At 34.1% G+C, this 144,179-nt stretch overlaps 1 protein-coding gene across 1 annotated transcript; it reads right to left on the bottom strand.

Moving 5' to 3' along the window:
- Positions 1-25,144: 25,144 nt before the first annotated feature.
- GABRG1 (gamma-aminobutyric acid type A receptor subunit gamma1) lies at positions 25,145-96,630 on the bottom strand. Its single transcript, XM_058546381.1, has 9 exons — positions 96,505-96,630; positions 80,732-80,880; positions 63,653-63,720; positions 45,321-45,541; positions 44,202-44,284; positions 40,774-40,911; positions 40,492-40,644; positions 35,237-35,448; positions 25,145-25,610 (listed from the first exon to the last, which is right to left on the bottom strand). The coding sequence occupies exons 1-9, from the start codon at positions 96,606-96,608 to the stop codon at positions 25,341-25,343; spliced, it is 1,398 nt and encodes a 465-aa protein (XP_058402364.1). The 5' UTR covers positions 96,609-96,630; the 3' UTR covers positions 25,145-25,340.
- Between the last annotated feature and the right edge of the window lie 47,549 nt (positions 96,631-144,179).

Raw genomic sequence — 144,179 nt, forward strand, 5'->3', positions numbered from 1 at the left:
AATTTAGCCTTGGATGTCTCCTTTTTCACGGCAGCAAAGAATCCTTGTGTACAGTTTGCACATGTGAAAATAATATGTTCCCTCTAGCTTTGCCCCTTCTGCTTAAGGGCCACACTGACAAACTTGAGAACATATTTCTGTAGAAGTAATCTAGAAGGACATTTCTTAAAACATATTCTGTGTAATACCAGTTTGATTCGATTTCCCTTTTTCAAAAGGGGAAAAGGATTCTGTGATCAAATAGTTTCGGGAAACTGGTTGGACAGGACCCTTTATTGTCGGACTTCTTAGGAGCTTCTATTTCCCGAAAGGAGAGAGAGAACACGGTATTTTCCAAACTTAATGATTGCAAAATCTGTATTCAACCCTAAAGCATCTTGTGGGAATAGTGTTCTGTTAAATACACTTGCAAAAATCTCATTCATGTCAACAGGAATGGAAGTGAAAAAAACAACATTCTATTAATTGAGAAAACTGAGACGAGTTCAAAGGTGAAAGGTTTCTTTAGAGAAAATAGTAAATTAATATGACAAAAATTTATATTTTATACTGATTTATCTAATGCCAACTAAATGCAACCAGATTTTTCCTTTCCCCATTCTGTATTTATTTGTCTTTTCTCCTATAGTAAGAACCCTGGCTCCCAACAATATCACTATGTTTGCTCATTTGCTCTGTCCTACAATACCCATGACATAATTCCTGTTTCCATGCTCTAAAAAGATATAGAAACAGTGGAGCTACAGTCACAGTGTGCACACCTAACAACTGTATCTTATTTTCTAAATACTGTTCCCCATTAAAAGTAAAAAGGAGTACTTTGAGAAATGGCTGATTCCCAGGAAAGTAAGAGATGATTCTAGAATATCTCATTGTGCCAGAAAGTATGCAACCACTCAAAAATGAAGGGTCATGTACAAATGACACAAGAACCAGTTTCACAAATTTCCCACTGACTAAACCTGGGAAAGTAAACGTGCAAAATAAATCAGGTTAGTTATGGATTAAAACCTAATGAGTATTTTTAAAAAGATATTACAGGGAGCAGACATGTGCAGCAGGAGAAGATTATTTATCTATTCATCTATCTATCGTCTATCTAGATAGATGTTCTTATACTATCGAGTTAACACAAGGAATATTTTCTTGTTAAATTAAAAATGATTGGGAAGAATTATATTTGTTGAGTTATACACAGTATGCTGACTATTTTAAGAAAGTAAGTGGCGCACTCCATTATAGTTTTCTAAATGATTATTTTGCTACTACCCAAGGATGCTGTGAAAATAAATGAGAAGAGATCTGGTCAATGAAAAAAAAACACAACAAGCATAAAAGAATTCATGAATCACATATCAACACTAAAAACCAAGCAAACAAATAAACTCAGGGAGGCGGAAAGCTCTTCCTTATGGTAGAATGCCAACTAATAATTGTCAAAATGATAGAGTTAGAAAAATCACCATTCTGCAACAAACATAGTAAGAATACATTCAGGAAAGAATAGTCTTCTGTAGAGTGTTTTTTCTACATTACCTGTGGCTTAATTCTTTGTAAGTGAAACTAGAAGCAATAATTGTAATGTGTAGCCCACACAAATATAAAAGAATAAGGTTTTACAGAAAAATTCTATTAAAAGTCTGGGTGCAAAGATGGTTTTATTTTTTTCCCAAAACTATTCTGAATTGAATGGTGTGACAGAATTCTTAGCAACATTTTGACGGATTATCTAAACTGGGTAGCTTATTCTCCACTTCTAGCTCTAATCTTAAGTCATTAACTCTTTTCTTGAATTCTTATGCACCATATGTTCTTTTCCAATTTTCTTTTTTGTATCATTTCAACAAACTGCAGTTAACATCAAAGTATAAAATTGACTATTTTACTTACATACTTTGTGTTTTTTATGTCTCTTCTATAATTGTTTTGTTGAGATGTTTTAATGCTAACCACCTGATGTACAACTTTACATCTACATTAATTTTTTAAAAAGTTAATTTTTGATAAGTTGGTGAAAATTAAGAAAACAATGAGGAAACCTATAAGAAACACTAGTAATCTTATAAGAAAAATTTTTAGCAGCTTTCTGAATTTATCCATTACTTTTCTCAAATTTAACATATTTTTATAATACTGACTAAAAGGATCATACAATTTTCACATTCTAATGTAATTAATGATATTTTTGCTGACATTGTCATAATAAATAACAAGATTGCAAGTTTCTACAATTAAGGGGCCTTGTTTCATTCTTTTTTGTATCTCTTGTTTCCTTCTTAGTTTCTGGGAAGATATCAGTATGCATTATGAGCCTAGGAAATAATTTTGACTTGAGATTAAAAACTAAAAGTTAGTTATAGAAATAGAAAGTCATTTGGCAATTTTTGGGAGGGGGAGATATATATATATATGTCCATATTGATGTGATTCAAACCTTAGTGTAGTCAGGTATCCTGTCATAATGAACATCTGTTTCATCACTGCTTGAAAATCTAATTTGAGATATCTTTTGATGCTGCAGACACAAGCTGACAAGTTAAAACAAAATAAAGTGAACAATTTATTTCAGTATGGATGGTTTATTAATATTGTGAAATCATTCTTTGATTTATCAAATTCCCTTGTCTTCTCTGAAACCAGGCAAACAGACAGGGAAATCAGACATCAAGGCATTTGAAAATAGGTTCTCTATAACTAGAACATGTGTTATTAAAAACATCTAATTTACCTAAAGAAACTCCAGTTCTTGTAGATCATAATAACTAATATCATGTGATATAGATGTTAGCACTTATCACTGATTTAAAGAAATCTTCTATAGAGGGAGAATGGAAAATCTGATTAGTGAAGAAAATGCAAACATTTTCCATTAGCCTGTACATACGCAAAGTCAACTGGATAGGAATTTAGTCCTCCTTGAAAAAAATAGTCAAGTTGTTCTGTTCTTCATGAGTTAATAATTACAGCAAATATTGTGTAAATCTATGTTCTTGAAATATGAACATATTCATCTTTCAAAACATATAGGTAGAAGAAAATTATGTGAGTTAGCTTGGTAAGATATTGCAAGAACAAATTAGCCTTCTTCTAAATGGCCCCCCATTTAGAAGTTTCTTGCAAGGGAGAAATATAAATGATAATATACAAACTTCACTGATGTGGAATTGGGAAATGCTATCTGAATTGCCAAAAAATCAGAATTATTGGAAAATCATTTAAAGACAATCAGCTTCCACAAAAATATAAAATATGATGTCATTTAAATTGTGCTGCCACATAAGGATAGCTTCTCTGGGCCTGCTCTATTGATTAGATCACAATTATGATTAGATTAGACATATCAAGTTCTGGAAAAGGTAAGGGCAGGGGCTATGCTTTATTTATCTTTGCATATAGGACGGCTAACCTAGAGCCAATAGATAAAAGGAACGTAAGGAAAGTTTTCTGTGCATATAAATGGTTGAATTAATGAGAACATTTGAAGAGTTTGTTTCAATTGAACAAAATATCTCACGTTAGTTTTTTCCCCTATAATAATTCTTTTTTACGTAAAGTTAAACTTTAACCCCATATATTGACTTGCTAAGAAAATTAGAAAGGGCTTCATGTTAGTTAAAATGATTATTGGAAGAACAATATTCAAAAGGATTTGTTGAACGCTGGTTCTGGTTTTAAACACAATAATTTTATCCGTCAAAAATCCTATACAAAAAAACACTTAACTGTAGCAACACTTCAATAAAAAATTTAGAAAAACAATCTGCGATTAATCATTTGATTCATTTAAAGTTGTCACCAAGAACCATGGAGAAAAATCAAGTAGAGTAAGGGGCTTTCAACTGCAGCGGAGAAGCAGAAAAGAGGTTGCGATTTTATGTAGGTTAGGGAAGCTCTCTTTGATAAGGATATTTGAACAGAGACCTAAAGAAAGTGAGGAGACTAATCAGGAAGACATCAGAAGGAGGTCTTTTCGGGCAGAAGAAACAGCAAGCACCAAGTGTGGCCTGGAGTGTGCATGTTGTACTTGAGCAAATTACAAGGAAACTAGTGCCGCTGAGGTGGGAAGAAGGAGGAAGGAAGGGAAGTAGATAAAGTCTGGAGTGAAGTACCAGGTCAGTTCATGTAACTTTGTAAGTCATTTTAGGGATTTTGGATTTTTACTTGAAAGAGGTGGGAAGCCATTAAAATGTTTCAGGCAGAGGACTGGAATCGTCTGATTTCCACACATTTCAAGAGGATCACTGACTGTGGTATTAAGAATAGAGGAGGCAAATGAAGAGTCTATTCAATCCAGGCAAGATGTGAGGGTGACTTGTTACCATGGAGAGAGCTTCGGAAGTGCTAAGAAGTAGCCAACAACCTGATAAATTTTTAGGAAGGGTCAACAAGATTTGTGCTTGAATTAAATGCTTTCTCAGGGACAAATGCAAGACGTTTAGCCTGAGGGACTAACCTGAAGGACGAAGTTATCTTTTATTATGATGGAGAAGACTAAAGGAGGAGCATATTTGAGGAGATGGAAATTAAAGGCTTGGGGCAGGTTTATGATGTCCATTGGAGAACCCAGTAAAGATGTTCAGTTGGCAGCTGGGTGTATCGTTCATGAAGAGAGATGAATTTGGGAGTCACTCGCATTTAGATAGTGTTTACTAGATGAAATCACCTAGGAAGTGAGAACATTAGTAAGGAAAATAATCTAAAGACTAAGATCAAATTCCAAATTTCTATCCTCTAAAAATGTAATACAAGATTTAAGTTCCTTCATCAGACCTTTCAAGTCTCATGCTTGCAATTGTTGAGAATAGAGACGTGTCTTGAAAGTAAAGGAACAGTTGGTTGCTTACATTCATTATGAATTGTCATTGATTTTATTTTTTAGAATTACAAAGAAATGGAACAGGTTTTGTCTCCACAGAGAGAAAATAATATGTATGAAGATCCTGGCTTCTGTTTGCAAATCTAAGTGTGATTTTTCAGGCCCAACCCCAGGCAATTACAAAGGCTTTATCTGACAGGCCTCACCAGGAAAGCTGCCCTCCCCACACCAGACTTGGGGCACAGCCACCGCACTGCAGTCTCTGAGGGGAGTTGCAGTTCAGGGCCCCCTGGCTGGTCACACTCTTCTCGTATTTGCATTCCTAGCCCTAGCACCTTCTTCCCTAGGCCTTTACTGAGGCCTTGGGCACAGACCTTTTTCAGGTGTCTCTGTCAAGGTCTTCTTATAAAAGAGGGGGGAAGAAAACTTGAAGCCATCTTTACTAAGTCTGACTCAGTCCTTTTCCACTCCTAGCGCTTCCCCTTTGCCGTCCTCTCAACCCCAAGGTCCATAAAACGGCCGGTGCCTTTGTTCAGGGGCTTCTTCAACACTGAGCAGACTCCCATGTCTGTGCTAAGCCACCTGACACCTGACTGTGCACCTTTCTGGCGGGAAAATGGAGCAGGGGGAGTCAGCACTTTTCCCACTTCAGACTCTTGCTTATATCATAGCATTAAGTAATTAAAGGCTTAAGTCTTTAATTTTTGGTTTATTGCTTTAATTGGCTACTCTGACACATGATGGCTCAATTCTCTCTCTCAGCTCAGCTAAGCTCCTGACAATGCAAATTACCCTTTTATATATTTTATCAGAACGAATTATATATATGTATATATTTATAATATTTTATATATATAAATTTAAGGTACTTGATGGTAAAAAAATATATATGTGTGTATATATATATATATATATACACACACACACACACACACCAACATCATGTAGCTTAAATTTATATTGAGGTATTAATCCTGCCTTTGACATGTATTATGATTTTCTTAACATTTCTTGATGTCCAGGCAGTTATTCCAAAAATCCTATAAGCACTTTTTTTCTAGACAAATACTGCTCTGGACTTTTGTTAATGCTTTCATGTTCCCACTAACGCCTTAGCAAAAAAATAAAATAAACAAATGGTATTTTAGTCACTAGGCTCTTTCTCTTAGTAATTCTTCTATCAACATTGTTAAATAATTGTAACCCAATTAATTAGTGGTAAGTCACAAACTTAGTGTTGTAACTTCAAATTACTTGAATATAACTATAATTAACCAATTTTTCCGAACTTCTTTTTGCTCCTTTTTCAGTACTAAAATTGATAAAGCTTAATCTAAATTAAAATCTGTCATTATTTAATATATAACATGTTCTAAGCTTTTTTGGAAAGGTAAAATGCTAAAATTCAAAGACAATTCCATTTTGAATCTGGATATATAGAAAAAAGTTACTTATGCATCATCATGAAAAGTGAAATGTATCTATTAAAGAGATTACTTAGCTTTTACCCAGTACCTTAAGAATTTTGATGTTATTCAAATATTATTCTTAATTATATTTTTAATGTTGTCATCAGGAATCAAAGGACTAAAATGTCTTAAACACAACAAGTACAGTTCGCTGAGATTTATCAAGAGGAAATTAAATGGAAACAGGTGTTAAAAGCTGGTTCTGTTTTCAACTCTGGAACTTACTAGCTAACGACTTCTATCAAAGTCGCTACACCTCTCTTAATCCCAATTTCTTCATCTGTAAAATTAATTCAGTCAAAACATTGTTACAGGAGTCAAATTAGTTGGTATACTTAAAAAGGACATATATTGTGCTATACTACTCAATCGTAGTATTTTTATTACAATATTAAATTTGTGAAATTTCTTGGTGAAATGTATTGGATCTTCCATGTAGCGACAGGTAGACCACGTGTAGGGAAGTTTGTAGCCTTCTGTTTCCGCCTCTCAATATCTTCAGCTCTTTGCCTCTTTGCTTCCTTACTGCCCACCAGGCCTAATGAACTCAGGTATTCATTTATACAAAGGACATTTATTCTTGTGGGCCCAGTCCCTTCTCTCAGCAAGAACCCTCTCTCCTTCCTCACATCTCGCAGGCCTAGATTATCTGGGCTGGCCAAAGAGAAAGGTCACTAATAAGAAAGGAATGGCATTGTGACAGGAAGAGATCTGGAATTTGCCCTGAAAGGGTTCAAATCTTTGGCCTTAATTAACTACTGCTCTAACTTTCAGGAAATAACTAGCTCTTGCTTTCTTAACCGAGCAATGGAGCCAGTGATACTCTTTAGCTACCTCTTAATGTTGTGAAGAGCAAATGAAATAAGGTCCCCTAAAGTGCCTTGTAAACAGTAAAACATATACAAGCAAGTGGATATTATATTTTGGATAAACTTATCCACGCTAGCTGAAGGAAGGTAGTGAAGACTCCCTGGAAACCTCTCGTGATTATGAAAAGGTGTTTAAATATTTAACAGAGGCCTTCCAGAGACAAGATCTCTCCTCTGTTGCTGAATGGAAAGGAATGGCATTGAAGACAAGTTGAGGAAGTAGATGCATTTAGTCGAGGAGATGCTATAGGTACCATTTATTGAAAAACTGATAATCTAGGTGTAGAAATATACCATTTAACTACATTATCTCCAGTTCTTACTTTTAAAAACTCATGCAAGGTAGAGATGGTAAAGGCAATTCCTCTGGCATTACCCCCAATAAATCTCTTGTACATCTAATCCCCTCTTGGCTTTCTCCTTCTTGGAGAACTCAACTATCCCACCATACATTTACATGTGCTGCCCCCCTCCCCCACCGCCGCCACAGCACATGCACCAAGGCAGGAATTCCTTTAGAGGATAAGCTCTAGTAATTACTTCAAAAACGTTACATTAAAAGAATGGATAAAATATTCCTATAGTTTAGAACCCAGTAATAGAAATGAAAAATATTGGCTCTCTGGTGAGACGGAGTCTTCTTGTTACTCTTAATAACATCAACTGTATTTGAAATTGCTTGATGTTTCTTAATTTTGAAAGTGAGTTTTTATGACTCCAATGTGTTTCTACACTAATCCTTAAGACTAATAGATATCGTGCTGTGTCTGGAAGAAGTTCCTGAAGCAAAAATGAGTAACAGATGGTTTTTCACTTATTGGAAGGACTCTTGATTCAGATATTCAAGATGAGATTCAAAATACTTGGACTGTATCCAATTGTTCTGGAACTGCTAAATGGAAAACTCTAGTGGTTTATTTAATGTGATTGGATATAGTAGATGGATAGTGGTCTGTTTGACTCTAAAGAACATTTTTTCCTGGTTTCTACGAAAAGACTAGGTGTAATATATGTCAAATGATTACCATTAGTAGAAGTATAGTCAGAGTTTCACAAAACAAACAAACAGAAAACATTTTAAAACTTGAAAGTTGTTAATATACTCTTGGGTAAAAATTTCTATTGAAATTCAGTGTTGAGCATTTAGTGAAGATGTTTTTATATTTAGAAGAATTGAACATTAGAAGTAATCAGTGGAAAAGTTGATGGAGGCAAAAAGAGAAAATCTGCAATCAAGGTTTTTGTTTGTTTATTTTGAGTGGCTAGTGACCACTAAAAGCTGTTGTCAAAGAAATCATATTTAGCTTACAATCAATTTGAATAGGAATTAAAACAATAGCAAGACTCCTCAAGCACTTTGTGATTATCATAAACAGGCTGATTATTTCCATTTTTCACAATTTACTAGAAAATTTTGTTTGTTGTTATTTGTTATTTTTGTGACTTCTAAAAGTCTTACATCATTAATAGCTGCTTTCATTAATCCTTAGGGCAATTTGGCTTCACTTTGTAATTTTGTTAATGTACTTTAGAAATGAAAGTAAGTTTATGTTTGTGGCATTTCAGCAATTTGGAAATAAAATGTTCTGAAACAATATCATTTGGAAAATAATCCATGATGTTTGTAATAATATTTCACATTGAGAGTCATCATTCCTAATGTTTCTGTGATTTGATTGTTAATTTATTTTGCTTTTTATAGAGGCAACCACGTTCCTTTTATCCTTTGCCGTATCAAACCGTGAAAGAAGGAAACACACACACACATACACACATACAAACGCGCTGTATTTAGCCAGGCTGATCTAAGTTCAAGTCTTACTCTGACATTTACCAACAACATGACCTTAATAGATAACTCTAGTATCAAACCTTCAGTACCTCATTTTAAAAGTAACTACCTCTTGGGGATACTGCAGGAATTAAATGAAATAATGTATCAAGCATTGCCACTATTTAAGCACATGTTGACAATGAATTTACTTCCCTTACCGTCACCTCCTCTCTAGCCAGGAATTTTTTAAATAGAATTAAAGCATCTATAGAATCATTTAATATGCTTTCCAAGTTGAATGTGAATAAAATGGACTCCATGAAATTTTGTCGTGGCAGAGAAAATTAAAAAGGAAGATTGTATAAATTGAGAATATTTAGCTTGGATTAATGTTTATAAGTTGCAAAAATACTATTTTTGAAAATCCCTTAGTACATGTTTCTTCATTACCTTACTTGGCTTGAAATTTCTTTAATAGTGGTGAAATTTCCTGAAAGAAATAATTTATAAATCCTCTTTTCTACCTATTATATTCCTTGAAATATTAAAAGTATATTTACTTATAAGCACATTTATTGCTATAAGTTCTTGAGTAACAATATTGTTTTAAATTGTCATATGTATGAGATATCATTCCAAATACTCAGCTTGTGGAAATGGAAATCTAGCTTTAGGAAAACCCGCTGTGAATCTACACCTTTGTGATCTCTGTGAGGTATTGCTGATCACAACCCTATTGGATTATCATTTCAGAAGATCTTGGCAATATGTAGCCAGTAATTTTCTGTCAGCCATGGAACAATGATTGCTGGATTTTATTTGCTAGAATTTTATATAAAATGTATTACCTATACATATTAAAATGTATTACCTATACCTATGCAACAGGTCTATAGTTTTCTTAGTTCTGCTTTTTTTCTTTTTTTTAGATTTTAAAATAAACTTTCTGGAAAAGTCAAAATTAGAAGTTTAAAAAACTTTTTTCTAGTTGATTCCTTGACATGTAAAATAATTCACTGATAAATTTCTCTGGCTCCAGTGCCTTTTCCCCCGATTCACATTGTTGTTGTTGTAATAGTTAATACTTTCATGGCAATCTTGGATATTGCCCATTGCCTGTTACCACTGTGTAATTGTACAAAGCATTCTAGATGTCTCAAGTCTTTCTCTATGGGATGTTTTATGTTTCTTACAGTTCCAACTTTGGTTACATAAGTTGTCTTTTTTATTCTCATTTGTTTTACCAGCGATTTTTCTCTTTTACTTTTTAATTGCTTTCCTGTGTTTATCTATTCAATTTATGTCATGTTTATCAATTTATAATTTTGTCTTTATTATTTTTCTCTTTTCTGAATCTTCTTGCATTTGTTGTGTTGTTTGATTGAATTTTTATGTAATCCATTCTCTTTTCTTCTAGTTGGTAATGATAGCATTAAATACCCTCCATTTGCCTGATTAAATACATGTTACATTGCACTTGTTTTTAAAAGAAATTTTTCGTACGTTCATTGTAATATAATCAGCATATAATTATGACTTTTTTCCCCTTTTGAACCATTATTTCAATGATTCTTTCAAGTAATAGTTATTAATTTCTTCTTATGTGGTAGCTATTTTGGCCTCTGACATTCTGAAGTTTATAAGACAGTCAATTAATCAATGAATCAATATGTGCATATACATTTATAAAGGTTACTGCTTATAATAAGTGCTAGAAAGTAAATAAATGGGGCTCAGATCAGTGAGATATAGAGAACAAAGAATAACTGTGGGGGTCCCACATTTATAGAGTAGTCAGAGGATGCCTCCTTTTGATTACAGTTAAGCTTAGATCTAAAATATAAGCAAGGACCAAAAAGCAAATTGTAAGGGAAAGAATAGTCTAAGCAGAAATAATGGATTATGCCAAGGTTCTTAGTTATGAACACCACGGGGTCTTTGAAATGTCACTGGACAAACTTGTAGATGTTGCCAAGGCCAGATATCGCAAGACTTTCTAGGAAATAAGTAACTGAATTAATTTATATTAAAACAAACAAACAAACTTCCACTGCTGCGTGAAGAACAGATTGCAGTGAACAACAGTGGAAGTGGAAAAAACAGAATATTGAGTCAATTTAGGAGTTCAGGAGAAGTAATGAAGATGGTGTTCACTAGCTTAGAGTAGAGCTAGATAGAAATAAATCGTGAAGGTAGAAACAGTAGGTATGTTGTATGTATGTGTTTTCCAGAGTATTGAAACAAATGTTAATTTAAACTCCTTGCTTAGGATATATACTTTTCAGTTTGCTACCCTAGCTACCAGTCCACCAGTCTTGGGTAGGCTGCTTCAGAAATTGTACGTTTAGAGCTGCCCTGGTGGTCTAGTGGTTAAGATTCGGCATTCTCACCACTGTTGCATTACTGTTCGTTTGTTTCTGGGTTGTGGAACCACACCACCTGTCTGTCAGTTGTCGTACTGTGGTGGCGGTTCACACAGAGAACTAAAAAAACTAACAACTAGGATACACAACCATGTACTGAAGCTTTAAAAACAAAAAGAAACGAAACACAAAAGAAATTGTTTATTTAGATAACACACTCCCTAGAAGGCATTTAAATTAAGGGATAAATATATATCCCTGCATTCATGAAGCTCACGTTTATTCAGAATAATTGGAGGGATGGATACAGTATAAATATATAGGTTAATGCTTTACTATCATTGAATAATCCTGGGTTTCACAGCTCCTTAACTTCTACAGAAGAAAAGTTGCAGTAGTTAAAGTACCCCAAAACTTACTGCATGAAGCAATCATGTTAATATGCTCAGAGTTTTTGTAGATTAAGAATTGAAACATGGCACAATAGCGATGGTTTGTCCTGATTCTACCATGTCTGGGGCCTCAGCAGGGAGATTAGAAGGCTACAGCTGATTCAGTGCCTGGGGACAGGAATTATCTGGGGTCACCTTCACTCACATGTTGAGTAGTTCGATACCAGTTGTCAGCTGGGACCTTAACTGGCCTTACGGCTAGAACACCTGCATGTTATCGCCTCACGTGATTTCTCTGTGCAGGCTATTTTGGGCTTTCTCATAGCATGCTGGCTAGGTTGCAGGACCAAGTGCCCCAAGAGAACCAGAAAAACATTGTGATACTTTTTATGATCTAACATTGGAATGCTCATAAAGTTACTTCCACTAGAGTCACAAGCCTTCCCAGATTATAAAAAAATGAACTAAGTCCTACCTCTAAACTGGAGGAAGGTGAAAATCAAATTGTGAAAAGAACATGAGCATTGGGAAATGTTGCAATCATTTCTGGAAAACACAATCTACCATGCAACTGGTTCGGTAAATAATGGGACTCTGGAAGTACGATTTGCTTCATATACTTTCAAAGTCATATCTTTACTTCATTGAATGTATCATTTAGTTTAAATGTTATTTTAATTTTCATCTTGATAGTTTAAGGAAAGCAAGTCACGGTTGAACACTACACCATTTAAAGACCATTAGGAAACATACATTTTCCAGAATAGTAGCAAAAGTATTTCAACTTATTAGCTTTTCCTATGATGAATCACAAAATGAATCAGCTTTACACTAGGAAGTCAGCATGGCTCAATAAACTAATCAATGAACTAAGGCTTGAGCATATGGTATACACACTCTACTCCCCTCAAGATATTTTAAGCTCCTCAAAATAGTCCAAACCAGATGCACATCCAATTTTTTTAATGCAACAGTGAAATTCATATCAGAAATGATTTTTTGCAAATCCTTTGGAAGTTCTTACAATATAGTCACAGGCATTCTTGAATATCTGCTTTCCTTTCAACTAATCAATCTGAATATGTTGAACAATAGCTCTGTAAAAAATGAGGAAACCTGTAATACAATTGGTTCTTCATAATTATGTATTTATTGGAAAAGCTTAAGAAAATAATAAAAATATCAAATTATGACATATATAGATTGATACCAATGCATTCTTCTTCTAGCATATGCTCAGCATCATAGAATATGAAATAGAAGTGTTATGAGATGCACATTCCACTAGGCATACATGTCTGTCGATAATAATTTGCTGCAGGCAAGTCACTGTGCTAAGTGCTTTCCTCCGTTTGCTTCCTTTAGTGCTTGCAAAAAGCCTGTGCAGTGTCTTAAAGAATGAAGGTTTTTTTCTTTTTTTTTTAATCCATAGGCAAGAAATCCTGGGATAAGCAGTCTAAGGCTTATACGATAACTCATCAGGGGTGTAATGCTCCCTATTCTTTCTATACATCAACTTTTGCACCTCCATCTCTTGTGTCTGAATTCCAGAGAGGAAGAAGAGGAAGGCCAAAAGCTGGCAGGTCTAAGGATTGATTGTACACACTAGCCTGGTATATTTCTTAAGAAGAAAAAGAAAAGCTTGCTAGAAAGAACACCCAAGCACTTGCTTACTTCCAATTAATAAGAATTGGATCACATGGTCGCCCTTAAATTATAGGTGTTCTTTCTAGCAAGCTAGAAAACAAATATTTATTTTCCTTTTTTTGCCTCTATAGTAGAGAAAGGCAAGGAGGAAGAAAGGGTTGTGAATATGTTTTTTCAACACTCCCTTCACAGTGCCTGCTGCATATCCTATAGAGTCAGGGCATTTACTGTCATCCATGTTTTACAGTTGAGATGAGTGTGGTGTGGAGGGGTTAAATAGTTTTCTGGGTGCCATATTGTCAGTAAATAATGGAGCTGGGCTACAAACTGGGCATCTGAATTCAGAGTCACATTTTCAACTGCTATACAATGCTGCTTCCTATTATAGTCCTGGATCAAAAAGTCGTTATTTCAAAAAATCTCCCTTTCATAAGCTTTTCTCCTCACATAAACATCAGGAGCAGATATTAACAATTTTGGATCTGGCAAGGTGCCAAATGTTTCCATAAAAGTTATCTTTATTAAACCCTTTACAGCCTATGTTAGCCCAAATTTTTAGATTAAAAAGAACCACCAAGGCTTATAAATTTAAGTGACTTGTCCATGGCTACACAAAAATAAGGGAAGGCTAGGATTTGATTCCAATTCTGCATAATTTCAAAGCTGGTTTTTTATTTGCTACGCAATGAGGCTTATAATTTTCCTAAATATAATGACTATTCCTGATGCTACACATCTATATCCAGTCTGCAAAGAAGATTGTTGAAGTAATTTATTTATATATCTTTATATCTGTCATCTATCTATCTATCCATCTATCTACCTACCTACCTACAGACAGATAGATATTTAACTGTGGTTAAAAAAACACATAACATAAAATTTATCATTTTAACTATTTTTAAGTGTACAGCTCAGTTGTGTTAACTATATTTACATTATTGTACAACAGATCTCTAGAACTTTATCATCTTGCAAAATTGAAACTGTATACCCATTGAAGAGCTTGCCATTTCCCCCTTCCCCCAGCGCTTGGCAGCTACCATTCTACTTTCTGTTTCTATGAATTTGAGTACTTTAGATACCTCATGTAAGTGAAATCTACAGTATTTATCTTTTTATGACTGGCTCATTTCGCATAGCATATTGTCCTCAAGTTTCACCTATGTTGTAGCACGTGACAGAATTTTCTTCTTTGTTAAAGCTGAATAATATTCCATTGTATGGATGTACTACATTTTCTTTTTTTTTGATATTATTTTATTGAGGTCACATTGGTTTATAGCATTGTATAAATTTCGGGTGTCAATTGTCTTATTTCAGCTTCTATGTAAACTGCATTGTGTTCACCACCAAAAGTCTAGTTTCCATCCATCACCATATGTATGTGTCCCTTTACCCCTTTCACCCTCCCCCCACCCCCTTCCCCTCTGGTAACCAACAATCTGTTCTCCTTATCTATGTGTTTGTTTATCTTTCACATATAAGTGAAATCATACAATATTTGTCTTTCTCTGACTTATTTCACTTAGCATAATACCCTCAAGGTCCATCCATGTTGTCACGAATGGCACTGTTTTATCTTTTTTATGGCTGAGTGGTATTCCATTGTATATGTGTGTATATATGAAGCACATCATCTTTATCCATTCATCTGTTGATGGCCATTGGGTTGCTTCATCCTTTTGGCTATTGTAAAAATGCTGCAGTGCACATGAGTGTGCAAATATCCCTTCGAGATCCTGCTCTCAATTCTTTTGGATATATGTAGGATTGTTGACTCTTTGTAGAAGTAATTTTAATTAATAAAAGAATTTAAAACATTAAATCTGTAGATTCCATTTGTAGATTGCCCTTTTTTTTCTTCCCCCTTCATCTCTGCAGTTTTATGCTCGGACAGTTAACCTGTGGTCTTTGACTTTCCAGTTATATAGATTAATATAAATAATTTTGTTTCTCCAATTTGTCAGACCCTTAATGAAATCTTCTGTTTTTAATCCCATTCTGGACATGCATGTTCTGCTGACTCTATTCTTCAATGTCTGTGGCTACAAAAAACACATGATCATAGTAATACTTTAGGGCTTAGGCTGGTATGTGGAGCCTGGACACACAGAGAGGTAGTTTTATAGAGTGATGTGGAGAACAGGCTCTCAGGCTGCACACCTGGTTTTAATCCCAGTTGTACCATTCACTTTCTCTGTGTCCTCGAGCAAGCATCTCAACCACTCTGTGCCTCAGCTTCTATTTCTATAAATTGGGGATAATAATAGCAGCTACTTCTTAGGCATTTGTAAGGATTAGGTAATTAATATGAATAAAGCTCTTAAGACAATGCCAAGTATGTATTACATACTGGCTATAATTACTTTTTAATTGTCATATTGTTTTTTATTGCCCACTCATTTTTTATTCTCAGAAGCCATCCCCTCTCACAAATCCTCATAGGAACATATGGCCCTTTTCCCACTATAGTTAGTTCAATGTGTCACCTGCAATTTCCTGTATTACAGTCATTTGTCAAAGGTGGTTAAATTAGCATTGAACTACGGTGTTCTCATGTTGTATCACAAATGTTCACTTGCCATTCAATGCTATCAATACATTTTGAAGTTTCACCCTCATGCTCGATTGAATTTGTGTAAATAATGCTGGGCACATAGTAAAAGCTCAGTAAGTACTATTTTACTCTAGTTTATAACAATTGTCAAAGTCAGAAACTATGTCATATTCATTGTTGTAATCCTAGCAAGAAAGGAAGACCTAGGAAGATCCAGATCTTGTATTTTTTGGTCCAGCCTCCCTTCCTCCATTCAAACCTTCAAGGAAAAGAAGTGTACAATGGAGAAAAAGAAAAACACCTATATTAACTGGAAGTTTGTCAACAAACGTCAATTAAAAAAAAATCTAGTAAATTAGATCTTGGCTCTTAGAACAAACATATACCTAGAAATGTACTGTACCCTGTGCCAAAAATTTTACCTGCCTGTATCAGAGAAAGTGGAGCTGGAGACACAGTTTCTTTGATGCATAAATCAAGCTTGCCAAGGTGTCCTGGCCCAGCCATGGCTATTGATCCTGCAGTGAGAGACACAGGGTTCAGAGTCACCAGGTAGAGAGAAAGTAAATATGCGACCATAAAGTACATGAGCTGTGATAATTTTTGAATTTTCCAGTAGTGTCCTCAAGCATTCTTCTGGATATTTTCCATTTTCTACCTCCAAATCTCTCCAGCTTTCTGCCCTCTGCCTGTGTCTCAGAGAACTGATCTATATGGATTAGATGGAAGTCCCCCTTGCCTTCTGGCTTTCAGTTAGGGTTTGCCAATGAGGAGCACTAGCAGATCAGAGGGAAGAAGAGAAGCGATCTCAATAGGGTGTTTATTCCACAGTTCCCTGCGGCAGGGTTGCCACAAGCTGCTCGTGTCCTTCAGCTGAAGGTCACGGAGCCTGTCAAATGCCCTTTTGCCCACAGCTGTTTCTTTTGAGCTTCCTGCAACTACTCTCTCCTCCTTGGTCCTTTGGCACCAGCTCCTCCTCCTGGAATTAGTGTCAGGATTCTGGAAGATGCTTGGGAGCTTTCTTAATTGTTTCCCATTCTTTTGTAAAGTATCATTTTATTAAATGCTCCTCAGATTACACAATTTAAATATCCTATCATTCTTCTTCTGGGACTGTGACTGAAAAACACATCAAAAACACTGAGGCAAGAATATATTTTCTTACATTCCTAACTCATCCTTGAGGAGACAAAGTCAGAGAAGACGGGCGGGATTACGCACACAGTACAAACGATTCAAATTCTTGTATCATATGACTTAAAACCCGGAGGTTGCCTTGTAAACACAGAATTTATAAGCAAAAGTCTTGAACTTGATATGTGTGATATTGTCTGGGTCTCCCCAGCTCTCTGGATCTTTGTTTTCTTGTTTGTCAAATGGAGAACTTACTATTGGTCCCTTATATGCTGTAGGCTTTGCTAATGGTCAGCTGAGATCATTAATATAAAAATGCTTGTATAGCAAAACAATACGCTAATATTAATGCAAAGGGAGATTTCAAAGTTTCAAAATTTTTACTATGAGTAATTTTTTAAAAAGACAAGCCAAATGAAGAATTGAAATTTTAGCCAATAATTTGAAGGTAAGAAGCTAAAAAAAATTTAAAAAAAAATCTGAATCTCAATATGAATGCAAGAAATTTTTAGTATTGTACTTGAATCAATATTCAGAGATTTGATTTATGGTAAATGTAGAGCATATCATTACTAAAGTTACTTATTGTATAGTATTATCTTTTTCTGTTGTTGTTGTTGTGAGGAAGATCAGCCCTGAGCTAACATCCATGCCAATCTTCCTCTTTTTGCTGAGGAAGACTTGCCCTGGGCTAACATGTGTGCCCAACTGCCTCCACTTTATATGGGACGCCACCACAGCATAGCCTGACAAGTGGTGCATCTGTGCACGCCCGGGATCTGAACCTGGGCTGCCAGCAGCGGAGCGTGCACACTTAACAGCTATGCCACGGGGCCTGCCCCTGTAGAGTATTATCTTAAAGAAGCTTTCGTATTTTATTCAGAGTGTACAATTTTTAACAAACTAATTTTTGTGGCTATTTGAAATGTAAATTTTAATAATTGAAGTGCATGTCTTGAAATGCAGAGGGAAAGCACATGAGCAATGTGCAAGGTGAATTAAATATTTATTCCAATGAAATTATTCAGAAAAGGCTGCTTGGATTATAGTACTGTGAAAAATGTTAAAAGCGAGACTTTACATTGACACAAACAATTTTAATGAGGAAACAGACTTCATGTTGTCTCAAAGGGGGAAATATTAAAATTACTTTAATATTTGCATGTATCACTTTTCTTTTACTTAAAGCATCTTGTGTCAATTTTAGTGGTAGCAGCAATCTTTTCTCTAGATTAATCTACTTTGTCTGCTGCAAATAACATTGAAATAATTATGAAGAAGCGTGTATTTTCATTAATAAAACAGATTTATAATTTTTTCTTACAGATTCTAAGAAAGAGAACATAGCTTTGATTAATGTCTCTGAGAGGAATTGAGACTACGAAGTACAGTGGAGAGCAATCAATTGCATTATTTCACACAAAACTCTTTAACCAAGATCTTTTTCTTTAAAAGTTAAAATAAAAAAAAGAACTAAGAAAACGCATTTTTAAAAATGTGGAGCCTTTTCAAATGGCACAGTAAACTTATTCCAAAACAGGAGTTGGCAAACTTTTCCTGTAAAGAGCCAGAGAGTAAATATGTAGGCTTATGGGCCTGGACCACTTGATTTATGTTGCGCCTACTCAACTCTGACTTGATAGTGCAAAAGCAGCCGTAGACAACTCAGATCTGAATGGGGTTGGCTGTGTACCAATAACCACGGCTGTGGACATCATTGCTATCCCCTTTTCTAAAAAGTCAATAGTCTGCACTATATTTGATTGGATAGCAGGAATAATTTTTCAAAGACACTTTTAGTACATGTTAAAAATGTGGCAGGTGAAATGAAGTCCACATCAGAAATAACAAGCAAGGAGATAGCAAAGATTATGCTCTTACTGAATAGTAGTGTTTCTGTGTTTGAAACAGAATTGAGTAGGTTGTTTTTTATATCTAAACTTCTCTTTTGTGAAAAAACTTGTTCTAGTGTTGGAATATGAGTAATCACTTTGTCAATGGGTAGCTCCATGTAATTGACAAATAAGGGTCTCTGCAGCTAGATGAACCTAAATTTAATTTCAGGTTACAGGTACAGGAGCTGGGAGAATGTATCTAATATACTCAGCCTCAGTTTTCCCACTTGTTAAATAGAGCTCTTTGCTTTGAAGACTAAATCATTAATACACAATGCATTTAAAATTTCAGACGTGTGGCGGGTGCTCAATAAATATTATATTCTCCCCCTTCTTCAGCTTTTTCTGAAAGTTGCCTATCTGTTGATCTTGAAGGAAGAATCACAAACTTTATTTTTAAAATACTGTACTGTAGTGGTAAGGAAGGGAGAACTGGGAGGGTGAGGTAGAAGACATCTTCTTTCCTGATTTTCTGGCTTTTAATTTTCCTTCACTAACTGCCTCCTTAAATGAAATAAGACTTTTTCATACCACAGGGTATTTGGAATTGTTCAGGTATTAATCTTAACTAATATATATTGCTCTCATTGACTCCCCTGGGGAAGAATATCTGGCAGCTCAGATTAGGATGAAATTACAGGTATTAGAATAATCCAGAAATTCATAGTCTTTGCAGTGAAAATCATGCACAAACATTGACTATCTTTACCTAACCTTTTATAGTTCAATTCACTTTCAGAACTCTCTATCAAGAAGAAACTCTTATATTTATTTTCTTAATTGGAAAGTGTGAAATAAAATTGATGAGAAATTAACTTCCATGCTAAAGTGATGGTTACATAGTCTAAAACAACAGAGAGACATATCTGAATGAAAACTATCAAAAAAGACACATTTTAAGAGAATGTAACCCTTTATTTCATAACAAGCAACTGAATTCTTTTTGACTTAGGATCATGCAAGTACAAAATACTTTGGAAAATTGAGATGCCTTTGCCACATGCTCACAAAATCCTCCCCAAAATGACAAGGCAGAAGCAGACAACAGAAGCCATTACAATCACAAGCCATAAAACTTTATTATACGAAGTGTCAACATACACATAAGGGATGAAAATAACTGTTATCACAGTGACTTATCAAAATCCAAACTATTTCCATTTAGGTCAAACATGTCTTAAAAGTCCATTAATTAGCCCTTTCTGCTTATCTGCATTCCAGTTATCACAGGCTCATCTTTCCTATTCACAGACTCAATGGGCCCAGGTACGTTTCATTGTCCAACCATAACAATTTATTTATTTTCAGAAATTGTTTGAGAATGAGAAATCAACTTCTTGGGTTTGTCTGGTCCCACAGCAGCCTATTTCTATTCACAGTTCCTCTCTCTGTCCTAATACTTGATGTTTTTTCTCAGTTAGAAAGAAGAGAAAGCTATTTGAAGAGAATACCCTTTTAATGAGAACAGATTTTTAAAGAAATAATAAGAATCTGGACAGATTTGCCTTATGATTTGTACTTCAGGAGATTATTTTTTTTCTTTATCCTGAGTGTGGGAAAAACATAGATCAATAGGAAAAATAAGCATTTGATTAAAATATTCAAGGTAATGGCAAAAAGGTTGTAATACATCCAGAATTTCCCTGTGGTGTTTTAGTGTCTATTTACATGCAAACAGGTACTAGTCAATACAGAACCCCCTCTCCCCTCACACACCCCATGTCGCTCAGTTAATGTTACTTGTTAATCACAGCTTCACGACTGCCACTTGTTTTTATTATTCAGGGGCTTTCTCTCATCTCCTTTGAACTTCTGTCTTCAGAGAATTAACCTTCATCTTCTCTCACTTCATGTATTATAGTAGCCTCCTAACTGGCTTTTCTTACTTCAAACATGCATTAAGATGCAATTTCTGCAGTATTAATAATGGCTGTTTTGTGCTCAAGTATCTTTGTGAACTCTTCATGAATTTATCTCCCCCAGCCTCCTGAAGTTCATATTCTTGCCTCTTTACCATAAAGCTTGACTTGTCTTTCTAGCCTCAGCTTTGTCTCTATATGAATCTCAACCTTCAATTAAAATGGAATTCTTTTGTGTGTCTATGCTTCTGTTTCTTTATTCAAGCTGTTTACTCAACTGGAAAGTGTGATCTCTGTTAAACTCACCTATTGATATACTGAATCCTCAAGCTCCCATCTCTAAACACATCTCCCAACAAAGCTTCCCAGAGTATCCTCCCTCCCTTAAATTCTGTAACTAATCCTCTTGCTCTCTGACTATATTATATGCTTCTTGAGAGTTCATCTTTATAGTCGCTATTGTATCCAGAACAGTACATTACACACAGCAAGTGCTACATAAAAATTTGAATTTAGATTACATCGCTTCCAAAACGCAAACACAAAAAAGGCTGAACTGATCTTACACTTAATGGAGGAATGTGGTCAATAGTGTTTGGAAACTCCATTTGGAATGTCTCTGATAGAGACTTGCTAATGGTTTCTGTGACTTTACAGTGGCCTGTTAGGGCTCCCCAGCAGTGAAAAACAAGGATGACCAGCAGAGACATAATACCAAGTATGTCTAGTCTTCATATGGTATGGCATCGAGGGGTTAAATTTGATGATGTAGAGAAAAATAGCTTGATCAGAAATTATTTTCAAAATGTTTATGGTGGGACAAATGCTAAATCATTAAATGTCTACTGGGTCACTTCAACTCCAGTGCTAAGATCAATGAAACAATTGTGAACGTGGTATCTTGCTACGGGAAATTTTGCAAGAGTGAAAATAGGCATGGGTATACAACTTTGATAATTTTATATATGAATTTATTCATTAATTGTTTATTCAATTATTGGTTATTAATTTCAATTTTATTCAAACAAATCATTCCTTTTTAAATCTCCTGATTATATATAATCAAAGTACAAGATGCATTTAGTCACTACATATTGACTTGGAATACAATTTCACATTTTCAATTATGGGCCTCTTGATGTGACAGTACTAGTAATCAGTCTTTTTGTTTGTTTGTTTTTGTGAGGAAGATCAGCCCTGAGCTAACATCTGTGCCCATCTTCCTCTACTTTATATGGGATGCCACCACAGTATGGCTTGACAAGCTGTATGTCAGTGCACGACCGGGATCCGAACCTGCCAACCCGGGGCCACCGCAGCGGAGTGTGTGCACTTAACAGCTACGCCACAGGGCTGGCCCCTAGCAATCATCCTTTTTGATGCTGAATCAATGGCAAGAATGCAGCCCTCAACTTTGGCCCTGTTCTTAAGCTAAAATAATAGTAAATTTTATGATTATATATTGATGTCACAAGGTGGGAACACACTAAAGGAAAGAAAAAACCCTGGTGATTGTCTCCATATTTACGAACATTTATTGTGCTTTAATCTAAATTTAATGTTTTAAAAAATCCTTAACGAAATCTGTATCTTTATCTTAAAATGTATGAAATGAACTGTCTAATTTCTACTTACATTTTGTATTTAGTTTATATTTAAATTTATATTTAGTTAGATTTAGTGAAGAATTTTGTCCTTTCTCTACTGAATGCTCAAGTAATTGAAGCTCTCTCTACCTTTTCCAGAAACTACTTGGTATTTTAGAAATTAATTTCAAGCAGCCTAAGTTTATCTATGCAATTCAAGAATAAATGAGATATTATCATGTCACTGTAAATCCAATGGAATAAAATGGTGCCAGTCACAGTTTCCCCTCTCAGAACTTCTACATCCTGGTCACATAGTTAGAGGATGAGTCTATATGAATTTACAGTTTTCCAAGTAATTCTAAATCCTTCTGCTCCAATTATCCTTCCCATCCTCTATATCCACCTTGTTGGTCTATGTTAGTGTTAAAAATGTTCAAAGCAGCCAGGAAACACAAGTTCCAGTGAATCCAATAAACTAAGACATAACTTATCTAGAAAAATGGATTTTTTAAAAAATTATTCCTTAAGATGGCAAAACTTAATACTTGAAAGAAGAGAGGAATAGGAGTTAGACTGCATTCCCTTTGAAAATATGCTTTACTTGATTTCCTGTAAAAAGTCTATTGCATTTTCATCTTTTCATTCTCATTTTTAGAAATAATAAGATTTGTACACCTCTCTTTCTGATCTACATTTTAAATAAAACTGCTCAAAATACCACTGGCTTTGAAAATAAGTGCTTGTTTTGATGGTATATACAATGATCTATATAGAAAGACAGCTTTCATATTTTTATCAATTCTATTTCCACTTGTAAATATTGCCTACATTTAAATCCAAGTTAATGGAACACCAATGAGAACATCAAAGCTATTTATATAAAGCTTTTTTAAGTATTTTAAAATATAGTCATGCTCAGATAGACTTGTAGGATCCCAAAATTAAAATTGCCCCATGATAATGAACAGGCTATAGCTTAAAATATGGAAATAGTCATAATACATTTTAGTGAAGTATTTTATTCTTCATGGGTACTTCATTTTTCATTTGTCCCTAAATGAATGTTCATCTTAGGAATATCCATCAATACTCGATGTTATAAAAATGAACACATGAATAATTTGTAAGTGAATATATACACGGCCAAAGTTTAATTTGGCTCTCCATTCAAAAAAAGCAGTGTCGGTGGATATTTGGGCATTATCGTTCAATTCATGCTTACTTTTTTCAGAGGTTTATAAACAAAGTGAAAACATTCAGATTTAGCTGGGGAACACACAATGAAATATATTTAGATTAAAAAAAAACATATATTTTAAAAACATGAGTATAATGATGCCAGAGCCTCACTCACGTATTTGCTAATGTGAGGGGGAATTATTGCATTAAAAACTCAAGTATCAAATGCACAGGTGACAGCTTCCTCCACACACCATAAGAAAGGCCTGATCATAAAACGCTTCATCCTGATAGTTGCACTCGGCAATGGAAAGGTTTTGAAATGTTATCTCCAAGATCACTCTGGTGATTTTCCAGAAAATTAGGTGATGGTGAATGAGTATGGCATTCTTATAAACAATTGATGTGCCAAACTAGTTACAGAAATATAATAATTAGAGCCTAAATTCAACTCTCCTTTTAACAAAAGAGACGTTTTGAAAACTGTTAACTGACAGGCTTTAAACTATAGTGAGACTTTCTCTGCTCCTGTCTCTAAGAATTAGGAGAGCTCCTACACTCATGTTCATTAGAGTGGCTCTCTAACAAAACTCCACCTTTAACACAATTTTTGAGCCTGCTCCCATTTTTTGGAAAGAGAATATCATAACAATTTATAACGAAGTTGTAAAACTGACCAGGTCCAAACTTAAGAGCTGGGAAAGGCAATATACAACACAGGCCTAAAACTATGTTTCCAGAATATTTCTGATCTGAAAAATGTTAACAGTACATATTTAAGACCATAGCATCAATATAAACTTCAACTCAATTTGCTGGATGATAATTCTTTAACTACAATGAGTAAATACAAGCACTATTCCTCAATGTTTTTGTTCACTTAGCATACGTAACATTTTTGTAGAGCATCAAGGAAAAATCAGTTCTCTCTGAGTTTCATTTCGGTGTTGGTAGAGCTAAACATTTCAGTGTTAACCTCTTCATTCTTCGTAAATGCTATGAGACAGAGAATAAAATGGTTAAGTGTAACATGCTTCCTTTTTTTTGTTCCAGCTTGTATTTAATAGAAATGACTTTTGGTGGTTTCCATCCTAGTTTATAAATGACTAAAAGTAAATGTAACTGGATTCTATTTAATATTGAGTCAGGAAATGAACTGGATTAAAATGGAGGTAAAAATTGGCTTTTTCATAAGGTAAAAATTGGTCTTTTCCTCTTTCATTAATAAAGAATTTAAAAATAATTTCTTCTTGGGAGTAAAATATCTTAGAAATAAATCCAAGGAAATCATGGCTTTATGTTTTCAACTAGCTCTATTCTAAACAAAGCATATAAATAAAAAGCAAAAAAAATCAAATTAACCATACTTTCTAGGCAAAATGTTTCTACATAAATATTAGGCATTAGATTAGGCTCCCATTGAAAATAATGATAGATTATATTTAAATAAAATATGTATTAAAATTATTCCATCTTTTAAATATGAATTACAGAACTTATAAATTCAAAATCTTAATAGGATATAAGTAAAATGAAGAAAATTAAATTAAAAATATATAATACCATTTTATATACTGAAATTTGCAACTAATCTGTTTTACACAAATTTAAGTAAGTTAATCTGAAAGCTGCTACTTTTTTTACCTATGAAAGCCTTAAAATAGTTACAATACTATTCACATTTTAAACATTGGTTTCTCTGCGTTTTAAATGTGAACTTCATGTAATTGAAGTCCAGTAGATGATAATTGGATTCTGTCAGACTGCTTTTGATTTTTGTCTGGTAAGTAGAATTTATAAGTAAAGATAGCCAACCCAATAAACCAGATTGAACAGGGCAAAAGCTGTTGGAAAAAATATTCTAGAATAGGAATCAATTTTGGCAATGCGTATGTGTATCCTTCCTTCCCTCCAGGATCCTGTTCTGCAGTCTTCAAAGCAACAGAAGAAGCTGGCACAATCTTTGCCCTCCAAACACTGATATCCATAATCATCTTCTCCTTGTGGCAGAGAAATGCTATTCATTGGAATCAGAGTGGATCCAGGATGGAGTCCAGTGGACATCTGAGGAAAAGGATAAATGAGTTTTGAGGAAAAGACAAGCATAAAGAAAAATCAATTCGTTCCCTCAAGGCAAACTCTAATAGATTGATATGCAATAAAAATACTCTTATTTTCCAAAAATCAAACAAGTATTCAATCCTAACATGTTTTAAGATCATAATTTATTTTATAACACATAATATTATTTTACATTCCAAAGATTATGCAGAAAAAGAAACACTTTCAAAATGAAATGTATTTTATACCTTTAGAAAGTTGATCTACTAAAACATTGTTAGCCATGAATCCAATTCTAAAATGAGAATAAACTGTATATTTCTATGATATTTACAGTAAAATATTGACAATGCTACAAATATCTGTTTATTTGCTATGGTAATATTATGTACTTTATTTTAGTAATAATGAGAACAAACAGCAAAGATGACATTTTGATAAAGCAGAAAACTTTGAGAAACTGTGAATGAATAAGAAAGATATTGGGTTTGTAGTAGTGGATAAGTGCAAGGCATCATATTTGGGAGAGAGAATGTACAGGAGTTAAAATGTCAGGTTTGGGAACAACCGGTGTTCAAAATTCTGTTCATTCTACCAATGTAGCCCTCTTCAGAGCTGGAATTACATTGGCATCTAGTTTTTGTGATGGCTGTGAGGAGTAAATTTCATAACTTATGCAAAATGACCAGTGTCCCAACTTGCCCAGTAATAACAGCTACTATTATTATCAGGATTATTTGGGGCACATATCAAATTAACGTTTTATGATTCTAGGTTCTGAATAATACTTAAATAATAAACAGAATTTTTGAAAACATAAAAAAATCAAGCAAGGCCAGGAGACTATGGACTATTAACACAATCACTTTGGAGTCAGACAGGCTTGGGCTGAAATTCTAGCTCTGCCCGGTAGAGTTGTATAACTTTGAACAGGCAATGTCACTGCCCTTTTGCCTCTGTGTCTTCTGCTGTACAAAAATTACAATAACAACACGTAGATCTGTTTGACGATTAAATGAGATGATGCACATAGAGCACCAGGTAAAATATTTGAAACATAGCAAGTATTCAGCTGCAAATAGGTAATACTTATTGATGTTATTGTCATTGCTACCATTGATTCTTGAAGAGGATATATCACCATTGGCTATAAAATATGTGCTAAAACGAGCAACAATAACAACAACAACAATCTGGACCTCATCAAAAATGTTACTGGAAAAAAACTCATTAGTGGACACAAATAAAATAGCAAGTAAAATATGAATAAAGATGGCAGTTTTAATAACTTCATCCTTCAGAACGTCTGCGTATTTCAGGGGTTATCTTAAGATGTGAATCTCACAATTTATTATAATCAGTGGTTTTATTATCTAAACATTAAATACAATGCTGAGATTATAAAAATTGTTTTAACTTGATCTTAAATTCTTTCAAATGAAAACGTTTATCAATTTTTTCATCCTAAATTTCGAAATAAATCTCAATGCCATGCAAACTAAATACTGCATGGAAAAAATTTAAAAAATTAAACATAAAAAGTGAGAATTTCTTAAAATTTGGACCTATATTCAAACCCATTTTATTTCTAAAAAGAAACATAGAATCAAAACCACTAAATATTAAACATTCGGTAGACACAAAAAGAAGAAAATAATCACATTTAGTGATATTTTAAAAAGATAAATGCATCATACAAGTCATAATATCCATATTACAAACAAAATGTGCAGCCTGAAGATAAGGAGCAATGCCCTAAACACAAATAAATTCATGACTCACTTACCTAGATGTACCAAAAAAAGCAGAGGCAGTCTATTATTAAATGTTAATGACAGATCTTTTGAGGTTGACATTTGAGAATACTTGACTAAACTCCTAAATTTTAGTGGAGCACTAAAATTATGTACAAAAATGAGACAAATTGCTATTCATTTCCTTGTCACTTAATACTTAAATAGCATATGTTCAAATGCTAGTCAGAGAGAAAAGTGATTAAAATACAAGTTTGTTAGTTGGTAATTTCAAGGTTATATGGCATAAAACACATTCCATAGATCACTCAGCACTGCCATGAATGGAAAGATGATGTGTTTGTTGGAGATATCAATTGTGCATGAAAGGGGTGATTAAACATTAAAGTGCACACAAGTGGAGAGAAACTGCAAGTGGTTCATTTACAAAATGGACTAATCTCTGGTGCAAAATCATGGAGAGCTTTTTGCAGTGACACTTTAGACCGACAAATTTCTAGTTTCCTGCTGTCCCCGCACAACACCACAAGTTCATAAACTGAAAGAAACTACAGTTCAATGAATGATGAATGTGAATAGAAATAGACTTTATATGTGCAGAGAAAAATATCCAAGGAGCTGACACAGTGTCAATAAAACAAAATATTTTTGACACACAGGTTTGTGACCTGGAAACCACTGAAAGATTAATTGGAAGAATATACACATTCCAAACCTTATTTATCTGAAGAGCAACTATACTACCCATCTTATAACTTCTCAAGTAAAGATCTACTGCCTCTCAAAGTGCAAGCATTGAAAAAATAAAAATAAATCAGTGTAACTGTGGTAAAAAGAAGCCACATAATTGAATACGATTTTCTTTTACTTCAAATGACATAGCTTTGAGAATACACAATTTTTCGGTTATTTCAAAAGGTCATTAAAAATATAGCTGAACTTAACATTTTTAGAAATTGATCCCATTCTCATTATTAAAGATACATATATGTCTGCTTATACATTAAATAGTATATTACTTGTATATAATAATACAGTTAAATATAAAAAATATATTCTAAGCATCAAGACATATTATTGTCATATAAATATTATTAATTAGTAAATAAAACATTTATGTACAAATTATTTTACATATGTATTTACATAATATTATAATTACTATTTATATCAAATACTAATATCATTAATGGTATTAAATATTATTAATATGAATAGCATACATTATAAGAGCATGTTACTGATATGATGAAATACTTACTATTATTACTATTATTAATTTCCCATTTAAAACATTGCACATGAGAATGCCAACCTAAGCACTGGTTCTCTCCACTCCACTTTCACAAAATCCCATTTAAGTATCAGTCAGGATTTCAAAAATTACAAAATCCACATCAGCGTTAAAAACAGACATGAGGTGGATCTTGGTGACGCTGAGCTGCCAATCAGCATGCCAGAATTTGTACCGAGTTTGTGAAAGACAAAGAACAGATGGAAATAAGCTGACAGGTAAAGCAGACCAAAGGAAGTCACACTTTAGAAGAGGCTCAGGAAATGGGAACATGAGTATGGGAGCCATTCTTCCCATCAAAGCTTCAGAGACAGTCACTCTAAAGTAGGAAGAATGAGAATGATAGGATGGAAAACATGGCATTGGTTAAATGTCTGTCTCCTGAAGTAGTCCCTACTGTGCATGCAGAGAAGTAGAGATGCTGACAGGTTGGCATTTGCTCCTGGTTAGAAAGCTATAAGTTCTAAAATAAGTAAATAAATAACCTTACATCTCCCCATGGAGGATTAGGACTGCTGAAGCTGGTATTGGAATGTCCTAGCAATACCCTCCTCATTATTTAGAGTGTATGTGTGTATGTTTGGAAGCAATCGGATGCCATGCTCCCCATACACACACGGATGTGAAATCTGACAGTTGCAAACTCATCATTTATGTGCCAAGTTTGCAGGGTCTGTTGAAGAGAATCGTCAAGGATTTTCAAGGTAAGCCAGAAATATAAAAGAAAAAAATGAAGATGAACAGCCAGAATTACTGATTTTAATATTTCAGGAAACATAAGGGAACATTAAACTTTCCAATTAGTTCATTCAGAAATACTTAAAGAGATAATGTGTCCGTTTAAGGAAAGAACGAGAGAGAACAATTAGAAAATAAGAACTCTCAGAAATTCAAGAAGTTATCGTAAATTAAAAAAAAATCGAAAGCATTGTAAAGTAAAATCTTGAGGAAGTTGCCCACAATGTATAGAAAAAGAATACCTTAATGAAAAACATGATAAAAAGAAAATCTGGAATACATGGATTATTCACCTAGGAGATCTAAATCCATCTAATAATTGTTTTACAGAAGAAAACAGAAATTAATTGAAATAAAGAATTAAGAAAATTCTCAGAAATAAGAGATAGGAATATTAAGTAACAAGGAAATGAATGAGGTCAAAAAACAGAAAGTGTACTGATTCTTAGGAAAATTTTTACACCATGGTGAAACAGACGATGATGAAAAATTTTAGGTAAGAAAAGAAAAAGGTTTCCCGACAAAGAAATAATAATCAGATTGGCATTAGAATTAAACATAATAGTGAATTAAGAAGTAGAGATTTAAGTATATTATTTAATTTTTTTAAATTTAACCAATGCAGTAACTATTAATCGTAAGATAAAATATTGAAGAAAAGAACAGGAAAGAGACAATGGGAAAGCTGTATTTTTCTATCATTTACACCAAAGAGTTATAACTACTTTGAAATTTGGTACTCCAAATGTTAGAAATATAATGGAAATAATCATCAGAGGAAAGTAAAAACAGAAATGGTGAAAATGTGATTAATTCTGAGGGTTGGGACCAAGGGTACAGGGCAGAGAATTTTATTCCTCATTTGTACATTTTACATTGTTTGATTTGTTCATGTGTTTCAATCCTTCACATATATTACTATTAAAACAATTTTTTAATGAGATTTTACTCATGATTAATCTGGTCCCTTTCAGCTGCAATAATCTGTGGTTGTTTCAGTAGGAAGAGAAATATGAAGGAGTGTTATTTGGTAAACAAGGTAGAAGGAGAGCTATAGTTGGTGACATCGCTACACCTCCAGAGGAGCATTATGTGACCATTGTCGTAACTGATATTAAATGGTTACTCTATCTGTTGAAAACATCCCACATCCACTGACTCTTTACAATCATTTAAGTCACCTTCTTGCTATATTTCACTTTTTGCTGATATCAAATGATCACTCCTGAGAGCTTTGCCTAATACTATTATAGGAAGGTTGGTTTATAATTTGTAAAACTGTGTATTGATATAGCTTATTATTTTAGTACTCTGAAAGTCATATGAATGTTTATTCAAATAGGTATGCAACTGACTGAAAATAAGATCTTTTCTGTGCAGAGAAGGGGTTATGGGGTGGAGATTGCGAGCAAAAACAAAAAACAAAAAAACAAATCCTTCCGCACATTATTTCCACTCTAATATGCTGGTTCTGGCTCTCAGTAATATATTACTTCTTGGACTATTGCAATAGTCTCCAAATTCATCTCCCTGCTTCTTTTGCCATTCAAGTGTATACTCTATGCTATTTCTAATTATCTTTCAGAAAACATAGATACAAATATGCCATCTTGCTTAAAAACATACATGGCTTACCAGTGCTGACAGGACAAAATCTAAATTTCCTTCCATGGTACTAAAGACTTTCTACATCTTGGCCATAAATCATTTTTCTACCCTCAACCTGAGTTATTTTCTTTCGTAAGATTCCTATTTTCTAGACCAGCACTGTTCAATAGAACTTTCTGTGATGATAGACATGTTCTATACCTGTACTGTCCAATATGGTAGCCACCAGTCACACGTAGTTATTGAGCACTTGAAATGTGATTAATGGTACTAAGATACTGATTTTTAAATTTTGGTTAATTTTAATTAATTTAAATCAAGCAACCTAGCCATTTATGGCTAGGGGCTAGTGTATTGGACAACTAGCTTGGGACATATACCAGTCTACTGTTTATTCTCATTTGTAAGCCTCAGATCTGCTCACATGGTTCCCTCTGCCTTAAATGTTCTTCCTAATTTGTTCTCCTGAAAACAGCAACTTATTCTGCGAAGAATTATTTCGATAACATCACACTTTCTTTGTAATTTTCTCTGTCAAATTCCCTTTAGAAGAATTAGCTTACATGCTTTTTGAATGCATTATTTACACTTGACATGAAAGGAGCCATCCCACTCCACTGGGGCCCACATTGACATAGGCTCTTCGCAACACTATGTGCTTGTTAAGTCAATGTTTCACAGACCATACTACGTAGTGTCTCAAGATTTCCTCAGTACAAAGGACAAGCCACATAGGTTGGACTTTGTGGTACCTGTCTCTATTTCAATAAGAATATCTCCTTTAAAAGTATTTTTGATTTATATTCATTATAGAAAATATTCTGCTTCTGAAAAAGTATTTGAAACTAGTCATCTAATTGCTAATTCCCTTATCATGTCTTTGTTTACTTTTGATTTTTATATTAGACTGTTATTTGTATTGGACTTCATTATCTTACATTTACATTTCTAATGTATTTTTCTGCAGCTGGATTTAAAGATCCCTAAAAGCAGAGATTACATTTTATCGTTTTTCTCTCCAAAGTGCTTTGTCCATGGTTGGTAAAATAGATTTCCATTATTTTACATTTTAACTAAATTGAGAGATTGCAAACAAGTTCTATCCTTAAGTGGGTATATCAGGCCCCTGATGTAGTATAACATGGTTTTCTGAAATTTCTAACATTCTACGGGGTGAATAGTCAAGTTTCAACATGAACTATTCTTTAGTTGGCTGGTTTACTACAATCGCTTTTCTGTGATCTTTATCTGTTTCGTAAAGTCTTGACTCCATGCTCCAACATAGTTAATTTATTAGATTATCTTGAAAACAGATACTGGAAGAAACACTCCTGAATCTTATTCTTAATAGATAGAAATAAAAACACCATAAAATATATTGCATGGGAATATGGACCAAGTTAAAATTTCATTGACATTCACAATAAAAAATGAAAAAGAAAGAAATAAGGAAACGGGAAGAAGGATAGAAGGAAGAACAGAAGGAAGAAAGGCAGGGCCAGAGAGGGACAGGGAGACAGAAAGGAAAAAAGGAAGGAGAAAGAGAAAAGGCCCAATATATCAGGTGGAGAGTAAGGTGGAAAGCCTCTTTACTAATTTATGTTTTTCTTAGAGGGTTCATTAAAAATCTATTGTGCTCCAGTACCATCTCTTCCTAAAGAAAATAAATTGGAGTATTCTGGGATTCTCAGTTAAGCTGGGGGTTTTGCTTTTGCTTATTAACAGACATGTTGACCTTTCAGTGACTCTAGACAAGGTCTTTGATTCTAGCCTATTCCCATAAATGATTTAAAGAAGAAAAGGGAAAATGCTGGATATAAAACTACTCAGAATTTTGAGCCTATAAAAGAAAGTGTAGAGATGGAAGGATGGAGAAAGACGAATAAAGAGAGAGGGAGGAAGATAAACTCACAAACAATTGAAACAGGTGTAAAGGCAAGATGCTGCAAGATTTCTGGGTTTAGGTTGTGCATTTGACTGTCTTGGCTGGAACAGAAGAAAAACGCCGATTCCACAAAGCCCTTTAAACAGGACATTTGAGACAACAGCAAGCAGAGCTGTCTGTTCTTCATAAAAGTGTGTTCTGATTTACCTGATTAGCAAGACCATATGGCTGACCACTAAACCACGTGGGGAGTCAGATTTGATTACTGATCCCAGCTTTGTACTCAAAGTTTCATTTAGTATCAAAGAGCTCATAAAGCGCATAACTGAACAGAAAGAAAAGGCTATAGAACTTTATATTGGATGGCTCTCGAGTAAACATTTTTCGTACTTAGGTAGTCGATTATATGTCAATGTAACTTTTGATATTTGCAATTTAATGCTTCAAAGTTCTCATTTAATTTTTATTCCTTAACTTTTCATCTTTAGTATTTTGCTTCTGGAGCATGATGCTAAATTTTAAATATTCACATATAGATTTTTTTTCTTAAATAGCTATTCTAGAACAGTGCCTAGAACATGGGTGTTCTTAATAAATATTCGATGAATGAGTGATTAAATAAACATTGCAATTTTAAAGTTTGCATTCCAATGTTTCAGTTTTCTGAGCCAATGCAACACCTGGTAGTTGAGAGTGCATGATCTGGAGTCAAACTGATTAGCTGCAGTCCTTGAGTAGCCACTTACTGGTTGAGTGCCCTTAGATAATATAATAATAGTACCTACATTACATATTCTTAGAATGAAATTAGAGAATCCCGGTGAGATTGTACACAGCCTGGATTTTAATGTTAATTATTTTTATTCCAAACATTTTCATTCACAACTTCCAAAAGGAAAATTTTCAAGGCAGTAATTGAACACAGCTATGGATGAGTAAATGATGAAATGGAAAATTCAGAGAAGATGCTTGGCTTTGATCAAAGGATAATAGTAGAAAACCTGTGTTTTTCTTTCCCTAAAAATTTAGCAAATGGATATTAAAGTTGACATCACTGCCTTCTGACTGTTTGTCCATTCAGAGGCTATAATACATCCTATGTTGATAAGCTAAAATAATCTCAAGTTGAGAGAGTCACAAACTAATTGTACAATGTAAGTTCTCAAATGTGTGCTGCCAGCAATGTGCTCTGCTTTCTTGGGATATTGTGGGAATCTGAAAGCAAATACACAAGGGTTTGGTCCTTGGAGTATAACACGGAAAGTAAAATATAATTTAAAACTATGGCCAAGTTTTACAAAGAAACTAATGAAAAATGGGGGAAGGGAGGAAAAAGATTCCTAAAACTTACAAAGTTAGGAGATAACATGGAAAATTCTATGCCTCATTATATATACACTACGGTAGGCTTACAAGCTTGCCACTCACATGTAGCTATTTTATACAGTTCTCATTTATTTGGGTATTTTGGAACAAACTGTTTTGAAAACATTTACTGAAATCAGCAATAAAGTGCCTTTTTTGTTGATAGTGGAGAAACGGGTATCTACTTTTCTGAGTCTTATGAGAACAGGAAATATAAAGCGTGATCTTTGACACCAAAGAATACCTGGGTTTGGGTCCTGGATCCTTCGCTTCCTAAGGTTGTCCTTGTGAAAATTACTGAATTTGTACTCATATGAACATAAATTAAATCACACATGTAAAGTACTTAGAGGAGTGCCTGGCATACTTAGTAAGTGTTAGATATTACTTTAAGATTGTTATAATTGCCATTATAACAAGAAACTATAGCCAATCATTCAACACTTAAGTATCTTAGAAGCAATAGAAACAATTCTAATATATCAATTTGATGTGATATAAGTTAAGGCAGATATATGATTGGGAAAGGGGAGAAAGAAAGTACGAATATACAAAAATAAAAAGAAATTTTATAGCCATGACTTGCAAACACAGCTCAACACTAACATTAAAGAGGGACCATTATCTCTAAAAAGTATTTTGTGGGCCACCTGTTGTTAGGAGTCCAAATCCTAACACAAAAATAGGATCAAAGAGAGATCTTAAATAATTTTTTTAGGTCCAAAGAATCTACCACTTGGGGAAAATTCACAGCATAAGAAACCACTCTTTACAAGGGTGATCCAAGAGTCTTTCCTAAGGAGAAATATAAATATCCTTTTCTTGGTGGGCAATGTTAGGTACTCCAGATTCATCTTAATTTTATTTATCTTTTGTCAACATAACTCAAGCATCCATACTAGTTTAAACAAATATAACAAGAGTATTTAAAATAGTATCTCTAAGAGTAAGTTGCTGTTTATAAAAATAGAGATTTTTAACATACCGAGGCCTTATTTTTTAGCTTTCTGTTTCCAGTAGTCTTTCCTTTTTTGTTGCTGGTGAAATAATGCAAGGTGCCATATTCCATCAAAGCTGCAAAAACAAAAATGAAGCAAACAGAAACAAAGAGATCCATCGCAGTCACATAAGAAACCTTAGGTAGGGACTTCCTGGCAATTGTGCTCAGAGTTGTCATAGTCAGAACTGTAGTGATACCTGTGGAGGGAGGGAAAAAAAACAGAAGTTGAAAAACAATTTAACAGACCGTTTTTATTCTTCCATCTGATTTGGCAATATTGTGAGAGGAAATTAACAATGGAAACAAAAGGATAGGATTATTCATGATTTACAAAAAAAAAAACATACCAGGAACCATAGGTAATTATGTTCAATGTGTTCTCTGTGTTTGTGTGAGTTTTAATTATCTAAGTTCTGTAGTTAACTCCCTGTACCCATCCTTCCCTTCCTCCACAGTAATAGATCATCCAATTTTTAGCTGGCATGTGGCTGTCTGGAAGAACAACTTTCTTTGGTACCTTCTCTCAGCTATACGTGGCCACGGGCTGAGATCTCGCCAAGGAGAATTAAGTCAAGGACATAAGCAATATCCAAAAGGTGGCATTAAAAATAGGGGAAAGGAGTCAGAAGGGACAAACTTCCAGTCATAAAATAAATGTCATGAATGTAATGTACAGCATGGTTATCACAGTTGATAATACTGTATTGCATATTTGAAAGTTGCTGAGAAAGTAGATCTTAAAAGTGCTCATCACACACACAAAAAAATTATAACTATGTGTGGTGATGGATGTTAACTAGATTTATTGTGGTGATCATTCCGCAATATATACAAATATTGAATCATTATGTGGTACACCTGAGACTAATATAATGTTGTATGTCAATTATACCTCAATTAAAAATAGACATGGCATTAAAGAGACAGGAAATGACTTTATTTCCCTCTTCCTCATCGCTTTCCGCTGGAATGCAATGGCCAGAGTACCGGCAGCCACCTTAGAACGTTAGATGACCATGAGAATTAAAATCACCCACAGCATGAGAGCTAGAAGGAGCCCGAGTCCCTCATACTGTAGTCACCCTCCGACTACCTACTTCTGGACTTTTAAAATAAAAAACAAATACTTCTCTACCTAATTTAAGCTACAGTGCTTTGAGATTTTCTGCCACACATGGTTAAAATTAACCCAAACTAGTACAGTGTTTTCTTATATGATAACTTGAATCAAACCTATTTTTTAATCTCAAAGTTTAAGTAAGGAATACAGGCAAAGTTATATCAAGAGAATATTTTAAAAGCATAGAGTAAATCTTCATATTTTGAAGAATTCAGCATATAAAAGTAGGATATCCCTCTGGCCCCCAGCCCTGTGCGTGTATCTTTGGGGGTGCCTGTTTCTCTTTACCCATGGCCTTCTTGTGGTTCTTGACATTGCCGATTTTAGGCCCCGTCACTCACAGCTGCACATGCTGTACCTCTTCTTCTCTAAACTGCCGTAATTCTCATTCTTTGTCCTATGAAACATGGCCCTATGAATGGAACTGTTTACTCTCCAAACAGTACTAAATATAATGCCAACTGCCTATTAATTTGGTCAATTATTTGTAGAGTGGCAACATCTGAGATGAAAATAAAAATAGAAAGGGTCTTTTTGGGATGATGAAGGCAACAGCCACCTCTTTTCCTCACGTTTCCATTGAAACATACCCTAATAATTCCTCTCACATGCTCATCTTTTTATTTTCATCATCACTTGGGATTGAAAAAAAACTTAAAGATGAAACAGGTATGATCTGTTGGGAGTCATGGAGGCAAATTTAGTTTCAAATTTTGACGTTTCGATCTATTAGCTCTGTGACATTAGGGAAGTTTCTTAACTCCTCTGTGTCTCTCATCTAAAAAACTGGCACAGTAATATCTTATTTGGTACTTGTAATAAATTTATACAAAAGGTATTTATTTTACTTATTTGTTCTTAAAAGTGGATACTCAGAATACTGATTTTGTCTTTCTTCCTTTCCAATACTAACATTTTAAATCTATAACAATTTCCCCTTTATGTAATACTTTAGCTACATCTCACAAATACTTATATTTTAAATTTTTATTAAAATTCAGTTTGAAATATTTTCTAATTTCCATTTTGATTCTTATTTGACCCAAGGGTTACCTAAAAGATCATTTTTTTAATTCACAGGTAAATTATTATCTATATTACTTTTATTAATTTTTTTAATACAATTTCTCCATTTATTTATTTATTTATTTTTTTCTGAGGAAGATCAGCCCAGAGCTAACATCCATGCTAATCCTCCTCTTTTTGCTGAGGAAGACTGGCCCTGAGCTAACATCTATTGCCAATCCTCCCTCCTTTTGTTTTCCCCCCAAAGCCCCAGTAGATAGTTGTATCTCATAGTTGCACTTCCTTCTAGTTGCTGTATATGGGACGCGGCCTCAGCATGGCCGGAGAGGCAGTACGTTGGTGCACGCCCGGGATCCGAACCCCAGGCCGCCAGTAGCGGAGCGTGCGCACTTAACCGCTAAGCCACGGGGCCAGCCCTATTAATTTTTAATTTACTTCCATTTTGGTTAGAAAACACTCTGCAAAATTTTAGTCTTTTGAATTTTATTGAGATCTTGGTTAATCTTCTGTATGCACTTGAAAATATCGTGTATTCTGTAGTTAGGTGTAGTGTTCTATAAATATCAATCAGGTCAAGTAGCTGATAATTTCATTCGGATTTTCTACATCTTAATTGATTTTTTTATGTATTCATTTTTTCATCAATGAGTGAGAAAGAGTATTAAACTGTTCATTGATGATTGCAGATTTGTTTGTTTCTCCCATTATTCTTGACAGTATTTGCTTCACTTATTTTTAAACCAGAACTATATTTAAAAGGCTTTGCATATATGGTAAGCGCTAAATAATTTCGGTGAACGCTAGTCTTTCCTCTTCCTCTCCTTGTACACTGTTTTTTTGGCAACTTAATAAATCACAACATTCCCATAGACAAAGATAGATTTCCAAAGGTATTCCTGGCTTCCATAATTATGTCCCATCTCAACTAAAAAAAAAATCTTAAAGCCAATGTGTGTTTTGATTTCATTATCAATTATTGCATTAAATTTCACTTTACTAAAATGTGATTATAAGAAAATATTTGGGATTTTAAGAGGATTCACTGATATTTCTTCCATGGCTTCCCCTGTTCAAAATCCTGCAATAGTCTCCCATCACATTTGGAATAAAATCCAAAGTCCTTAAAATGACCTACTAAAGCTGACATGATCTAACTACTGGTCATTTCTCCAATCTCATTTTCTACCACTACTTAGTCAACTCTAGCCACAGTTGTCTTCTTTCTGAATCTCAAGCATGGCATGGCAAGGAAGAATCCTCCTCAGAACCTCGTGGTTCTCCCATCCTGGACTATCTACCAGATAGCCACCAGACTAGCTCCCACACTTATTAGGTCTCTGCCATCTGCTCAGAGAGATCCAACCTGACTCCACAAGATACTACAGCAAACATCATATCTACCCACATCCCTTGCTATTCTCTAAGCATCTATTTTGCTTTCTCTTCACAGCCTTTATTACTCACTGACATTTTACTATATGCTTTTTAGTATACCCCACTAACATAAATTTTTTATGTTTTAACACGATCATGAGGATTTTATCATTTTTGTCCACTGTTAACACTGCAGCACCTAGAACACTGCCTGTTTCATATAAAGCATTTGATAAATGTTTCTTAAAATGCAATGTTGAATAAAGGAACTCAGGAAATTGTCCTTCAACGATATATGTATGTGTGTATGTACGTATGTATATAGGTATATTTTTTAAAAAAAACCCTTGATCCTCCAACTACATAGAAGCCATAATTATGAGATATTCTTCAAGTTAGATCTGATTATAGCTTATCATTACAGTTGATATGCTAATATTAAAAAATATTAATTCATGCAAAAACACAGTTCCACAACTGGCTATTCTCTTTGATGACACTATGGCATATGGTTTTTGGCTTCATGCAAACCTAATGGTAGAAATAATCCATTCAAATTCTCTTTGGGAAAAATATGAGAATGATGTTTAAAAAAACAACATTTAAGTCATACTCATAGTAGCATACAAAAAATCTAAAATGATTTATGTACCTTGGAACATAAAATAATTTGAAATAATTGTAGGAAACAAAACTCAGATATGAGTGCATTTTGTCCCCCAGCTATGTCTACATCTCTGTTTAGACTCCCAAGGGAACTATATTTCCAAGTATAGAGCTAGGTGCCTCAGGCTTTATCTTGCTACTTTTACATGATTTGCATTTTACTATATTTATTAAATGGAGTTATTCACCGGCTATCATAGAAACCACATGAAAACCTCTTTACTGTTGAAAATAGAAATTTTCCCAACTTTCTCTATGTTTTTTAAGACACAGTTATCAGTAGTGTGATTCATGTCTTGCTCTGATCTTGGGAATGAATCAATTGATCAATAAGTTATCTTCGTATATCAATACATGGATGTAAGTTATTTTCTTTTAAACAAATGTAGAGTAATTAGACACATTTCTTTTATGATTTTGATTATTGCAATGGATTGCTAAAGAAAGAAAACGAAAGTCTATTTTACCAAGTATGAATTACAAATTACCCTTTTAATCAGTGTTATTGTATAGGCAACTCTCAAAATATTCACAGACTAACTATACATTTTATAGATTGCAGAAGCCCAGAAGCTTCTTGTTCCTTTCAGCGACCTGCCCTTTAGAACAGTTGACTGTTCATCAGCTCCATTGTAAAAGCAGGGGATTTCAAAGCCTTCTAAACACACACCAGTCAATAAATGCTGGCTATGAGTGATTCAGCTAAAAAATGAAATAAACTCTTGATGAAAAGTAATTGAAAATATTAATGGAATTAAGATTCAGGGACTATGTGTGATTTTCATGTATTAATTCTTGCTGTGTATTTATGCTTCCATTGACCTCTAGTAGCAGGAGAAGTAAAAAATTTTCTGAAATTTCAAGTTCTTTACAACTCTATTTCCTACTTGTTTTTCATATATTCATTTCAACATCATATTGCACTAAAGTATCTGTCAGTTTTTGCCTGACTGTAGTTAGAGGAATATTTCTACTATATTAAACTATAAACTTTACCACATTAAAATGTTTTTAAAAGTTCTGTGATTCTAGAGCATAGTATCACATGTCATACCCAGTGATGTTCTTGCAGGCACTGCATCTTTATTGATCCAAAAAGACACCCAAGAAAGAACGACAGTCAGAATGCATGGAATGTAGGTCTGAATAGTGAAATATCCCATTCGTCTGCTCAGGTCAAAAAAAATTGTCATGATAACATAATCCCCTGGAAGAAAAAAAACATGTGTTTTGTTTTGGCTATTAAATAGATAAAAGTATAGATTCCAATCTGTAGGTTTAAATACAAGTGCCATTTGATGCTAGCATTCATCACTGACTTGTGTTTCCTTCTTACCGGAGATTGTGTGAGAGATTTCAGTTGAGTTCCGTAACCCTACAAATGCAAACTGATATAATCTCCAGTATTTGGGATCAGCCACTTCTACAGAAGGCTTTTTCCACTTATACTCAATTTCATTTTTAGGGTATCCATCTAGATAAAAAATTAAAATAAAAAATATATACATTAACAAAATCCAAATCTGTTCCTCTTGCAATACCAACATTATCCAAAGACAAATTTTTGAAACTTATCCTCATTTTTGTATTATAAGATATGTCAAATATGGAAAATACCACATAAAATTTATGTGTATAGTCTGAAGAATAATCATATAATGATCAAATAACAATAATTCACGTAACTCCACTTAAATCAAGAAATTAAAACTTGGTAGCTTCCAGGAAAACCCATATGTCCACTCCAATATAGTATTTTCCCTCCCAACCAGAGGTAACAACTAACCTGATTTCTGTGGTAATGCTTTCCTTGTTCTTTTGTTATAGATTTTCTGATATGCTTTTCTAAAAAAAATAGCTTAGTGTAGGTTCTTTTTGAAATCTATTTGATTGTTGCTACACTGGATCCATTATTTTATGTTTTCTTTTAATATCATATTTACAATAGGCATCCATGCTGTTGTATGTAGCTGTAGTAAATCTGCTCCATTGTAAAGATGTATTAAAATTTATTTATCCATTTTACTATTATAGACACTTGTAATGTTTCCTGTTGGCTATTACTAACACTGCTACTAGTAACATCGTTATTGTAAAAGACATATATGCAAAGGTTTCTCTGGGATATACACCTAAATATGGAATAGCTGGGTCATGGGTTACATATAATTTCCATTTTATGAGACAGTGCCAATCTTTTTTCCAAAAAGAGTACACCAATCTCATCTCTTACCAGCCAGAGTATGAAAATACATGTGGATCCATATTCTCATTAGACTTGATGTGGACAATCTTCTTTACTTTTACTGTTCTGTAGAGTGTATTTTATTTCACATTTTCCCAATTATAAATTAAACCTAGCAATTTTTTTATATGTTTATTAGATTCTTGTGTTTCTTCTTCCAAAAATTGCTTGTTCAATTGCTATTATTTTATTGGGTTTTCTTTCTTTTTGCCTGAATTCTTTATATATTCTGGATAATAGCCTTTATTGGTTATTTGTATTGAAAATACTCTTGCCTTCTCTGTGGCTGTCGAGAATGGAGATGCATTCTTCCAAAAAGGATACGTTTTTTGTTTCTGCCACTTGACAGAGAAATCCACAAGTGCCCTTCGGACCAATCAAATGAAGGAAATTTGGGCTGCAAATTCATGTAGGGATAGGGTTGTGATTACATCCTCTCAAGGAGTTATTTCACCCTGGTACGCTGATTGCACAGGTAACTTTGCTTTTAGACCTTAATGGCTATGTGTGCATGTGTGTGTGTATGGAGGGCACTTCTTCATGTTACCTTAAGTGTCCAGCCTTTTGTAATCCAGCTGTATGTAGAGATTATGTTCTATTAAATTTCTGATCCACAAGGCTGCTGAATTTAAAGCTGAAATTTACCTTGTTTGGCAAATGTCCTCAGGTCAAATTGACTACAAACCTTCTTATCTTTCTGGCTTCAACTTTGTATGTGGATTTTTGTGGCTGAAAATTCCTTCCTAGTGATCACTTATATGCTTTTGAGAAGACTTTAATAATATTATCAGCCATACAATGAAATAGCTGTCACCTGTTTAAGGATCTGTTTTCTCTTTCCTTTCTCCATCTTCTCTCTTTTGTTCTCTAGAGGTTTAGCCATCTTGTTTTTTCATATTTCCCATCTTTTTTTTATTGTAATTATAAAGGTAATAGAGTATCGTCATAGCATATAGGAGTATGGGTACAAATAAAAACAGTGAGCTAGTCACTCAACCACTCTAAATCTCATGCTATTGACTTTTAAAATGGGAGCCACAATGAAACCTTCCAAAGATATTCATTGTGAAATATTAGATGTAGAAAGCTTAATTCTCCACTGGACACATATGGAGTGCCTGAAAATCAAAGTTAGTTATGAATAATATGTTTATTTCAATAACACCCAGTTGTACTCACCAGGATAGATTGTTAATTCCCCATAATGACAAGCAAAGCTAAAGAGATATCACACTAAAAACTTTGGCATGGTATCTAGACGAGAGTATAATAATTGCTACATCCTCAAATGTTTGCATATCAACTATTTCTTGAGTGTTCCTATGAATCAAGTCTTTGTTGTGATTTGGCTGTTTTATTTATTGAGAAGTTAAGGTTAGAAAATCAAAGCAGTGAGATATAAGATTATGAATTAAAAAGGACATTTTAATGAGACAATAATCATTAAGAAAATTCAGGAAAATTGTTAATAAAGAGCAACAAGAGGTATTTGGGAATTTTGTAAGTGAAGAAGCAGGATAATACTTATAATCTACTGTGAATAGATTTTAGAATGTGATAAAGACTTGTTTCCAAGACTTAGAATGTGATAAAGACATGTTTTCAAGACTTGTGCAATGATATGTTCTCTAGAAAAATATATATTTCTTTTTGCTGAGGAAGATTGGCCCTGGGTTAACATCCGTGCCCATCTTCCTCTACTTTATATGTGAGACGCCTGACACAGCATGGCTTGATAAGAGGTGCCTAGGTCCACGCCAGGGATCTGAACCTGTGAACGCCGGGCAGCTGAAGTGGAGTGCAGAAACTTAACCACTATGCCACCGTCCTGGACCCTAGAAAAATATTTTTGTAAAAGTATATGTGATGATAAATATGTTAGCAAACATAAAATAAAATTGATATTGATATAGAAAGATTATAACTATTTCCTCTGAACAAAATTCTAGGTTTTTGTATCTAACTTATTTAGCTCTAATAATATCTCTGTGTTTCATTTATTCTTTTGAATAAAATAAACTTATTTCTACCTTGCCTTTTCCAACTTATTAAAGTCTTCTCAAATATTTGCTATGCATGTTGTACATACTCTCTACCAAACCAATCTATGAAATATATTTTAAAATCCAATGTAATAAAGTTAAGTCTTGCCTCGAGGAAGATGAATAAAATTTGAGTAAACTCATTATTCATGGCAGTATAAAAACACTTGAACATAAACCTATTTTCAGTAGTACTTTATTTAATCAAAATAGGAAAAGGGCACTTGAATAAAGCTAAGATTGGTGATGAATGATATAACAAAATATATACATCCACTATGTATTTATTGTTACTTATTAATTTAAAAGCAAGAAACAAATATGTCATTTGTGATTATTTTATCTAAGAGAATTGAACATAACCTACACTTCTGAAAATTGTATAAATTATCCTTTATCTCCTTTCATGTTGTATTTTAAAATAAACAAGGTCAGAAACTAAAATTCTATGAAATTATCAAGTATTTTATCACTTACAGCTTGAAAATTCCAGTGGACAGGAGTGTTCATCCATAGGAAAGTTATGAAGCTGAAGGTAACATTCTGCATTAATTGTCAATCTATTTAGATGGAAAAATAAATATTAAATAATGAGAAATAATTTCAAGCATCGAAAATCTTTTGTCTAACTTTTTTTGGTGAGGAAGATTGGCCCTGAGCTAACATCTGTTGCCAATCTTCCTCCACTTTATATGTGGGCTGCCGCCACAGCGTGGCTTGACGCGTGGTGTGTAGGTCCGCACCCAGGATCCAAACCCGCAAACCTTGGGCTGCCGAAGTAGAGCGCACAAACATAATCACTTCACCACTGGGCTGGTCCCTCTCTTGTCTAATTTTTAAACATGATTTTGGCTTACAATAATGGACTGTGATGTACTAGAAAATAATAATTCTAAAGTCTCATAGTCTTAAGTGGTAATATTATACGTCCATAAATATGAAAATTTTAACATTTTTCTCTCCAGCCAACGAAGGTGCCTCTGTACACATTTCAGTATGATCTCCGTGTTTACAGTCAAAAATTCATACTTCAGGATCTCAACAAACACACACATGTGCACACACACAGATTAACAGTGTACATGATTAAGTATGGTGACTTCTTTCTCTTTATCATAAACGTCTTTCTATTAAGGGTGATTATTAATAAGCAGATATGTTCAAGACAATGAATGAAATAAACTTGAATCTTATACATCAGCCTTCGCTTAATCCTTTCTTAGGAATATTTTACTACATCATTGAAAATCAGAGTGTTCTAAAATGTTATGGCAGGATGAGCTCATAGAGAAAATTTCAGTCAATTATTTGCATTATGGGTTTAAAAAAAAACATAACATTCATTCCACAACCTCTTCTCCTTCAAAAGGAGGAAATCAAGGGATTTTCCTCTTTGCTTTTAGTCTTTTTCACATACTAGTAATTTTGAGCTTAAAGAAATATTTTCAAAATATTCCACCATTTTAGATTTTAGTGTATGAAAGGAGCTCTGTATTTCTTACTTTCCAACTTTCAAAAAGGGAAATTTATGAGTAGAACAAATATTAGTATGGAAAATAAATTAGAGCAACTACATTTTTTAAAAAACAGTATTACCTTAGAGTATATAGAACTCGCCCATCATTCCAAATTCGAAGCAGACGATTAGGAGTTGTTATCCAATGAGCATCAGATTTTCTCGAGTTTCTGAAGAAAGTGTCAGGAATCCAAATTTTTCCAACCATATTGCTGTTAAGCATAAGCACTTTCATGGTACTATTGAATTTTAAACGACTATCAAACCAGGTTTGGGCAAAAATTATATCTATTGTGTATTCCTAAAAGATAAAAAGAAAAGCAATGACTTATAATTGCCACTATAAAGCCACTAGTGACTTATAAAGCCACTATTTTAGATGTTTTCTTCAGACATTTGAATTTTTATATTATAGAGTTTCTGTAAGTAAATAGTTCTTAAACTCAGTCTTTTTGGAGAAAAAAATGTATGCCATTATCTTAATTTTTCTTTTTAATTGTTTACATGAGTCAATGAGTAAAATAAAATCCAAGATTTCTAGTAATTACTGCTGCCCAGTGTGGCTTCATATTTTTTTGTAAATTTTATTCAAGATTTTATAATATGTAGGGTACAGTCATTAAAAGCAAACTGTCTTAATGTTAACAATTATATTAACTTTTGTGATATTTACATGGTGCTTAAGTCACAAAAAGAAATCACAAATAAGTACAAAATCAAGATGCAATTATTCACCAAGTTATCTAAAAGCCCTTACATTGTCCTCTGTCCAAAAAATAAATTATTTAAGTTATTTAGATTCAAATGTTTTAAAGCAATCACACATGCAATAAACCCTATTGAGCACTTAAAACATGCCAAGTACTATGTTGAGTTTTGTGTATATCTTCATTAAATCCTTACTACCTGTGAAATGGATGCTACTATAATCTTTATTTTTTTTTATTTTTTTATTTTTTTGTGAGGAAGATCAGCCCTGAGCTAACATCCATGCTAATCCTCCTCTTTTTGCTGAGGAAGACCGGCTCTGAGCTAACATCTATTGCCAATCCTCCTCTTTTTTTTTTCCCCAAAGCACCAGTAGATAGTCATATGTCATAGTTGCTGTATGTGGGACGCGGCCCCAGCATGGCCGGAGAAGTGGTGTGTCAGTGCGTGCCTGGGATCCGAACCCGGACCGCCAGTAGCGGAGCGCGCGCACTTAACCGCTAAGCCACGGGGCTGGCCCTATAATCTTTATTTTTAAGTAACATTTATTGTGTAATAGAGAAATAAAATAATTCTCCCCACATCACAAAGCTAATAAGAACATGAAACAGCCACTGCTGGCTGAATCCCAAATCCACATCCATAACAACCACATATAATGGTGGTCATAAAGGGGCCTGATGGGTGCCAGATTAGAGCAAAGGCTCTCCCCACAATCGGCAAGTGACTGTAAATAGGAAATTGCATGGTTATGAGAGAACTCCCAGGAGTAGGTGATTAGGTATTACCTACCTTTGTATCCTCACAAAATCCCTGCCATATTATAAGCATTAACATTTAGTTAATAAAAGTAATGAATAAGAATGCAGTAATCATCAGTGCTATTAAGTGAAGTGATTATATGTGTATGTGTGTATAACTTGGATATTAAAAGACTAAATTGAAAACTATGAGGTATTATCTGAGTTATTTGTGGTGGGAGAGACTAGTTGCTTACTCTTGATGTAATCCCAGCAATGGGCCAATTTACCTGGGGGTAAATATTTAATATAAGAAATGGAAGTGTAATTGGGAGTTTGACTAATGAAGGAAGATTTGAAAAGAAAAATGGTAGGGAGAATAATAAGTAAACAGATTGGAGTCAACATGTTAATAGAGAAAATGGATCAAATCCTAGCTTCCAGACAGAATATGTATAATTATAATTTACTCGACTAGGATATAGAGAGTAAATTGAGAGGGAAACCTCATTTTATCTATTTTGGTGGGTTTTTTTTTAACTGAATGAATTTGACGTGTAACATTGGGCAAGTTTAAGGTGTACAGTGTGTTACTTTAATATATTTATATATTGTAATATAATTGCTGTTGCAGTGATATTTATCACATTACCTAATAAGCACAATATTATTGTCTATGTTCATTATACTGTGAATTAGATCTCTATTGCTTATTTACTACTAGTTATAAGTTTGTATCCTTAAACACCATCATTTTATATATTTTGGATGAACAATGTTGCAATTTGGGAAAGGCACATACATACTAATAATTATTTAAAATCCAACAAGGGTCTAAACATTATGTAATTGAGTATGAGATGTATGCTTTATAAAGGGAGTAAGATATATAGATAAATTATTATGGATAATTTGTCCATATAATGATGTCATATGTGATCATTCAATAATCTATCCACATATTTAGCATATACTGTTGTGTCAGTCATTGTTTCACATAGATGTGAAGACATGAAGTCCTTGTGCACAAAACCACTTGCATCATGACCCCCTCTTCACATAGTCGTTTGCCATGGGTTGCCAGAGTAATTTAGAGAGGGAGACAATTAAAATTTAGTTTTTTCCAACTTAGTATACAATGGCACGGAATCAAATTGTACTGTGGAATATATGCTGAAAGTACTTTTGCAACCATGTAAGATTTATACATTCTGTAGCCACAACCTTGTTGATGTACTTAGTGTTTGTAACTCAAGCTGACTCATAATGCAAAAGATATCTCATAATATGTAAAAATGAAGCATATTTATTCTGTAGATGCTTAACCATCTTATTAGGTAATATTAATGGAGTGGTACAAAAACGGGTGTGCATTTTAGGCAAGCCAATGGGCCCTGTCAATATCACTGGTGCACCTCCTCCCTGAACCTTGTGGAAATTCTTGGACAGCTTCACAACAGTCATCTTTAATTCCTATTCTGACCTTCTGCTTCTCAGGCCAGACATTTTTTCTTTGGAATAAACTATGATTTATCCAGGCAGCCTCTTCAACTGACGCAAATGATTAACCATTCAAAGTTTAACAGTGTAACCTGTGTTAATAACATGGTTTCTGGTCGTAATAGTAAATGCAAATAGAAAGAAGGCTCACATTCATTCTGTGGAAGATCCCAGAAAGAGTATTTAATCAACATTATGTGCCAGAATTATGTCGCACTTTTATATGGAATCAAACTGGTTAAGATCAAGGAAGAGGCTTACATATCTGCCAGGATTATGGCTTGGCAAAGATCCAACACTGGTTGGTAGAGGGAACATCATGCTACCTGGTAGGTATACTTGGCTGCGGTATTCCTAACAAACAGGGCATTAAAGGTGGCACCCGAGAACTAATTGTTTAGGGGTGGGATTTAGGAAACAGTTGTGAATCCTGCTGAGCAGCTGACAGGATCTTCTTAAGAAAACCTGTTTATAAAAGTGCTAATCACTGTTGAAAGTGTTACGACTTCCAAAGGGTCAAACTCTCCCAAGCAGAGACTCTGGGGGAAATGTGAAAATTTTTCTACTCACGATTATTCCCTCAATCTAGGATCAAGAAGAAAAAGATATAGAGCTTATGTCTTAATTATTCATCCTTCCCAAACTCTTTGCAGAGGCTAATACTTTCAAGCTCTTTTAAATTGCTAATCCTTAATAAGTGCCTCACTCAGATAAGAAGGTCATTAAAGTTTGTGCCATTTTATATATAATTGAAAAATCCAATTTCATTTGTGCTAGCGTAATTTCCAGAAAATGATCAAACTGTGTTCTGGTACTTCATGTTCCTCTTTAGAGGTTATAATTATCTGCATAATAAATAAGCAAAAGAAACATGAAAAGGCACTTTCATTTACTCAGAACAAGTATAGTACCTTCTAGGATAAACACGTTGAGATAAGGAACAGTGCATTTAACATTTGAGGTCCAATGTACATTATGGGAGTTAGCTTGTCTCCTTGCAAGTTAGCTGAGAAAACAGCATTAGTGAATAAAGGTGAAGAAGTGAGCCATCTTGATTTAGAACTCAATCAAATCAATCCATAATTGATGAAAGTGTGTGCAGTGTAGTCTTCATACTACACTGTCTGCTTTGCAATTATGCACTGTGTCACACTTAAAAGTACTAGTTAATTCAATATTATTGTCATTCTAGTAATGGAAGAAACTTCACACAAAATGCAGACATGCCTAAGTGATTAACATAAGTGCATAATTTCATCATGAAGTTTGGTTGATTCTGACCAGGTCTTTCCACCTTGACGTTAATCTCTCCCTAAACTATCTATTCACATAGCCAAAACAGTATGATGGGAAAAATAATGGTTAGCAGTAAATCAGATACTAAGACTATAGCCATTTAGACTATCTACACGTCTAAAAACATGTAGAGAAAAGGTACAAATGTAGCTAGTCCACAGCACAAATAGCTTTAGTGGAAAAAGTTCATAGGTACCAGTTCAATTATTGTAAAAGTACCAACTTCTTGATATTATCAAGATAAGGTGAGTAAAAAACATGATGTTATTCTAGGTTTCAAATGGAAAAAGAAATAAGGAACAAAGAGGTTATGTCAGCTACTTAAATCATTGAAGTCATCCAGAAATATATTGAGAGATATTTAAAAAGTAGTCTATGTGAATCCTGGATTCGGTAACCAATCCTTTGGGCTCTATTTTTATGTCCCTAAATGTAGATTGCCAAAGGCAGATAACACCATGTGCATTCATCAATTAACTTTTTAACAAATATTTTTCAGCATTTGAGTTACTTCTATATTGTTCTGGGTTTACAAAGTTGAAAATGGAGGCTTCTTGTTATGAATACATACATAATAAAAATTGGAAATCAATAAAACTTAGGAGAGGTAAAGGGAAAAATGGAAACAGTAGAGATAGTTTTCAGCTAGAGGAAATTAAGAAAGATTTCACGACAGAAGTTGTATTTAAACTGAATCTTGAAGGGTTTGTGAACATTTAGATACATACTGGTGTCAATTAATAAATGTGTGGGGAGGAAGCAAAGAGGTAGTAAAATGTAGGGCACAATGGGGAAAAAAAAGAAGGCAAGATATATATAATTAAAAACAAAGTGCATTTTTTTATACCTCAGGGTATGTGCATTCCTCAAATATGTAGGATATTCTACATCTGGAAGAGTTTTTGACAACTATTATCTAAGCTTACTAATTTCCAATAATTGACTCTGGAACCTAGGCACAGCTCGATCCCCATGTACTGCTGAACTGAGCATTATGAACTGAAAGTCCTAATATTTCATGTGTTAATTTTAGTTTTCATGCTTAATCATACATTCCCTACTAGATATATATTCTATAATATACTGTATATATTTTCAAAGAGTAAAGTATTAAACTTTATATAATCACAGGCAGCTAAACACTACAAAGAATACAAAGAAATTTTAAAAAATGAACTCCCAGTCCTTAAAAAGCTTATAATAGAGAAGACGGGGTTAGCTTCCAGGTATATATAATAAGTACCCTAAGATCTGGGGTGGGAGCAACCCTTATGAGCCTGTATTAGCCAGCGTTCTCCAGAGAAACAGAACCAATAAGATGTAAGTATGTATGTATGCATGGATGGATGGGTAGGTAGGTAGGTAAGTAGGTAGATAGATAAATATAGGCTAGATGGATTTATTTTAAGGTATTGACCTGTTGGGACTAGCAAGTCAAAAATTTGCAAGGCAGGCTGGCAGGCTGAAGAACCAGGGAAGAGTTGATGTTTCAGTCTTGAGTCAAAGGCAGTCTGGAGGCAGAATCCCTTCTTTCTTGAGGGACCTCAGTCTTTTCTCTTAAAGCTTTCATCTGATTGAATGAGGCCCACCCACATTATAAAGGATAATCTGATTTACCCAAAGTCTACTGACTTAAACGTTAATCACATCTAAAAAACGCCTTTACAGCAACATCTAGACTAGTGTTTGACAAATATCTGGGTACCATAGCCTAGCAAGTTGACACATAAAATAAACGATGACAGAGCTTATAACAGTAGGAATGGACATTCACGGATTCAGAAAGCCTCAACAAAAATTATACTTGTGTTTCTTTGCTAGACAAGTTAAAATGAATAATTATTGGGATAGGAAGAGACGTATTCCCCCAGTCCACGTTTCCTATGTAAATATACACTTTTCATTTTGTCCCATCTCTTACTCATTCTACCTCTTAGTGAAGTTTGTTCCATATTTCTCAAGTGAGTGAATGTAATATATTAAAAATTGTTTTTCAGTAAGTTTGTGTCTCATTTTCATTCTCTGAACTCTGAACTTGATCTGAATGAACTCGCTCAAAGTCCAAACTGAGAGTTGGAGTCAGGTAGGTGCACAAGAGCTCTGGCAAAGCCATTTGGTTCTCACACCCTAGCCTTATTCTACAGCCCCACTTTAATTACTGGTAAGGAAGGTTTATTTTTTTGTTTGTTTATTTTACCTCCCTTTGCTTACCTTCTCGGCATATTTGTCAATAGATTCAGAAACCCGGGAAGGATACAAAAATGGGGGAATTATTTTTTGATCCTGTTAAACATCAAATATACTCCAGAAAATATAGATGACCATTTTTTCCACGCAGCTATCCCCTTGTGAAGTTCTTTGATTCAGTTTTGATATTGCATCAAGGTAATGAAATCTGGAATTCTATTTTTCAGCTGTAGCACTCCTAAAATAAGCCATATGATTATTTGCAAAGTAATTCCAAAATGTTACCTACATTAAGATTACTGCATGAGATCAAACATACAATATTGCCTATTCCCTGTGCCATTCATGGGAGAATAAGAGATGCGGACTGTCCTCCTCCAGGGTATCCATTGCCAGGATGGGAAAGGTCCTGGACACATCAACATCTCTTTCTATCAGTCTACCACGAGAATTCCCTTACTTCAGATCCTGAAATTTTAAACAATAAGGTCCCACAGTTATGTGTGTCTTGAAAAGTTTTATCAAAATCATGTCCAACTGATACCACATCTCACATGGCAGGATAATTCCTTGAACAAACTCTAGGAACTTTCCCAATGCACAGACATCAAAATGATTTTCACCGTCACCCTGTTGTTCTGAAATGGTTGTGAAAGAGGAACAGATGTGCACATGGAGTGCTCGGCATCTGCCACATGGGGAGATGAAGTGAAACAAAGACAATCCAGAAGGCAGATAAAAGGCTTTCCAGAATCACTACAGCACTGCATCAAGCACAAAGACAGAAACATAAATGGCTGCAGAAAAAGCAGCCAGCTGAGGAATCTGGCATACAGTCAAGAGAAATCTCAATTCTTTTCAGTGTGGACAATTGGACTATTCTGAGTCCTGGAAGTCAGATGGCCCTTTAAAGGGGGCAGTTTAGTGCAGTGATTGGGTAAAGCTACTTTGGGGCAGACTTCTGGGGTTTGAATTCTGAATACAAAAATTTTTATCTGATCTTGAGCAAATTTCGTAGCTCTTTATGACTCAATTTTCTCATCTTGAATCTGGGAGTGATACAGTATCTAGTGCATAAAGTTCTTGTTAACATTTAATGTAGATTACTTAAAACAATGATTGACACATAGTAAGTATCCCATAACATTATGATCATAATAATGAAAGAAAGCCTACATATTGTTTTAAAATGGGGCAACAGAGCCTTTGCAAATATTCCATTTTACAAAGATTGTAGGCCATAGCCGTGCAATGTCTGCTCTGGAAGAGATAAACATTTTATAGATATACTTTTATTTTTGAAGCAATTTCTTCATATATGGGGACAGACAGTTCCAATACCAAGATTCTAAGTAAAACAAGTTCTCTAGCTTCTGGAAAGCTAGTCTTACCTAAATATTCATATTATTAGCCCATTAGCAGAATTTGAATCAGTTAATTAGTTTCTGTTTTATGAAACATTTGGTCTAACTCAGATCTTGGGACACCAGTGAATCTTGTTTTTCTCCTACCTCAATGGCTACACCTTCTCAGTCTCCTTTGCAAGTTCTTCTGTATCTTTCGTATATGTAAGCAATGAAGTGCCTCAGAGTTTAATAACACCCAGTCCCCTTCTCTTCAATCTCAAAATAATCTCATCTAGTCTCATGACTTTAAGTATCACCTGAAGATCACCTACTTTAAGTAGCCAGAGAATCCAAAATCAATATCTCAACTGCAAACCTCTCCCCTGAAATCCCAACATACATGTCTAATTGCCTCCTTAATGTCTTCAGAAGGACAGCTAATAGATACCTTAACCTTAAATTTCCAAAATGGAACTCTTGATCTTCATCATCCTCCAAAAAAAAAAAAAAAAAAATCTCTAACTCTCTTCTCCATCTCATTAAATGACAACTCCATCCTTCGAAGTTTTCAAGTCAAAAAATCTTGGAGTCATTCTTGATTCCTCTTTTTCTCTAATACTCCACATCTGGTCTTTCAGAATATCTTGGCATCATCATTTTTAAATTATTCCAGAATCTTATACCTTCTCACCAGTTTCACCATCATCAACTTTTTCTTTGATTATTGCAGTATACTCATAACTAGTCTTCCTGCTCCCACAATTGGCCTCCTATGGTTTGTTCTTCATTCAAAAAGATAGTAGTCTCATTGAAAACATAAGTCACATCATTCCTCTCCTCTGCTCAACATTTTTCTATCGCATTCCAATATTCACTCAGACAAAAAAAAATCAATATCGTCTCAACGTCTTTAAGACACCAGATGATCTGAACCCTAATTACACCAACTTCTCCTATCTCTTTTAACCCTCGTTAATTCTACTACAAGCCCTACTCGTCTCCTTGCTGTTCCATGCACATTTTTATCTCAGATCCTTTGCTCCTCCTATTCCCTCTAGCTAGCATTCTTCTCCAGATATCTGCATGACTTGCTCCTTCACCCCCATTAGATTTCTGTTTAAATCTCACCTAAGAAGTGATACTTCTCTTGACTACTATATACAATAAAACCCCACCACCATCCTGAGCCTTCCTATCCAGTACTCTGCTTCACTTCTCTCTATTGAATTTTCACTACTTGATATGTTATATATTTATGTATTTTACAGCGCCTCCCAACTAAAATGTAAGCTCCATGAAGGCATAGGGTATTTGATTATTCAATACTGTAACCTCAGCTCTTAAAAACAGTGTCTGGCCTATAAAAGACACCCAATAAATAGTTGTTTAGGGAATAAATTGGCAAGCTATTATCAATAAATTTTAATCCCTGGTGTCCATACTGAATTTGAATTAATCTGTAAGAATTAAGCCAAAATATCATAAATTTCTGGCTAAGTTCATAGCTATAGGTCTGTGACCTAAACTGAAGAGTTGTACAAACATAGGCCAAACACTGTTACCTCTGCAAGATGTGAGAGAGAGTAACCTTCTAAATGGGGAGCCTGTAAATACACAGCATGACATTTGGAAAGAAGTTATCTGTATGGTTACTATTGAAAGCATGGTAAATTCTCTGCGATGGATGTTTGATATTCAGGTGAGGGCTCTTCTTCCTAGAGAAGCCCCATCACCAATAAGTCATTGTGTTTCTCATCCACATGTGCAACATTTGCCATAGATTGGTTCAGTGCTAGATAGCTAGATTATTTGCTCAATGATCTAAGTAAGTGTGACAAATATTTCTGCATCTGTAATTACACTGTTTTAAAATATATTCCTTAATATTGTATACTTGAAATTTGCTAAAAGGATAGATCTCAAATGCTTTCACCAAAAAAAAAAAAAAAAGAAAGGAAAGAAAAGGTAACTATGTGAGGTGACGGATGTTAATTAGCTTGATTATGGTGACCATTACACAAGGTGTACTTATATCAAAACACCAACACCTTAATTATATACAATTTTTATTTTTAATTATACGTCAATAAAGCTGGAAAAATATTTCTTGCTGTCTGAATTAGGCTTCCTATCTGAGCAAGACAGAACACTATATTTGGAAATGACATATTTAGAAAGAGTCTGCATGCTTCGTGTTTTAAATTGTTTACATTACTACCACTTTATAGATTCTTGCCACGGTCCATATTCTTAATGGAGAAAACGAAGAATTTTCTGACATTGTCAGCGTGCTGCTAGGATGACATTGTTTGTACTGCTGTTGGGAGCACTGGCTTCCAGTGTTTACCTTAGCAGTTTGGATCCAATTGTGCATATCACAGAGCTGAGTAGTCTTACCAGAAAATCCAAGGCTTATCACACAATACGCACAGTTTTCATTATAGAAATTTGTCATAATTTTCATTCTAGCAAAATGTCAAAAGTCAAGCTATTTAAACAAGTTTTCTCTCTTTCACATTTTAATTAAAGCTGCTGAGCAACTGATGTTAGTTCAAATCCATTGCCAATTTCAGATCAAAAACTTTAGTACATTATTTAAAGCCTTTGCACTAAAAAAATATAAAAATAACTCATTGAATAAGAGATTGAGTATTGCCTTTTAACTGTATACATAATTTTAAATACTTTTCAGATAATCAACAAAATGAATATTGATACATCGAAAGTGTGTGTTGTAGTGAGAAGTTACAATGTAGTGTAAAGAACACTGGTCGGATGGAGCCAGAAAATCATGCCATAGTTTCAATTTGTGACTCACTAGAATATAATGCTGACCAAGTCACTTACTCTCACCGGAAAAATGGGAGCCCTAGGCAGGATCATCATTCTGATTTTTCCCAGCTCTAAGGTTCAGTGATCATGAGAACATTATCGACCACGAGAATGTTATAAAATGTTAGAAATTAACTTTTTAAAAAATGTTCTAAACATAAACAAGGATAAAGCCTAAGATGGACAGGGTATCTTCCAATGACCCTTCCTCATAAAAATACTCCTGATCTGTAGGTTTCTTTGTTACTTTCATTTAATCCCACCTAATTCCTGCCAAATTGATAGTTGAAAATGGCTTAGGCTAGTGGCTGCCAAGCCTGGTTGACTAGAAGTCCCTGAACAACATTTTCAAAATTCTGATTCCAGGTCTCCATCTTATTACTGAATCAGAATGTCCTGGAACAATGCAGAATTTTAGGGCATTTAAACAAGTTCTGGAGTTAATATCTACAGATGGGAAGATTTATCCAATATTCCTCAAACTGAACAAGGTAAGGTGCTCTCTCTCTAAATACAAGCTCTATGCATTAAACACTGTATCAGAATGTGTGTGTGTGTGCGTGTGTATATTTAAGGAAGTTTGGTTTTTAACATTCAGCTAATATATGTACCTCTGCACAATTTTACAACGTAATCTTCTAAAATGGTGAAATATTAACCCTCTGAATTTATGTTAGGCTATGTTAAAGTACCACCATATGTGCTAAATTGCTTTTTCTTAGATATTTATTGTTTTTCTGTGTTTCTATATTACCAGCAAAGCATTAACACTGGTCACTTTCCTCCTATAAATAAACTTTATATTAAGAAATAAAACAATCAAAGTGGTTGCTTAATAACTTTGAGTTCAGCATTAGAAGCCCTTGGTAAGTACTACATAATCCAAATAATTCAATTTTAAACAAAGAAGTAGAAAATGAGGAATTATGAGGTATGTTTGAATCAACTACAACATTTGACAAATGAAGCTGTGACTTGGAGCATCTAGGTAGAAGCAAGGCTAAAACCAGCTTTAATCACATGTATGAAAGTTATGAGGTGAAAAAACCTAGGCCTTCATTTTGCCAGAACTTTCCCCCTCTAGCCTAGCCTGAGGCCAGAACTACCAAGCAATAAAGGCCCATTCTACAACATTCTATATCTACTAATCCATAAAGGACTCAAAACTGTAACTAACCCGAGACTCTGTATTGAGGCTTATCATTAGAAAAGGATTCAAAATAGACACCTCCAACATCTGACCAAGAAGTCTCAGAGGAATTTGTACCCATATCCTAAGGGAATAATTATGGGTGGCAAAAAGGATTTTGATAATATTACTCTTAATCACCACAAATTGGAAACTGTTAAAATAATGGATTATTAAATACACGTGGTACAAATACATTGCCTAATATTATGCAACATTTAACGATATTTTTCAAAAAGTAGTTAAGTGGAATAATAGTCACGATATAATAAGCAGAAAGACACAATTTTGTAAAACAATATGTGTAATATTTCAGCATTTGGTAAAACTATATGCATAAAGTTATTAAAATAGTAGTAACAACCGTGACCTCTGGATAATGATAATCTAGAATATTTAAATTTTCTTTCTTTTACCTAAATTAAATTTTGAATTTTTCCATATTGGACATGTATCTCTTTCACAATAAGGAGAAAAACTATTTTTATGAAATATTAAAAAAAATAGCATAGGGTCACCATTTGTAACTTTAAATGTGTATGGGTTTACGTACAGCATTTTTCCTGGCCCTTTCCCATCTGTATTTATCTAATTTGCATTTTTTAGCTGTACTACCCACTGGGTTTTATACCTTTCTGAAGGAAGGAGGTCATATCTTTTCTAATTTAGTAGACAATGCACCAACCGTCACAATATAGGTAGTAAATACATATAAGACAAACAAAACAATGAAATAAAATTAAACTGTATTTGTGTACATCAAGAAATAAGAAATTATTTTGATAATTTTTGGAGATTCAGAGGTTAATTTAATTTCTTAATTCTAAGAGTTTTAACATACTATTTATGGGGCAAATGAGCATACTGGATCAAAGAATAATAGAGAAGAAAATAACATTCATTTATAATTTTTTATTTTCTCTCACTTAGTGTTGAATCAAAACATACCTAAATTTTATATTGTTTTAAAATAAAGCCTGTGAAAAGAAATAGATTTTAGAGTATCTAATGCCAAAAAAAATGTTAACATAATACGCAAAAGTAACAAAACTAAAACTATAGTAACAAGCTTTAAAATATTGTACAAACCAAATACACAAACTTAAAATTGTTAAACGTAAATGCATTTCTTCATCCAGGAAGACTAAAACACTCTCTCTTCCCCTCCATTAGCATATGCAGGTCAATTATGCAGACAGGAAAAAAAAATATCTTGTGCCCATGCTTTTGCTGTTTCATAATTCCTCAATGCAACGTACCTGGTAAGGAGTGAATGTTTCCTGCTAATAGAATAAAAGGATAGAGATGCTTTTATTTGATATGTAGAAGCTATGCTTAAGGCTTTATTTCCTTAAATCTAGAAGCAGCAGGAAACAAAAAGAGGAAAGGAAGGAGAGAGAAAAAGAGAGTGACAGTGACAGGGAGAAAGGCAGAGAAAAAGAGAAAGAGAGAGAGAAACCTATGAATATTAGCACCAGTTGCATGAACCACGCTAAAGAAATGTGCTCCTTGCAACTGAAGAAATTCATAGAAGAAAACTCTATAAGCACCAGCCTTTTCAATATATTTAGAATGTTTAAACACAAGTTATATGTCTGGGAAGTTTATTATCAAAAATGAGCCTGATAAAACAAGATGAAGCAAAAAAGACTTAAAAGTCAGTTCTCACCATTTTCAAACTTAAATATTACCCTCACACGTTTAACACCTGGCCATTCCTCCTAAATGAGTGGAACAAAATGTGATTACTGAGAAAATCCCTTATTTATTTAAGAATAAATAACCTTTATGACTTTTGTAGTTCTACCTATACTTTGTTTAAGATGTTTCTTTTTTTTTTTTTTTTTTCTTTTATAGGAACTGTTGGATTTTCCTTTTCTGGTAAAAGTAGCCTGAAAAGGGGCATAATCGTTAAATATTTTTATACTGGCCAGAAAGAAAGCATTCTGTCTTTTGCTAAGGTTACTTAATCCTGTTTGTGTACTGCTCACCCCTTGTAGTCATCTCCAGTAGGTGGTTACTTGGGAGTAGAGCCCAGCTGGTGTCCCGGCTCCTGTCTAAGTTTTCCTCCTCCTAACTGGTGCCCTGGTTCCTCAGTCCTGTCTCCATTACCAAGACCAAACACAATTTCACCAATCGCAAGAAGAATCCATCCAGCGTCGGCGCCATATTCTAGGGCAGTCTGACATACCACTCTGGCAGTTAGAATGATGTAAAGACCTAACTGGGATCTCATTCCTGACTGGTTTTCATTAGTTGTTTTTCTCTCTGGTCCTTCACTTTCAAAATGCCCGTATTGGACTATATAAGGGTGTACCAGTCCCTATAAGTAAACCCATGTCCAAATTTTACCTGGAATTTTAAGTTATAACTGTTTTTGCACTCAATACCTTGTGCTTTAGCTCCTGTTAGATACCCATAATAGTATCTTGGATTCCCTGGGGCTCTCATTGATCTCGATTTGATTCAAAGAATTGCTATAACTCTTGAATGTTGTACTTGTTAGTCAGATGGTAAACTGCTATTGTTTTATTATAGTGAGACATTACTCAAAAGAGTAAAAATAGATAATCCCCCCAAAAATTCAAAAAATTATGGGTTAAAAACTACTTTAATTCTAGCCTGATAACGTCTATTAACATTTTGCTGCATTCAGGTCTCATTGTATATTTTTTGTTCTGTTTACATTTAGATAGTTTTAGTTAGAGCATACATAACTAGCTGAACAGCCTCTCTCCAAGTTACTATATATTTTTTTTCAGTCTTCATTAGTGTGTCATTTTGAATTTAAATTCTCAAAATGGAAACTATTTATTGACTAATTTATTTATTCATTCAACATGCAATTATTGAATATCCTATTTTTTGATAGTGACACAAGATTAAAGCCATTAATCTAACACTGAAAAAAAAGAAGAAAGAAAAACATATCCTATTGTAGAATAATATTGTTTTAGGTTTTATCAGTTATCTATAGAGACACTATGTTATGTAGCCAAGCTTAAAAACAAACAACCATTTTGCACCAAACCAAATTTTGGCTAATTTAAAAAAAAAAATTGTTAAACCAACACATTAATTTTGTTCCTTACTAGTAACTTAAATTCCATGAGTAGTTAAGAGGGAAAAAAACCTACCCTCTTGCTTGCTTAATTGCATTCAAGTCTGCTTGCTTGATTACACTCAAATTCAAAGCAATTTTGTTCACTATATGAAAACTGAATTCTAATTTTCCTGCATTGTTTAGTTAAAACTGTCTTCTATGTAAACTGCTCCTTATTAATCCCTAGTATGACAATGCTTCTCTTTTAATAACACTATCAAGTATTTTATAGTTTTTTTTTTTCTTGTATGTGCTTTAGTATCACCAGTTTAATAGCAATTGCATTTAATTAGCTTTTTAAAAACTATCACTGTCTAAGGTTACAAGTGTGTAGCTTGTCCCACGGGGAAAACTAAATCTTTAATACCATGAAACTTTTATACAGGAAGATCATCACAGAAGCCTCTTGGTGGTTATTCTTGTCAAAGCATTTCTGGAATACTAATTCAACTTTGAGTCCTACTTGTCTTTATTTTAATGACCACATATTTTTCTTTCATGAATTCATTCAAATTGAAAACAAAAGCCCCAAACAAAAAATATACAGTTCAGGAAAATGTAGACTTCCATATGCTCAAACAGGCTTATCTTCTCTAAACATCGGTTAATTAGAGTGAACACTGCAAGATTCTCCTAAAGAGAAAATTAACATTTTAGTAATGCATTACTTTATGAACTCCCATATTTGCATAATGTTAAATTAAATACAAACAGGTTTATAGAATATTTTATCTTTAAAAAAAATCAAAATGTTGTATAGGAATTCATTTGAGGTAGAAGTAGTAGCAAAAAATTCTTTGCAACTCTCTTTCCTTGGCTTCTTTTCCATTGCTTTATCTTCACTTTCTTGCCAACATTGCTGTTGCACTTACTACCTGAGCTTCATCGTTCAGTTCCTCAGATGTATGTGTTCCCTAAGGTTGATATTCGTTCCTTTTTCCCTCTCTCTATACTTTAAGACTGTTTTTCCCATTTCTCAGAGGTCTAGCTAATTCTTGACAAGTATTTGTTCCAGTCCTAACTTTCTCCTTAGAGTTAGCTCCTAATTTCAGGCTGTCAGATTCAACTTATCCACAGTCAGTTCATAGTCCCTTGCATTAAGGTGACAAAGATGTCCCTTATAGTGTGGCAAAAATGCTGTCAGTACAGTAGTCAGTGTGGGCCATTGTGAAAGCTAATGACAATCACGTGAACATCATATTGAGTAAGAGAAAAACTGAGCATGACTGTGATACTATAGGAATAAGCAGACCCAGGCAATTGTTAGGCATATAATAATGGTTATTCAGATATTCAGGTCAGTTAAGACTTCTAATAAAGAGACAATTTGACGGTCGTGATAATGAATAAATGAAGTGAGGGAAAAATCATCAAAGGGTTAGAAAATTATCTTTGGATGGTATTATGGGCTGAATTGTGTCTCCTCAAAATTCATATATTGAAACCCTAACCCCCCGGTACCTCAGAAGGGGACTGTATTTGGAGATAGGGCCTTTAAAGAGGTGATTAAGTTAAAGTGAGGCCATTTGGGTGGGCCCTAGCCCAATCTTACTGGTGTCCTTATAAGAAGAGAAAATTTCAATACACAAAGAGCACCAGGGGTGCATGTGCACAGAGGGAAGACCATGTGGGGACACAGCGAGAAAGCAGCCACCTGCAAGCCAAGAAGAGAGGCCTAAAAAGAAACCAAACTTGCCAACATCTTGATTTGGACTTCTAGCCTTCAGAGAAGTAAATTTCTGTTGTTTGAGTCACCAAATCTCTGGTACTTTGTTATGGTAGCCTGAGAAACTAATACAGATGACAAAATCAAAGGAGATAGAAATAATGCATTATTGAGCCCATTGAATGGGACCTAGTAGTTTGACTCACAGAAATGGGATTCTTAAGGTTTGGAAGAGAACATTTTTAATAATATCAATTGGTTACATTGGAGGTGTTAATTATGTCCTTCAAATAGTAGTAAAACATTATTTATTCTATGTATAAAAGATAAAGCCTAGATACCACACTTTATCGTTTCTCATATTCTCTCTCCTTCCCATATTTCTCTTATACTCTCTCTCTCTCCCCCTCTCTATCACCATACTCTTATCTCATTGTTTTCTAAGATAAGTTCCTCAAAATAGTAGTTCATAACATTAACTGCATTCCCACTTACTCCCTAACACCTTGAAATCAACACATGATTGCATGTCTTTCCATGCGGAACTCATATATGTCTTCAGGACTCTGTGACAAGAAGGTGGATATGAGACCAATTTTGAGGATGGAGGAGGGACATACAATTCAGCTGTTATTCCATTCCTACCTTCACCATTCCGTTGAATTTCATACAACCGAGATAACCAGTACCACCCAGACTAATGCAACAACCTCATAACTGGTCTCTCTAATCCCGGACTTTGATCCCTCTATCCATCTTCTATGCTATTATAAGAGTGATCTATACCAAGCCAGACCTGATGGCCTAGTGGTTAAAGTTAGGTGTGCTCCACTTTGGTGGCCTGGGTTCAGTTCCTGGGTGCAGAACCACACCACTCGTCTGTCAGTAGCCATGCTGTGGTGGCAGCTCACATGGAGGAACCAGAAGGACTTACAACTAGAATATATAGCTATGTACTGGGGCTTTGGGGAGAAAAAAGAGGAAGATTGGCAACTGACATTATCTCAGACCAAATCCTCCCCAGCAAAAAAAAAAAAAAAAGAGTGAATCTATTAAAAATATAAATCTGCCTATGACGCTCTCCTGATGAAAAGCATCCAGGCATTTCTCTATCCAAAGGGATACAATTCATACATAAGTTTCCTATTATGGCTCATAAGATCAGTTTTTTTGCTGAGGAAGATTCACCCTGAGCTAACATCCATGCCAATCTTCCTCTATTATGCATGTGGGTGCCATCACAGGATGGCCGCCAACAAGTGGTATAGGTCCACACCCAAGAACTGAACCCACCCTCAAAGTGGAGTGCATGGAACTTAACCACTAGGCCATGGAGCCAGCCCCTCACAAGACCATTCTTAATAAGGCCCTTAAATATCTTTTCAGCCTTAATTCCTTACTTTGTACTTCATGTTCCAGTGTCGTCAAATTACTAGAAGTTCTCCTGATCTTATCAAGACGTTTCATTCCTCTATGACTCTTGCATGCTCCTTCCTCTGCCAGTTAAGTCTCTTTCCTTCTCTGATTGACTGCTTTTTCCTCAGGCCTTCTGGTTATCTCCTACTAGATTTCTTCAGGATCCGCTCTTGATGGATCACGTGATAATTTTTTATGCTCCAGCATAGTTCCTAGCAAACATGGTGCATTGGAGTAACAGGCTACACATTCTTAGATATGGGGATATTTTAGCTCCAATCCTAATACCTGGAGCATAGTAAATGCACATGTTGCCCTAAACTCATTCAGAATTAGCTATCAGAAATTACTCAGGAATTCATTTGTATTACTGAGGTGTATACTCTAGAACTCTATGCAAGATAACTATTTTTAATATTTACTACTCACCATATTTATAGGATCAACTGGTCCAATGCTGTTTACATAAACATCAGTTTCAATCACTGTGGGCCTCACTGCAAAATACCAACACATAAAATGGTCAAAGATATGATCAGAGGTTGTGGTAAACAAATCTTAGTTTTAAACAAATATTTATAACTGATAATATTTTACTATTTCAATCATAAATCATTCCTCATTATAAAATGAAGAAGCATGGCCCATTACAAAAACACAAAAACTTTTTCAGTTTACAAATCAATACATTTTTGACTAAAATCATTCCAGTATATAACCTAAAAATGTTAAAACTATCTAAATCATCCATTAAAATTAAGAAAACTAATTCAATAAAAAATTACTGGATAATTTGCTCAACAATAGTCATAGAATTTTAGGACTGGATAGATTTCAGAGTCTAAATATTACACAGTCCTACTTAATGCATATCAGTGGTGTGCTGATAAATGTTTAACAACCTTGTTCTCAGACAGGGAGGGGAAAAAGCCCTGATTTGTAGCTTTTGTTGATTTCCATGTTGTAAATATTCCCACAATGGCTGATTTAAAGATACCAATATAAAGTCACTGAATACAGAGTTGGGACAAGGTATAATAAGGGGCTATTGTGAGCCAGCATAAACCAGTTCTAGCACACACTAGAACTTGAAGGATAGTTATGATGATTAAAGAAGACAATGTATATAGAGTATCTACCTCCAGGTCTGATTTTTACAAGGAGCTTCATAAATATTTGTTCACACCTCCTTCCTCCCTCATTAACAATATTCCTTTTGGTTGTTTATACTTGGCTCCATTGTAAGGTACATTTTTATCTAATTCTCAGAGTATATTGTATAGACGTCACTATGGATTACATCTATTATGTTTTGTACATAATCATTTGTGTTTTCCCAGTTACTCTTTAAATGGTATATACAGTATTTTTATATTTTATCAAAATGTGTAGCACAGGTCCAACTTTTTAAATGTTTATCAAATGATGTGTTTAATGAATGTCCACAATAGAGCCGTATTTGATTGTAATTTAGGCTTTCAACCTTTGTCATGTATTTTTGGCTTCCTATAATGAGATTTACCATAATAATGATAATTTATACACATAAGTTTTTTTGTTTGCCATAAAAAACATTTTCATGAAATTTCTTTTATTCCCCCTTGCTCACCAAAGAGGATATAAAGGGTTTATTTATTTATTTATTTGTGAGGAAGATTGGCCCTGAGCTGACATCCATGCCAATCTTCCTCTATTTTGTACATGGGACACCACCACAACATGGCTTGATGAGCAGTGTGTAGGTCCACGCCCAAGATCTGAACCCACCAACTCCAGGCCGCCGAAGTAGAGTGCGTGAACTTAACCACTATGTCACTGGGCTGGCCCCAAAGGGTTCATTTATTGATTCAGCAAATACCTGTCGAGGAATGTGTATAAAGGGTTACAAAGTAGAGGTGAAAGAAGGTGAAAAACATTCCAAGAAGAAAATCTGTCATATATCTCACAGAGATTTATATAGAAATAACGCAAATGAGATAAAGCAGAAAAACTACCTTCTAGATTAAAAGTTTCTCTACTAAAGTAGAATGTTTTTTAGTAATGTTTACTCAGTTCTCCTTTTTAAATTTCCCTATGTGGCCTAGTATTTATCACTCTTACAATTCAGATGCTATGCTCAACCTGGTAGGATGCATCTCCTTCCGGAATACATAGCTCAGTCTGCCTGTCTGAGTCTCTATGTGGCCCCAAGTCTCCCTGCCTTAGTACCTTCTAGTCTGGCAGAACCCCCAGTCTAGTAAGTTTCAATGGAAAACTTGAACCATTTTGAAAAACAGTGCCTATATAATTTTAAAACAATATTTATATTTACCCTTTGCAATAAAAAAAACTACACTTAAGAAAACAGTAATAACATTTACACAGTTTGTTTTTCCTCAAGTAAAGGTTTTATTACATGGTATACACGTTTTCTTAGCTAGTAAAATAAACAAGATTTGTTAGAAATAGTTTTAGTATGCAAAACTATAGGTTTCTAGACTTACACAATACAAGAAAATGTAATTCAATCTGATAGCCAACAATTAGGTTTCTTAAATAAAAGTAAATCATATGGTTTATAGAAGGTTTTGTAATTTAACTTAGGCTGATGCCTTCTAAGATGAGTGGCTTTAGCCCTTTGCCATTTATTTTTGACTAGCTATAAATTGTAACCAATAAATATCACATACTTAAGCTAATTATACTTACACTTACAGAATGGTTTTTATAAAAGCCAATTAATAGCAAGGCAACAGGTTTATTAGTCCCTTTGTAAGTATATTTATTGCCAGTTATAAGCAATTAATTGCAACATACCAGTCTTATTTAATTAGATTCTTTTCAGTTCATCTGATAAATCAACAAACACTGAGCATAGGCTCTTTATTGCACGATACTAAGGGCTGAATACTGTCTACTCCAAGAAGTAAATAATTTCTGAGGATATTTTTATATACAAGACATACTTTTCACATTTGCAGTGTAGAACGTTCTAGATATGAGTGATCTATCCTGGTTTCCGGGTATCAACATTTCCTTAGCCAATTATAAGACAGATATATGTATGTTAGAAAAATATTAACTCTGGCATTAGGACATGAGCCACACTTAGGTATTTCATGACCACCATAAATCAAATTCACCTGGAATGGGACAAAAGAAGAATCATATCAATGAGCCCAATGTAGAATGTTGCTATTGATAAAGAAGATATTCAATAAATAATGTGATAAATATATATTTGCAAACTCTGAATATTTTTTGAGTTATTTTGTACCCCATTTTATAACTTTGGGCTGTTAATATTTCATCAAATTCTTTAAACTTCAGCCCCAAAACACAAGGAATAATAAATCTGAAAGTGAACTAAAATATTTTAGATTAATTTTGAAACTACAGTTGGTGATTATATGCTTCTAAAGGTGTAGTAAAGAGGAAAACAACAGAAATTTGTAATTGTTCCTTAATAACGACTCATTACCACTTTTATTGATTCATACTATGAACAATACTTGCGGGTGAAATCACTTAAAATATAGGCTTCTTGGTAATTGAGTATGTACTCTTTCTTAGAACTATGATTTTCTCATTCCAAAGTTTGTTCAATTGCAGGATTTTAGAGATATTTAAAAAGGAAAACATTGTATTTCAATGCAAAAATAGAAAAATGAAACTAAAGGAAATTGTCCTTCCAGGCTTGTTAAATCATTTTTATAAAGTGGGCACAGACTGTATTTAACTTGTCAACACACACGGAGATCAAAGATCTCTTTTTTTGTGTGATAGTATAACAATGATTGAGAAAACCATGAACTACTACAGCAAATTAAATTTCTGATAGATGGAAGGCAGGTAAAAACAACACTGGATTATTTTTGCAAGGCCTCTTTCTGTGCCGTGATTCTAAGTACTTTGCTTTAAGTATCTCACCAGAATATAAGTAGATGAACTCCCAATGGGAGTGAGTATATAGAAAAATCAGATATTCTGGGTAACTTAAAGAAAAGGCAGAGAATAGAAAGAGGACGAAAATAAAATTTAAAAAGAAGAAAGCAGTGAGATCAATGACATTTCCACATTCAGTTTCCAGATAGTTAAAGCCAAACTGAAGAGTGCCAATACTAGAGAAGGGTAATCAGTTATTCATCTGAAGATATAATCTAAAAAATATTTTAAAAAAATTTTTTTTAATTTATTTTAAAAATATTTAAATTTAAAAAAGTATTTTCTCCATAATTGTTTCTAATCATTCTTTCTTGGAAGTCTATTCCAATCACTCTAAGACATCTTTAGCAGATTATGTAGATTTTTGGTCACTTTTCGATATTAAAATTAATTCAACTCCATTAAAAACTCTAATCCTGGGGCCAGTCCCATGGCTTGGCAGTTAAATGCGCGCGCTCCGCTGCTGGCGGCCCAGGTTCAGATCCCGGGCGCACACCGATGCACCGCTTCTCCGGCTATGCTGAGGCCGCGTCCCACACACAGCAACTAGAAGGATGTGCAGCTATGACATACAACTATCTACTGGGGCTTTGGGGGAAAAAAATAAATAAATAAAATTAAAAAAAAAAAGAAACAACAGGCAAAAGAAGTGTGGGGAAAAAAAAAAAACTCTAATCCTGGAGAATAAGTTTAACAGTCTTTTCTTGTTGCCCCAGAACAAGCATAAAAAAAGAAATAGCCCCACTAATCCTGATATTAAAGTGATAATATACAGATTTTGAAAGAGCTATGACTAATATGTTCTTATTGTCCTAGAACAGACAGCAGTGGTTCTCAACCCAAAGATGTCATATTTGGGTCCAGATACTTCTTCCCAGGCCTTACTAACAAGGAAATGTCAACTAACACTCACCATCTCCCTCCTTGGGACAAATAGATACTTTGATACATATGGATAAAAAGGTACATAAGCATAAATATGTACTTAAGACTGTGCTATCTAATACTTTAGCTGCTAGATACCAACACAGAAAGACAGAAAATATACTAACACAAATTTTGAACAGAAAAGAATGCCTACAAAGGTCACTTCAACAATTAAGTCATTTATTATGTACACTCTGAGATGAACAGATAAAATGCTACCGTGCATGGTACATATGACTACTTAAATTTAAATAAAAATTAATTAAATTAAAATAAAATAAAATAATTTTTCTTAGCCATACTAACCACATTTCAAATACTCAATAGCCAATAAACAATTTCAAGTATTCAATACTCATACAGATATATGACTATAATTTATACATAACATATATTATATTCTAAGTGTATATAATATATATTAAATATATATATTTAAATATTGAGAATGTCTTCTTAGGAGAATAGAAGACTGGTCTCTCATTCTATAGTTAAACAACTCTTTAGGCAGCAGACTTAGCAAGCTGCTCCTGCTCCTCTACCTGATCAAGGGAAAAGAAAGTTAAAAGGGGTGGTGGGATTTAAAGAAACAAAAGTAGTGGAGTATCTGGACACTTATTCTTTAGCACATCTAAGATATTTTATTTTCTTGTGGGTATAATTCATATCAAAAGAAAATAACTAGGCTAGAGGCGTTTCACCAGTTTTTTGACCCAAGAGAGTTGTGCACCAGCATCACATATCTCTGGACTAGATTGTTGATGAAAGGAGCCAAGGTAGATAGAAGATATAGAGAACTAGTCAGATTTCCCACATCAAGGATGTAAACAGTATAAAATGCCTGTGAACAAAACAACAAAAACCGTTTCTACCGAGCTACCCATAAAAGAGTCATTATTTATATGTCTGCCTCTCGAAGTACACCAAGGGCCAGTTGGTGTTAACCCAAAACAAAATAGAAACTCACAAGACAAAGGTTTCAGCTGTACCCAGTTAAATGACTACATAGACCATTCCTTCTCATATCTCCTGCTTGTTTCCATCACTAGGAACCTAGAAGAGTTAAACAAATGGAATAAAAAAGCAGATTACATCTCCTCCTCTCCTCACCCTAACAAGTCTATCTCTAGTAGCACTGGTCTACCTACCCCGGGAGAGGGATAACTTTAATTCTGTTTGGATATTAAATGTTTTGATTAGATTGAACTATTTAAATCACTGAAACAGCTTGGAAAGCCATAGATTCTACTGAGAAGATGTTAAGAAAAAGAAAAAGAAGATTCAACATAGAGTAGTTGAGGATTTACTAGAATTACAAAACCTTTTAATGTTAATTCCTCATTAAGTTTAGAATTCCTCAATAAGTTGAATATATAAGTTTTCATAGAATCAATGGAGAGAAAAAATATGAAAACAAATTTTGGACAGAAAGGAATGCCTACAAAGACCACCTCAACAATTAAGTCATTTATTATGTATACTCTGGGATTCAACATGAAATGCTACTATGCATAGAACAATTTAGGACATGTTTAATCTAATCTAATAAACCAAGTTGTAATGTCACAATGTATAAGGATTTGAAAGTTCGTAACTTGATCTGAAATAATGTATTGAATATATTAAATTCATGAAGTAGAGTAACTGTCAAAATACCTACATATGGAATTAAAAAGATCAGATACACTGGGTTCTATGCAGCAAATATTCATTAAGCAAATATTAAGTGAATGTAGCTTATGTTTCAGGCATTGTTTTAGCAGCTAGGAATACGGTGATTTTTACTTTCAGGGAATTTACATTATAGAAAGAAAATAGAGTGTCAAACAATAATAGTGAGGTATGATGAGTAAAATAGAAGTAAGATTTCTGCTTCTTCTTGTGATAAGTAATTGGTATCAACTTAGGCATCTCAATGAACACAACTATAAAATTGATTTAAAATTTAAAAAAATGGTCGAAAGGATCACACAGCAACTAAGACAGTCAGGATTTGGTGCAACAACTTCCTGGAAAGGATGGAAATGCAGTGATGTGAGCTCCCCATTATTCTTTGGCCACTTTTTCCCCTTGGTGCATTTGTTCTTTCACCGCACAGAAATAGTGACCAAACAAAACACGGAGGCTTAGAACTTGCAATTTTCTCATTGGGCTGGAGAGATAAAAACTGGAGTTAAGGGCTGTCAAGACAGCTAGGACTTCCTTTGAATAAAGGAAACCACTGAGAGTTTAATCAGACATTCTACATTCAACTTCCTCTCAAGGCCTTTACTAATTCCTAAATTGTGCATATGGACAGTGTGATGCTGAGAAACCAAATATAAATCGGTTGCTAAGCATCAATGATAGTATGTAGAGATTTCAGTTATTTCAGAAATGTCTAGGGCCACCAAGGAGAGGGGTTCCTATCAGGCTATCAGTTGAGACACTTCAAATGGCCATGCCCTAAGACAAAGGAAAGTTTTATAAAAGGAAATACATTGGTTTTGGCCAAATGAAGGTGAGTTTACTTACTGAACCTGACTACCAAAACAAAATTAAATCCACTCTGTAGGGAAATAACATCATCTAGAATCTCCATTATTTTTAATATACTCTACTGGCATTCAATAAAAAAAATCAACACAATTAAATGAAACAGAGGGAAATCACCTTAAACCAAGAGAAAAAATGAAGAAGAAAATTTTTTAAAAAGTCACACAACTAATCAAGATATTGTGGTTGTTATACACAGACGTTAAAATAACTATCATTACCGTGTCTAAGTAAATAGATGAAAAGGTGGCAAATTTGATAAAACATTTGAAATAAATTTAAAAATCAGGTGCAAACACTATAAGTGAGAATTATTAAACTGGAAAGAAGGTCAATAATAAAGAATAGATTGAAACACAAAGAGAGAAATACTGAAAGTTATAGAACAGTCTATGAGATTTAATGGACATGGTGAAAATGTCAAACATATCTGCAACTAGAGTCACAGAGAACTTGAGATAGAAAAAATGTTTAAAGAAATATTGGCCAAGAATTTTCCAAAAGCAATTAAAGATTTCAATACATAGATTCAAGAAGCTCTGTGAACTCCCCCAAATGCATAGCAAAAATGAAAAAAAGTCTAGGGTTGGTATCTAAAACTGCAGAAGACCAAAGACAAAGAAAATCTAAAAACAGTAATAGATAAAAGATATTTTACCTTTAACATATCAACATTAATGTTGAAAAGTGACTTTTCAACAGAGGTAATAGAAGTTGGAAGAAAATGGAGTGATGTTTATAAAGTTTGGAAAGGAAATAGCCATCCTGGGTTTTGTTATCCATCGAAAATACCATTCAAAAATGAAGACAAGGCAAAAATATTTTCATGTTAAAACTTAAATAATTTATTGCCATGAAACTTGCCCCAAAAGAAATGTGTTTCTAAATGGAAATATAGTATTGAAGAAAGGAAAGAATACCAGATGGGGTAATAAGTTAATTGTTTTTAAACACTTTGGAACAATAGTAATGGTGTCTTTTGGTATTTCAAAATATAGAATGAAAATGCATGGATATCATAGCAAAAAAAGGTCTAGGGTTTATGCAGTAAATGGCTTGTAACATCCTTGAACTGTGATAAAGTTACTGGTTTATGAATAAAGCTAATAAAGTAAGAATGCATAATTAAATCACTAAAAATGATAAATAATTGTGTATTTAATAATATAAATATAAAATAAAACTATAACGATGAATCTAAGAGAAAAAAGAATAGAGGAAAAATAAAATCTATATAGAACAGATTAAACAGATTAGAAAAACAAAACAAATATAAAAGCAGTAGATTTAAAGCAATATATACAATAATTACCTTAAGTAATTATTTAAAAAATAAAACCACTCCATTTAAAAGAAAAAGATTGTCAGACTTAATAATAAGAGAAATCCAAGTATTAACTACTATTAAAGAGAAAGTTATAATGATCCTAAATATGTATGTACCTAAAACAGTTTCAATATGTATAAAGCAAAAACCGACAGGAATTAAAAAAATAAATAAGTAAATAAATAAATGGTTGCAGTTACATATTTTTTAACATACCTCTTTCAGTATATATATAGATTATTTGAGCAACAAAAATAATAAAGTTAACTTGAGAATATTCTCTGAGCAAAATAGAATTAAGCTAGGTATCAATAACAAAGATATATCTAGAACAAGCCTAATTTTTTAAATTAAGCATTATTCATTTAATTAATCCATGTGTCCAAGAAGTAATTACAATGGAATAAATTGTATAAGGCAAAAGCAATGCTTAGAGGAGACTTATATACATTTCCTATGTCCTCATCTCCCAATACTTTCTCTAAAAAGTATAGAACAATGAAAAGGAAAAAATAGAAGCTCACAAAAACTATGCCCTCAGCACAGCTTGAAGACAGAGAATGCTCAAATTTCAAAACGACTGTTAAAGAAAAACAAACAGCAAAAACCACCAAATCCTAGCTAGAAATCTCTCAAGCTCTATCTCATCTCAGTTCTAATGCAAGACTTTGTGGTGAGCAAAGCAGACTAAGATAAACTGTGGGAAGAGAGAAGGGAGTAAGCTATCTAATGTAGATCTAAAAGGACAACTAGAGAGAATGAGTGTACCATAAATTTGAAAATATTTTAAAATGTGTCCTAGAACAAGAACAAGAACTAACAGGAAAGGGAGTTACAGGTATATGTGATGTGAAAGAGTAATCTTCAAAGTAATTAGTTTTGGAGCAGAGAAAAATGTCAAAAAGGAAAAGAGAAGAGAACTTTGGAAATTGGGTGGCAAAGGGAAGAAGAAGCAAGGGGAGAAATTTCATGCTTCTGCAAGAAAAGAGAGCCAATAAATTGAAAATCATACAATCCCTCCCCCAGCACAAAACAAATATATACCACTCGCAACAATAAATCCATCAAAGTAGCTGGGCTTTGCTATAATGACATAAGAGAACATCAATGAACTAAAAATCTTGAAAAACTCCCACAAACCACAAAAGAAATAGGAAAGAAGGAAAGAAGAGATTCATATAAAGCTGTTGCAGAAATAAGAAATCAAGATCCAACACAAATCAACTGTGGAAAATCCCCTCAAAAAAATTGTAAGACAATACTCCAAATAGTTAAATGTATTCAAAAAACCATTTGGGGATAAGAAAAATCCCCTTGAATCAGAAATTCAGAAACTAAGAAATGCCCTCCCCCCAATACACATATGAAAAAAACAAAAAGGAAGACATGACTAGAAAATTGATTGATCTTAGGAAAGAAATGGAAGAAAAACAAAACTACAAGAGGACCAAGAATAAATAAACTAAAAAAAATGGATAATAGGGAAAATAAATCAAGAGAATATAAATGAGATAAAGAGAGAATTCAGAGAGAAAGTTCCACAAATAGAAGGCAGGCAAAATATGATAAGCATACCTGGTAATTGCAACCCATGAAAAAGAAAACCAAAACAATGGAAGAGAACCAATATTCAACACTATAATGCAATTTTCAGAGATGAAAGAAAACCTGAAATTGCTTCTAAAAAGACATATCAGTTACCTGGAAAAAAGGTTACCCAAAATGAACAACTCTAAGACATAACATAGTAAAAGTGTTCAAGTAAAAGATAAAGAGAAATCCAAAAGGCCTCCAGGAAAAAAAGATGAAATAAATTACAAGAGCAAAAGAACTGGACTGGCATCAGATTTCTAAAAAATGATACACAAAGCAAGTCAACTTTGAAATAGCCTAACAAAAAAGAAAACTCAGTGAAAGAAAGCCCGAACCAAGGGTTTTATATCCAGCCAATCTGTCCTTTGAGCATCAAGTCAATGGAAAAAAAGTTTTCAACATATAAAAACCTCTTAAAAAACCTACTAGTATAGGAGATGACTGGGAAAACTTCAGCAAAAAAGACTTATGGTGAGCATTTTAAATATATTGATGCAGATGAAATAATAAAGCAAAGACTGAGACAAGGGAGTGAAACTAATTTACAACTGTTACATGCTCTTGCAAAGCAAAACATTGCTAACTGAAAATAACAGAGCAAAGGAGAGGGACAATAGGTAGGAGCTAAGTGATACCGATAACAACTGATAATCAAAAGAGCAAAAGCTTAAAAAAAAGGGACTAAGGCCATTAAGCAAATTAAAAATGTAAAAGTAAACTAGAACAAAAACAAAAAACTTCCAAAATACTAAAAGTATTACAGTTAAAGTACAACGAATCCATATCTCTTACAGAAACACAGCAAAGATAACTAAAATATTATGACAGAGTTGAGAACAAAGCTATCAGTCATATCTATAAATATAAGGGAATTAACTTATGTATTAAAAGAAAAAAATATTTTCATTTTGGCTTGCAAAGCAAGATCTAATGATATGCTGCGTACAGGAAACAGTTAAAGTGATTCAGAGAGGCAAAAATTAATGGGAAGGACAAAAAAATACCAGGCAAATGGAAACAATAAGAAAACAGAGGTGGCAATCCTGATAGCAGATGAAATATGACATAAGTAAAAAAGCTTTAAATTGACAAGTAAGTTCTCTGTTTTAATGTTTAAAGCCATAAGTCATTACGAAGATATAACACAAAACAGTTACACACCAAATAACAACGCTGCTACCTTTATAATGCAAAATCTACAGGAGAAGAAAGAAAACAGATAGTAAGACACTAAAAATTAAAAAGTGAAAAGAAATAATTAAATTCCCAGTTCAAAAACTACAAAAAGAATAAAAAAGTAAAACAAAATGAAATACAATAAAAGTTATAATAAAGACAAAGTGGAAAGTATGAGGTAGTTAATAAAAAAAGAGTAGGACATTAACAAATGTAAATCCTGGGTTTTGGGGAGGGATTAACAAAATATAAAAACAACTATCCGTAATTTTCTTGATCAAAAAAAGGAAGTAGTAATACAATATATAAAATAGGAAATAAAGAGGAAGTAAACATTGAAACAGAAGAAATTTTCTAAAATCCTAACAGGCTACTTTGAAGACTTCTTTGCAAAGACTCTGAAAACCTAGATAAAATGGGTATTTTTCCTGGGCAAATACAGATTACCAAAATTCACCCTGTTAGAGTAGAAAGCACAAACAGATCAATTTCCATAAGAAAACAAAGTAATTAACTACTCTCCAAAAGCATAGGACCTGGATAGTTTTACAATGGAATTCCACCAAATCTCCCCGAGCCAGATGATGCTAATGCTCAATGAATTTCTAGAACTTTGAGAATGAAGAAAAACTCTCTTTCATGAAACAAATATAAAAAGGATATTTAAAAAAGGTGAAGACAGTACTCAAAAATAAAATGGAAGATGAATATCACTCATGAATACCAATGCAAAATACTAAATAATATATTAGCAAACAAAATCCAACACCTCATTAAGTATATAGTATATCATGACCAAGAGGGCTTTATTCCAGGTCCAAATTGTTTCAATTAATATTATATACCATATTAATAGATCTAAGGAGGAAAAAACTCATAATTATTTCCAAAAAGGCTAAAAAAGCCTTTGACAAATTTCAACACCAATTCTTGACTTAAAAACAAAATCAAGAAAATTGAGGGATAATTTCTTAACTTGAACATACATATGAAGAATCACTAGAGTCATTTTCACTAAGATTTAGAATAAGGCAAAGTTACCCACTATCTCCACTATTATTCAATTATACTAGACATTTAGTGAATGCTATTAGATAAGAAACATCAATTAGCTACATATGCATTGGTAAAGAAAAAAAATAAAATCATTTCTTTGTATATGATATGATAGCATATTTTGAAAATTCAGATAATCAATGCTTAAACTAACAATAAAAAATCAGGAAGGTAGTAGGATACAAAATGAGCAATCATAAGTCAATAACATTGATATATAAAACCAATAATCAGAAGAAATTATGGTTGAGAAAATACCATTTACAGTAGAAAAAAATAAATACTTAAGATACAATTTAAGAAATATGAAAAATCTATATGAGTAAATCTTTAAATTATTCCCAAAAGATACAAAATAAACATGAAGAATGGGAAAGACAGCCCACATTCCCACAATAGATGACTCAATATTATAAAGATGTTAGTTCTCCCAAAGTTATATTACAAATTTAACACAATATCAATAAAAATATCAACAAGTCTTTTTTTTTGGAGCTAAACTTGTTGATAATAAAGCTCATGTATATTTTTTAAAAACATGCAAGAATAGTCAGCAAAACTGAAAAGAAAAAACAAAAGAAAATGAAAATATAAGGTGGAACTAGCCTTACAAGATATTAATACTAAATGTTTTAGTCTTAATATACTGTGGAATCTCTACTACCAATATATTGTGGTGGTAAATAAATAGAAAAACAGACGAGAGAATGGAACAGAATGGTCAGAAATAACCAAAATATATAAGAAAATGTAATAAATTATAAAGTTGACATCTCAAAGAACAGAGGCAAAAATTGACTTTTTAATAAATGATGCTGAGTCAACAGAAAAGCCATTCAAAAAAGATAAAAATTAGACTCATACTTCACACCATACACAGGAATGAACTCCAAATGGATGAGGGAATTAAATATAAAAAATAAAACCATACAAATTACTAGAAGTAAACTCAAAGTGGAATACAACCAGTAACACTTGAACAAAACTGAATTAAAAGTGAATATATAACCACACTGACAGGAGTAGAGAAGGAAATAACTAATCTAAGTAACTTTGGGCAACAGTATTTTGATGATATATTATAAAGCTCAAGACAAAAATAAATATACATAAATATTTTATTCTAGTTAATTTGTTTTCATAGATGTGTTAAAATTCTACAACTACTTTATGTATTTACTGCAATTGAACAAATAAGAAAATACATTATGGATAAATGAGAGCCAGGTGTCTTACTGTTGGAAAAAGTAGCTACAAATTAGAAAAAGGGGAAAGTCTAGAATGAACCCCATGGTGTTTGGATTGGAATCAGAGCTATCAGTTTGAACACCCAGTTTATAATACATGTACAAAGGGATAGATATAGAGATGCAGATGCCTGGAATATGTGTGTAGAACATATATTTCTACCATTATCCACTGAAAGAGTCAAGAAGTAATGACACTCACTATTAATGAATACACCCAGTGCCCAGATCTTAGTTTCTAAATACCACTCTACAAAAAGAGGAACCAGGGCTCCTAGGAGAAATGGTGAATTCCATTGCTGGATTAAGATGAGCCTGGAATATTTTATGTGCTTAAAAGTAAGGATATGGTCAGAAAATAATGAGGACGTGAAAAAACACAGAAGCCAAATTATAGGAGTTTCCAGTGGCCAGATTTCTATTTTACGCAACAAAATAAATAATTACAGTAATGAGTTATAAACTATAAAATAAAACGTATCTTTAAGTCTACACTGAGTAAATAAGTAAATGAATAGACAATAAATGGAGAAGTCACAGATCTTCCTTATGGTAGAAGTACAATTAATACATGTAGAAGAAATGATGATACTATTGAGTCAACATTTGGCAAACAGCACAGTAATACTGTTGCTGGTAAGGATTATTGATGCAGACTTGATTATGGACAAATGTATGCTGAGAAACATTTGCATAGTTTCTCCCCAGGACAGTAAGTCCTCACAATGTATTTATTAATCAAAAAGGGAAAAATAATAACTTTACAGTGGAGAAGCCTCGAAGAAACCACACCTAACCAAGTGATCAAAGTTAACATCATCAGTAATAAGATATATTAACATCACATACCTCCTGATAGAACACTCTGACAGGGTAAAATATCACTTCTCTGGTATTCTTGGCAAAAATGCATAAACTCAGCCTAACAATGAAAATATCAGACAAATTGAGGGGTATTCTACTAGCCAGGACTCTTTAAAATTATCAAGTTCATGAAACAAACAGAAAAACTGAGAAATTATACCAGATTGGAGGAGAATAAGGAGACATGAGAACAAAATGCAATGTATGACCTTCGTTGGGTTATGAACCAGAAAAAAAGGACACTAATGAGGCACCTGCCATAATCTGAATAAAGTTCACAGATTAGTTAATAGCATTGTATCAATATGAATGTCTTGATTGAGATAAGTGTTCTATGGTTATGTGAAATGTTAACATTAAGCTTAAAGGGTCTATGGGAATTCCACATATGGATACTATTTTATTAAGTCTAAGTTTTATTTTGAAATTAAACAACTAAAACAATCTAGGAAAACGGCAAATTTAATGCAAGGAAAATAGATTAACATAACAAACCAAGATTGTAAAACAACGAAATTTAAGATAATTTTTCGATGGAGAAAATTGACAAAGCCAAAATTTTATTTTGTGACAATATTAATAAAATTGAAAAAGTCTTTTGAGATTGATTCATAAATGAAAGAACAGATTACTAATATCAGGAATGGCAAAGGGGAAGAAACCCTCAGATCCTAAAATCATTAAAAATATCACAAAAGATACTGTGCAACAATTTAACAGTAGTAAATTTGAAAATTTAAATTTCTTAAAAAGTTCAACTTATAGCAACTGAATATTAAAGTAATTAAACTGTTGAAATTCTTCCCAAAAAGCAAACTCTAGGCCAACATCACTTTAGCAAATAATTCTTCCAAATATTTAAGGAAGAAATAGCATCCATTTTAGATAAACTCTTCCAGAGATGAAAAGAGATGGAAAGCATAATTCATTTGTCAATGCTAGCATGATCTTGATTCCAAAACTGAAAAAGACATTACAGAAAGTAAAATAACTGGCTAATGTCCTTCATGAACATAGATGCAAAATTTCAAAACAAAATATTATCAAATTGAGTCGAGTGGTATTTTTTAAAGGTTACCATATCACAACCAAGTGGCATTTATTACAGAAATGCAAATTTGGTTTAAGTTTATAAAATCAGTCAAAATTACTAATAGAACAAATGGTAAGTAGAATAAAGGGTAAAATACGATCAATATGGTTGTTTCAATAGATGCACAGAAATTATTTGAAACACTGGGGAGGAAAAAGGAACCCTAGCAAAATAACAAGAGAAAGGAAATAAAGAGTGTCTTAAAAAAAGAAGCCTACAGCAAATATCATAACTAATAGCGAAATATGGATTGCTATATCTGATGTCAGGAACAAGCCAAGACTATTGAAGCTTGTACTCTAGTCCTAGCCAGCGCAACATGGCATAAAAAAGTATATAATTTTGGAAATGAAGTACAATATTCATTATTTGCAAAATATGCTATTTGAAAGTAGTCATTATTTGTAATAGTCATTACTCTCTATCTTTGTAGAAAATCTAGAAGAATATAACAATAAATAATTGAAATTGGTAAACAAATTTAGCAAAGCTCCCGAGGACAGAGTAAATATGCAAAATATTTGTTTTCTCTCTATATACTGCTAATACAAAATTAGAAAATAAATTTTTAAAAAATCTATTTACACTTGAATCAAAAACTCCAGATACATAGAATTAAATCTAGTAAAATATACACAACACTTCTTCACAGGAAACATTAATTAAAAAATAAATATACAGAGCCAGCCCTGATGGCCTAGTGGTTAAAGTTCAGCGTACTCTGCTTAGGCAGCCTGGGTTGAGTTCCGGTCACGGAACCACACCACTCGTCTGTCAGTAGCCATGCTGTGGCGGTGGCTCACGTAGAGCTAGAAAGACTTATAACTAGAATATACAATTATATACTGGGGCTTTGGGGAGATAAATAAATAAATAGAGGATTATACCTTGCTCATGAATTTGGTGTTATAAAAATTCAGTATCACAAAAGTTTCAGTTTCCCTATATTGACCATAGATTAATGCAATTACAATAAAAATCTTTGCTGATTTATATTCTTTCGTTTTAAAGAGTCATGGGCGGGACTCAGAATTTAAATTGTTATAAAATTTATACGTAAATACAAAGGACTGAGAATAACAGTCTCGACAAAGAAGAACAAGTAGGATTACCACCACTAAATATACTATCAACGCTTATAATTGTACATTAACTAAAATAGTGTGGCATTGGCACAAAATTAGAACTCCTACTTATCTTTCAAATATTTTCTTTTATAAAATATCTCTCCGCTTTTCAGGCAGTTTTATCAAAACTTTGCTGTTGTATCCTTTGTTGTAGAAATTGTAAAATAATTACATCAAAAATGTTTATATGGGGGCCGGCCTGGTGGCGCAAGTGGTTAAGTGCGCGCGCTCCGCTGCGGCGGCGCGGGGTTCGCTGGTTCGGATCCCGGGCGCGCACCGACGCACTGCTTGGTAAGCCATGCTGTGGAGGCGTCCCATGTAAAGTGGAGGAAGATGGGCACAGATGTTAGCCCAGGGCCGTCTTCCTCGGCAAAAAAAAAAAAGAGGAGGATTGGCAGATGTTAGCTCAGGGCTGATCTCCTCCCAAAAAAAAAAAAAAAAAAAATGTTTATATGTCTTTCTTTGCACATCAGACTGTGACTTTCTCAAAGACAGCGCCATTCCAAGCAATAATTGTCAAACCCAGGAGTTTCTGACATACATCAGACACTCAAGGAACATGAGATATATGATTAAAATAACATCAGTAGACATGGTTTTCATAGTCACCAAAATCTCAGAATGATAATTCAAACTTACCTCCTATATCTGGGCGAAGTTTATTGTCATAGCCTCGAAGTAATGAGTTGAGAATTTGTGTTATATCTCCTTCATGAATCTTTGGTGCCAAGACCCAAGTTTTGTTCACTGTTAAATCCTCATCATCTTCATCATCTGCTTTATCAATGCTAAATAATTTAAAAAAAAAGTGGATGATAGAAAGTTCAACCAAATTTTGTATTTAAAAAAATAGTTTAAGATTATTATAATTAGTATAATATTTTTAGGGAGTAGTAGGAGTGAAAATAAAAACCATTAGAAACATCTTACATTAAGACTAATGCCTTCATCATATTAACTGTCCTTATATAATAATACTCAAAAATTAAGAATTCAGTATAAGAAATATAACACAATATTAAAATAATAAAATAAATCTTGGCTACTCCCACAAGTGTCATTAAAGGCCATAGAGATTACACACTGAAAATGTGTATGGTGCCCTAGATTTGTGCTGTACACAATCTGCACAAAGATGAATGAAGAAAGGTTTGACGAAAAAGGAAAAATTATTGAACACATCTATGCTTCTTCCTTTTAGGTCAGAAGAACCTATTCATCTTATTCCAAGAACTTTGTCAAAGATTGTCTTACCGTCAAAGCATGAATGAGTGACTCACTCTCCACATACACTTTTTTTGGAGGGGTGAATGACTATCAGATTTCAGGACTAGAAGTGAGTCTTTAGAGATCAAATAACCTACTGCTTTTACTTTGTAAATGAGAAAACTAAAGACAGTAGAGAACCAACCAAAGCACAAACTTTTTTATTAGCAAAACTGAGAATCAAATCCTGACTCCCCAGGTAATGCTCCTTGCTACACCTGTGTCTTTAACAGGCATAAAGATTTAACTTACTTCTGAATTGTGGTAAAAAATGCAGTAATATAGACATTCATCTACAATTCATCAACAGTAACAAATTACTCTTCCTTCATTACCCATAAGTAACCCCATCTTCATTTGAGTAAGGTCATCCTAGACTTAACACACCCTTCTTTAGTAATCTTAGTCTTCCAGTGAAAAAGGTTCAAAAGACCCTTTTTTACCACTTACATTGGTAAAATCAGGTGAATCTATAATATATTAGTTATTTACACATATTTCAGAGAGAGGCTTCCCTCCAGCAGTAAATATGCAAGTTTATATCTTTAGTAGATCTTTCTTCACTATCCATGCAGATCTCTTTTGCTTTGGACCTAAACAGTTTAGCTAACGCAGCTCCCATCCTCTTTATCTTTCTTTAAAAATTTTTATTCCAGTTTTCTTGAGGTGTAATTGACATAGAACATTGTATAAATTTAAGGTGTACAACATAATTTGATATATGTATATATAGTGAAATGATTACCACAATGTTTAGTTAACATCTACCCTCTTTATCAGTAATGAGTATAAATTAACATTGCAAATTAAAACTTAACCTTTAAAGTATTCATTACCTCATTTCATCTTCATAATAATTCTATTGATAGTTGTTATCAACAGATAATGGGATGCATTATTATTCTTAATATTTCTCCTTTCCTTTCTGTTAAGAGAATGTACTTTTCACTCCACTGACTTCTAATTTGGTCACGTGACCTGAAATGCTCTTTCCTGTAAGAGGATTATAAATCCTTGTCCTATTGAATTCAAGTGTGGTCCTGTGATTTGCTCTTGCTAATGGAATATATGTGACATGTGTCACTACTGAGCAGAAGATTTAATGTCGGTGCACACAGTTCACCATCTCTCTCTTGTCCTTCTGTCAGAACCAGCCATACTCAGACAGAGGCTACTCAATGACCTCACTCTCAAAGTGAAGGCAGCGTGGACAGAGTACAGTTGACCTACAATGTACATGTAGCCTGAGCGAGAAATAAACATTTAGTGTTGAAAGTCACTGAGATTTTGGGGGTAGTTTATTACCATAGTACACACCTTTTATCCCTATGTGAACTACTAGGGTATATTTAGTTAGATTTTTAATGAAGTGCTTATATATTAACTGTTTTGCTGTATTTAACTTCAAAAAGTATACACCACTGGTATAGTCATATGACTTCCTTTAAATAATTTCCTATTATTTTCTCTCAATAAAATATATGCATATATAACATTCACTCAGAAACTAAAACATTGAAAATATTGAAGTATTAAGAATCTCTGCTGATGTGTTCTCCAGGAAAGTTTTCTTATGTAATTAGAACAGCCGAGATATGTCAACAACCCAAATTTTAGGGCATCCATTTAGCTTTAAATCCCAGTTTTATAGAATGAAACATCTAGTGGATAGAGGCAGGCCATTGCACATATAAGCAGTTTATCTTTCTTTAAAATGTGACTAGTCAAATGGAAGTTCCCAGAAAAAATAAAGGTTTTTTTTCTAATTTTTGCTGTAGCAACATCCTGGTAATCCAAGAAACACGCTCATAGTGATTTATAGTCCCCTTTTCCCAGCTAGCTCAGAGGTAATATGAAAATCGGCCTCAATGATATTACAAAGCTATCTTTCCTCATTTTTGGCAATAACAGAAAGGAAACTTCATTATAGTTAATTTCTCTACATTTTCCTTCCAAGCTTTCTAAATTACTTTCAGAATATTCATTAATTACAGTGAATATCATATTGGTATTATTTGGGTGATTAAAAGTAATTGTCATAATTTTAAAAATAGGTCATATAACATAACTGATGTTTCAATATCTTTTGTAGGCTGGGAAGTTTTTGTAACATTTATATATGTTGAGTGACTATTCATTTGGGGAAAACAAGTAAGATTTTTTTTTACATAATACTCTGAGAATTTCTAGACTCATGCTCAAGTACTTCTTTTAAATAATTTGAATAAGCATAAATTTATCATTAGTGGAAATATATTTAGATTCCTGAATATATAATTTTACTAATTGTTTACTTTAACAATTGATGTTTTTATTGTTATTATCAGCCAGTGAGCACCTAAAATGCACCATCAAGTGCCTACCATGTTGCAGGAACTGTGTGCTAGGTTCCTTCCACATATTATGTCATTTAATTCAGAATAACCCCATGAAATTAATATTAATATTCTTATTTTATAGGTGAAAAAATTGGTTCATAGAATTTCCAGGACACACAATATTAAATAATAGAGCCAGGATTTAAAATAGATCAATTTAGTTTGAAGACTCATTTTCTCTCAAAGGATCCTTTGAAGTTTCCTTTATCTTTATTAAACAACTCAGGGTGGATTCTGAGTTTTCTAATTCATAAGAACACAGTGACACTTACGGTAAGTAATTTGAAGTGCATTTGGATTGTGCATGGGTAGGATGCTTAGTCTCTGCCTTTAGGTCTGAGAAGTTAGAATAATAATCTCAAGGAATCACACACACTCTCACTGATGAAAAAGACTTTCTAACGTGTGTTCAATCTCCAATCCAATGCTTTAATTCATTTCTAGAGGCAATATCATGTACTACAAATGTGCTAAGTGCTGAAAATATAAAGACAAATAAAATTATATTCCTGATCTAGATGATCTTATTTTCTAATAAAGGAGGAAACTAATCAAGCAAATGATACAGAAAACCATCATATGCAAAGATACTTATCACAGTATTATCCATGGTAGTCAAGTTTTAAACAACAAGAGTACGTTTAAGTAAATTATGATATATCCATATGATGTAATGGATGCATCCATTCAAATGATGGTTGTGAAGTCTGTAAATATATGAAATTATTTTCTTAATTTAATGTTATATAAAAAATAATATATAACAATTTGCTTTTATCAAAACTGATGTATAAAATGGCTTCAGATTTAACAGGAAAGCAGCATAATGAATACACTAAGAAGCATAATGAATACACTAAGTGGAGCTACAGAAATTTAACTTGTTCTGTATATTAACAGTATACTACAATATTTCTGTATAATTTTGTAATACAAATACATCAAAAGGAGTTAATTTGATATTAATGTCTACCTAAAAATGAACTGCATTTTCCTATACACGAGACAGTACTCTGAAATAAATTTCTAATCATAAAAAATAAATAATTAAATAGAGCCCTTTATAGAGAGCAGCAGAGCTTTATATTCTGCCAAGAAAACGACTGTGGCAGCCCTGAAAATTTGCCACTCAGTTCTCCTGCCATAGGAATATAGTTGAGTGACAGTTCAGCTGCCAGCCCTCCAGACCAGCACTGCATCTGCGCTAGACCCATAGCAAGTCAATCAATTAAATATAAACTATTTTTCATACATAGGGCAAACACTCATTGAGGTTTGCTCAGGATGGCCTGGTTTACACCTGTATTCCTGGAATTATTATTAACAGCACCCTCTTTTACTTGCAAGATGACTTAATTTGAATGATAAATTATATAGTCATCCTTTATATAGTTCATATAAAGGTGACTGCAAATATCCTGATTCTGACACCTGGTGAAAACTCTTTCATTAATCTGTTAAGAAAGAGCAGATAGAACTCCAAAGCCAGGTCTCATCTGTGATCTATTGCTCATGACAAATTAAATAATGTTTATTTATAAACATTAGATATGTTTCTATAAACATTGTAGTCAAGTGACAAGTTTCAGGAAAGAAACATATTTGTTCTAATGTTTTTGAGTAGAAGATATCCCAATGTCAAAGCCTACAAGAGCTAGCTTTTAAAAATTAGGTATAAGCACTGATTTTAGATCTGGAAGTCGAAGGAAATAAAAGTAAATAAGAAATGTAAACAAAAACAAATTTTTTTACTTTCTTTTTGCCTTTATGTTCGAGCTGCTAAATTCTTTTGTACAAAAATTCCTTTCTAGGGCTGTAGTTCTGAAACATTTTTATTGCTCATAAAAGTTGGTAGGGAAGCAACATAAGTAAAAGAGTGAAAGATATTTTTTGAGAAATCTCCATACTGTTTTGCACAGTAGCTGCACCAGTTTGCATTTCCACCAGCAGTGTATGACGGTTGCCTTTTCTCCACATCCTCTCCAACATTTGTTATTTTTGTCTTGGTAATTATAGCCATTCTGACAGGTGTGAGGTGATATTTCATTGTTGTTTTGATTTGCATTTCCCTAATAATTAGTGATGTTGAACATCTTTTCATGTGCCTGTTTGTATCTGCATATCTTCTTTGGAAAGATATCTGTTCATATCTTCTACCCGTTTTTTGTTTGGGTTTTTTTTGTTGTTGATGAGCTGTATGAGCTATTTATATATTTCAAAATCAACCCCTTATTGGATATAAGAAGATGTGGTATATATATATACAATGGAACACTGCTCAGCCATAAAAAAGTCAAAATCATCCCATTTGCAGCAACATGGATGGACCTTGAGGGCATTATGTTAAGTGAAATAAGCCAGACAGAAAGACAAATTCTGCATGCAAAACATTTTCACTTGTATGTGGAAGATAAACAAACACATGGATAAAAGAACAGATTAGTGGTTACCAGAGGGGAAGAGGGTTAGGGAGGTGGGCGAAAGGGGTAAAGGGGCACATATGTATGGTGACAGATAAAAATTAGACTATTAGTGGTAAGCATGATGCAGTCTACACAGAAACTGATAAATAATAATGTACACCTAAAATTACACGCTGTTATAAACCATTATGACCTCAACAAAATAATTTTGTAAAAAAAGAGTGACAGATAGAGTTACAGATTTGCACTTTCAGAGTTTTAGACAGGTGAAATGATAGTCCGCTCAATTCTGTGATTATTTCATTAGCACAAAGGAATAGGGGACCCATCACTTAACACACATAGAGAGGAATGCTTTGGAAATATGAGGAGGGAGAGGGGAGCCAAGCCTAAAATATTAAGGAGGTGTGCTCCGATATGTGTTTCCAAACTCTTCAGTCCTTAACTCTACCAGGAAGTTGATCTCATTGCATCTTAATTAACTACTTTATTTATTTATGACCCTCTCTAAGCTCCCTGATTCAAAGTGATGTCCAATACCTGACAAGTAGTAGGCGTCCAATAAAAAAATATTCACTGAATAAATGAATAACTGGAAAGAATATTAGAGCTCATCTTGCTGTTTGCAGGTAAAATTATAGTGAATCAAGAAGGTAAACAACTAAAAACTATTACTATTGGCCTTAAGAGAATTAATTGTTGTAGCTAACCTAATACAAAATTAGTTTTAAAAACACAGTATCTTTCTGATTTTATTAATACATCATAAACAAAAACAGAAAAAAAATTGATTCCTTTCACAATGACAACACAACCTATAAAATGATTGAGACACAACATATAAAATGATTGAGAGGAAATATAACAGGGAAGGTATAAGCCTTATGTAAAGAAGTTTAAAAATGAAGAATACAAGAACAGAAAAAAATAAAGGCAAAGTAAATATTTTGGCTATTAAACAATATTGTTAATATGTCATTCTCAAATTAATTTATAAATTTAATACAATTTTAATTAGAATTCCATAGTCCATACGTAATAGGTTAAAATCATTATAGTTAAGTAGAAGAATCAATATGAGAGTTTACAAGACATAATTGAAAAAAAGTATTGTTAGATGAAATTTGCCCCGCCAGAATAAAAAGAAAACAAAATAAAGTTACTGTAATCAAAAGCATATTGTAGTAGTACATTAAGAAATCAGCGAGAACAAAATCAAGCAAATTCAGATCCCAAGTGAGTATAAATTTAGTGTGTGATAAAAGTGACTAGCTAGTTCAGAAGTGAAATGATGAATTCAGTAAATTGTATCGAAATGCTTATTGAGCCATTCAGAAGAAAATAACTTGGATTCCTACTTACACAATAAATTGCAGGTATATTCAAGATCAAAATATAATAAAGTATAAAACTATTAAAAAAGACATTGCAAATTTTTTTGACCTTTGGGGTAAGGACACCTTTCTAGGCAACATGTAACCAAACCAGGAAAGAAAAAAATTGACAAAAAATATAGATAAATGAAAAATAACTTATGAATGACGTTAAGACACTTTAGACAAAGACTAGAGACAAAGGATAGACCGAGACAAAGATATTTACAACATAACTTGTACACAAGTATTCAGAGGGGAAAAAAAGGCCAATAAATACATAAAATTATGCTAACATTTACTGGTAGCAAGGGAAAATGGGTTTAAAATGTTACAAATTTTAGCCATCACATTGGCAAAATATCAGAAGATTCGTTACATCCAGTACTGGTGATAACATGGATAAATGGCATTTTTATAAGCACTAATAGAAAACTAAATTGCTTTATGGTAAGTTGTTTGGCGTATTGATGAAATATTGAAATAAAGGCATGTACATATGTATTTATGTACACAAAGACAATGTGTGATAAACAAAAGCAAAGAGAATCTATTATGAAATTATTTAATAAATTATGATTCTTCTATAATATAGAATACCACATCATCATTGAAAAGGAGATTAAGTATACTAATCAAGAAAGATATCTCTAATATTAGTTATGTGATAAAAACAAGTATTAGATTTCATTTGTATAAAAAAATTATACAAACAAATGTGTATACACATACCTGTCTAAACTTAGGGAAAAATCTGGAAGTATAGGCTCCAAATTGTTAAGTAATTTTGAGGAGTGGAATGGAATAAGTGACCTTATTATTTACATTACAAGATCAAAAACATTATGGCATTAGGGAAAACAATATTGTTTTTTTCCATATATTTCAACAATAACAGCAATATATATACAGGTTCGCCCCCATCCGAAAGTTAAGCCTTCCTATGAAACCTTTCTTAAGCCGAAACGGCATAAAGTGAAGAAGCAATTATCATTAATTTATATGGGAAAAATATTTGAGCCTTGCCAGACCCAAAAAATAACCTACCAAATCATACCAAATAACACAACAAACCCTTATTTCATTCACCATGATAGACACTTGAAACTACATCCAGTTTTACACTAAGCGTAACACCCTTACGAGTTTTCTTAGGCTTTTCTTATACCTTAGGACACATCTTGCTAATGGATGCACAAAATAAATCGAGATAAAGCACAGATGCTCACAGATGCAGTTCAAAGCTACAGTGGCTTGATGCTGAGATACTGGTGTAGTTCCAGGGGAAGAAGCTTGGCAGCCCAACTCTTGCTGCTCCGGTGGGAGCCACTTTATAAAGCTTGCTGCAAAAGAAGCTCTGAACACTAATTTTGCTTTTCGTGTCTTATCGCAAAAGTGAAAATCATCTTCACATTTCTTCGTGAGCGGAAACAGGTACTAATGTAGGTCTTTTGTAAAAGCAAAGTGGCATAAAGCAAACTTTCAGATAGCGGGGGAAACTTGTATATAACTTGGAAATTATTAATATATACATATATTACTTGGAAATTATTTTCTTAAGGAAACAAAGAAAAATAATGTCTGAACTATTTGTGGTGAAAAACTTAAAATTTATAACATTTTATGTCCAACAATAGAACAGAAATTGGATTATATATAATGATTCTACAATTTGAGATGTAGAATATTGATCTAGGAGAAACAAATAAAATGTGACATCTTCCTCCATTGTGAATTTTATGTAGTTTCCTTGGTAAGGTAGAATATATAGAACCCTTCAAATTACATTCAAGTTAGGAAATAAATGGCAATAAACTTAACTTTTGCCACAGAGTGCTTCATTGTTAGTTTCAAAAAGAGGTCTGCAACATTCTAAATCTATTAGAACATAGTTTGATCTGGTTAGATTAGATATAAGAATGTGCAATTCTATTAGTTAATGAGAAAAGGGACAGATTAATATCAGAATATATTTATAAAAGATCAATTAGCATAGCAGCGTATTTTTAGAAAGAGAATAAAAACAGAAAATTTTAAAATAAAATTTAGTGATTGATCCTTAATATAACAACAAAAATTACTAATAAAACAATGTATTTTGTCAATTTTTGGAGTTTTGTTTTTCTTTTCTTTATTTGCTTGGCCGTCTTTATTTCTTTGTTTGGCTGTCCAACTCTGCTCTTGAAAACAGTTTAGAAAATTAGGAATCATGAGTCCAATAAATAATCTTCAGGGGGATGATGAATATCCAGAGATTATAAATGATCTTTTGGGACCATTTCCATGGGAGTATTTTCTGGAGGAAGGTAAAGAAATTTTCATTACAGTCTATAAAAAAATGACTACCGGGTTGAAAGTATATTAAAATGAACACCAAATTCTCCATTGTTACAATTTACATCCATCGAGGTTGACAGAACATAAATTAGAGTTAGAGACAATGCAACTCTTCATGACATTCACATTTTGTAAGTCTTTGATGCTCTTCTGCATCAGATAAATTCTACAAGGCTGCTAAAAATTTTGCAAAGTGGAGACGTACTATTGAGGCTTATTAGATTACAAAGCATATTAAAAGATCTTAAAATTAAGTGGAAGAAAGAAATGGGAATTAGTTTCTCTGAATGCAGAAAAATATACCTTTTTTTCCCTAAGTCTTGGGATCGTAAAATGAGAGATAAAATATTTTCATTGACATAAAGATCCTCTTAGACCATTCACATCAATAGGGAGAGAATACAAATGAAAAAAAACAGAAACAAGAAGACACTCTTTCTAGTCAATTCCAGTTATGACAATTTGAAGGTTTTTAAAAAAGAATTGTTACTAAGGAAATGGTAGAAACAAATACACACTCTTAAGCCACCTGCACAGAGTAACAAATCAGTTTGTAGAACACAGATGTCTGAGTTACATTTAAATTTAACCCAGCCAATATAGCTACTTTGTGCTAGTCAATATAGCTATTTTGTGAAAAAGGTAATCCTTGCTCTACTCTACTACATGTGTTGGAAAATTATTCTGATAATTATATTCATCTAGGATGACTGAGAGGTGAATGACGTCCCTGTATTTAAGCAATTCACAAATTGTACAACCATAAGTGATGGACCTAGAAATCTACCCAAAGATTAACTTGGCCAGAATCCTTGATTCTAGCAGCCTTAAAGCTATCTGGAGAAACAAATCATGCTCTGATCACACCAATATTAAAATATTTATATTAAACCCATTATATTGTAATCATAGACTTGCTGATCTTCCCATCCAGCTACAGGTTGGGAAGCAGTGTCCATGTTAACTTTAATTCTATATCCCTACTGCTTAGCACCGTCTCTGCTACTGCGTTACTCAATATATTTGTTACTTAATACATTTGCCTAAAAATAAGGAGAAACATTAAATCTCCAAATACATTCTATCTGGGAGGAAAAGATTCCTAAAATTCAGAAGTTCACCATTCAACTTCATTCTATAGCCTTTCATAGGATGTTGCTATTTTAATGCCACATGTCAGATGACTAGAGTAAAGGGTCTTCTAGAAGACAAATATCATTTTCAAAAGGCCTACCAAATTTGGGGACCATACCTGTGAGCACGGAATAGTAATGCTGTTTCTCTCTCTCTTCTTCACTAACATTGACCTGAACTTGTGCCCAGGACAGCTGGGATTATTTAATCTTTTCCCAGAGTTGCAATTGATGTCACCCTCCTTAGTGTCCCCAGCATAGCTCATCTAGAATTCTGAGTAGCAATTATAGCATTTATTGTTTTTACTTGTTTATACTAATAAACCATCTCACCATAAATTTTTAGACTTTAAGTTCACTGGGAGCAGAGACCCTGCCTTCTTTGTCTTGTGCATTTAACACATATACTGTCATATATACATCCTATATACATTACACCAACACCATTAAGGCAAGGATTATGTCTTGCTTACCACTGTATTTCCAGTTCCCAGAACTCTGGTTAACACCTAGTAGGCACTGAATACATACTTGTTGAATGAATGCTGATGCTCAATAAATGTTTACTGAATGAATTAATAGCCAAGACTATTTCCTGAAACATGGAGCTTCAGTTAGCTAAACTATGTTAGTATTGATAGAATTGGATTCTGACATATTTAAAAATAGAAAAAATATATAAGTTTCATCTGCCTCCCGCAGAGTACAAGAACTCTAACAAGTTTCTGCTTGAAAAAGTCTAGCGGTAAGCATCCATTTTGTTAGAGGGCTTTTGTATTGAAAGAAAATCTGCCTTCATGCAGCTTTCGCCACTAGGTTATGGTTTGTCTGTTACACTAAACCTAATAAATTCAAACACTATTTTATATACCATACTTAATAGCCATCTGATTCCTCAACAAAACTTACCTAAATTCCAAATTCTTGCTTTTAACTCTTTATCCTATGCTGTTTTTTTCTAGATCAATTACTCCAGTTACAGTTTTCTCTAAAATAATTAATCTAGCACTGCACATAATATTCCAGATTATGGGGTAGGTACACGGTAGATTTTTATACTTACTGTGCTTCTATCAATTGCACTCTCTCTCCTCTCCTTTCACTCCCTCCTTCCTTCCCTCCCTCCTTTTGTATTTTTCCCTTCATCCACAGTCATGTTAATTACTTTCATCTATATTGCATTTGTAATCTGAGAGGTGTGGTCATTAAAAAAAGCTCTGGGCATAGAACACATGAATTTGAGTCTTAGATTCAGCATTTATCAGCAAGATGATCTTCAGTGAGTTCCTAAAAATCACTGTGTCCCAGTTTTCTCATCTGTAAAATGGGGAGAATAACAGTTTCTAGGCTTTATTCTCCCTTTATGCTTGATTGGTCATTTGGCTAAGTATAACCTTCTAGGCTGAACACTTGTTTTTAGAATTTTGGAGACATTTCCCCCATAATCTTCTGGTATTGCTGATGAGAAATCTCACGGATCTCTAATTCTCTTTCCTTGATTGAGACCTCAGGGTGCTGAGTTCCATCAGCACCCTCTATCCTTAAAAGTTTAGACTCCTCTGTTTATCTTTGGAGTTCTGAAGGCATATTGCCTTATTTTGACTACAAGATGTTTTCCTTTGATGATTGCCATAAATCTGGGTCTCAGCAGTGAGTACAAGCTCCATATGGGTAATACTCATGCCTAGCTTGTTGCACTGTGTATAGCAGATAGCAGGCATTCAATAAATATTTGTTGAATAAAAGAATGAATGACCTATCCCAAATCCAAAAGATATTTAATAATGCCCAATAATTCAAGGACTTTACTGAACTTAAAACAACTTTAACCATGATAAATAATACTAGAATCACTGTGATTCCAAGAATATCTGTTATTATGTCTTTTCAGTTAAAATTTTAAGTACTACATACTTTACACAAATTTTCTCTCTTGGTCTTGAAACAAGCTGGAAAGGTCGATGTCATTTCCACTTTTCACAAATGAGGACTTTCTGTCTCAAGGATTTGCCTGAAATCATTCTAGTGGGAAAGGGTGGAGCTGAAACTAGAATTTACATCTAATGATCAAGTCCAGGATTCTCAATTGGTACCATGGGTATGTGTGAATTATTCTCCTGAGGCCTGTACATTCAATTCATGCCCACTCTTCCCCCTTCCCCCATGGCAGTCATTTATCATATTTTGATAATATCTCAAGAGACTTTTTTTTTTCAGTTTTCCACCCTGCTTGTCTCTTCTCTTTGGGACTCCACCTTCATTTTTATTTCCATAGACAAATTTTAATCACCTTTATATAAATATAAAATATTACATGGCTATTTAATGTGTGAATGAAAAGTCAAATATTTTCTTTTGTTGCTTAGCCAAAAGTATGTCTCATAGTATATAATGGAATAAAGTGGAAGGAGAGTATACCTGAAAGACCTATACACAGGAGATTTACCAACTATAGCATTTGCATCTTAGCTTCAAAATAATTTTGTCTCTCAGTCCTTCTTTGAATGTTTAATTATCTTGGACCATCATTACTCACTTATTTTGTCCTCAAGTTCGCATCAGTATTTTATTAGAAAATTAAACCAAAAATCTAAATGCCTAAAGAAAAATAATTCACTACCACTTCCACAAAATATATTACTGAAATTCTTTGAAAATAATATATTTTATAAAGCAAATCTAATTGAATATTTTCATCTGGGCAACTGATGCTAAATTGTATAATTATTGATTCATGAAATTGTTTTAAAAAATAAAAACAAGTTGTTTCACTTGAGCTTTCTCAAAATGTAACTTCTTAATCAAAGCTTATTGTAAATTATTTTTTATAACAGCTAAAATCTCAAAGCACGTTTTCAATTCTTTTTAAAAACCTAAATATAATTAGATTTTTCTACATTACAAATAAGTCAAATCAAGCTTAAGAGATTTTAACCAACTTGTCAAGATGCCATAGAGCCTCACGGAGAATGAAACACAGGAACCAAGACTATAGCTTTTAGTTACTACAATAGGATAGGTTTTCATAGTTCAGCAATATAAAAATCAACATAGTGTCTCTCTGTTATGCTCTTGATGGAAAATAATGAGGAAATAAGCTTTTGTCTCTGATTAGATATAAGAAAAAATGCTTCCAATTTGCTAAATCCCAAAATAGATGACTTTGAAGATTTATTTTTGAAACCAGTGTAAAACATCAAAATTCTTACAAACAGAACTACTGTGGTTAGTTTTGAAAGGTCCCTCAAAAGAAGAAAAAGGAGAGAAGAAATTATGAATGTAAATGGTTTATGCATGTTGGCCTAAATTATCTCCAACTAAATATTAAAAGGAGGAAAAGTTCACCACAACTGTAGCTACTTTAAAAACTGAAGACAAAAACTCTCATAATTGAGGCCTGAAGACCTACTTATAACAGCAACATGTAGCTTTTTAAATATTTGATTATTCACTGGCCAGAATAATCCAGATTATCTATAGTACTAGGATAAAATGAATTATTTATCTATTTTAACTGCATAGCACCTCTCTCTCAGTCACTCATACATATGGTAAAAAAAGTTCATGGTACTCCCAATTAGAATTTCCCTCTTGAAAACTACTAAGAAAAGCCATTAAAGCAATCATTATTTTATGTTTCATTTCAAATCTTAGCCATATTGAATATGAAAACTTGAAAAAGTCACAAATGATCTGCTACTACCCTTCATTTCCTAGATGAAGAAACTGTGTTCAGAGAGGTTAAGGACTCTTGACACATAAAATCATGTCTCCAGACTGCCAGAGCCCATCTCTGTCCACCCTACCACACAAGTCTTTAATTCTGAGCAGCCTCAAGAGAGTTCTGGAGCCAATTACGATGATCATAATGTAAACGTCCTTATAAACAAAGGATGTTATTTAAAACAAAACATGTCTTTACAGAGTCAGTATTCCCTTTAGCAAGCAGCTTGCCTATTAGGTTGCAAGGGAAACTTGCACTTATAATGATAAAGGAGCATACAGGTTGTCATTTCAGAAAACCACTGGGTAAATCTGTTTTTACTTATGAGAACACAGATTCATTTGTAATATTATGAAGATGTATAAGAGGACTGGTATGTGTTCTACCAAAATATCTTCTATAAAATTTTATAATATATTTTAAAGAAATAAGACATTATGACACAACTTACATATAAGAAATAATTAATCAAGTAGTATATTTGAGCCCATGCAGAACATTTAAGTTTCTAAGGGAAAAGGGTAAATAAACTAAAACTGTAATACTTAAAAAAGCATTGAGCGTCAAATATTTTCTGGCAAGTCTAATATGACTTAGCATACTTTAATCCAATCTCTATTTTCAGAGAGAATATAGTTTCCTATCTGCTGGTAATGGCAAAAATAATCACTTTAGCTAATACTAAAATTAATCATCATAATAATTCATTTTAGCAATGATGCAAGTACTTACAAAGGCATGTTTCCATCTGCATACTGATTATATTTTACTCAAGTTCTAAGCAGCATCACATAATACAATAATACAATTTTAAATGTACATTTATATAAAACACAGTTACATGATATGAGTAGTATGTCAAGACCTTTACAGTGTCTATGTCTTAATCAATATTTTAACTCCATTCATCCACTATTTCTAAATCCAGGTACGATACCTGAGCATGTTAATTTTCTACTAGAATGATTTCAAAGTTTTATTGAAAAGTATTACAGCCCAAGCAGCTCAAGTCTTGTTTCTGTTAAATTGGAGGCTTGGGGCTGGTAATGTCTCTGTCTCTCTCTCTCTGTCTCTTGTCTCTCTCTCTCTGTCTCACACACACACACACACACACACACACACACACAGCCAGGATATTCATATCATCATACAATTTTTATTTACTTCTAAACAGCCAATGAAAATAAAAATCACTCAAAGCTGGCTCAATAAAATATACATGGTTATTTCTAACAAATATAACACATTTTCAACCCTGATAGATTTTTTAGCCATATTTGTAATCTTTCTTGATGTAAAACTTTGGTGTTTTCCAGAATAGCAAGGAAAAAAAAAAAAAAAAGGATAAAGGAAAAGGCAATATTAGTATACAGAAAAGCATCCTACATACCATGGCATGCTGTGTAACAAGTTTCTAAAATAACTTTGTCTCTAAAATGCAGAATCATCTGGAAAGTTCATTAATAGCATTCATTCACTAAATTTGTAGCAAAATTATTTCTACTCCCCTTCCCCACTCCCGGTAACTGAACCTTCACTAGTTTGGACTTTGCTTCAAGTCAAAAACAACTGAACTAACCTTTATGCTTCGCACATAGGCTAATTTCATTCTATCTGAACATGAGTAGATCTAATTAGAAAATAAAATGATGGTAAAATACCGTCCAGGTGCCCAGGAAAACGCAAATTACTTAACTTAGAATGATTTTTAAAAGAATGAGAAAAGAAGGAAGGAGGTAGATACGAAAGAATAGTTTTAAGTCCTTGAATTTACTCACCAGTTTCCCAAATGCAGGGTCAGTAACAAGAACATCAGCCTCACCCCTCTACTTTGACTCCACAGAAGAAAAGGGGAGAAGAGAAAAGCTTTCCAAGAACCCATTGGGATCGCTTTTTCCGCTCAATTCTCCAAACCAGGACTTTTTCTCCCACCTCAGCTGCAGCCCGGTGAGTACGAGAAGGGAGAGTGTGGGAAGGCAGTACACCTCCCCACCAGGTAGGATGCGACTCCCAGCGGAATTGAGCAGGGGAGCCAATCAGACAGAGAGGATGCTGGCATAAATTATCTGGAAAAGAGTTGGGCCAATCAACGGCCCAGAGAGGCGGGGCTTCCCCTACTAGAAATCGTGCCCAGTAGGGAAAAGGGCTCCGTCTTTCTAAAAGAAAAACAAACCTCTTCTCCCTAGCAGCCACGGAGAAACGTTTGAGTGGCCTTGACAGATTCCTTTTCTAGGGAAAGGCGGCCTCCCTCTTCCCCCTGGCCTTCCTTCCTGCCTATGTTTGGGAGGCCACTGCCTCTTTCCTCTCCCGCGTTTAGAATCTGAATCTGTCTTCCAAGAGAGACCCCCGGGAAGCTTGCAGTGCCCAGTTAGTTTTCCCTAGGCTTGCGAAGGTTCTGCTAATTTTTGTTAATTATCACTAATTTTGAGTGTGGGGCGGTGTCTCATTTCTCTTTGCAGACCCAGCACCTGGCACAATGCCCGACACAAATGAGCTCTCACGAGACGTTGAATGTATAACTGAATGAATGAATGAATGAGCGGGCTCGGTGCATTCCTGGTAATGTTTCCTCACCCCTTTCTGCTGTCTCTATGAGTGAGAGGATTTGTAGTCTCCTTTGTCCGGGCACCAGAAGATGATGCTGATGAATAATGTCAGGCAAGAACTATCTCATTTTACAAAAACATAAACAAAAATTCGATTTTAAAAAGGTCCTCTTGAGTTGTAAACCTATTACATGGGTAATCCTTGTTCTCTGCTCCTTTCCCAGTTGCCTTTGCGTTTGTTGAGCTCCAGTGTTTGGTACCTAACTTCAGAGGCTCTGCTTTGAGTTTGCAGCAGAGCCTAACAGTTGCCATGGCAACCAGAAAGCCTCTGGCAGCTTGAACAACTGTACAAGCGAAGACAGTGGTGGTATTGGAAGCAGGCTCGCTCTGCCCAGCCATCATCCGCCTTCATGCCTTCCTATTGAAATCGCCGCTTCCCATCAAAGCTGCCTGGGTTGGAGTCTTTGGCTGTCTCATTAACCACCTCACAACCACCTGGAATTGGCCAGATTCAGGGGTGAACTGCAATTTACCACCTAGTTACTTGAGAGTATTTGTCTCCCAGCAAACAGTTCAAGGCAGAAGTAACAGTGTTTGTGCAAGACGGTAAGGTAACTGTTGCTACCCTACCTTCTGTAATCACGTACAGGAACTGGATGGGGGTAACAAGGTTACACGTATTTTCTTGCCCAGAATAACAGATGGTGCAGTGCTGGGCTTTTCTCACCTCTCTGTGATTGATTCTCCAGCTTTTTAGTCTCTGAAAAAATGTATTGACCTCCTTGCTTTCCTTCTCCTACTACACATTAATTAGGCACCATTATTCTCTTCCACAAAGCATGTTAGTTAAGGTAGCTCATATCAAATAATTTATATAACAATAAAATTTCATTAGAATAGATTTTGAGGCGAATAAATTTAGTTAAAAGTTGATGTCAATATAAATCCGGGTGTTTTTTTTTTTCTGCTTCAATTAAGAATGTGCCTTGGATAGCTATTTAACTGTTTCATTGGGTGCACACACTAATTCACTGATCTGATTAGCCAGTGAACTAGGAATTAATTCACTAGAAGTATGTAATGAATAACAAATAGTTGTCTAGTTACTCTTGGCGTTTTGCTAAGATTAGGTAAGATTTTTGCATATATTAATGGGAATATGATACTGCACAGTGTTATACAATAGTAGTTGATAGTTCTCTCATCAAAAATTCTTAACCAGGTTTTACTCTCATTGTTCTTATATATAACTGAAAGATGCTGAGAGCAGTTAAGAGAAATTAATGGAGAGGAAAGGTGAAGGATATACCCTTGGGTAGTTACATGTTGCTTGCTTATTCTTGTGAAAGATAAAGAGTTGGGGTTATTTCCAGACTAGGAAATTCCTATATTTTCCAAAATCTAGGTTTTTGACAATTTTGTGCTGAAACACATTCAAACTTATTTCATTCCTTTCTTTCAAGCGATTATATCTGACTTTATTTCTATGTCTCTTCCTTTAATTATTTTTTCTTTTTTATAGTATATGTCTTCTGGGAAAGTGATCCTATTCTGCTGTCATAGTTAATTATAATTCCCTCTAAACTGTTTAAAAGGGATCTGAGCCCTCCCCTCTGGAACCTGAAGAAGAAATGATGATATTGGATATCAGCCATGTCTTAACCCTGATAGTCTGTTTCATTTGATTTAATAAACCAGCTCTGTGTGTGTGTGTGTGTGTGTGTGTGTGTGTGTGTATGTAGTGGGAGAGGGGGATATCACATATTGTGAGTTCTGGGAAAAGCCAAGAAGGTACACTGTACTCATCAAACAAACCACAATGTCTCACAGAGGAGCACTCATGGGGAAACGGATCAAGTGTCTTACACAATTCTAGATCAGAAGGCCAGAAGTTGCTATAAGGAAGGGACTGGAGAAAGCTCTCTGTCTTTGATTATGGCAGTGGTTTCCAGCTCAACGACATTCGACCCCACGGGACATTTACCAGTGTCTGGAGATATTTTCAGTTGTCACAACTTGGAGGGTGGGGTGAGCTACTGGCATCTAGTGGGTAGAGTCCAGAGTTACTGCTACACATTTCAAAATGCAAAAGAAAGCCATCCCACAACAAAGAATTATAGAACTCAAAGTGTCTATAGTGCCAAGGTTAAGAAGCCCTGCAATATGGATGAAGAGGATAGGTGGCCAGATTCTATCGCAGTTGATGAGTTCTTTATATTGTTGTTGAAGTCACCATTCCCTTCCTCCTTCCTTTGACAGCTGAGCCACTACCATTATCCACTAGTCTTATGTGTAGCTGTGATGACTATCAAACCATAGTGCACAGCAATTGTCTTTTTTTCAAAATTTGTCCAGGTATCACCTTAAAATAAAATACTTGGAGTACCTTTAAAAATGCAGACTCATGGGCTTCTCTCCAGACCTAATGAATGAGAATTTTTAGCAAGAACTTCTGGACAGTCTCATGCATCAAAAAGTTTGAGAACCCTTGTCCTATAATCATCTCACGCAACGCTGAGTGACACAGTGACCTGATTAAGTGTGTGCAACCCTGGACCTAGCAAAGCCGGGTTTCGGTATGATTCACCTGTCCAGTATTAATTTATTCCTTCAAAATATTTATTAAGAAACTGTGATGTCAGACGCTGTGACTGGCATAAGAATACAATGGTGAACAAATCTTACCACTTTTGTGCCTTGGTTTCCTCATGTATCAAAAGAAAATAAGATTTCTACTTAGTTCATAGAGTTGTTTTAAGGATTAAATGGATTAATACATGGGGATTGCTTAAAACAGTATGTAGGTGATATAAATTACTCAAAAAATATTAGTTGTAATTTTTGTTAACTCATTGACAGCATGTTTTAAATCTGATTCACTCCAGCCCTTAGAATGGTACCTGGCACAGAGTAGTAATTTCTAGAATGCACAGTCTAACAGGGAGGATAGAGAAGATTAAGGAACACTGATGTTCTCACACCACCATCGACATTATCCTGATACTCGGCTTCTCCAGAGCAAGAAGCCATTTGAGTCATGTTCTAGTTCTCCTGATGCACTTTTCCTCTCATGGCCACAAACTCTGCAACTGCCGGTTCCTAAACTTATCCCTCAATATCATACTTATTTGTCTTGTCATATGTTATTCCTTCAGTTTAGGCGGCCCTTCCTTCTTCATCTGCCTAGTCTCTCCTCATTCTTCCTGATTAAGTTTAGGGGTCATTTTTTTCCCCCAAGAAGAATTTATTGATTGTTCACTGCATGCTAATCTGGGGTACAGGTCTGTCCTATAACAATAGCTAATATTGATTGAGTGCTCGCTCTGTGCCACCAGGCATTATGCTTAATGGTTCTACATTATAAGTGCATATAATCCTCTCTCCACTTAAAGCAACCACTTCATACTTGTATTATAGAACATAACACATTTTTGGAAATTATCTGTATGTCTACCGAAACTGTCAGTTCTCTGTTTTTAAATTTTATATACTAAAGATTTATAGTGCTTATCAGACCTGGTATTATATTATGTGTGTATTTAATATTATTATAGTATATAGATATTGTATATTATGAGTATATTTGATTAGTACTTTTCTCTCCCTAGAATGTAGCTCCATGAAGGCAAAGATCTCATTTGTTTTCATCACCCCTTTTGTCCAAAGCAGTGGCTAGCAAGTAATAGGCACTCAATAAATATCTGCAGAATGATTGAGTGTTCAATGTATAATTGAATGAATAACACATGAATGGCTTTAATTCTTTCATATATTTCTGGAGCCATTCAGGGATCTCCTTCAACAGCATAAGTCTCAAGTGCCCATCTCTAAACAGACAAAATCCAGATCTAGTTGCTTGACTTGTTCCTTCCCATCAGGCTATGGGAATTAATTATTTTTCCTCTTTACAGGTCACCACTATCAAAATGAACAAACCCAGGCACCTTAGCTTATGCAATCAGATTGTCATCTAAATCTAACAGAAGAGAGGGCCAGCACAAAAAGATTTCAAAAGACTGAAGGTGCACACCCTTTCTTTGTCAATCTGTTCAGTCTCCTTAATCCTGTGTCTGGTCTCTAGAGTGCAGCCAAGAGAGGGAGTCCAGAAGCTGGTCCTTGGTGGTAAGCAGGAATGGATCTACAGCTTCTAATACTAAGTCCATCCTATATTTTTGTTTGTTTATTTATTGTAATTTCTGAATCTGACCTTTTGCCACTGGTTATCTCCACTTTCTTGTATCTTCCATATTTTCCTTTCTATCTAATTTCCCCACCAATGTGCAAATATGCTCATATATATCATTAAAATATACATACATAGTGTATTAACCTCGTTAGCCCTCGTCTTCTATGCCTATCACTTACTCCCATTAATAGCCATCCTTCTGTGCTTCTTCACCACACATTCGCTTACCAAATTCTGTGGTCTTGCTTCTGCCTCCGTGACACAAATGCCTCCATGTTTCTAAATCCAGTAGAAGTTTCCCATACTCTCCTTGTATGATCTTTCATTTGCATTTGGTCCAGTTGACCATTCTCTCTTTCTCAAAACACTCCTTCCTGTTTTTTCTCATGCATCTTTAGCTAACTCTTTTTAGGCTTTTTTATGTGCTTGTTCTACCTGACCCCAACATTTTGGAGTTCCTTAAACATTAGTTCAATTTCTTTTCTTTTTGCATCACACTCTCACATCGGGCTCTCATATCCTCACACTCTCTCATCGATTTCCCAAGCTATATATATACCATTTTAAAAACTGAAATATATTCCCTGAAATCATATGCAAGTCCAGGAATTTCTATTTCACTTCAGAAATGTATATCCAACTAAAAGCAGCCAGCTAGTCAAACTAGAAACCTCACAGTTTTTCTAGATATGTGTACCATCTGTCTTGAATTCTTTTCAATATTCCCCAATGTTATGTCCAAGATATCCAGTGTAAATAGCTTGCAGTGACCATGGGCTCATAAATAAGACAGCCTGGGTTCAAACTCAAGATCCTCTACTATTGACTGTGTAAGGATAAGAAGCTTACTTATCTTTTCAATGCTTTAATTCCCATATGATTGCTGTGAACATTAAATTAGTCAATTTATATAAAGCTCTTAGAACAGTACCCGGCACATAGCAAATTCTCAGTTAATATTAATTATTACTACTTTATTAGAATTAGCCAACTTGTTGATGGTGGTGCCATCAAGTTGATTCTGATTCCTAGTGACCCTGTGTACAGCAGAGCAAAACCCTGCCCAGGCTTTTTGTGCCATCCTCTCACCTTCCAGTGCTGTATCAGACAATGCTCCACTGCTGTGCATAGGGTATTCATGGCCAATTTTTCCGCAAGTGAGTGACCAGATCCTTCTTCCTAGTCTGTCTTAGTCTGGAAGCTCCACTGAAATCTGTCCATCATGGGTGCCCCTGCTGGTATACGAAATACCAGTGGCATAGCTTTCAGCATCACAGGAACACGCAGCCACTGTTGTATGACAACCAACAGAGAGAAGGGTGGTGTAGTTCCCTGACCAGAAAAGAACCCAGGCTGGGGTGGTAAGAGTGTTGAATCTTAACCACAAGACTGCCAGAGCTGGCCTCTTTCTATCTCTACTGCCAATTAATGCAAGCAGCCTTCATCTCTTACTTGGGCTACTACAACACCTTCTATTTCCAATATTGCCTACCTCTAATTTATTCTTTATATAACTATTAGAATAGTATTTTAAAAAGTGGAAATCTGATTATGTTCTGCTTAAACAATCAATGATTTCCTATTGTACTTAGGACAAAAATGCAATATTATTATCCCAGCCTTTGAGACCCTCCAGCTTCTGGCCTCTCCCTCTCTCCCTGCTCCATCTTTGCAGCTCTTTCCTTTCCTCAGTGTGTTCCAGCCAGGATGACCTTCCTTCAGTTTTTTCATTGTCGTGACTCACTGTTACCTTAGGACTTTGCAGATGATTTCCCTGTACCTGGACAACTCCACCTCACCCTTCACCCTTCATCTGGCTGGGTCCTTGTCCTCTTCTCAGTCTCAGGTTAACTAGCACATCCTCAAAGATGTCCCAATTCCCCAATTTAAATTAAGTCCTCCATTATGCCATCTAATAGCACTTAGTACTTTTCCTTCCTGACACTTGCTGTATTTTATAATTCACGGATTTAGTCAATTCAAGAAATAGTCACTAAGCACTGGGGTTTCAAGCACTCTTCTATATACTAAAGATACCATAATAAACAAAACAGATAGATTTTCATGCCCTTGTGGAGTTTGCATTCTATTGAGCTTTCTATCATATAAATTATCTATACTTTTTCATTCTTAAACATACATTTTCATAAACATTTGTTTAATTTTTGTCTTTATCTAGACTATCACTCCTTGAAGGCAAGAGGTTTTGTCTTTTTTCTTTTTCCACACTATCCCCAATGTCTGGTATACTGTCCCATCACAGCCATTTGTTGAATGAATAAATGGATGAAGGAAGGAACTACAAGGTTGCTGTATTTACTGTCCGTATAACTTTGAGCATCATACTTCATTTCTGTAAGCTCATATTTATTATCTATAAGAAATTAATATGAAGTTTGCAGAGTTGATATAATATTATTAGATAATATAAAAATACCTAGCACATAATAGTCCTCAATAAATGACAAGGATTTGGAACCAGATGGGTAAACCCTTGTAAGCATCATGAATTATATAATTAAGTTATGCTTAAGTTATGGAAAGGAAGGAATGTAGAGTCAAGTAATATAAATTTAAATCCTGTCTACTAATTATTTTTGTGATCTCTGGCAAAACGCACCTCTCTGAACCTCAGATTTCTCAATTATAAAACGCAGATGACAATTACTCCTACCAAAATGGGTATGAAGATCAAATAAAATAGCCTTAGTATAACTCTTTGTAAACGATTAAATGAGGTAGAAATATTAGTTGTTGATATTATTATTATTACTCTTTGATGATCAGTACAAAATGACAGTAATTAAGAAGATGTGACAAAGAAATACAAGCTATCTGTAGCTAACAATTACATAGACCTCACAGCTTTCTAAACACTGGCTATCTTAATTGATTTGGATGTCTTGACTTTCTGAAAGCCTATAACAATCCTGTGAGACAGTTACTATTATAATTCCTTTATTTTATAGATGAGGAAACTGAAGAGCAGAGATTTAGTGACTTTCCCAGGTCACACAGCAAGTAAGTGGCAGAGCTGGGATTTGAATCTAGGGAGTCAGGTTTCAGAGCCTATGTTTTGAACTGCTCTGTGATATTGTCTTTTGGAAGACAGATGAGTCATGATCTCTACTTTAAAGGAAATTGTTCATATTTCTGCCAAGGACACCTTTGGCCCCTCAGGTTAGCCAACACTGTTATTTCAGTGACTACATACCAGGTCATCATTGCTGTGAAAACCTTTCATATTTTATTTTAAAGGGACGTCCCATAAAAATGTCAATGGTGGGAAACAGTTTTTGAAGAACGATCCTTAAGCAGCCATGTTTCAAAGGAATATAGTCCTGTTTAGGATAGAAGACATTTACAGGAAAGAGATCCAGCACTTGAAGATTTATCAAACCTTGACATTTAATGAAAACCCCAAAGGTCTTGATGGAGCTTTATTATATCAATTACTCATTTGCCTCATATATAGCCTGATATATTTTATTTTAAAAGTGCCTTGCTAGCAGGATTGGCATTGAAATAGTAGCCCCTGGGGCATCTTTGAATGGGTCCTATCCAGTACCTAACTTCCTACTCATCCAGTTTATAGCGTGCAATGTGTCTACTTATGTGGTTTTGACTAGCAACTAAAGAATAATATAGTGTTCTATGGCCATTAAGGTCCAGAATGAGAGACTCTCCTTCTACTTGCATATTTCCTCCCTCATTTGTCTCACTATAGCTCTTGGTCCAACAAAGAATGTAACAACTACATATAAATACTAGGAAACCATTTACAGTCCTCAAGTCTCCTCTTAGCCCTATGAGGAGGTGCTATGCACATCAAAAGAATTGTTTTTATTGACAGAAATCTGGGAAGCTTTTATGGGAATTAATTCTAAATGTGCTGGATCAGGGTAGGAGGATTATAATGCTGGATTGTCAAAATGTGTTGAAATGAGTATGTGCCCAAAGCAAAGATTCTGGATTCAATATGTAAAATCAAGGATCTAAACGTGTTTCTAACACTTTGCTTTAATGGTTGACTAAACATTTACCCAAAAGTAACAAATAATGAAGTAAAAATGTTCTTGATACTGTAAAGTAGGAATCCAAAGTTTTAAAAAGAAATGTATGTTAGTTGGATTTGTCCCTCTCACCAACTCCAATCTATGCTCCTAAATTAGTCCAAGGACACTCTGTGAACCTTAATGTATTCATCACAGAAGTTCCAGCAACCTTGCAGAGCTCTGTGGGGGCCATTACCTGTAGGGCAGGTTTGACAGTGGGAAGTGCTGCCATCAAACTGGATTCTGAAATTCGATGGGGAAAATGGTGTCCCAGGCATTCTCTGTATTCAATGGACATGATAAAATCCCAGAATAGCAGGGCCAAGTGGCAGCACTTAATCACCAGAATTAAGGTGGGCATGGTTACAGTAATGGACAGCAGAGGCAACACAGTAATCAGCGTAATTCGATCTGCAGAGATCCTTGGTGTTAGCTAACTGATCATGGTGTCCTTAGAACTGAAGTAGATGATCAGTCTATAGAGTCTGATTGATTTGCATAGGCAGAAAAGTACTAGGTCTGGTGAAGAGAATTGTGATTTGAATTACACAATAAAGTCCAAGCCCCTCAAACAATTTCTAGTCTTGAGCCCATTCCTGGACCCAGAATCTCTTAATGAAGTGCATACTGGTTTCCCTTAAAGAAGGTTGTGGTTATACAAACAAAAATTCATTCTGTAAATCTACTGCCTAGTCTTCCTCCAAGAAGTGCCACCATTTATCAGAGACTGAGCATTGTAGAAGTTGAATAACCAAACTCTTTGAGACTATAAGGCCCTTATTCTCACTCATAGCAATTCCTGGAGACTCAAAATGTCACTGTGGTCCAGTAGTCATAGTAAAGACCTGTGGAGGTGAGGTGATAACTGGATTTGTGGTTTGGGGCAATCCCACAGTAAGCCTATGTGCACCTGAACTCACCATGTGGTTTTATCCCAGTTAAAAAAGGCAGAGTTGTGAGGGACATACTCAGCAACTGGCAGAATACCAGATTAGTTCCTTGACCTGTGGAGAAAAACCTAAGCGGAAGCCACAGAATTACCTTTACCTGCTAACATAATAAACAAAACACAATAGCATGTTTCTGCCACACCAAGGACTTAAAAGGTGAAGGACTGGTGCATCTTACCACCTACACATTCAGTTTGCCAGTTTGGCTTATGCAGAAGGCAGATGGGTATAAGAGAATAACAATGGATTATCAAACATTTAACTAGGTAATGATTCCAATTGCAGCTGCTATTCCAGATGTGTTTTCATTGCTGGAGTTAATCTGTAATCCTCGAACACTTGGTATGTAGCAAATATTTTAGTGGTGAAACCCATTAGAAGTTTACTTTCAGCTGAGAGGATCAGCAGTACACTGTGGCTCACTTATCTTAGGGTGAAATCGAACATCCAGCCCTATGACATAATATAGTCTAAAGGGATCTTGATTGCCTTTCTATGTAATGAGACATCATGCTGTGCCATTACATTGATGACACCACGCTGATTGGACCTGGTGAACAGGAAAAACGAACTACTTCAGGCACTAGGTAAGACACATGCATACCAGAAGGTGAGAAAAGAATCCTAGAAGGTGGGAAAAGAATCCAGGGCCTTATACCTTGATGAAATTTCCAGAAGTTCAATGGCATGGACATGTCCAGGTATCCCTGTGAAGGTGAAGGGAAATTTGCTGCATCATGTCTTTCCTATCATTAAGGAAGAAGCATGATGTCTCTTTGGGTTTTGGAGGCAACATATACCTTATTTAAGTTTATTGCTTCAACCCATTTACCAAGTAACCTTAAAGTCTGTTTTTTATTAGGGTTTTTATTATTTTATTAGGACTCAGTAAAAGGGAAAACTCTGCTATAGGTTTAGACTACTACACAAACTGCTCTACCACATGGGTCACAGGACACTGCAAATCCAATTACGTTTGAAGTGATTGCAGCAGATAGGGATACTGTGTGGCACTTGTGGGCAGGCCCCTATTGGTGAATCACAAAGTAGACTTTTAAGATTTTAGAGCAAAGCTATGCTGTCCTCTTTAGATTATTACTTGTCTTTTGAGAAATAGATTCTGGCTTACTACTGGTCTCTAGTAGAGACTTAATACTTTCCATGAGCTGCCAAGTTACCATACAACTTGAGCTACCCTGCATAAACTGGTATTGTCAGGAATGGACAGAAGTCCATCATCAAATGAAAGCAACAGATATGAGATCAGGCTTGAGTGGGGCCCGAAGACACAGATTAAGTTACATGAACAAATGACTCAGATGCCTATGGCCTTTACTCCAGCTCCATTGCCTTGCTCTCTCAATCTTCACCCTTAGAGTCTCATCAGGGGTTTCCTATGACTAGTTAACTGAGGAAGAAAAAAATCAGGCCTATTATTTACAAATTTAGTATTTACAAATGTTTCTATAGGATTGGCTAGAACCACCCAAAAGCAGACAACTTCAGCTCTATAGTTTTAGTCCAGGATGTCCCCAAATAAAGTGGTGAAGAAAAATCTTCCCAGTAGGCAGAACTTTGTGTAGTACACCTGTTTTGTTGTTGTTTTTCTGAAATTAGAGATGGTCAAAGGTAGGATCTACATTGATGCATAGGTTGTAGCTAAACATCAGAGTCTTGGAAGGGACACACTTGGGAAACTGATAACAAGAAGAACTAGGAAAGAGACATTTGGATAGACCTCTCTGAATGAACACAGAATGTTGAGATATTTTTGTTTGTTCTGTGAATTCTCACCAAAGAATAGCCTCAGCAGAATAAGATCTTTATAATCATATGAACAAGATGATTTATTCTATGACTATCAGTTAGCCTCTTTCTCCAGCCACCTTTGTTCTTACAGACCATACTCTTACACAAGTGGACATGGCAGCAGGGATGAATGTTATGCACAGATTCAACAACATAGATTCACCAATTATGAGTTGGCTTGGCAAATTTCCAATCTGACAATAGCAGATTCTAAAATTTAGCTCCCAATATGGTATCATTCCCCAAGGACATCAACTAGCCACCTGGTAGCAGGTTAATTAAATTGGAGCCTTCCAAGCATGCCATTTTTCTTCTACAAGTTACCTGAGTTTTCAAGATTGAAAGTTGTGAGAAACACCTCACTTTCCAGTTTTTCCTCACTCTATCCCTTCACTGCCAACTTTCTCCCCCAACTTCTATCCCTGCTGATCCATGGTCATTTTGGACCTAACACCATCCACAGAGTTCTACAGAAGGCTGACTCATTTTGACCAAAAGTAAATGGTGGTCTGAGAAAATTCTAAATTACAAAGTCTCCAAGAATATTAGTATCTAAATATTTGAGAATAAATACGGCCTAATATGTTGATTCACAATGTAAATAATATTTCTACCTTAAATCTTTATGGACCAATCCCATATATATACAGTAATCATCATCAGATATCTACATCTATTTTTCTCTACTTCTACACTGTGTATATGTTCCATTTATAGCAGTTGGTATTTTATTTTATGGTGTTTGTCACTAAATGGTAAACTCTCTATGACAAGAACTGTCTCTTTTGTTTTCACATCCCTAATACCTAGCTATAGTGGACAAACTGTAATTGTTGAGTGGAAAAAAGTGAATTTGTGAATTATCTGTCAGTCAGTCTGTCTGTCTGTCTATCTATCTATCTATTTATCAAAATAAGAACAATATTTAAGTCATGAAAATATAATCAGGAATTGGAGACTTGTCACAGATTTGGGTGTACAAGATGGGTTATATAAGGGTTAACATGGGGAGAGATTTCTCATCAGAATTTGAGATAGTATAAAGATTTGGTATAAGTTGAGCCCTTCAGAATTGTGGTATATTGCATTTTTGTTGATCAAAACAAGACTTGAAAGTTAATCAGGGAAATTGTGTCATATCTCATGGATAAAAAAGAGGAGTATATTTGTCTGGATATCCAGGGTAGTGACAAAGAACAGGAGTATGGACAATTAATCTCTAAAACAATTTATGAGGCTAATAAGTGAGGAATATAGAAACAAAAGAGGTAAAATTCATATTAAAATATTTTACAAGTAGATGGAGAGAAGGGACCTCCAAATTTACACAACACATATGCATAATATTGTAAATATTTCCCCAATATTGAATATTTGATTAATAGTGCTAATTCTTAGAGGTCTTTATAACATTAATTTTAGCTATATTTTTCCCATCATAAGAATTATGAACATCTGTGTGTTATTCTCTGAAAACTAAACTTTATTGTAGTGTTACAGCATTATTTCTTTGAAGTCAGTTAGTTCACTTGGTGGCGGTTCCTTCATTATCACTAAAGACATCCATAAATTATTCTGCCCAGAACAAATGTCTGAGATGGTTGTGAAGGTGTAGAATTATCTGCTATGGTTTTTAGGAATAAATTTATCATCAGTAGTTTTTTTCATTGAAAAGAAGTTTCACTTAAAGAAGATGTTAGATAATTTCATGCCTTTATAAACATTGAAAAGTAGCCCAGGACTTATTAATTTTTGAACCATATTTCCAAACTTGGCTATTTAACAGAAAGGCCTAGTGGAGCCTTTAAAAATCAGAATTTCCTCACACCATACAATCTAATATTGAGTTTCACTAGGTAAAATCCTGAAATTTGTATTTTTAAGAAGCTTCTCAGAAGATAAGTAAAGGATATGTAGACCTGGAGAGAAACCACTCATACTACATAAAATGGCAAAATGCAGTAAGTACACATTGGCTCAGTGAATATATGTGAATGAATTACTGTTTTGCTAAAGTTATCACTTTCTTAGGATTGTTAAAATATTTCCAAGAACTTAGCAAGTCTTTATAAGCCAATATAGTGGTGATCCTTGTCTTAGGGTTTGGTGACTTCTTAATGAAAGGATGGATGGGATTCATAGTCTTTAAACTCTTTTTTATATAAATAACATACATGCATTTTTTTCTTTCCGGCAAGCAGTTCCATCTCATTCTCATTGATTCAGCAAATATTTGACCACTTAAAAGGGATCCCTACTTCCATCCCTCAAAGGTTAAGAAGTATGGCCCTAAAGTGCTCATTTGTTGTTGATTTGCATGTATGCTGATCTTTCCTGTAGACCCACAACTGACATCATTTATATTTAGGCACAGTTTAATTACTACGAACCTATATACTCTTAGAATAAAAAGAATACAGTGTGATCAAGAAACAAGGTCAGATAATATCATTTTTCCACATTAATTTACACATGAAATAGCCTCAGAGGTTTTATTTTTTTCAAAATGAAATTCAAGATAGAGATTGTAACTTTGAGATAATTTCCTCATCCCTCTCTATAGCTCAATTGACTACACTGCAAGAACTTGTTGCTGACAGACATGGTAGAAGGTCACGGTTTTGATGTCCTTGAAGTCCCTGTTTAATATCCAATCTGTTTAGTAGCTGTTTAGTAGTCTGTGTGGATTTAAAGTTGGTTAGTCAACCAAACAAGGACAGTATAGATCAATGTCACCCTGAAGGGAGATTAAAAGGCATTTTTTGCAGGATAGTGAAAAATATGAGGTTAGGATAGAAAGCTTACTTATATGTGGGATGACAGAATTAAGTTTGGAAAAATCTTGATGCAGTTAAAATGTAACAGAATTGAGTACGAAAAACATCGCTTAGGTTGTTTTAAACCATGTTTATTGAGAGATAATTTAACTACAACTGTTTAGGTGTATAACTCCACAGGTTTTGACAAATGTCTACAGTTGTATAACCACTGTCACTATGAAGATACAGAATATTTCCATTATCCCCAAAGTTTCACCATTCTCCTTTGTAGTCAGTCAATCTCACACCCAGTCCTGGAAATTACTGACTTGATTTCTGTCTCTATACTTTGCCTTTTTCAGAATGTAATATAAACAGAATCATAAAGTATGCAATCTTATGTGTCTGTGTCTTTCATTTAGCGTAATAAATTTAAAATTCTGCTTTATTAGATGTTATCAATATTATATTCCGTTTATTGCTGAACAATATTCAATTGTATGAACGTACCAAGATGTATTTATTCATTCACCAGTTAATGCATATTTTTATTGTTTCTAGTTGCTGCTATAAACATTTGTGTACAGGTTTTCTTGTGGGTATATGTCTTCATTCTCTCGGATAGATGCAAAGGAGATGAATGTCTGGGTTGCATATTATGTTATATTATATTATATACATAGATGCATCTTGTATATTATATATGAACTGCTAAACTGCTCTCCAAAGTGGCTGTACCATGTTGCTTTCCTGGAAGCAACGTATGAGAGTTGCTCTGTGTCTTGCCAATAGTTGGCATTGCCATTTTTTTTAGCTATGCTAATACGTGTGTAATGAAATCTCATTTTGGTTTTCATTTGCATTTCCCTAATAAATAATGAAGTTGAACCTCCTGGATGTGCTCGTTTGCCATCTATATCTCTTTTGTGGTGAAGAGTCTGTTCAAGCTTTTTTTCCATTTTTAGTGATGCATTACTGACATTGCTATTATTATTGAATTGTGAGGGTTCATACAAGCCTTTTAATGGATATATGACTTGTAAATATTTTCTCCAAGTTTATCATTTGTCTTTTTATTTTCTTCAGCGTCTTTGAAGACCAAAATTTTTTAATTTTGATGAAGTATAGTCATCAGTTTGTTTTTCTTTTATGGTTTGTGCTTTGTGTTTTGTATCTAAGAACTATATGCCTAATCCAAGGTCAGAAAGATTTTCTCTTATGACTTCTTCTAGAAGTTTTGTAGTTGTAGGTTTTATGTTTAATTCCATGATCCAATTTGTGTTAATTATTGTATATTGTGCAAAATATACATCAAATTCTTTTTTTTTCATGTAGATATCCAATTGGTGCATCACCAATTGTTGAAAAGACTATCCTTTCTCCATTGAATTACCTTGTTAACTTTTGCTGAAAATGAATTACTAATATATATGTGGGCCTATTTCTGGACTCTCTATTCTAGTCCAATGATCTACACGTCTATCCTGATGCCAATATCACACTACCTGGACTACTGTAGATTTATTGTAGTCTTGAAAACAGATATTGGGAGTTCTCCTACTTTCTTCTTTGTTTTCAAAATTGCTTTGACTATTTTAGGTTCTTTACATGCTCATAAATATTTTAGAAGAAACTTAATCTATAACAAAACAAAAAACACTGCTATGATTGTGTTTGAAATTACATTAGATTCACAAATCAATTTGCGGATAATTGATATTTTGGTGATATTGAGTATTCTAAATAAACTTTCCATTTCTTTAGGTCTTCTTTGATTTTTCTCATTGACATTTTAGTTTTCAGCATATATATCTTGTATACACTTTGTTAGATTTTTCCCTAAGTGCTTCATGTTTTTCGATCCTACTGTAAATAATATTTTTTAAATTTTGATTTTCAATTGTTTACTGCAAGTATGTAAAATACAATCTGATTTTTATATCTCCATTTATTTAGTGTTTGTTTTTAAATCTTGAAAATATTTTGTTAAAAATATTCCTATGAATGTCATGTTTTTCTTGCTATTTTAAATAGTACTTTTTCAATTTAAATTTTAAATTTTTTATCAATTGTATGCATAAAAAAATGATTTTCATATGTCAACCTTGTATCCTGCAACCCTGCTAAATATATTTGTTAGTGCTAGATAAATTTTGTAAATTCTTTCGAGTTTTCTATGTGGACAATTATGTATAATAAGTTTTAGTTCTTTCTTTCCCATCTCTATGCCTTTAATTTTTTTTCTTGCTTTATTGCACTGGTTAGGACTTCCATTTTTGTGTTGAGTAATAGTGGTAAGAAAGGACATCCCTGCCTTAATTTCCGTCTTAGCAAGAATATGTTTTGTCTGTCAACATTATATATGATATTAGCTGAATTTTGTTTGGTAAATGATTTTTACCAAGTGGGAAAGTTTCCTTTTATTTTTACTTTGCTGACAGATTTTATTGTAAATGAATCTTAAATTTTATAAAATTATTTTTAGAAGATGCAAGGAATAAAGTGTCACTAAAAGCATCTAGAGAGAGTGCAGGCCTGCCAACTCCGTGATTTACACCCATTTATACTGATTTCAGACTTTTGGCCTCCAGAAACGCTGAGAGAATAAATTTCTGTTGTTTTAATCCACCAAATATGTAGTAAATGGTTATAACAGCCAGAGGAAACTAACATAATGTTCTTGAGGGGCATTATTTAGTAGAGATTTTCTTCCCCTCATAAAAATGAATTGGAAGTCCTCGACTTCTTCTATTTCCTGGAAGAATTTGTGTATAACTAGTTCTATTTTGTTTTCTAATATTTGTAAGTATTTACCAGTGAAGTCATCTGGGCATGGAGTTCTCTTTGTTGGAAGATTTTTTACTACACATTTGATTCCATTTATGTAATCAGTCCTGTTATCTATTTCTTCTTGAGTGAACATTAGAAGTTTCTGTATTTCAAGGAAATTGTATACTTTGTATTACTAATTTATTTACTTAAAATTGTTCATAACTTTGCCTTATTATTTTTTTATCCTGGATTGGCAAACTATAGCCTGTGGGCCAAATTTGGCCCACTGCGTGATTTTATACACCCTACAAGGCAAAATGTTTTTTACATTTTAAACGGTTCGAAAATAAACAAGAATATGCTACAGAGACTGTATTGTGGCCTGCAAATTCTAAAATATTTACTATTGCTCCATTTACAGAAAAAATGTGCCAGTGCTTACTTTAATGTATGTAGGATCTAGAGATGTCCTTTCTTTCATTCCTGATTTTAGTAATTTGAGCTTTTTCTTGCTTTTGTGATCAGTCAGGCTGAAGATTATAAATTATATCGATCTGTTCAAAGAACCAGCTTTTTGTTCATTGATTTTCTTTAATGTCTTTCTGTTTTTAATTTAAATGATTTCTGTTCTTATCTTTATTATTTTATTCCTTCTTTCCTTCTTTTTACTTTTAATCTCTGTATACCTTTATAAATAATTTCTTTGTAGGTCACATGTAGTTGAGTTTTTGTTTTATTCAATGTGACAAGCTCTTCATTTTATTTGATGTGTTTAGACAACTTCAACTTAATCTTGGATATGATTAGTTTTAAATCTATCATATTGATACTTATTTTCCGTTTGTTCCATCTGTTCTTTGCTCCTTTTTCATGACCTTCCACATCATTTTGTATTGAGTATTTTTATGACAATTTATTTTCACTATTTCTTATACCTCTTTTTTCTTACTAGTTGCCATAGGGTTTACAATATGCATCTTTAACTTATCACACTTTACATTCAAATAATATTATACCAATTCACGAAGAGTTTAAGAAAATTATAACAGTATACATCCAATTATACCGTCTCATCCTTTGTGCTATTGTTCTCATAATTTTACTTTTATATATGTTATAAGCCCCACATTACATTTATACATTTTTTTGCTTTGGACAAATATGTTTTAAGTTATTAAAAATAAGAAAGTATGTACTTTCTATTTGCACCTTTTTTTTGTTGTTATTTCCCACATTCTTTTTTCTTTGCCTAGATTCAAGTATCTATCTGATATCATATTTCTTCCACCTGAAAAAATTTCGTAATATAGTCTGCTGGCAATAAATTCTCAGTTTTATTTGCTGAAAGGGTCTTTATTTCACCTTAATATTTTGTAAGATATATTCTTTGGATATACAATTTTGCTTTCAGTGTTTTTATCACCTCCTCCAGTGCTTTAAACATGTAAACCCATTGTCTTCTGGTTTTCATAGTTTCTGGTGAATAAGCCTAGGACTATTTTTATACTTTTCATGGTATGTAATGTTTCCTTTTTTTCCCTGATTGCATTCAAGGTTTTCTTTTCATCTTTTTCCCCCCACAATTTGACTATGATGTATCTAGGTGGGTGGTTTTGTTTGTTTGTTTCTCTTGTATGTATACTGATTGAGGTTCCATGGGCTTCTTGGCCACTATCTCTTCAAATATTTCTTCTGTACCTCAGTTCTCTCTTTTCTTTCTGGTACACCAATTACACATATAGTTGACTGTTCCATATCACTTTTCTTCTCTTGGATTCTCTCTTTTCTTCTTCGTTCTCTCTTCTTTTGTGTCCAACCTGCTAACAAACTCATCAAAGGAATTCTTCATCTCTGATGGAATTTTTTATAATTCTAGCATTTTTATTTACTTTCTTGTATTATCCATCTTCTTGCTGAATTTCCCCATATACATATGCTGTCCACCTTTACCAGTAGATCCTAAACATATTAAATTTAAAAGTTCCTATCTCATAGTCAAACATCAGGGCCACCTCTGAGTCTGGTTTTACTGATTGCTTTATCTCTTGACAATATTTTAATTTTTTTTCTTACATTCTTGCGCGTCTCATAGTTTCAAGTGAATATCAGGTATTGTACATAGAATAATAAAGATTAAGGTAAATAGTATTTATGTTTGGAAATGGTCATGCCTCTTTTGTCATACTGTTAGTGTGGGGGGTGAGCTAAATTAGTTTGTAGTTGAACTCTGTTTGGCTTTTGTTATTGCTATCTTTATCCTCAGGGATACTATGTTAGTTAATTTTATGTGTCAGCTTGACTGGGTTAAGGGATGCCCTGATAGCTGGTAAAACATTTTTTCTAGGTGTTTCTACAAGAGTATTTCCAGAAGAGATTAGCATTTGAACTGGTAGACTGAGTAAAGAAGATCGCCCTCACCAGTGCAGATGGGCATCATCCAATCTGTTGATGGCCTGAATAGAACAAAGAGGCAGGGGAAGGGTGAATTTGCTTGCTCTGCTGCTTGCTGGGACCTCCATCTTCTCCTGCTCTAGGATATCAGTGCTTCTGGTTCTTAGGCTTTCAGGCTGAGACCAGGACTCACACCACTGGCCTCCCAGTTCTTGAGCCTTTAGACTCAGACTGGAATTTACATCATTAGGTCTGCTGGTTCTCAGGCCTTTGGGTTTGGACTAGAACTATACCACCAGTTTTCATGGGCCTTCAGCTTGGAGATGGCAGATCATGGGACTTCTCAGTCTCCATAATATCATGAGACACTCCCCATAGTGAATCTCTTTCTTTACATCTGTATATGTATGTATACTCTATTGGTTCTGTTTCTCTGCAGAACCCTGACTAATACAGATGCATAGTCTTCAAATTCCTCTAGTACTGGGCTGTTGTTACCTTGTGCATAAAGTAGGGAGCAGAATGCTAGACTTTTTTTTAGTGGTTCTGCTCCCCTTTCAACTTTAGTCATTTCTGCACACTCACACCACAGATAGAATCTTTCTACATGCTCTTGCCTTTCCTCAAGTGCCAGACTATTGCTACTTGTTACTTGGTGCTTGAATTGTTTGGGATGCGGGAATGGTAGTTTGCTATTGCCCTGGTCCAGCCTCAGTCTTACCCTAACCCTGTATAACTGGACTTCAGAGTAGAACTTTTTCTGCTTTTATTCTCTTCCTTCTCATGGCAGCCAAACTCTGCCTTATATGTTTGGTTGATCTTGGGTGAGAGTTTCCTGTCTCTCTCACAGTAGTACCTGATATATGCCTGGTATTATGTAGAATTCTGAGCCCAAGGCAGTTTCTTATCCCTCTCTAAGGGTTAGACATTTTTAATTCTATTCCTCCCCCAGAAGACATGAATATTTCCTTGTATTCTGATGTGCTAGTGTTTTCTGTCCCTTCCCTAATGGTGTTAAGTCTTTTACTTTGTAGGAGAGAAGAGTCCAAGGAGGCAGGCAGGACTTTGAATCTATCACCACCATTCCACCTTACAGCTTCCTGTCACCTCATTACAGCTGCACTCCGAAGTGCAACTCTTTCCAGTTTTTGACCTTGCCCTTAATCTTTCCTGTGAAAACAAGGTGCAGTGCTGTTAAGAAGAGCTTTCTAGTTAGTGTGGACTCCAATTTTGTCTGGAGCCCCCAGCTATTCCAAACTGGCACATTAGTCTGCATTTACCCTTTAATTATTCCTTAAATTTTTGGTTGATTTCTTTCTATTCAATTGTATGATGATCTCCTCTTTCTTCTATGCTCTGCCAAAAGTGAAACTGTTCTTGTGCCTCATCTGTCCTCTTTAGAAATTACGTCATTAACTTTTAACCTTGGTTGTCTGATGGGCTCAAGAAAAGTACTGATTTTGTAGATTATTCATCTTTTTCTTGTTTTTAGGGTGGGAGTGACATTCTTTGCAGCTTCCTACATCCTAAGCAGAAATGAAAGTCTACAGTTAGTCAAAAAAAATAATTACACAATTGTAAAGAGGTAGGGATGGCTAGGACTATAATCCATACGAAAAAGAAATCAAAACACTACAGGTTTTATGTAAATACATATTCAAAGAGATTTAACTGAATGACCTGAAAGCTAAGAACATCTACCAAAATTTAAATTAATAAAAGTCTATTTAATGATCAAGGAAAACATAGGTTTTTACTGAACACTGAAGTAATGAAACTACACTTGCACACTTTACATCTGGGTGTCCTACATTAAGAAGAACATTGACAAGTGAAAAGTTATGATGGTTGGGAACCATCTGGAGACAGGAGGATCAGTATATGAAACTGAAGTTGTTTAGGAGACAGATGAGAAATCAAATTAAGTAGCACAATATGATAGCTATCTCGGCATAGCTTCCTGTAGAGAATAAAGCTGATACTAATAAGTAGAAAAGTAAATTTTTGTTCTCTTATTAGAAATTAGCAGAAAGAGAAATGTACTTGGAGACAGATGTTTTAGATTCTCAGTTCTTGTACTTTTCTAGATGTGTGAATGTAAACAAATTACTTAACCTCTCAGAGTTCAATACATGGATTTGTAAAATAGAGGCAAAAACAATGACTTCACACATTGGTTGACTGGTTTGCAAAAGCATTTTTCAACTTGAGACATTCTTTAAAATTGTAGGTTATCATCATTACTAAAATTTGAGGATACCACCAATGAAGGAATCTACCATTTAGTATATGCCTACTATATGCTAGGCACACTCTTACATACTTTACATAAATTATCCCATTGAAAAGATATTTATAAAGTGTTGGTGTTTTAACACTTCTATTGTCTAGTCTCTTAGATTCTTGATTTCTGCCTCCACTCAAATTATTTCACTATTTCTGCATCTAATTGCTCCATCTCCAAAATTATAAATCTAGTATTTAATTCTCAGGAAAGAAATATAGCTTATATTCTCACTTTCCTTTTCTTTGAGTTTGCCATTAGTTTATTTTTCTTACCATTAAGATACTGACAATTAAGATGAGATTTGTGCATCCATAAGAAAGGAGTCAAGGAAGTAACTCAGTCTACTTAATGGAAACAATAGAAAAGGAATGCATAGAATCTTAGTGATACAAGCATACTCGGTCCAACTCTGTTGATCAGAGCTCAAGGTTCCACAAAAGGGTGTGGTGTCAAAAGCCTTGTGACAGGAGTTTCCAATGTGCTTTGCAGATAAACACTAATTCCATAGGATTCTATTTATGTCAAAAAAAATTATTCTAAAAAGTAGTCGTTTGATTCAAATAAATATGAAAATACTGGGCCAAGGAATCTTAGGTTTCTATCCTTTAGGGATTCTCAAAAGCTTATGTGTTCTGTGAATCTGCAAGAAGGGTAATTAATATTCAGTATTAACTACAGGATCTCCATCTCCATTTTGTTGTTGTTTTATTTTATTGGGTTGTTTTCTTTTCCTTTCTTAGATTACTGCGTAGTTTAAAGATTCTACAAAATTTGTTCTAGGAATCACTTTTTATTGTCTGCATGTTTCCTTCACAAAATATGGTAGCTTTGGGACACTGGTTTAGTTTTCAGGGGTTTGACCTCCTATTCAAATATCTTTCCATCTAGAGATGAAGGAGTAGACTTCACAATTGAGAAAGAGGGTTGAGACATAGAAAAAAAAAAAAAACTATATCTGAAAGACAAATTGAAAGATTCTGGAATATTCTAAATAAAAATTAGTTGAAATTAGAAATAATATCCTAAATATTTGTATATGCAAAGTAAGCTATTAAAATTGAGAAATATGTCAGTATATAAAATTAATAATAGCTGCCATTAAATGAACAATTACTTTTTAGTACGATCTGTGTGAAGTCTTTTTGCATAGATTTATTATTTCATTTAATCCCTAGAAGAAATCTTCCACGTAATATTACAATATCTATATTATAGATAGAGTAGTGGAAACTCAGAGAATTTAAATAATTTGCCGAGCTGGTATTTAAATCTCAGATTTTCCCAACTCCAAAACCCTGCTGCTTTCCAGCATACTTCAAAGAGTTTAAGTTGCTGCTTAAAGCTAAGAGTATATTTGCCTCATTTAAGTAACATGATGCTAGCAAAACATCAAAGTAGGAAATTGCAAATTGGATGCCAATGGTAAAAGAGCATTGATTTCTTTAACCATAAAAGAAACTTGGGACTAGAATACCCAAAATAGCTAAAACCACCTTTCCCACCTAAATTTAAAGATATCCTCTCAATGGTTTTCTTTTTTTCTTCTAATTTATTAGATGCCTGGATTTACTAACAATACTTTATGATTACAAATTAAACACAGGATATCCAAATCTATTAATGAAGAAATCAGTCTACAAACATCAGCACAAGTATCCTTATTACAGCCTCTCATTAAAGAGATCTTAGGCTTACTCAAAGACAAGATTAAGTAATCATGATACTATAGAGGTGAACATAATTTATCAGGTCTAGAAGTACAAGCAGTAAAGGTGACTACAGAGAAATACTAGGAAGTAAAAATCATTTGTATAAGCAAATATGAGCCGTGGTCTTCGAAGCTTTAAGTCTCTCTCTGGTAATGAAATAGATGGTTGGTAATATCTTAAAGACATTTGAAGCTAGCTTTACATATAACTCAAAGAAGAGAAGAGTTCTGTCAGGTTTTGATATCATTTCCTGGTAGGACACAGTTTCCAGGGAAGTCTGCAGCAAATTCTGATAATTTAAGCATACATCAAGCTTCACCTCAAGCATGACCCACATGATATTGACTAGTACATGGGCTATTGTTGATGATGATTCACTGGGAATATCATCTTTGCAAATGGGGGCTCCGTTTTATGTTGAACAAAGGAAGTCTTGTAGCCAAAGGTATTTCAAGTACAACCCATCTCTAGCTACCAGGAAGAGGAATATTGATATCTATGGGAACATATGGATCCAGTGGAGACCCCAGAGACATAATTATTCAGATTGGAGACAGAGATCAGTCATTACAGTGCAGAGGGTGGAGGAGGGGGAGACAAAAATTTAGTAATAAGGACTTTGAAGTGAAACATAAACATTCTAGGATTAACCAGAAGATGTGGAAAAGAACAACATGGTGAAGGCCAGGAAAAAAGCACAGATTGGATCACAGCTTCTCTTTTATAAAACGATTAAATATTATTTCCTGGCACTTAATGAAGTAGAACTAGAAATTGATAACAAAACCCACTCTCATTTAGAGGTCATTGTGTGTAATAATGGTATAGGAAATTCCATATGGTTTTCATAAATGAGTGTAGATTTAGTTACGTTTAATAAATACTTTTGTCAACTTCAAAAATTTCTGAGTTAAAACAAAAATGTAAATACCCAGACACTGTTCCATATTGATATACGAACCACGTGATATTTCTGAATGTTAGAATCAAGAGTTTTCTACCCAGAATGAACAAAATCAAGGATAAAGGCCCTTTCTCAAATACTTCTGCCTTAACAAGCCTTAATTCTGTTTGGGTATGATACACATCATAGTGGCATTTACTTCTGCATCCTACAAAAATCTTTATTTACTGCTTGTCTTCCAAATAAACTCAGATTTTGGAGGAGAGGGAATCACGTATTATCCATATTCATATCTCCTGTGCTTAACTTTATGGATGGAATACACGAGGGGCATAATATGTTTATTGAAACAAACTGAACTAAGTAGAATGAATAAAGACTATCAAAAAGAGGAGCAACGTGGCATTGCATAAAGAGGACTGGAGCATGGATTAAGAATTGGTCTTGTGGCTGGTTTTAATCAAAGGATGTTTTGAGGCTTGAGTTCCTTCATCTGACAATGTAGAGCTTGAACTAGGTCAGTTGTTTTCAAATGTTTGGCTTATTTTTTTGTTTTCTGATTTTAGATATAGAGTTCTGTTCTCAGATGAAAACTTACCATAAATCCCAATTACAAAACAGATAAAAATAGACCTGAACTGGATAAACCAGGGACACAGGGGTGTGGAGCCCTGTCTGCTGTTGGTTCTTATCCCATACCATCCAACAACAATCCTTAATCAATATCCTCAATGAAAGTTGCAAAGAGCACAGTTTGAAAACCACCATTATCCTATATGATCTTTAAGCAATGAGTAGGTATAAAAAAACTACATATATATATATATATAATGTGTATGTATGTGTGTAAATAATAAAATATAGTTAAAATAAACACCATCACCATACCCTACTCTTGGCATGCCTGTCTTGCTATGATTGAGTTGTTGTCCAGCTTTCCTACATAAACAATTAAAATGACCAATAAAGTGTTGGGAATGCAAATGTTTTTCTACTTGCTTTTAAACAAATTTGTTCTTGTTTTTATAATTCTGTATGGTGCCTTTTAATGTACTTTCTTTTTAATGCCTAACCTAGTTGTAACTACTAAAAAGTACATAAAACAAGAAAGTTAATTCAATATTAAGGATTCTCTCTCAAGTATAGTTCATTTGGAATTCCATATTTTACTTTTCAGCTGCTTTATAAAGACAATTTTCTTAATCTAATTAAAATATTGCCATACTCATTCTGACAGTAATGAATTTAATGAATATAAAGTTGTGTAGTAAATATTTTCTGTTAAAAATCTTCAAAATATTAAGGAAAAATGAATTTTAAATTGCTATGACGGGTTTATTATTACTAAAAAAATTGGTATAGATTGTGTTTTACTTGATAATTACTTTGTAATCTTGGCTTGAATGTGATCATGCATATTTAGTTCCTTTCTATTAGTGCCCTTTATATTAATCATATGTCATGATGAATACATTTAAAAATATTGTTTAACTTTATGTAAACGGAATGTAAACATTCTTCCAAAGTTATTCACTGCCAAGGAAATAGAATAAAATCTCTGTTGTTTGTTTCAAATATACAATTGAAACCCAACGTAAGTTTTGTAGTATACGTTTGTGAATCAAAACAATTTTTTAGACTATGTTTCTTCTGTGCTTATGTATTCAGTAAGAGAATGTTTGTGTAGAAGATTAAACTAAACACAGTCCTTGCTTTTATAGGGGCTATCTATATAGTAAGCAGAAAGCAAAATTCAGTTAATAATAATACCCTAAGTTTCTTGAGTGCTTAACTTGTGCCAGGCACGGTTCTAGTATTTTTAAGGATGTTAAACAAAAAAGAATTTAGGAACAGACTCAAGGCTGAGCCCCTTGGGAATGACTCCCTAAACCTCTGTCACAAACAGGAATTTTAAGGATCAGAAGCCACCACCGCAATTATTGGCTCCAAGAGCACTCTGGTTTGCAGTTACAGGAATTAGGAATCCCCCTCCAGAACGTTGGATTTGGAACCATGACACTAATTCCCCAGCAGCAAAAAAATATATGCTTTGAAAACCTCCCATCCCCCTTAGCTTATTTTGAATTTCAAATCTCATAGTAATTCATCTGGTTGGCAAAGCTGAAATCAGATCCAAGATCGTAGCTCCGAGGAAATCTGGGAAAGATCGTTTCAGCACACTAGAAGGAGGTTGGAACAGGGTTTCGAGTGGGCCAATCTGCTACATTCATCAACACCAAACATCACTTTTGTGTCCAAAATTGTGCATTATTTTGCAAATAGAGATTGGTTATTTCAAAAATTGGATGGAGACAGAGAATCGAGAAAACCTATATATCTCCTCCAAGACTATACACACCATGAATTGACATAAATGCTATTGTTGTTAAAGGAAAACCCCTAATAGCCTTGGGAAATGAAAGTGCACCATAAATAGGCCACATACTTTGAAAAACTTCTAGGAGATAGACAGTCTATAGAATCATAATGATGAGTTTGAATAAACCCCACCACAATGTAAAATGCATACAAGAGCAAGCTATTGCAAAGGTTATTATAATTCCATGATATTTCAAACTTAGCATCAAGAAGTAAGGGATCAAGAGGGGCTCCTTAGTCAATTCTCAGAGTTACTATTTAATTAGTAATACACCTTCCCCTGAAGTTAAATTTATTACAACAGCACAGCTGTTTAAATGGGTTTACTAGTGTGCATGGTAAGGGATGGGTGGGAGCTAAAAGAATATGTGAAGAGAGCTTCTAGAAATTTGGAACTCCCCAAATAGTCAATATCCCAAGAGTAAAATTCTCTTTATTTTGACAGTTAGGAAGGCACATAACCAGGCTTCCTGTGTTCCACCCATGTACTGTTAAGTGAAGCTTGCCAGGTAACATTTTACTCATGCAGAAAATGAAGACAGCTCCCTCCTCTCCACCAACTCCAGGATGAGGTTTGTTTTGAAAATCAGCATATACCACTTCAATGAAAACCTATGTTAGGTACCTATATAAATCCATCTGCATTTTCTTCATTAATACAGAATAATACATTTACTAGAATTTGGGGCATAATTAATAGACCTAAAAAGAAGGACCAAAATGAGTGACCAAAATAACTGAACCCAGAAGAAATAGAATAAGTCAAAGAAAATTCTAAGTACTAGAAATTTTCAGAGCAGTTTTTGGGAAAAATTAATCTAGAAAAAAAAAAACTGTTGTGAAAATGGAGAAAATAAATGATACAATTCAATTTTAATTTTAAAATATAAGGTGCTCACACACGCATTAGTCTGGATTTGGTTAAAAATGAAATTCATTCTCTGAAAGGAAAAATCAGAGGAAACTTCCAGAACCTAGAGGATCAGTCTGAAGCGGATATTTAGAGACCTATCTGTTTTCCTTAAGAAGAGACAAAGAAAACAGAAAAGGAAAAATGTATGTTGCTTTTCTTGTTGCCTTTGTTTGTTGTTTTTGTCCTTGTTTTGTTTTTTTAAAGAGATAACTGCCCTGGAACCAGTCTTCAGATTGAAAGAGTCTATCAAATGCCGACAAACAATGATTTCATTCTTTCCTTTAACTCCGACCTATTAATAAACTAGTAAAATTATAGAACTCTTAAGATAAAAGAAAACCTAAATACTTAAAGAGGGAAAGAAAATAGTAATTTTAAAGGAATAAGAATAAAATTTGGATCAGATTTTTCTTTTCTAACACTGGATACTAGAAATAGAATAATGCCTTCAAATTTTTGAATCAAATTTATCTTCAACTCAGAGCTGTTTTTCCAGTAATACTTTAAATTTGGAAGATGAAACAGGTATTTTCAGTCAAAAAGTACTGTCTAAATATTAATTGTTAGTTCATCAGTTTGTCATTTGGAGAGTTTTGAAAGAATTCCGTGAGAATGTAAGGCAGAATTTAAAAAAAAAATTGATTTAAATAAAGAGATAGATATAGAATACAATAAACATTAGCTACAAAATAAAACGGCTAAAGTAATATCTAAAATCTAAATTATTTCTTATGCATACTGAAAGATATTAAGCTATCAATCACGATCTGTGTTTTAAAATAGCTGATGATTATAACATAAAATTTACAACTGATTAAAGTAATGATATATTAAGATTATATGTTTAATTGCAGAAATTAAAAGATCATTCAATTTTATTATCCTTATTGAATGAAGGTGCAAAATCCCATGATAATCTTCATAGATATTGAAAAAGCATTCAACAAAATCTAGCATGCATTTGTAATTACAAAGAAATAGTAACACATTTAGATTTAAAAATAAATTGTTTAGTTAATAAAAATATCTTTCAGAAATCTGTCAAAAAATTCAAACTTAATGGTGAAATACTAGATACATTTTCAATTATGGTCAAAGACTAGACAAGAATCATATTATTATTCAATACTATATTAGAAGTATTTTTTTCATTAAGACTATTTTTTTTTTAGAGTATTTAAGATTTACAGCAAAATTCAGGGGAACCTGGCAGTATTTTGATAAGAAATACTCATATACATTATAACAATTGAAAAGGAGGAGTTGTAACTGTGATTAAATGCATCGTATAAGCTGATGTATAACTTCATAAGAACAAGGATTATTTCATCTATTGATAAATCCCTAGAGACCAGAAATTGCATTGCACATAGAAGGCACTCAATACATAAGTGTTAAAGTGCCCAGACAAAATAATGATGTAAAAATGTTGATATATACAACATTTCCTATACAACATAGAGGAAATTAAATGAAAAAAAAAGCAAAAAATTTATGGAAAATCTAGGAATAAAGCTTATAAATGTGTAGGGTCCATATAAAGACAATTCTGACACTGTAATTAAGGACATATAAGACAACTGGAATAAATTTAGAATATTTCATATTCTGGAATAGGATCTTTGTAATATAAAGATGTGAATACTCCTAAAATCTAATGTTAAACTTTAAACCAAAAAAAGGAAAGTGACAGACTATACAAAAATACTTGAGAGCCAGCTCTGATGGCCTAACACTTCAAGTGTGGTGCACTCTGCTCGGCAGCCCGTGTTCAGTTCCTGGGCACAGAACTACACCATCGGTCTGTCAGTAGCCATGCTGTGGTGGCGGCTCACAAAGAACAGCTAGAAACATTTACAACTAGAATATACAACTATGTACTGGGGCTTTGGGGAGGGAAAAAAAAAAGAGACAGAGAGTGGCAGCAGATGTTAGCTCAGGGCGGATCTTTCCCAGCAAAAAAAAAAAAGAAGTAAAGAAAACACTTGAAATATATGGAACATATTAGTAGCAGAATGTATAAAGAATTAAACAATTTTTAAAAATATGTCAACAGATATGGACAATTCACCACATAAATAGGACAATTCACCAAAATAATTAATACAAATAACTTATAAGTATACAGAAATACTTTCAAATTAGAAAGTGATAAAAAAAGGCAAATATAAATTAAAATGACAGTGAGTATCATGTTTCACAATTTAGAATGGCAAAAATTATTTGAAAATTTGTTAATAGTCTTTGTAGATGAAATGATGGAAAGAGAGTGTTCCAGCATGGAAACTACAAGTAATTATCTCAGATCTCATGAATCAGGCTAAGAATTGAGTTTTAAAAAAAGAAAGAGAGAAATAACAGCAGATATAGCATGCATGGACCAGAGGGGTGGTGGGGTAGGAGACTGGAGGGTTAGATATGCCTAGAACAATGAAAACAGACAAAACTCTAAAATATGCATAAAAGAAAGAAATAGAAAAAGGTACGGTGAACAGACTTAACTTTTTTACTAAACAGAAAATCACCTGCAAGTTGCAAGTAAGCATTATGTATAATTAACATGGTTTAAGTAAAAAATGGTAATACATCACTAGAACACAGAAGAAATTAGCCTTCCTCTTCTAGATAGTACCAATATAGCAGACATAACAGAAATAAAACTGACCTAAAACTAAAGGGGAGGATCTAAGGCTAAGGATGAACAAGTACTAAGCACAAAGAGATAACATGATAATGATATTCTGGGGATTGAGAACCACTGTGGTGAGATCAATGCCTGGAGTTGATCTATGAAAGATGATTCATAGCAATTATGCAATGTTTAGGCTTAGAACTAAGAAACACTTTGAAAATACACACAAATGATAATTTTTTTATTATAAAAATAAATACAGATATATAGATACAAATATATGACTGAAACTTATATATTACTGAAAACTTACTCTTCATTACAAAAAAGAGAGAGAACATTTCCCCATCAAGGATTGTTTATAAACATGAAAGAGCGAAAGAAAGAGAGAGAGCAAGAAAGAAGAGAGAGAAGGGAGAGAGACAGAGAGAACAAGATTTTCAGAGAATAAGATCCAAATACAATATAAATATTTGTGTCCCAAGAGCAATACTTGGTGGATCAGGGTGTTGGCCGTCAGTCTTCTCCACACCACCTGGCATTTAATACACACCGTTAGTGCTGATACTATCATTTGCAAACATGAGAACTTCAATAAACTTTTCCCAGGTACTGTTCACACAGCTATAGCAACCAACATTCTCTGTGGATTGAATTATCTCTATGTTTTTACCACAAGTGGAGGTATTTAAAGCCACATTTCCTTTGGAATTTTTGCATATTATCAGCAGGAACACTAATTGTGTTACTGAGGCTACCATTATGCTTACTTTTTTTTTTAATGAAAGATGAGTTGTGACAATAGGAAATGTGGAGATATTTCATAGTAATATATTGTTCTTTCCCTCTTTAAAAGAAAGCAAAGGCCGGCCCAGTGGCTTAGCGGTTAAGTGCGCTCACTCCGCTGCTGGTGGCCCGGGTTCGGATCCGGGGTGGGGTATGCACTGATGCACCGCTTCTCTGGCCACGCTGAGGCCGGGTCCCACATACAGCAACTAGAGGGATGTGCAGCTATGACATACAACTATCTACTGGGGCTTTGGGGAAAATAAATAAATAAATAAATAAAATTATAAAAAAGGACAGCAAAAAAACTGTTGTTATCAAGCACAGTGAACAGTGTTAATTTTGAGCAATCAACTTGCTGGCTGTTTCATTAGTCTTCCATGACAAGGCTTGGTACTTGACTGGAGACTTGTTCTTTGATACACAAGCCATCATCTCTAGATTGGGGGCATGGCATGAAAGAGCATTTATTGTTGAACAACAAGACAAGGCAATCTAAGTTTAGGAGCTTTGTGGACTGGGTGGGTGTGGAGGAAAAGTGAGCAGAGAGGGAGAGGTGCATAGTACAGAAATTTAATCTGGTGTGACAAGCTAAACCAGAGGGAACAGTTAGGCTTCCAAATACTGGGAAGACCAGGAATCCGATCTAGGAACACTAAAGGTGTAACAGCCCTATCTCTAAGATGGATGAAGCTTGTTCTCTCTGTGTCCTAGGCAAGGGGGTATCTGGGCCTTTAGCTGGTAATCACCAAGATTCAACAGGGGTGAATCCCGTCCTTAGTTAAAGCACAGAGAAAAGGAAACGATAGAATTGCCTTAAAATCTGTCTATGAAAGCATTTACTATTGTGTCAGATTCAGTCCTAAGCTTTTTTTTTTTTTTTAGAAACTAAATTTGTTTTTCTCATCTTTCTAAAAGTCTCAAAACCAGGTCTATCTTTCTGGTACCAAATATTTTAAAAATATTAATCTGAAATTATTATTTCTTAAAGGTGATCCAAAAAAAAGAAAGGAGCTACATGCCTATTCGTAGGACTCACATTTTAATCTCTAGTATATATATTTAAGCAATTGGATAGTCTTTGTTGTTAGTCCCAGGGAGTCCTAGTGACCCCGTGTGCAGCAGAGCTGGATCCTGCCCCAACTTTTTGTGCCATCCTCTCACCTTCTGGTGCTATATCAGACAATGCTCCCCTGCTATATTCATGGCCAGTTTTCAGAAATGGGTGGCCAGGAAGGACCTGGACCTGGTATTTGAAATACCAGTTGCATAGCTTTCAGCATCACAGCAACAGGCAGCCACCACAGTATGACAACTGCCAGGTAGGTGGTGTGGTTCCCTGGCTGGGAAGAGAACCCAGGCTGAGGTGGTACCAAATCTTAACCACTAGACCACTGACCTGGCTAGTTAGTCTTTGTAAACTGAGACAATTCTCTGCTTTCCACTGGCCCCCCGAATTCTTAGAGAAGTGGATAGACTGACTTTCACGCACATAAAACATCTGGGACTTTATAATTCTTAACTCTGCCTTTTCCTATGCAAGAGAGTGGGAAAGGCACGATCCTCCCCGATGTGTGATTTTAACTGCCCAAACACCAGTGAAAATTTGGCTTGACATTGTGCTTATGTTCCTTGAATCTTATGAATTCTCCTCATCTTTTCCAATATTTATTTTTGTGACTGAGTTTACAACCACATCTCCCACGTTTTGTTAACGCAGAGGCTCAGTTTTCTATCTAACAAATGCAATCTTTCACCACTTTATCTTTGCTGCTTGCTCTAGCAGAAGCATTCTTCTTTTATTCTTTTTTATCATTTTTCTCTTCTAAAAGTTATTTTTGATATCTTTTTTATTCTCCTCCATCTTGAGATAATATTATCACACTAAAATGGATGTCACCTTGTTCAGATGATGATTTATAAATGCCAAAAGCTGAAAGCTGGGCATTGGAGAGGTGAGGACAATTTTCTTATTTAACCAGTTTTCCCAAAAAGGGATCTTGAAGGTTACTAAAAGTTTCTGCACATTAGGGAATATAAAATCTTTAGTTTTTTTGTTTGTTTGCTTTTGTTTGTTTTGGTGAGGAAGATTAGCCCTGAGCTAACATCTATGCCAATCTTCCTCTATTTTGTATGTCGGATGCCATCACAGCATAGCTTGACGAATGGTGTGCAGGTCCACGCCTGGGATCCGGGTCTGCAAACCCTGAGCCACCAAAGTGGAGGGCATGAACTTAACTACTATGTCACCGGGCCAGCCTCAGATGGTTGTTTTTTTTAAACCTCAGAACATTTTTATTCAGTAATTTTGTTTATTGTTCATGAGCATAATTCTCATATAAATCCTTCCCAATGTGACAAATTTCAATACTCTTTTTTGAAAATAGTAAACTAAGTGTATCAATTATTAGAATCAAATGGACAAATATCCATTAAGTGTCATAGATATTTTGGGAGGATACAAAACATAGTTACTCTCAATGAGTTTAAAATTTAGTTACAGAAATAATATGTGGGCACAATACAAAGGAATTCATAATACTATGCAATGAATATTAAATACCAAATGAAATTTATGGGATAAAAGTTATTTAGGGGTTTAGTGAGGGAACCAATTGCTTAATATGGAACAACCTGAATATAGGAAGACAAGCACTTCCTGAGATATTGGTCAGCAACTGACCAGTCTGCGAAATATGAATATTTCGTTCATAATATTTGGATTTAGAAATATGGAAGAGATTTGAGGTGAGTCTTAGGAGGGCTGGCTGCTGGTATTGCTGTGCTTGTTTTGTTTTATTTGTACAGAGTAGAGACAGGAGGTTTGTTCTAGTGATTTAATGCAGACTAGGAAGAAGGGTAACTGGCTGCAGCAAGCTAGTTAGAAGATGCTGCGATAATTTCTGTGAAATGATAAAGGTCGAAATTAAAGTGGTGGCAGGAGGAAATGTGGCAGAAATTTGTCAGACTTTAGGTATTTCCTGGATGCAAATGGCCACTTTCATCACAGGAAAATTTATAATATGGACATGTTAAAACCCAATCTGGTTTAGTTGCTTCTTCTTTTCATTTCTTTGTGTCAGACTATTTTGAACATTGAAACATATACAGTTGCTAATGAAACCTCTTTTAAAAATCCAGAAAATCAGAATGTAGTAGAAAAAATGGGCATTTCTAAAAGAGCAACAACTGTGTCTGACCACGGTACCTGGCACTTTATTAGCACTCAGTGAATATGTGTTACACATCATATATATGAGCATGTAAATATGAGAAAACATGGCATATATCACATAACAACACTGGCACACCAATCATTTTATGGCACATATATACGTATGATTTAGGATTTATATTAAGTTGTAGTGATCAATACATACAAACCCATCTAGTGTGATTATTTGATACTACAGGAAGTAGATCACTGATAATTTAGGGCTTTATGCTTTGATTAAAAACTATAACCTTTTGAAAGCAAGGGCTGAGTTTCTATTAATGCAACAATCTGGAAATTTAATAATTCAAGTTTTGCATGGCTAATACTGATTTTAGTCAAGTTCTAAAATCTTGCTTAAAATAAACCAGTTAAGAGCTTTACCACTTAAAAGCTAAAGAAAGAATAAAACTGTCTGTAGAGTGCCTGCTATGCCCCTGTACTGTACTAGCTGTACAGTTATTGTGAGATTGAACTTTCTCAACAAGCTTGAAGACTGGATTTTAATTAACACAGTCATAATTGACAAAGATTAATTAATTATTCTTAGGTAGTATAGCACAATGCACCATATGTGTCTAGTTTTTTTTTTTTAGATAAAATTACTAACAATCATCCTAATGTGTAACTTTCTCTATACTTTAAAATACCCATAAATGACATTTATATAAATAAATAATATTTTTCCCAAATAACAGTGTTTTAGTCATAAGATGTTAAATTATATCGTAGGGACAAACAACATCAGAACTGGGCAACAAGTACATTTCTCACATATATTCCATGTGCAATAAAGGTCAGCAGAGGAGCTTTGCTCACTGCAGCCACTCAGAGACCTGGGCTGACAAAGACTCCACCTTGATAAGTGCTTACGTTTACTGTAGCAGGAGGAAAAAATATGATTCACCACGCACTGGATTTTAAAGCTTCTGTCCAGAAAAAACACATATTCCATTGGCCAAAGCAAGTCACACAGCCACATCAAACTTAGAAGGAAGAGAACTAAATATATGTGAGTAGCCTTAATGAACACCACAAAGGTACATGAAATAATTTGTGTATGAGAGTGGCTAAAAGTAATTCAATGTGACTTAAATTAATACTATAAATATATCTCAAAGCATTGTATTACATAAAAAACTTAAATATCTATATGTTCTGGCTAGTGGTGTAAGAGCAAACAGTTTGTAATCAGTCTGAGCAACACACGTTATCTAATGGATTTGTCTCTTTTCTGAAAAATCTGAAATATTTTCATTATTGGAAAAATAAAGATGAATTGGATTCAACTTTTTGGCCCAGTGGTTAGCAAAAAAGACCTAAAATCTCTTCCAAATGAGCACAAATCACAGTGAAGTAGCTGAATTATTTATAAAGAATAAGTTCTAAAAATGATTTATTGAGATGTTTCAATATACCTTACTAAATAATCCCCAAACGTACAATGTTAAGATGCCCGAGTTTTAGAAGAAAATCTTCTATATGACTTTACAAATGCTTCCTCCATGTATATCTGAATTTCAAGTCATCATGTTCCAGGATGCATTTAACCAGGGCTTATGTCGTGACCTCACTGTCTTAACATTAGAGCCTATGAACACTCATTCCTTTCCAGAGTAATTTTATTCAAAGTCTGTGGGGAAACGTTAGCACAATTGAATGAATATATTACTTTAAATTTTGTATCTCCTTAGTTCTCTGATCCACTGTATCTTTCAAGCTGTTGGCCTTTCAACATCCCTAGACGCAAATTCAAATAATTTGAAAAATATAATACATTGTAATTTGTGTCAAATACAGGGAAATGCTAGTTTTTTCATGAAAATGAATGAAACTTCTGAACAAGTGAGGTGACTATAATTTTTGAGACAAAAATATCTTTTCTAAGTCATTGGGAAAGAAAGCTAGCCAAGTCAGTTATCATTACATATATGAGAGAGGAGAGAGAGAGAGAGTGAGAGAGACAGAGACAAAGAGAGACAGTGACAGTGACAGAGACAGAAAGAGAGAGAAAGTTTGGCTGTTTAAATCATCTTATGAGTTTATAGTGTTATGGAAGGCTAAATATTAATTTATTCCAAGATTTGATTTAATCTGCATGTTAAATATAGGACCCTTAATAAGAGAAAACAGAAGGTCATTTATATCTATTGAGCATCCACTATCTTTAAGACACGATGATAGGCATATGGACAGGTAGATAAGAGTTAAGATAGATAGATGATAGATAAATAGACAGACACATAGCTAGATACATGCATATGTACATACACACACACATATACATGTATATACATCACATATATACATACGTTGGGTGAGGTACTTTGTAGCTCTGCTTTAATTCTTTCATTAATAAAATGAAGAGAGTAATAACCAATTTACTGACTTATTGTGAGGATTAAATAAGGTAATTATTAAAAACATAAATATTTTCCTCCTTCCTCTTTACTAAATGTCCCATTTTATGTTCAGTTTTAATGAATTCATCCAACATTTTATTTTTTAGCGCATGCCAATTTCCAGGTACTGTGCAGGCACTGGAGATTCCACACATACGAAGTAACTGCCCATGTGAAACTTATATTTTACTGACTCCATAACACCTAAAAAGAAAAAAATTTGCTTGTGAAACTTTTGATTTCATGGTTATTAACCTACCCTTTTCACAACTAATTCTTTGAAGGTAATGTCCAAATAAATGACACCTCCTCTGTTATTTCAATGAAGCAAGTACCCTATTTACCTTCTGCCTTTCAGAATTTTATAGATATAACCTCACTTTAATATTGAGTAAAGCCCAAGAATCCAATGAAGTTATTGTAAAAAAATATAGAAAAGGAAAGTTTCTGTATTTGTCCACAGTTTTGTCCTCTTATAGTCAACACAACCAGTTTGCTGTCGGTTATTATTCGTATCACGTGTTCAGGGATTCTGACTCACTGTGGTTCTTTTTATGTCCTAAAAGCCAACATTATGCCTAGGAGTCACATAGAGAAACACAATTCATTGCTGTTTTAAAAAAGAAATTAAATTTTCAAACACTCCAGAAAGAAACAATCCATATTATCAATGCACAATATTGAAGTAATGAACCAGAGGCCTATAATCCCAGAATAGCAGTCTGAGGTCAGAAGCTACAAGAGGATCCAATGTCCGGCCCCTGTATTTGTCATTCCTTTCCTCCACCCTGACTCAAATGCCTCATGTTGTCAATATTGTGAAAATAGCTCCATTTTGAATAACATAACTTTGAACACTATATACAGAGGTTGTAAATGCCAACAACATAGAAGATTTCACTAGAGATCTAGGTCTGATCATATTTTCCTCTTTCTTATTGCACTAAAGGTTATAGTCCAGCTGTTCAATTTAAAGATTGTCTAGTAAACCCTAATCTCAACTTTCCTAAGGGCAGCAATTTGAACTTTTTATACTATATCTTAAAATGTTGCCAACAAAATTACTGCAATGGATGATCTAATCTTCAATGGTCTTGATAATATGACTTAGACATTTATCGTACCCTGGGTTTTTTATAGTCACCTATTTAGACAAAAATCATTTTGTACTTCCTCTCTTGTCATCCTTGTAAGAGGCAGAAATTAAGCAATATAATTTTCAGATAAGGAAACCAAAGTTTATAGAATCTGATCATCAAAGAACTATGATTAGTTAAAAGTTAAATTGAAAGAAAATCCCAGGTTATGGGACCCTCAGCGGAGAGCCAGTCAATTAGCATAGATTAAGAGTTGCTTCTTCTCAAGCACAATTTTACTTGCTCTTTGCGTTTCTCATTTACAAATGAAAACATTTACTCTTAATTATTCTCCGGGAGGTATATCAATTGACTTTGACTCTTGTTAATCTTTTCTCCTACTCTTCCTTGTCGCCAGGAAATCATCTCGCTTATGATTCGTCAAACTCACCAAGCAGTTTCAGACTTTCCTGTGTTTGTTCATTAGCTCTTTCTGCTCAGCTTGCTCTCTTTGTAGAGCTAACAACTTTTCCTCCTCCGATGTCTTTTTTTTAAGGAAATATTGCCAGAATCCCAAAGGTGCTTCCTCAAAGCACCCGTTCCACCTTGTGCATTTCTCTGTCAGAGCATACATCTCTTTAAAGTGAATCACATGTCAATATTCCTGTTTCAACCACTATGTTCCAACTGACTCAAGGGCAGATTCTGTGTATCATTCATTCTTGCAATCCTAGCATCAAATCTAATGCCCAGCAAGGCACTAAATAAATGTTAATATTACTGTCTGTTTTAGTGTGTGGAAGGTCTCCCCAATACATTTCTCCAGACAGTCTACAATAAATAACTACTGAATACACAGCAGGTGCCAAGTACTATGTTGGATAAAAGAGCACACACTTGACAGGCAAATAATGTAGTTCAAAAGCGCTATGATGGGGTAAACTTAAGGCACAGATGCAGCGTGGAAGGGATAATTCTAAGTCAGTTTTGGAATTCAGGGAAGGCTTTGACAAGAAGGTGATAGTGAAGCTAAGGTCTAAAGTGTAATACAGTTCATGTTCCCTATTCTGAAATCCTGGAAGCAGATGTGTTTCAGAGTTTAGAATTTTTCACATTTTAGAAGATGATATGGTGCATATAGAGCACATTATGTAACATCACTAATGGGATCTGGGGCAGCGTTCCAGTATTTAAAATATTTCCATTTCGGAAGAGAAATGTAAATATTCACCTTAATTGGTAAATGGTATAATAGTATCACTTTAGCTCAGGTCAGACCTTGCTTCCAGATAAGCACAGGTCAAGTTAGGTCTGATTTTCTTGCCACATAAATTCCAAAATTCTTTTTGTTTCCAGAGTTTTTTGGATTTTGTAATAGGAAATAGATTAATTTAGACTTAAAATAATAACAACAAATATTTACTGGGTTCTGACTTTTTGCCAGGCACCATTGCTTTACATGTTTATGATTAAATCATTATTGTACCCCCCCTAATGGATGTACTATTTTATGAGGCAGAGGGTAGGTTCACGGAGAGACTCCAAGTCACAACACTGAGTGATTGAATCAGATTTCATAGACAGCCGTTTGGTGCCAGAGTCCATGCCTTTAACCATACACTGAAATGTCTTTCTATAAGTTACATAAATGAAGAAAGTTGACAGTGGGGCAGCAGAAGTGGGGAAATGAATGAAGAGGGAAGGTGGGGCAGAGCACATTCCAAACCAAATATACCCAAGGTACAGCACAAAAAGCCTTATAAGACGGGTAAATGAGTTAGTATCTTATGTTTTATTTGGCGTCAATTAGGCAAGAGGGCAGGAGGTGACAGGGCATAAGGTGAGGAAGAAGTCAATGAACTCTATTCTGAACAATTTAAGTTTAGGTGCTTATGCATTATTCCGAAGGAGGTGTTCCTCCTACACAGTTGGATAAGTGTATAGCTTGGCAAGGGGTGTATGGTGGATATGTAGATATGAGGCTATTAGCAAAGGAATAGTAATTAAGTCATGTGGATGAGTGATACCCAGGCAAAATATGTTAAAAAAAAAAAAAAAGAGAGAGAGAGAGAAAGAGAATAGGGAAAAGAATAAACTCCTTGGAAACAAATTATGTAAAAAAAAGATGAGAGGAAGAGGAATACTAAAGGAGCCTAAGAATAGCTCAAAGAAAGGTAGAAAATAAACCAGAAGACTGTGAGGTTCTAGAAGCCTGGGAAATACAGCACAATATGATGACAATATGAGTTAATTTAATAAATATTTAATGAAATCCCAAGTACATAATATTGAAGTGTTAAATATATCTTCTTTCTTAATTAAAAAATTCTTTGGCCTAAAAACTAAAACTGCAGAATAATTAGAAAGGACTAACAATTAAAACATTAAGAAATAAAAATTATATGATAAGGCTAAAGAGTACAGTGGAGAATCTGTAAACAAACACTCCTATTTTTTAGCAACAAGTAATATTGTATTGGGATTGTGAGATACTCTATATCGATTTATGGTGATGGGTGCACAATGTGGTAAAATCAATAGTTGTTGAATTTTTACACTTGAAATGTGTGAATTTTATATATAAAATATACCTCAATGAAATTGTGAAAGAATAATTTTTGATTAATTAATAATATAATTATTATGAATTAATATTAAAATGAGTTAAATATCCAGCTCAAAAAATTTGAAAATAGTAAAAAATGACACTGCACCAGAAAAATAGTAAATATAAGAGCATAAACTAAGCAATTAAATGCATGAAATCAGTAGACATAAGTAATCTCAAAAGATGTTTCTTTTAAAAATATAAAATAGATGAATATAAGAGAGAGCTTAAATTCACAAAATTACAAAGGAGAGTAAGTAAATTCACAGAGATGGAGAATATTTTATTAGAATTATGCGTTTGCTCAACTTTTTTCTTATAAATTTGAAAACCTAATATGGAAAACCAGGTTTTTAAATTTCTAAATTTAATCCTAAAAATTAAAAAAAAAGACCTGCACAGACCAATTGTCATGAAAGTAACAGATTTAACCTTGAAAATACTCGCGATCTTGCCACTGATGTGTGTTCCCAGGACCAGATACATCGGCATCACCTGGGAGCTTGTTAGAAATGCAGAATTGGGGCCGGCCAGTGGCGTAGCGGTTAAGTGCACACGTTCCACTGCTGGCGGCCCTGGTTCTGATTCTCTGGCCTGCGCCAGCGCACCGCTTGTCAGGCCATGCTGTGGCGGCATCCCACATAAAGTGGAGGAAGATGGGCACAGATGTTAGCTCAGGGCCAGTCTTCCTCAGCAAAAATGAGGAGGATTGGCATGGGCGTTAACTCAGGGCTGAACTTCCTCACAAAAAAAAAAGAAAGAAATGCAGAATCTTGGGCCCCATCCTACACCCACTGAATCAGTCTGCATTTTAATAAAATCCTCAGAGATTCATATTCACTGTGAAGTTCAATATACATTGTTCTAGAGTTAAGAAAAATTCAGAGGTGAGTTTTATCTAACATTCCAGGAACAGATCATTTTAGTGTCATTAAAGTGTGTTAAAGCAAAGGAGAAGGAAAGCTTCTAGATAACAGAATTCTATGAAAAGTTATTTTAAAAAGCAGCATAACTTTTATGAAAATATGTAAAAGGTTGACAAAAATAACCTAATCTCTCCTATATATCCTGATGCAAAAATTCAATATACTGTTATTAGAATGTAGAAGCACTTTAAAAATAATACACCTTGAACAAAAGATGTTTAATAATAATAGAAAATATTCACCATAATAATATGTTGGAATAAACGTATAATCAACTTTATAGAATTTTAAAATGTAAATAATAAAGCACAATATCAAATTATGATCTAGGAAAGTTCTTATTAAAATAGGTCAGATGACTATTTGGTTTCATAATATTAAATTTCAATCTAATTTCTAACATAATGCTTTATTTCTGACAAATAAAACCTATGGTAAAATAACAAGCCTAGAATATTCATTATGATTATCATTATTTGCTATTTTTCTGGTTGTACTTTCCAATGTCATTTGTCAAGAGGGAAATAAAGGAGGAATAAAATTGAAAAAGAAAGAGGCAAAAATATCAATACCTCCAGTTTCTTTGATTATATCCTTGGAAAATTCAAAATAATTAATGAAAAACTATTAAAAATAAAATAATATATTGAAATAATGATTCTTGATAAAAGTTATTTTATGAAAATCAATAGAAACAAACTAAAAAGTATAAGAAAAGAAAATATCCCTTTTATAAAATCAAACATGAAAGTAAAGTTCAAGACATCTACTGAACCAAATATATAAAGACCTCTAAAAGCAAAACTACTAAAGGACAGAAAGGAGAGCTAACTAAAGCAAATCCACTATTCTTCAGTAAGATATGCAACATTGTTATAGTATAAATCATTCCTAAATTAATGTGATACGATCTTCTTAAAATTACCAATAGTATTTTTATTAGGAAAACTGTTTCTGAAATGTATATGTTTCCAAATAAACATTTGGAAATATCCAAGAATATTCTGAATAAAATAAAAGAAACAAGTGGACAATATTCCTTCAAAAGGGAGATACACATATAAGGCCACTTAAATAAAAAGTATTTTGTTTTGGTGCATAAAAAAATAGACAGACTTATGAAATAGAATTGAGATTTTAGCAAGAGAATGAACTGCTAACAACATTTATTACGTGATAAAGGTGGCATTTAAAATCAGTGGGTAAAAATGGATTACTCCATAAATAGCATTGGGACAACAAGCAAGATCTCTAAGTAACAACAACAACAAAAAAACCCACAGATTTGTCAAAAAATTAGTGCAAAATGAAAGAGGGAAATAAAAGTGTAAAAGCACTTAAAAAAAAAAAAACTAACCATATATATTGTTCTCATAATTTTAGAATGGGGAAATCTTTGCTAAACAAGGCAAAAACCCAAAAAGACAGAAAAAAATTGATAAAATTGAGATTGCCTAAAATTTTAATATATCTATAGAAAAACCATCATAACAAACTCAAATGCAAACATTACACTGAGGAATCTGTGGTAACTAGAATTCTAAGACGGCCCCCAAGCCTCTGATAGCCACAGGATTATATAATTCCTTCCTCTTAAGTGTGGGTGAAATTTGTGGATTGCTTCTAACCAACAGAATAGGCAAAGATGAATGGATTTTACAGACGTAATTAAGGTCCTAGATGGTTGACTTAGGGTTAATCAAAAAGGAGATGAGCCTGTCCTGATCTAAAAAGTGAGCCCTTTTAAAAAAGATACAGACTTTTCTTGAAAGAAGAGACACAAAACAGCAGAGATTCTACCTGCTCACCTTGAAGAATTAAGCTCTCATGTTGTGCGAGGACCTGTGAGGGGGTCATGTGGCAGGGGACTATGGGTGTCCTGCAGGACCTGAGATTAACGTTGAAAGTTTTACTTTGGAAAATAGGACTGAGACTCTGGGCAATAACTATAATCTTTTTCACCTTGCTTGATTTTTTGTGTGTGTGTGTGAGGAAGATCAGCTCTGAGCTAACATCCACGCCCATCTTCCTCTACTTTATATGGGATGCCGCCACAGCATGGCTTGACAAGCTGTGTGTCAGTGCGCACCAGGGATCCGAACCCGCAAACCCCGGGCCACTGCAGCAGAGCACGTGCACTTAACTGCTACTCCACTGGGTCAGCCCCAACTTGTTTTAAATTTTTATCATTGTATATATTACTTTCATAATGGATGTTTAGAAAGCATACTTGAAGAGGGAAGTAAGTAGAGTCAGTGCATGAGTGCAACAGTGTGAAGAGACTATTAATGAAAATCAGATATCAGATAAGGCAACAACAACATAGAAATGAGATGTTGAGGGTTTTCTTTATAATGAGATGTTTAAATGCTGGTAGAAAGGATACAGAGATAAAGAAAGAGAATTTGAAAATAAAAGAAAGTGGGAATTAGTAGAATGAGAGCCCAAAGAATGAAGAAAGTAAGTAGTGGGCATGAAAATAATTCAATGCTTCATCATTTGGCAATTAGAGTCTTACAACTCAAGAAAAATTCACAAGACCTGGACAGATTGGACCTATGGCACACGGAACCATTGGAGTACAACATCTTAAAACGATTCTAAAATTTTTCTGTATGCCTTTTTTTCCCTAGCAACTTTTTGTCATTTACTTCTTCCCAGAAATCATAGCACTGAATCAGAAAGTAACTTAGAGAGCATGTAGTCTCGTGATTTTTCATGCTGTGTTCAAGGAGGCAAAGAGAGCCCTAACTTAAACACAGTGATTCTCAAGTGAGAAGAAAGGTCAGAGGGCAGAGTAACAGAACATAGTTGTGGGGAAGTGCCCAGCAAGAGAGAAGATATTTCAAAGAGGTGTCACCTCTTTGACCTATATAATCTAATTTTATCCTTAACCATCCCTGAGGCAGGCAAGCTGATTTATTATTTTTATATTTCAAAGGAGTACCTGAGGTGCCACAAGGTCAAGTGACCTTGTTATATGGCGATTTCTGGGCATATTTTGGTGATTTCTATCTATAACATCACCTGAAAACTAAGCGGTTTCAATAGTTTTTCTGATGATCAAAACACCTTTTGATTGTTTTAGAGCTTAAAGAGTTTTATACTCTCTAAACGTTCATCTCTTTTACCATTAAGTGCAATTTTGTTTTCTGATCCAAAGATTTTTTGACAGTAGTTATCTCTGGAAGGAAAGAATTCTAGAAGATTTTTTTTTATTTTCCTCTTTTTTCTACAATAAGCATGTGTGAGATTTATAATCCTTATTCTATAATTGTTATAAAATTTCAAAATTTATTTTAATGCATTTTAAGAGACTTACTGACTAGACAACCGTGTTTAATCTATCCTTAAAAATATATAATGTAACATGAAATAACTTTTTAAAAGAACAATGTATTTCTATTGATTACCAGAGTAAACATTTAAAACAAAATAGGATGTAGCTTAGAGAACTGGTTACAAACATGGCCTCTGAAATCAGACTGTTTGGGATCATATCCAAGCTTTGTGAGACATGCCAACACTCAATAAACATTTGCTGCTGATGACAGTTAGGCAAAATGGTTAAGGTGCACAAACTTGAACATCAGTAAAGCTTGTGGTGGAAAACTGGCCTCATCATTATCAGAGTTATGACCGTTTACAGAGTACTGAACCTCTCTAAATGTCAGTGTTTTCAAGTATAAAAGAGGAATATAGGACTTTGTTTACGAAGTTCATTGAACCAATAATGATTGCTATTCATCATTAATTAGATTATTGATAGCTATAATTATTAATTATTGCTATGTTTCATAATTACAAAGCCTATTTATCCTATGTGACATCATGATGTTCATGAAGAATTAATTATTTTATACCTTACCCTGAATAGGTGATTCTCTGAACCAGCATTAACAAAATAATTCAGAGATGTCTGAGATATAAACAATTCTACCAGATCAATTAATAGAGAAAGGACAGTTTCCTTGGTAAGCCACCGTAGAAAGATGGTGTCTTACATATTTATTTAGCTTTGATAAGAAGATCTACAATCTTTCACTCAAAAGTTATGTCAGGGGAAATGTGCATTCATTGATCAATCTCAGAACCACCCTACATACTAAGGACTAATATCAGCTTCTCTAACCCACTTATCATCACCCACTGTCTCCTTCATTCAACAAATGTTGACTGTATACCTACCATATGTCAATCATTGTTCTTCGATGTGGAAACACATCAATAATGAACAGGACAGACAAGTTCAGTTTCCTTGTCAAGCTTAGACTACAAGGAGGAAAATAAGAAACAAACATGTAAATAAGATCATTTCAGATAGTTTACCATTGAAGAAAACAAAACAGTGATTTGATAGAAAGTGACTCAGAGGTAGGGATGAAAGGAAAAATATTACAGAGGATGGTTGGGAAAGACCTCTCTAATGCAATGACATTGGAGATGAGATCTGTATGACAAAAAGGAAAAATGCATGAAAAGATCAGGGGAGAGAATATTGCAAGCAGAAAGAAATACCGTGACTAGTGCAGTGAATGCGATTGAGAATGTTGTAAGGTGAGATTGCAGCAGTAAACAATGGCCAGATTCTGTCAGCCTTGTAGAATTGGTCAAGCCTGAAGGTTAACTCTCCTTAGCTTCTGAACATCTAAGGAAACAGTTTGCCTGTTAATGGGGGTAACTAGTATCTGGGGAACTCCGTGCTGGCTGTGATCCAGCAGTGCTGTACGGATGAGACCTCCTCAAATCAAGTGCAACCGTATGCATTCCCTTGAATCTCAGACTTTGCTTCTGTACTGTTGCTATAACTGGTCTAAAGATGTCATATATTCTGCTTTGCTTGCATTTGTTCTAAGCAAAGTGCATTAATTTAAAATTCAATAACTAAATAAGCAAATAATGATCCATCTTAAACTATGTGGGGGAAAAGCTTATTTTAAAAGGCTAAAAGGAAGAAATTTTATTCATGCTTTTTTCCCCTTAAGGACCTCATGATTATACAATAACTATGATATTAAAAAATAATGTATTATACTGTCCCCTCCCGTATTAGAGATAAAAATATGTTCTTCAACAAATCCTAAATCCTTTAAGAAAAAGAGATTTATCTGGAATGCCCCAGGAATAACTAGAGAAATATAGATATAGGATGTTACTCATTCTGTCTTTTCTGATCCACTTTCATGTGTCATTCAAATTAAGCACTCAGTATCACGGTACTAAGCCAAGGGACTATTCATTGAAATGTTGGGGTAAAAGACTAAGTAGCAGACTGATTCTTCCCCTCCCCACAATTTCCTCCATCTGCCAAGGCAAGAGCCTCTCAAGAAAAGAGCATCTTCCTCCATAATGACTTTTACTAGCAATCGATGCTGTAAATGTGACTCATTTGGACCATGTTTGACTGCTGTTAATCTCTCATTTCATTGGCTTGCTGTCTTCTTTCTCTAGTTATGGTAGGAGAACATGAGCCCTTGACTATTTACACTATAATTTGAGTTCAAGACTATAAAGCTATTAACCAAATTCATTTACTCCTCTTTCCATGCATACTGCTAAACTAAATTTCCTAGCTAACTTTGCAGATACATATGGAAATTTACCTTTTGCTAGTCAATGTAAGGTAAGCAAAAGAGGTATCTATCACTTTCTGAATTGACCTATAAATATCCGAGCAACTGGCCACACGGTTGCCTCAACTGTCAGATTGACGGAGACGAGCACTGTAAGCCTGAAACATGGCAGAGTCACAGGTGAGGAAGCCTGGATCCCAAATCATCTCGTGGAAAGCCATTCTTGATCAGGAATATTCATTTTGGAACTTTGTGTAAGAAATACATTTCTCTTGCGTTTGAGCCATTTTTTGATACATTTATTTTAGCAATTGCTGTTAAGGAAACAAATGTTGTAATTCGGAAAAAGAAGATACGGAAAAGTTAACTCTTTTCCGCAGCATCAAAGTGATGTAAACGACAACTGAAAGTAGTTCTAAGAGGATCTGAAACATCTAAGCGTTCAGACAAACAACCTTTCAATGAAAATCTTCCTTTAGGAAAAACAAATCTTCCAAACTTCATGGAAAGCTACTTTATAATTATCAGGCCATTGATTGCCAGAGACATATAATAAGAACAGGTAAAACTGGATTA

This window comes from Diceros bicornis, chromosome 8 (genome assembly GCF_020826845.1).
Source record: "Diceros bicornis minor isolate mBicDic1 chromosome 8, mDicBic1.mat.cur, whole genome shotgun sequence".
Classification (NCBI taxonomy): domain Eukaryota; kingdom Metazoa; phylum Chordata; class Mammalia; order Perissodactyla; family Rhinocerotidae; genus Diceros; species Diceros bicornis.

Bases quoted from the DNA above. Each gene is read 5' to 3' on its own strand.
- GABRG1 (XM_058546381.1), bottom strand. From the start codon at position 96,608: ATGGGTTCTTGGAAAGCTTTTCTCTTCTCCCCTTTTCTTCTGTGGAGT. The intron at 45,542-63,652 runs GTGAGTAGTAAA...TTTATCTTTTAG, and splicing joins CAGTTGATCCTATAAATATG to GAATACACAATAGATATAAT. The intron at 25,611-35,236 runs GTATGTTAAAAA...CCTTTTCCTCAG, and splicing joins AGCTAAAAAATAAGGCCTCG to ATGTCCACTGGACTCCATCC.